This window comes from Salvelinus fontinalis, chromosome 16 (genome assembly GCF_029448725.1).
Source record: "Salvelinus fontinalis isolate EN_2023a chromosome 16, ASM2944872v1, whole genome shotgun sequence".
Lineage (NCBI taxonomy): Eukaryota > Metazoa > Chordata > Actinopteri > Salmoniformes > Salmonidae > Salvelinus > Salvelinus fontinalis.
In genome coordinates, this window is record NC_074680.1 from 25,853,758 (window position 1) to 25,997,936 (window position 144,179).

General features: G+C 43.6%; 3 protein-coding genes across 5 annotated transcripts; 2 read left to right on the forward strand and 1 right to left on the reverse strand.

Annotated features, from left to right (window-relative positions):
* Window positions 1-20,919: 20,919 nt before the first annotated feature.
* exd1 (exonuclease 3'-5' domain containing 1) lies at window positions 20,920-29,477 on the reverse strand. The gene is made up of 11 exons (XM_055864811.1): window positions 29,195-29,477; window positions 24,354-24,422; window positions 24,198-24,228; window positions 23,942-24,021; window positions 23,738-23,805; window positions 23,447-23,533; window positions 23,223-23,327; window positions 23,054-23,134; window positions 22,775-22,918; window positions 22,414-22,605; window positions 20,920-22,181 (listed from the first exon to the last, which is right to left on the reverse strand). Exons 1-11 carry the CDS (start codon window positions 29,322-29,324, stop codon window positions 21,471-21,473), a joined length of 1,698 nt encoding a protein of 565 aa, XP_055720786.1. The 5' UTR covers window positions 29,325-29,477; the 3' UTR covers window positions 20,920-21,470.
* A 26,345-nt stretch (window positions 29,478-55,822) lies between these two features.
* On the forward strand, window positions 55,823-76,799 carry LOC129812870 (RAS guanyl-releasing protein 1-like). Of its 2 annotated transcripts, none has more exons than XM_055864813.1 (17): window positions 55,823-56,056; window positions 56,850-57,016; window positions 62,786-62,891; window positions 64,510-64,572; window positions 65,619-65,750; window positions 65,918-66,071; window positions 66,245-66,418; window positions 71,307-71,423; window positions 71,525-71,800; window positions 71,893-71,973; window positions 72,291-72,395; window positions 72,624-72,733; window positions 73,248-73,392; window positions 73,658-73,694; window positions 74,226-74,360; window positions 75,346-75,725; window positions 75,868-76,799. In XM_055864813.1, the coding sequence occupies exons 1-17, from the start codon at window positions 55,914-55,916 to the stop codon at window positions 76,009-76,011; spliced, it is 2,469 nt and encodes an 822-aa protein (XP_055720788.1). In that variant the 5' UTR covers window positions 55,823-55,913; the 3' UTR covers window positions 76,012-76,799. The 2 variants fall into 2 exon arrangements, with proteins under 2 accessions (XP_055720788.1, XP_055720789.1); XM_055864814.1 differs by having other exon boundaries at window positions 74,226-74,348.
* A 54,576-nt stretch (window positions 76,800-131,375) lies between these two features.
* LOC129812871 (synapse differentiation-inducing gene protein 1-like) lies at window positions 131,376-143,691 on the forward strand. 2 transcript variants are annotated; one of them, XM_055864816.1, is made up of 4 exons: window positions 131,376-131,621; window positions 133,804-134,306; window positions 138,540-138,677; window positions 142,771-143,691. In XM_055864816.1, the coding sequence occupies exons 2-4, from the start codon at window positions 133,875-133,877 to the stop codon at window positions 142,930-142,932; spliced, it is 732 nt and encodes a 243-aa protein (XP_055720791.1). In that variant the 5' UTR covers window positions 131,376-131,621; window positions 133,804-133,874; the 3' UTR covers window positions 142,933-143,691. The 2 variants fall into 2 exon arrangements, with proteins under 2 accessions (XP_055720791.1, XP_055720790.1); XM_055864815.1 differs by having other exon boundaries at window positions 131,377-131,918.
* The last annotated feature ends 488 nt before the right edge of the window (window positions 143,692-144,179 follow it).

The window sequence follows — 144,179 nt, forward strand, 5'->3', positions numbered from 1 at the left end:
AATCACTAGTTAATGACCTAATGAGACTCTTAAGGGAACGTTCTTTAAAGTTGTGGTAACGTTTGTTGTTAGCTGGGTGCTGCCAGGTTCATAACAAAAGAGGGCTTATTCAAACCTGTTTTCACACTGGGAAGGCTGACATGTTAACGCACACGTTGGCACTTTTGGGCATAAGGGCTTCAGTCTGGCAGGTGCATTAGGTGAAGAGACATGGTTGGCACCTGGAGCCCAAGGGAACTAAGGGTGAGAAGTCAATTTAAAACTCTATGGGATTTGCAATTACAACTTCCCGTATTTATAAAAAAGAAAATTGTGTTTAGTGTGTTGTTAGTTATTAGTACATTAACCTATACAAAGATGTTTATGTGGAACTTCCTCTGGAAACCCTTGTGTATGCCAGGCTTGAATAACAGAGGCAATCAGTCCTCCAAATCAGCACTACTGAATTTGGTTTTGGCTGGGCGTTAGTACAGTAATCATCCATAGATCAATGTGGATCAGGAGACTACCTGCTGATTACAGCTCCATGGATTTCCTCCATAATCAACTAGCAGAGATCATGTTCTGTGGTTAGGGGCGGGGGAATGGAACCCTGTTTAAACCCAGCTCATTAATGGAGAACTTTAGAGTCAGTACAGTGGGGCCAGATGCAATCCATCACAGATTTGAACAAAACAATGTTATTCTGGGCTTGTAATAACTCTTACAGCTCAGTTCATCTGATTGCATTTGCTGTGAGGCTGCCTGTGTGTGGTTGACTTTCTTCCTCTGAGCCCCAATACTGAGGACGTTATCCTCCCACCTGAGAGACAAGGCTTCAGCTGTGGTAGAGAGAGAGGAGGACACAGGAAATAATTAGAGAGGAACTCCCACACCCCACTTCTTCATCCTCAGTGATCAGGCTAATGTTTCTGCCACACTGTCCCTCATCAAAGTGAATTGTGTAAAACAAAGCACTGTAGCTTCACCAACCTGTGATTTTACAGCTGGTATAGAAGTATTGTTTGCGGCCAGACGTAGTCTCAGGGCTGGTGGTGGGGGTAGACCGCAAGCGTCAGATAAAGGTTAGCACCAGCTTGAGCAAATAAATAGTCAGCCATTTTCCTCAGGGTTACACACCTCTGCAAATGGTGATGGAATATCCTTGGACGTTTATTGCAGTGATAAGAATACCCTATCCGTCTGCGTTAATGAATGTTTTCTTAACGAGCAGATCACACTCTCAAAGCATCTCCTATATGTGCTCAATCTGTTCTGCTGACATCACTGTAGTCTGTAGTCTACATTCATCTTGCATTCAGTGCATTCATCTTAAAATAGCTAGGAGGGACAACCACATATCACAGTCATGGTAAGTACATCATCTATCAGCAAAGTCAGAGCAATTAACAGGAAAAAGTGTAAAGTGTAGATGTTAATTCACCAAAGGGAGGGTGGGGGGGGGGGGTGCTGTGGGATTATTTAAGATACTCTTTGAAGAAGTAGGATTTCAGATGTTTTCAGAAGATGGGCAGTTATAGCCTCAGGGGAAAGCTAGGGTGACATAGGATAATTTGGGACGGTTGAACACCAGGCAGCGTTCTGGATAAGTTGCAGGCGAGTTGCAGTAGTCCAGACGGGAGATGACGAGTGCCTGGATTAGTACCTGCGCTGCTTCCTGTGTGATGTAGGGTCGTACTCTACGGATGTTGTAAAGTATGAACCTGCTTTGATGTTTGCAGAAAACGACAGGGTGTTGTCCGGGGTCACACCAAGGTTCTTTGCACTCTGGGAGGGGGACACTGTGGAGTTGTCAACTGTGATGGAGAGGTCTTGGAGCAGGCAGGCCTTTCCCGGGAGGAAGAGTATCTCTGTCTTGTCGAGGTTGAGCTTGAGATGGTGAGCCGACATCCAAGCTGAGATATCTGCCAGGCAAAGATGCGTGTCGCCACCTGGGTGTCAGAACAGGGAAGGAGAAAACTAGTTGAGTGTCATCCGCATAGCAATGATAGGAGACACCATGTGAGGATATGATGGAGCCGAGTGACTTGGTGTGTAGTGGGAAGAGGAGAGGGCCTAGAACCGAGCCCTGGGGGACACCAGTAGTGAGAGTATGTGGTGCAGACACAGATCCTCTCCATGTCAACCGGTAGGAGCGTCCTGCCAGGTAGGATGCAATCCAAGAGTGTGCAGAGTCTGAGACACCCAGCCCTGAGAGGGTGGAGAGGAGGATCTGATGGTTCACGGTGTCAAAGGCAGCGGATAGATCTAGGAGGATGAGAACAGAGGAGAGAGGGTCAGCCTCCGTGACACAGAGAAGTGCAATTTCAGTTAAGTGACCCGTCTTGAAGCCTGACTGGTTAGGGTCAAAAAGGTCGTTCTGAGATAGATAACGAGAGATTTGGTCAGAGACAGCACGCTCAAGTGTTTTGGAAAAAAAGAAAGAAGGGATACCTGTCTGTAGTTTTTGACATCAGAGGGGACAAACTCGGGCCATTTTGAAGTCGGAGGGGACAAAACCAGTGGTCAGGGATGAGTTGATGAGGGAAGTGAGGAATAGGAGAAGGTCTTCAGAGATGGTCTGGAGAATCAAATCAAATTGCATTTGTCACATGCGCCGAATACAACAGGTGAGGACCTTACCGTGAAATGCCTACTTCAAATCAAATTGTATTGGTCTCATACACATGGTTAGCAGATGTGTAGCGAAATGCTTGTGCTTCTAGTTCTGACAGTGCAGTAATATCTGACAAGTAATCTTACAATTCCACAACAACTACCTTATACACACAATGTAAAGGGAGGGAATAAGAATATGTACATATAAATAAATGGATGTGCCCTCTTACAAGCCCTTAACCAACAATGCAGTTTTCAGAAAATAGAGTTAAGAAAATATTTACTAAATAAACTAAAGTAAAAAGTGTTGCAATCTACTGCGGAGATAGCCTGCAGAGTTCTGTCTTACTATCCAGGTCTGTACCCAAACAATTCGAGCTTCTACTTTTAAAAATCCACCTTTCCAGAAACAAGTCTCTCACCGTTGCCACTTGCTATAGACCACCCTTTGCCCCCAGCTGTGCCCTGGACACTATGTGAACTGATTGCCCCCCATCTATCTTCAGAGCTCGTGGTGCTAGGTGACCTAAACTGGGACATGCTTAACACCCCGGCCATCCTACAATCTATACTTGATGCCCTCAATCTCACACAAATTATCAATGAACCCACCAGGTACAACCCCAAATCCGTAAACACGGACACTCTCATTGATATCATCCTAACCAACTTGCCCTCCAAATACACCTCTGCTGTATTCAAACAAGATCTCAGCGATCACTACCTCTTTGCCTGCATCTGTAATGGGTCAGCGGTCAAACGACCACCCTTCATCACTGCTCCCTAAAACAGCGAGCAGGCCTTTCTATATCTAATTTACCTGGCCCGGGTATCCTGGAAGGATATTGACCTCATCCCGTCAGTAGAGGATGCCTGGTCATTCTTTAAAAATGACTTCCTCACCAACTTAAATAAGCATGCCCCTGTCAAAAATGTTTGAACCAGGAACAGATATAGCCCTTGGTTCTCTCCAGACCTGACTGCCCTTGACCAGCACAAAAACATCCTGTGGCGTTCTGCATTAGCATCGAATAGCCCCGTGATATGCAACTTTTCAGGGAAGTTAGGAACCAATATACATAGGCAGTTAGGAAAGCTAAGGCTAGCTTTTCAAGCAGAAATGTGCATCCTGTAGCACAAACTCCAAAAAAAGTTTGGGGACACTAAAGTCCATGGAGAATAAGATCACCTCCTCCCAGCTGCCCATTGCACTGAGGCTAGGAAACACTGTCACCACTGATAAATCCACTATAATTGAGAATTTCAATAAACATTTTTCTACGGCTGGCCATGCACTCCCCACAGCAACTCGCCCAAGCCTCCCCATTTCTCCTTCACCAAAATCCAGATAGCTGATGTTCTGAAAGAGCTGCAAAATCTGGAGCCCTACAAATCAGCCGGGCTAGACAATCGGGACCCTCTCTTTCTAAAATAATCAGCCGAAATTGTTGCAACCCCTATTACTAGCCTGTTCAACCTCTTATCGATCCCCAAAGATTGGAAAGCTGCCGCGGTCATCCCCTTCTTCAAAGGGGGAGACACTCTAGACCGAAACTGCTACAGACCTATATCTATCCTACCCTGCCTTTCTAAGGCCTTCGAAAGCCAAGTTAACAAACAAATTACAGACTATTTTGAATCCCACCGTACCTTCTCCACTATGCAATCTGGTTTCAGAGCTGGTCATGGGTGCACCTCAGCCACGCTCAAGGTCCTAAATGATATCATAACCACCATCGATAAGACACATTACTGTGCAGCCGTATTCATTGACCAGGCCAAGGCTTTCGACTCTGTCAATCACCACATTCTTATTGGCAGACTCAACAGCCTTGGTTTCTCAAATGATTGCCTCGCCTGGTTCACCAACTACTTCTCTGATAGAGTTCAGTGTGTCAAATCGGAGGGCCTGTTGTCCGGACCTCTGGCAGTCTATACAGGGTTCCACAGGGTTCAATTCTCGGGCTGACTCTCTTCTCTGTATACATCAATGATGTCGCTCTTGCTGCTGGTGATTCTCTGATCCACCTCTATGCAGACAACACCATTCTGTATACTTCTAGCCCTTCTTTGGACACTGTGTTAACTAACCTCCAGACGAGCTTCAATGCCATACAACTCTCCTTCCGTGGCCTCCAACTGCTCTTAAATGCAAGTAAAACTAAATGCATGCTCTTCAACCGATCACTGCCCGCACCTGCCAGCCCGTCCAGCATCACTACTCTGGACGGCTCCAACATTTAATATGTGGACTACAAATACCTAGGTGTCTGGTTAGACTGTAAACTCTCCTTCCAGACTCACATTAAGTATCTCCAGTCCAAAATTAAATCTAGAATCGGCTTCCTATTTCACAACAAAGCATCTTTCACTCATGCTACCAAACACACCCTCGTAAAACTGACCATCCTACCGATCCTCGACTTCGGCGATGTCATTTATAAAATAGCCTCCAACACTCTACTCAGCAAACTGGATGCAGTCTATCACAGTGCCATCCGTTTTGTCACCAAAGCTCCATATACTACCCACCACTGCGACCTGTATGCTCTCGTTGGCTGGCCCTCGCTTCATACTCAAACCCACTGGCTCCAGGTCATCTACAAGTCTCTGCTAGGTAAAGCCCCGCCTTATCTCAGCTCACTGGTCACCATAGCAGCACCCACTCATAGCACACACTCCAGCAGGTATATCTCACTGGTCACCCCCAAAGCCAATTCCTCCTTTGGCCGCCTTTCCTTCCAGTTCTGTGCTGCCAATGACTGGAACAAACTGCAAAAATCACTGAAGCTGGAGACTCATATCTCCCTCACTATCTTTAAGCACCAGCTGTCAGAGCAGCTCACAGATCACTGCACCTGTACATAGCTCATCTGTTAACAGCCCATCCAACTACCTCATCCCCATACTGTATTTATTTATTTATTTATTTATCTTGCTCCTTTGCACCCCAGTATCTATACTTGCACATTAATCTTCTGCAAATCTACCATTCCAGTATTTAACTGCTATATTGTAATTACTTTGCCACCATGGCCTATTTATTGCCTTAACTCCCTTATCTTACGTCATTTGCACTCACTGTTTTCTTTTTTCTACTGTATTAATGACTGTATGTTTTGTTTATTCCATGTGTAACTCTGTGTTGTTGTATGTGTCGAACTGCTATGCTTTATCTTGGCCAGGTAGCAGTTGCAAATGACAACTTGTTCTCAACTAGCCTACCTGGTTAAATAAAGGTGAAATAATAAAAAAATATTTTAAAAACAAATTAATATAATTTTTTTTTTAATTTAAAAAGGGAGCAAGGGATGGAGTTGAGCGGGCAGGTTGTCGGGCAGCCGGACCTCACTAGGTGCAGGATTTCATCTGGAGAGAGAGGGTAGAAAGAGATCAAGGCATAGGGTAGTTATGTGTGAGTGGGACCAGAGAATTCAATAGGCTTTGGTGAATGAGGAACAGATGTCGTCAACCTCATTTTCAAAGTGGTTGACAAAGTCGTCCGCAGAGAGGGAGGAGGGAGGGGGTGGAGGTTTAAGGAGGGAGGAGGAGAAGGTGGAAAATAGTATCCTAGGGTTAGAGGTAGAATCATTTAGAGTGATAGAACGTGGCTTTAGCGATGGATACAGAGGAAGAGAAGGGGGAGTGAAAGGAAGATAGGGCCGTCCGGAAGTTTAGATTTCCTCCATATTCGCTCAGCTGCCCGCAGCCCTATTCTGTAAGCTCGCAATGAGTCACTCAGCCACGGAGCAGGAGGGGAGGGCTTTGCCGGCCGGGAGGAAAGGAGATAGTGCGAGTCATAGGATGTGGAAATGAAGGATAGTAGGGTTGAATAGGCAGAATCAGGAGACAGGAGGGAGAAGGATTTAGCAGAAGAGATGATGGGATAAAAGAGGAGAGTTGTGGGAGAGAGAGTGAAGATTGCGACAGCGCATGGCCATCTGGGTAGTGGATGAGTGGCTACGGTTGGAGGAAAGGGAGGCAGAAAAGGAAACAAATTAGTGACCACGGGGTTCGCCATGAGATTAGCAGGTGAACAGCCTCTAGTAAAGATGAGACCAAGCATATTGCCTGCCTTGTGAGTGGGAGGGGACTGGGAAGCATTCTGCTAATTTAGAGGTTTGCGATCGTGATGGAGAAGTTTCCAGGGACCGCTGGGTTGGCCGGGCCTTCTTCTGATCCCTCCTTCTATGGCTTTTTTCCCTGTTGTGGCTGGGTGGGCGGATATCTGGAGGTGAGGTTAAGTTATGTGACAAGGGTTGACTGGATCCCCAGACCTTTCAGTTCTAAATCCATGTTTTAACAGGGTATTTTATATGTATATGTATATATATATAGTAACCAAAAAAGTGTTAAACAAATCAAAATATATATTATATTTTAGATTCTTCAAAGTAGCCACTCTTTGCCTTGACAGCTTTGCACACTCTAGGGATTCTCTCAACCAGCTTCATGAGGTGCATTTCAACCTGGAATGCATTTCAATTAACAGCGGTGCCTGTTAATTTACTATTTGGTGAAAGACCAATTACATATTATGGCAAGAACAGCTAAAATAAGCAAAGAGAAATGACAGTCCATCCTTACTTTAAGGTCAGTCAATGCGGAAAATTTGAAAGAACTTTGAAGTGCAGTCGCAAAAACCATCAAGTGCATAAAGTGATGAAACTGGCTCCCATGAGGACCGCCACAGGAAAGGAAGACCCAGGGTTACCTCTACTGCAGAGGCCAAGTTCATGAGAGTAAACTGCACCTCAGATTGCAGCCCAAATAAATGCTTCACAGAGTTCAAGTAGCAGACACATCTCAACATCAACTGTTCAGAGGAGACTGCGTGAATCAGGCCTTCATGGTCAAATTGCTGCAAAAAAACACTACTAAAGGACACCAATAATAATAAGAGACGTTGCTTGGGCCAAGAAACACGAGCAATGGACATTACATGGATGGAGCTCTGTCCTTTGGTCTGATGAGTCAAAATTTGAGATTTTTGGTTCAAACCGCCGTGTCGTTGGGAGACACAGAGTAGGTGAAACAATGATCTCCACATGTGTGGTTCCCACTGTGAAGCATGGAGGAGGAGGTGTGATGGTGTGCTTTGCTGGTGACACTGTCCGTGATTTATTTAGAACTCAAGTCACACTTAACCTGCATGGCCACCACAGCATTCTGCAGTGATACGCCATCCCATCTGGTTTGCGCTTAGTGGGACTATCATTTGTTTTTTAACAGGACGATGACCCAACACACCTCCAGGCTGTGTAAGGGCAAAAACAAAATTCACCTTTATTTAACCAGGTAGGCCAGTTGAGAACAAGTTCTCATTTACAACTGCGACCTGGCCAAGACAAAGCAAAGCAGTGCGACACAAACAACAACAGAGTTACACATAAACAAACGTACAGTCAATAACACAAAAGAAAGAACGATTTTTCTACGTATGTACAGTGTGTGCAAATGTAGAAGAGTAGGGGGGTAAGGCAATAAATAGGCCATAGAGGCGAAATAATTACAATTTAGCATTAACACTGGAGTGATAGATGTGCAGATGATGATGTGCAAGTAGAGATACTGGGGAGCAAAAGAGCAAGAGGATGAATAAGAATACGGGGATGAGGTATTTCGGTGTGCTATTTACAGATTGGCTGTGTACAGGTACAGTGATCGGTAAGCTGCTCTGACAGCTGATGCTTAAAGTTAGTGAGGGAGATATAAGACTCCAGCTTCAGTGATTTATGCCATTTGTTCCAGTCATTGGCAGCAGAGAACTGGAAGGAAAGGCGGCCAAAGAAAGTGTTTGCTTTGGGGAAGACCAGTGAAATATACCTGCTGGAGCGCGTGCTACAGATGGGTGTTGCTATGGTGATGAATGAGCTGAGATAAGGCGGGGCTTTACCTAGCAAAGACTTATAGATGACCTGGAGCCAGTGGGTTTGGCAACAAATATGTAGTGAGAGCCATCCAACGAGAGCATACAGGTCGCAATGGTGGGTAGTATATGGGGCTTTGGTGACAAAACGGATGGCACTGTGATAGAATACATCCAGTTTGCTGAGTAGAGTGTTGGAGGCTATTTTGTAAATTCGCCGAAAATCGGCGAAGTCAAGGATCGGTAGGATGGTCAGTTTTACGAGGGTGTGTTTGGTAGCATGAGTGAAGGAGGTTTTGTTGTGAAATAGGAAGCCGATTCTAGATTTAATTTTGGATTGGAGATGCTTAATGTGAGTCTGGAAGGAGAGTTTACAGTCTAACCAGACACCTAGGTATTTGTAGTCCACATATTCTAAGTCAGAACCATCCAGAGTATTGATGCTAGTCGGGCGGGCAGGTGCGGGCAACAATCAGTTGAAGAGCATGCATTTAGTTTTACTAGCATTTAAAAGCAGTTGGAGGCCATGGAAGGAGTGTTGTATGGCATTGAAGCTCTGCATAGAGGTGGATCAGAGAATCACCAGCAGCAAGAGCGACATCATTGATATATACAGAGAAAAGAGTCGGCCCGAGATTTGAACCCTGTGGCACGCCCATAGACTGCCAGAGGTCCGGACAACATGCCCTCCAATTTGACATACTGAACTCTGTCTGAGAAGTAGTTGGTGAACCAGGTGAGGCCGTCATTTGAGAAACCAAGGCTATTGAGTCTGCCGATAAGAATGTGGCGATTGACTGAGTCGAAAGCCTTAGCCAGGTCGATAAAGACGGCTACACAATACTGTCTTTTATCAATGGCGGTTATGATATTGTTTAGGACCTTGAGCGTGGCTGAGGTGCACCCATGACCAGCTCGGAAACCAGATTGCATAGTAGAGAAGGTACGGTGGGATTCGAAATGGTCTGTGATCTGTTTGTTAACTTGGCTTTCAAAGATTTTAGAAAGGCAGGGCAGGATGAATATAAGTCTGTAACAGCTTGGGTCTAGAGTGTCTCCCCCTTTGCAAATATTTGACCAAGATGGAGAGTGATGGAGTGCTGACCTGGCCTCCACAATCACCCGACCTCAACCCAATTGAGATAGTTTGGGATGAGTTGGACCGCAGATTGAAGAAAAGCAACCAATAAGTGCTCAGCATATGTGAGAACTCCTTCAAGACTGTTGGAAAACCATTCCCGGTGAAGCTGGTTGAGAGAATGCCAATAGATTGCAAAGCTGTCATATAATATATATGTTTATAGATATGTATTGATGCAGGGCTCATCCGTAAAAGTATTGAAGGCAGGGCTCACCCCCTGCTAAAATAAACGTTAAGTAAAATAAGTAAGCTTGAGTTCTAACTGATTTAAAAAAAAAAATGTTTTTAATCTCAATAGTGGTAGAGATGACCTCTGGGAGCCAACTCAAAAGAGACCATATTCAAGTCCTCCATCCCCCACTCATTGAAACGTAGGAACTGGTTCCTCCAGTCTGACCCCTGCTGCGGTATCTGGCTCCACACCCACCTCCGCCCGGCCATCTAGAAGTGTGAAGAGGCCAGCCCAGAAGTGGAGGAGGGCCAGTGCACTAGCGGCAACTACCACCGAGGGAGAGGACAGTTGGCACATTGTGTTAGAGAAGATGATGTGGAGCCACTTCCACCAACATTTCGACCTAAAAGGCAGCCAGGACCTCAGCTGGACATGACTGGAAAGTTTAGCCCTCTTCATCTTTGTGTGTAAACTTTAATATTTTTTACCATAGCATTTTTCATGTTTTCTATAGTTATATACTTGAAAATTGATCAATTGACCAATTCGGCCACTTGGAGGCCACTTTGGTACATTTGGGCAAACTAGTGAGGGACACTTGGGAGACTTCATATGAAATATTATGTAGCTCTCTCATTCTTGAATGTTTCAGTCTGAAACTTTGCACACACACACTGTTGCCCTGTTGTAGACAGCTTCCTATCTCAATGTATGGCCATTCTTTGCATTTCAAAGATAATAAAAATAGTTATTTTTTTTTTTTATCTTTGACCAGATCTATTGTGTTATATTCTCCTACATTCATTTCACATCTCCACACATTTCAAAGTGTTTCCTTTCAAATACTATCAAGAATATGTATATCCTTACTTTTAGGCAAAAATTGAGATGAAGGGTCCTATCCAGAAGTGGTTTTAACAAGCAGCATGGACTGTATGTTGTCGACTGCAGATGCAGTTGGGCCTTAGCGACATCAGATGGCTGCAATAATTAGCCTGGCCACTTCATCCTCATTATACTAGCAGTACCAAAACACTTTGCTCTCATTATCCTCAGCTATTGTGTCCCCAAGCAGTTAGAAGCCATTTTGCCATCCCCATGGAAAAACAGAGTGTAGGTAAAACAGTTTACCCACAAATCTGCCTTGCTGGTTCATTCAACTTGTTGAGGCAGGAAAATAAAGACCATCTGCTCTTTTCAGACAAAAACCCCACCTCAAAATCCTCCCTTGCCCAAGTCACATTCACCACATTCATAACCATTGGCAAGTAGATTGCTTTACCAAATACCCCTTCTCTCCCTCCATCACAGGGGCTCTTTATCCGAATGGGAGCCAAGGTTGGTAAAGCGACTGCTAGGGGGGATTGTATGTGTGACTGTGAGAGCCAGGGAGTCTCTCAATGGCTCATCTACTACTCACACAGATTGAATGGCATCAGCAGAGAGAGTTGGACAGCACATGGTCACAGCCATCAGTGTCACTGGACCAGCCATGACAGGCAAAACAAGTTTACAAACAATTCCTGATATTTAATCCTAATAAAAATTCCCTGTCTTGGGTCAGTTAGGATCACCACCATATTTTAAGAATGTGAAATGTCAGAATAATAGTAGAGAAAAAGATTTCTTTCAGCTTTTATTTCTTTCATCACATTCCCAGTGGGTCAAAAGTTTACATACACTCAATTAGTATTTGGTAGGATTGCCTTTAAATTGTTTAACTTAGGTCAAACGTTTCGGGTAGCCTTTCACAAGCTTCCCACAATAAGTTGGGTGAATTTTGGCCCAGTCCTCCTGACAGAGCTGGTGTAACTGAGTCAGGTTTGTAGGGCTCATTGCTCTCACATGCTTTTCAGTTCTGCCCACAAATTATCTATAGTATTGAGGTCAGGGCTTTGTGATGGCCACTCCAATACCTTGACTTTGTTGTCCTTAAGCCATTTTGCCACAACTTTGGAATTATGCTTGGGGTCATTGTCCATTTGGAAGACTCATTTGTGACCAAGCTTTAACTTCCTGATAGATGTCTTGAGATGTTGCTTCAATATATCCACAATTTTCCATCCTCATGATGCAATCTATTTTGTGAAGTGCACCAGTCCCTCCTGCAGAAAAGCACCCACACAACATGATGCTGCCACCCCTTTAAATTGTTTAACTTGGGTCAAACGTTTCGGTTAGCCTTCCACAAGCTTCCCACAATAAGTTGGGTGAATTAGGCCTCCATGCTAGCACACACTTTTTCAGTTCTGCCCACAAATTTTCGATGGAATTGAGGTCAGGGCTTTGTGATGGCCACTCCAATACCTTGACTTTGTTGTCCTTAAGCCATAACTTTGGGATTATGCTTGGGCTCATTGTCCAATTGGAAGACCCATTTGCGACCAAGCTTTAACTTCCTAACTGATGTCTTGAGATGTTGCTTCAATATATCCACATAATTTTCCTACCTTATGATGCCATCTATTTTGTGAAGTGCACCAGTCCCTCCTGCAGCAAAGCACCCCCACACCATGATGCTGCCACTCCCGTGCTTCACGGTTGGGATGGTGTTCTTCAGCTTGCAAGCCGCCCCCCTTTTCCTCCAAACATAACGATGGTCATTATGGCCAAACAGTTCTATTTTTGTTTCATAAGACCAGAGGACATTTCTCCAAAAAGTACGATCTTTGTCCCCAAGTGCAATTGCAAACCATAGTCTGGCTTTTTTATGCGGTTTTGGAGCAGTGGCTTCTTCCTTGCTGAGCGGCCTTTCAGGTTATGTCGATATAGGACTCGTTTTACTGTGGATATAGATACTTTGTACCTGTTTCCTCCAGCATCTACACAAGGTCCTTTGCTGTTCTGGGATTGATTTCCACCAAAGTACATTCATCTCTAGGAGACAGAAGGCTTCCTGAAAGGTATGACGGTTGTGTGGTCCTATGGTGTTTATACTTGTGTACTATTACTTGTACAGATGAACGTGGTACCTTCAGGCATTTGGAAATTGCTCCCAAGGATGAACCAGACTTGTGGAGGTCTTGGCTGATTTCTTTTGATTTTCTCATGATGTCATGCAAAGAGGCACTGAGTTTGAAGGTGGGCCTGGAAATACATCCACAGGTACACCTCCAATTGACTCAAATGATGTCAATTAGCCTATCAGAAGCTTCTAAAGCCACAACATAATTTTCTGGAATTTTCCAAGCTGTTTAAAGGCACAGTCAACTTAGTGTATGTAAACTTCTGACACACTGGAATTGTGATACAGTGAAATAATCTGTCTGTAAACAATTGTTAGAAAAATGACTTGTGTCATGCACAAAGTAGATGTCCTAACCGACTTGCCAAAGCTATAGTTTGTTAACAAGAAATTTGTGGAGTGGTTGAAAAACAAGTTTTAATGACTCCAACCTAAGTGTAGGTAAACTTCCAACTTCAACTGTAGCTTTCAGCTGATGAACTACCACTCTAACTGTGCCAGTGCTTGTTATGGACAGTTGGACACTGATACTTGTTTGTTTGAGGTTTCATCCTGGTTCTTCCTCCACCACAGTAGCTGTCCCTCTGTCTTACTAGTGTTATGGGTGGATCTGAAGACAACCACGGGTGCGGTGCCCGTGCAATATGTGGTGTACTATGGCTGTCTGCTCTGGTACTGGGCAGCAACACACAGTGTCCGCAGGCATGTTCGAAGGCACACCAGGTGGGGCCAAACAAACACACATTAATCTGCGCTTTTTATGAATATTCAGACACAGCTGTCTGTGACAGGGAGATAGCAGCTGGTACGTTTGTGCCCTGCTGATATCTCAGTGCCATCCCTGGACAGGAGCTCCTGCATCTGGGCCAACAGTACAGCAAGCCAGCCTGCCTGTCTGCCAGGCCCACTCAAACCCCACGGCTGACACCTTTTACACGCAGAGGGTCAAAGACTCAATCAGACACCTCTAGGGGCCAGTCAGCGGACACAGGAAGACACTTGTGTTACTACTGTACACAGTAACTTTGTTGCGTGTCATTGTGATGCACAAACAAGGAAAATATTATTTTACAGCAACTACAGAAGCTCAAGAAACTATCCCTAATCAATTACATTTGTTAAGTATCAAAATTACTGATTTAGTGTTTTCCGCTGAACCATTAGACCATATTAGGCTACTCTGTACAAATACTTTCATCCTGCCAATCTTTAATCCTAAAAGGATCATTTTCCATTCTTTCATTTCTCTCTAATGAAACAGTAGGTTGTAATGCTAGTGTTAAAACAGATGGCATTCCTTTCTGTATCACATTTGATTTCCCATTTAGAGCTTTTGTTAAGAATTCCTAACAAGAGCATCTAAAATGTATTTGAATTAAACGTAATTGAATTGAATCATAAGTACATGTATGTTCATTAAGTTCAGCTGTATGTGATGTGACTGATAGAGCATAACTTATTGTCATGTCTTAGCACCAGACTGTCTAGGAACAAATTCATGCGGTGTGAAGAATACTGTATGGTGACATTTTTCATTACTGCTGAATGTCAGCAAGGCTTAAAGTGGCATTTACAATGTCCCACATGAGATCAATCAAATTTGCCCTTTTAATTGCCAAACTTAATCCACCACTAATCCAATAAAATTCCCCAAACAAGTAGAGAGAATGGTGAGTAGGTTTGGAGACAAAGCCTGGTGGAGGGACTGGAGGAGTTTGAGTTTGGTGTGCCTGGCATTGGCACCTCCCAGATAGTCTGCAGGTTGGCCCTGACAACATGGCATCATCCTGCCAAGCAGGCTGTCAGTGTGCCAGGAACAGAGCACAGCTGCCAGGCCAAACCAGCAGGCACTAATTCAGCCAGCCACAGGGAGCCTTCTTCCGCCCCAAGCCTTCCCTGTGGCTATAATCAACCCTCCCCCACAATCTCCCACCTTTTTTTTAATCAAAAACATTTGTGGCAGATGATGGTGCCAATATACAGATGACTAATTATCAGAAATTCTGGTGAATAAACACATTTTCTTCTGTTGACCAGCACCGTCCTTGCCTCAAAGCCGCTAAGCCTATGAGACTCCCAAAGCCAGCAAGGCAAGAAACCTCACTGAGTAATGCGCCTTTGCATCTTCATTGATGTTTAGAAAAATTCTGCATGGGAACATTCTATTGTGTGCTGTCAGTGTCTGTTGTACAATTGGAGATACAGTAGATCTCTTATCTGTGGAACATCAAATAGAGGTTCCATTCATTATCATGGATCTCTTTGACACATGTTCATATTTGTGAATAATTAATGTCCTATTTGTTTTGTCATTATCCCCCTTGTTTAGAACAAGGCTTTGAACCAAAGGGACTGCACTGAGACAAGTTAGTCAGCAGTTGGTAAACTCAAGATGCATCAGAAATGTTCTGTTGACATCCCACTGTGTCCCTGGCCTCTACCCTGGGCTCAGGTTGGGAAGGGAAGGCTACCACTTGTCCTCCAGTGCTGGGCGTAGAGTTTCCTGGTGCCATGCCATGGGGTCCATCATCAAGGTCAAGTGAAACGCTCCAGCCCTACATAGCAGACATGCTGACAGACGTGGTTGGTTCTTCTCACTAAGGCAAGAGCCACCTCTCCCCATGTACATACAGGTAACTGCCAAAATAAAGGAAACACCAGCATAAAGTGATAAAATGTCTTTATACCACACTGGGCCACCACAAGCCATCAGAACAGCTTCCGTGCGTCTTGGTATAGAATCTACAAGTGTCTGGAACTCTATTGGAGGGATGCGACACCATTCTTCCACGAGAAATACCATCATTTGTTGTTTTGTTGATGGTGGTAGAGAACGCTGGCTCAAGCACTGCTCCAGAATCTCCCATAAGTGTTCAATTAGGTTGGGGGGTTACTAAGCTATATGGAATTTTAAGAAGGTCATAACCAATCAATCAAATGTATTTATAAAGCCCTTCTTACATCAGCTGATGTTAAAGTGATGTACAGAGACCCAGCCTAAAACCCCAAACAGCAAGCAATGCAGGTGTAGAAGCACGGTGTCTAGGAAAAACTCCCTAGAAAGGCCGGATCCTAGGAAGAAACCTAGAGAGGAACCAGGCTATGAGGGGTGGCCAGTCCTCTTCTGGCTGTGCCAGGTGGGGATTATAACAGAACATGGCCATTGTCATACCAAGGATCATTTAGCTATTTCATTTAGAATTTTAAGACCCCTTGAAGTATCACAAAAATATATAAAAACGTATTGATGAAACAATTTTGGGGGGTCTTACTGCTATTAGCCCATACAAACACATTGAATAACAGAGTCCCAAAAACAAATAAAATTGAAGTTTTTTTCTGAAGTGTCTCTCCTATATCTGAGAGAGATATGAAAGAACATGTATTTAAACCCATTTTTTTGGCATTAAACAGTCTCCATATATGCCAGGGGTGGGCAATTCCAGTCCTCGGGGGCCTGATTGGTGTCAGAGTTTTGCCCCAGCCCCAGCTAACACACCTGACTCCAATAATCACCTAATCATGATCGTCAGTTTAGAATGCAATTTGATTAATCAGCTGTGTTTGCTAGGGATGGAGAAAAAGTGTGATACCAATCAGGCCCTCGAAGACTGAAGTTGCCAACCCCTGATATATACAGTACCAGCCAAAGGTTTGGACACAGTTACTCATTCAAGGGTTTTTCTTTATTTTAACTATGTTCTACATTGTAGAATAATAGTGAAGACATCAAAACTATTAAATAACACATATCGAATCATGTAGTAACCAAAAAAGTGTTAAACATATCTAAATATATTTAATATTTTAGATTCTTCAAAGGCACACCTGTTAATTGAAATACATTCCAGGTGACTACCTCATGAAGCTGGTTGAGAGAATGCCAATTGTGCAAAGCTGTCATCAAGTGGCTACTTTGAAGAATCACAAATATAAAATATTTTGATTTGTTTAACACTTTTTTTGGTTACTACATGATTCCATACGTGTCATATCATAGTCTGATGTCTTCATTATTATTCTACAATGTAGAAAATAGTAAAAATAAAGAAAAAACATAGAATGAGTAGGTAGGTCCAAACTTTTGACTGGTACTGTTCTTCCATTCATATTTTCAACTGGTCCCGGGGGACAGGTGTGCCAGTTGAGTCTTGTGAGGCCTGTGGGCGTCCTAGAGCAAATGTTTGTGAGAGTCTCACCTTTGCACAGAGGGGTCATTTTAGTGTGTAGCCCAAACGGTTCGGATGCTACAGACAGAAGTTGGCAGATCAGCTGTACCGACTTCAGACGAGTCTCCTGACACTTGTGGAGGTCGTAGAGCAAAACGGAGAACACCATCATGTTTGTAGGCCAAAGCGTTCAGACGCTATAGACAGTTTTGTGAGAAGACAGATTTGTAGTGATGTCTCATGGACTGAAACACCACTAGATCTGTTATCTTTCACTGGAGATGCAGAAGTGCGACATAGGCGGATATGGAGGATTGAGACACAACCGATGCAACAAAACGTATCTCTAGCTTAAACTGACATATTTCTATTGGGATTTTTTTGTATTATACTAATTAGATTTTCATGGGGGCACAGACATCAACCTTAGGGGGATAAAGGCCTGGGTGCGAAACAGTCCATTTGATGCCAGTTGTACAGATTGGCACAGGGGTATTTGAGTACTATTCCGCAGGCCTGCCCTCTGCCCGGCTACACACGGCTCATCTGCTCACTCAATCTGTTCCCACTGTCGATGATTCAGTCTGCTCTGGCTGAAGGTCACAATATGGCACGGGCTTCTGGTGGAGAGTCCGCCAAAGGCCCCAGACAGCTTAGTCTCCATTCTGCTGCCTCCCTGTGTACAGGAGAGGGAGATCACTGCAGAGAAGCCTGTGCAGATATTACACATTCAAGGCCTTAGGCATGATGTACAATCAGCATTTAGTATAGGGCCTTTAAACTCAAAGGCCCTTACATCTGAAGGCTGATAATTAGGTTTGGTCACAGCTCTCCTCATGTCCTGGTGGAGCCTGACTAGTGACTACAGGGATACCTCAGCTAATCTTCAGTAGAGCATACTGAAATATTAATGCAGTGTTTTCATTTTTGCCCTACCTGAGTGGCCATCTGAGAAGCTTGGCTGTTCTCACATTAACTATTCATTCCTCTGTTGAATATGACCAGTGCTGCACAATGGGAGCTACTTGTGTAACTCTAGAGAGAAAAGGGGAGCAGAAGAGAGGGACTATATATGTAGGATGAATGAAAGGGATCTTACGATAACGGAGTAGTGTATTATACAAGCAGATGGAAGGTGTGAAATACTGTAGAAGCTGATGATTGATGTGTTTTTCCCTGTGGACAAGGATAATAAAGTACAGATTATTAGTTCTATTGCTTCCACATTTGACCAGAAGTGGCAGCTAATGCGCAACCCGCCTACCTGCCTTAGTGCTCAGGTAAGACTGACTAATCAAAACTCCCTAAGACTACAGGGCATTTAAATCACCCACCTCTGACTGACTCTGCTACTCAGGCAAAACCACAGACACCCAGGGGAGAGATGACGGCTACCAACAGCAAATCTCTCGCTGACACCTTATGCCAGTCATCACACCTAACGGCAGAGAAGTGTTCACTTGTGGAGCCACAACCACCCAGGCCTGATGATCAAGACATGTCGGGGGGGGGGGGGGGGGGGGGGGGGCAGATGTGAAGAGTGCACACACACAGGGGGAGATGATCAAGTCAATGACCCGGACACCGCTCTCTGCTCCTCTCTCCTTTCTGCTCAATCTGCTTAATGACCGGCAAGCTGTGGGCAAGATAAGCGCTTGCCCAGACAACTCAAGTGTGAATATTAATGATGGTTTTGGCCAAGATGTGCTGGAGCAAACCAACAAACTGAATGATAGTTGCAGAAAAGGAGAGGGTGGGACAATTCATCCCCCCCTCTATGGTTAATAATTCATGAAGTCCTATTAATTATGAACCAATCTGTAACCTAACAATAGTCAAGAGGGATGGTGATTGCCTAGGAACATTGACCCATTTTAAATACGACACCTCATTGTTTCTGGTATTGAGACCCCCCCCCCCCCCCCCCCCGTGGGTTACAGTTGTTTTGGGTCCTGTGACAAAGGGGATACAAGCCCCGGCAATGAATAATGCTGTTGAGTGTGTCGTGTCATGATGCCTCTGTGACCAGAGGCATTCATCCAAGTCGGTGAATACAATAGTAAATGTCTGTAGTGGATGTGTTCTTAGGGAAATATTGTATACCAATAATAGTCCTACAAGTGTAGATAGAATAGTGAGATGGAGGAGCAGACATTGTTCCTGTTGAATATATAATCAGTTCCCATGTAATTAAGATGAGTTGTTTTGAAGGTTGGGTATTAAGTTTATAGTACGGATAAAGCATCCAGTAACTGAATGAAGGAGTTTGTATTAATTGTATTGTTGTTTATTTAACTGTGGAAGGAATTGTGTCGGACGCACATGTTGACACCATGAGCAAACAGTAGAGCTCCACGTTCCTCCGGAGAAGAGCCACAACATGTAAACAACAGTTTCTAGTAACCAATGAACACAGCTGGAATTTCTGAAGATTGTGTTTATGTCTGTGTCCTACCTTTCCGACACTAAAAATAACCATGCACCTCCTGCTGCGATGTTCAAGGTGTAGTCGACTGTCCTTCTGGTAGGAAGCCATGAATATCGTGTGACTAGCGCCCTGTTCCTTCCTCTCAGGCCTGAGAAACAGGAAGTGGAGCTCATAATGCATTATTGTGACAGACAGGAAATGCAGTGTCCTCTAAAATAAGGGTCCCTCTCTACCCGTCAATGACCGGTCCCAGCTGTCTACAGCCCTGTGGTAGACCTCCCTCTTCCTGCACCCCTTTCTTCACGTAAGCAAAACACAGAGACAGCCTACTGAACAACTAGAACCAGAGTGTTTAGTCAGAACCTGAAAATCGACATCCCATTCATCATATATTAAAGAAAATGGATAAACAATGGGAACGTTGACTGTTTTATGACCAAAGGCAATGACAGACTGGTCCTGCACAGTTTCAGTAACTGGAAGAGTATGGCACACAATGGACTGGGCCATGTGATTTCTGCCAACCATACACAGTACACTTCATATGTACTGACTGACAAAGCCCAACAGTGAAGAGAACCTCGTGAAAACCTAAATGCAGGAAGGCTCTTACAGCCACTGGTCAATGTTTCAAGACTAAATTGATTGGAATTCTATTTTCAGTCACATTACTGGAAACAAGATGACTGTTTCAATTTGAAATCTAAAAGAAGCTCAGAAGGCCTAGGAGGCTAGATGAAGCATAGAAGCGCTAAAGGCCTAGGAGATGAAGCATAGAAGCGCTAAAGGCCTAGGAGATGAAGTATAGAAGCGCTAAAGGCCTAAAAGGCTAGGAGATTAAGTATAGAATAATCCATGATCTCACCATATGTCTGCTGCAGAGGGACAAAAGAGAGCCATGAAAAAAACAAGTTTTGATCAGTCATGGAATTTGCTGAAAACAAACTGGCTCCCTATTTAAAAAAGTAAATGCTGCCATTTTGGTGCAGGTCCAGCCAAGTAGCGCAAAACAATTGCGAGTCAGAACTATACGATATATCGTCAAAAATAATATCCCGATATGTAACTGTATCAATCCGCCCGCCATTCACTACTATCGATCCAGTCCCTAGCAGAAGCTGAGGAGGCGCCAGTTGCTAAGAGAGATGGGTCTTTGTGCTCTGCTCCCTCCTAGTTAATTAAAAGACTACTTTATCCGTTTCATGCCTTCAATGAGGGCACCTGGCATGAGCCCAAGCTGCTATACGTAGATAAACATGGCAATAAGACGTGATTAATGTGGGCACCATTTGTACCGCGCCCTGCTGCAGTTTAAACACATTGTTTTTGTCTTAATATCCTGTTGATCCCAAACTGCACCTCTGAAAATGAATTCAAAGTGGCTCTTTGTGAAACACGTGTGTAATATCCGCATTGCAGTATCCTAATTCAGGAAGCCCATAGATTAATAAAGACATGGCTTTGTTTTCCTGTGTAAAACATGGCAGGTGTTGGGTACTTATGATCGTCAGCATCTGAACTTCTTGAGTGATTAGTGCTGCAGACAGGCAATATCAATTTCATGTCAACATCCTGCATTCATTCTGTGCCAGCTTTAATGGTTTTGCAGTCATCTGTAATCAAAGCAACCTTCCAGAAACAATGTTTTTCTTTCATTAACAGCATATCCTCATTACCAAGTGAAATGACTGCACTTAACACAGATTCAGAATGTACCATTACTCACACAAATCAGGCCAGAAAGAGAGAAAGACAGAATCACAATAAATCAGAGTATTGAACTGGTGTTAATTTAACTTTGTAAAGGAACAAGTGCTGAACAGCAATTTAAGTAAATTTAAAAATAGAAGCTTAAATAAACAAATGTACAGGTTAACCAGATATCATGGGACACAATTCTAAATATCACTCATCCAATTATGATTTGATATTGTACGTATTGTACATTTGAAATAGAAAAGCAGTACAACAATATAGTTTCACCCCCAAACATTGGTGCAATTTATATTGCAAACAGAATTGACAATTTACCGCCACCTAGTGGTCGTCATAGAATAAAAATGTACAAAAGTAAATTTTGAACCAACCAATCCCAATCATAGGTGGTGATTGAGATGAATCCTAATCATCATCTCTTTCTAAATGAACTGAAGGAGAGACTGAGAGGAGAGGTGAGACCTTGGGGTTTCTGTATGAGGCCTCTCCCAGCACCAGGGATGTTTTCAGATGGCTGTATTGGGCTGGGTATTGGGCCTGGGGGGACAGGCACCTCCACCCTCCCCACTGGGGCCTGGGTCTTCAGGGCTCCGGGGCTCTCCTTGGGGACCTGGGCTGCTGGTATCGGGAGAGCCAGGCCTCTTCCCAGGTAGGGGAACACAGGGAGAATGGGTGGCGTTGGGTCTTTCAACAGGGACCTCCCTCTGCCTGCCATTGTGTCCATCACTATCTCCAAGAGTCCTGTTGCTCCTGATGGAGCCACTGGGCTGACGACTCCAGACGGCTGTTTCCTGTAGCTCTGCTGGGCCTCTTGTGTCAGGGCACTGGTCATAGCGTCGGGGTCGGAGGCCCCCAGGGTATTGCTGGGACGGGGTTTCTCTGCTGGGCGCTGTCCTGGTGCTGGGACTACAGGCACCACTTCTGTGGGGACAGGAGGGTCTGGTTGTCTTTGGGTGGCTGTGTCCTTGCCCTGCCCATTCTGTGATGGGGGTAGGGGTCTGGGGTTGGAGCGCTCCAGCAGGCCCTGCTTAGTGACAGGGTAGCGGTCGACGGCCCACTTCTGGCGCTTCTGACGCGTGTGCTCCAACTCCCGCAGCTCGCTGGGCAGCTCAAGAACACTGCTCTGTAGACAGACACGCACAGCTGCCCATGAGCTTCTATATCATCTCAACACAACACACAGACATTTATATATCTCAGACAATTACTGCCATGGAGATCTATTCATTTTTACGTCACTAAATATTCTCTCAACATTGCCATATGTACAGTAATGAGTAAGTGGCTCTGGATGTTTGAGTATGTAAATACTTTATGTGGGTGGTTGTGTTGGGTCGTGTGTGTGTGTGGCTCACCGAGCCGATGTTCTGCATGTGGACAGGTTCCTCTCGGCTGCCGCTGAGGTAGGAGTCCACCAGGCCTGTGTAGTCAGCCATGAGGGCATCCAGCAGCACCAGTCTCAGAGGCTGCAGGTGGATCACCGACAGGGCCATGACCTTCAGCAGGGACAAAGGGCAGGGACGCACGTACCACACCTCTTTGTCCTCCTACAGGTTTAGTATAGACACACCGATACAGGTTTAGTACAGACACATCTTGTAAACCTTTAACACACACAAATACAAGTCTTCCAACAGGTCTCTGTTCCACTGAGACAAAGACACACATACCACATCCATAATGCTGTGCTATGTTCCCTCCTTTAGGGTTCTGTACCTTGGTGAGCAGAGACTTGATGTTGAGAGAGGAGAGTTGTGACGAGGACATCTTCAAATGTAGGCTCACCACCTTCGGTAGGGGACTGACCCTGTCTGGCAGGAAGCCACCGGTCGCTGTGTAGAAGCACAGGATATCTGCCACCTATGGAGAAATAACATGACTACATTGCTGTGATAAGGCAGGTAGGACAACACCTGGTATGATGCCTACAGGTAAGTAAGAATCCATTCATAGAACAACAACAACATCTAGGCTGCACACTCTATAGTATAGTACCTGCGTGTCAAAGACGTTGGTGAGATTTACGCCAAACTGAGCCATCAGACATCCGGCGAGGCTCCGGCAGTCATGAGTGACCTGAACAACAAATATATACAGACAGAAATTGCATGAGATGGAAGTGAAATGGGATAATATGTCCGACTCTCCCATCTAAATTACTCACCTTTAATATGTGGTTATTTTCTAGGATCATGGACAGGCCGTTCTTAAAGGCCCGGGCTCCAAGCAACAGGATGTCAAAGAGGTACACTTTGTTCTTAGTGGCAATCTACAAAGGAGATTGGACATAGTTCAGTTGCTCAAATTTCCAACAATGAAAAGTAATAGATTATGTGAAATAGAACACACATATGTAAAAGTCTAGGTAGGATCTGTCTCTTTCCTCACCTGCAGCCAACAGAGTCTCTCGTGCTGGAACGTCCCGACTCCGTCAGCTCCTATCCCGATCACCTGCTGCTTCCGGATGTGCATCATCTAGGTGGAGAGCATGACCAAGCAAGGTGCTAGAGTTCAATCCGTACACCCACAGGACAGGACACACACCTCTTTAGGCTCCCACTAGATTCATTTTCCTCAGAAATGTTATCCACATCTGTATGCCAATAGGCTATGTAATGTGAAGCTTACACCCAGGGGCTAGGTGATATGAAACAGTGATTGTGAGGGTTAGGTACTCACAGCAGGACCAAACTTCTCATGGAACTCATCAATGACCACAAAGTTGACATGGCTCTCATCATCGTCATCTGAGGATGGCGGATATCTATTTGTAGTACTACATAGATCATATAAACACACTAAAGAAAAAAGCTAATGATGCAAATCTATGGCTTCTACTAGTTAAATGTGTACAATATAGTATTTAACCTGAGGTCAACTCACTCAGTATGAGACCCTTCCTGTAAGGCTGGAACTCTGCCACTGTCAGGTGACCTTCAGGTCTGTGGTCACTGGTGTTATCTCTGAGCCACAGAGCAGACGACAGTCTTTTGGTATTATTGCATGCAATACTAATGACACCTTCATTTATCCGTGAGCAAAGTCAACTATTGTAAAATATGACAGATGCATACAAAGAATAATTCCATGGTTAGATAATCGTTCATCCATTCACTAATGACGTCAATATCGGACATACCGGTCAGTCTTTGTTACATTTGGGAATTCCACTGAAAGATAGAAGGGTAACTAACAGTTATTCATAGCAGAAGACCAGAGACGATTAGATTCAACTTGACAAACTATCTAATAATAATAATGACAGAAATAAAAGTGCACGATTCAGGCTGCCTACCATTCAGAATTTCATGTCCAAAGAATAGTTTCACTCCAGGGAATTTCCTTCCATTCTTGACATCCACAACTGAAAAAGATTAAACCCATTCATTGCAGACTACTAGCTTCGTGCAACAGTCAAATACTACCTAGCTACACTACTGTTCAAAAGTTTGGGGTTTGGGAATTGTCTGTTAAAATAACATCAAATTGATCAGAAATACAGTGTAGACATTGTCAATGTTGTAAATGACTATTGTAGCTGGAAATTGCTGATTTTTTATGGAATATCTACATAGAGTTGAAGTCGGAAGTTTACATACACTTAGGTTGGAGTCATTAAAACTCGTTTTCCAACCACTCCACAAATTTCTTGTTAACAAACTATAGTTTTGGCAAGTCGCTTAGGACATCTACTTTGTGCATGACAAGTAATTTTTCCAACAATTGTTAACAGACAGATTATCTCACTTAATCACAATTCCAGTGGGTCAGAAGATTATACACTAAGTTGACTGTGCCTTTGAACAGCTTGGAAAATTCCAGAAAATTATGTTGTGGCTTTAGAAGCTTCTGATTGACTCAAATGATGTCAATTAGCCAATTGGAGGTGTACCTGTGGATGTATTTCAAGGCCTACCTTCAGTGGCCTACCTTCACTTCAAACTCAGTGCCTCTTTGCTTGACATCATGGGGAAATCAAATCAGCCAAAATTGTAGACCTCCACAAGTCTGGTTCATCCTTGGGAGCAATTTCCAAACGCCTGAAGGTACCACGTTCATATGTACAAACAATAGTACGCAAGTATTAACAGCCTTTGACCGCGCAGCCGTCATACCGCTCAGGAAGGAGACGCGTTCTGTCTCCTAGAGATGAACGTACTGTGGTGCGAAATGTGCAAATCAATCCCAGAACAACAGCAAAGGACCTTGTGAAGATGCTGGAGGAAATAGGTACAAAAGTATCTATATCCACAGTAAAACGAGTCCTATATCGACATAACCTGAAAGGCCGCTCAGCAAGGACGAAGCCACTGCTCCAAAACCGCCATAAAAAAAGCCAGACTACGGTTTGCAAAAGCACATGGGGACAAAGAACACACTTTTGGAGAAATGTCCTCTGGTCTGATGAAACAAAAATAGAACTGTTTGGCCATAATGACCACGTTATGTTTGGAGGAAAAAGGGGGAGGCTGGCAAGCCGAAGAACACCATCCCAACTGTGAAGCACGGGGTGGCAGCATCATGTTGTGGGGGTACTTTGCTGCAGGAGGGACTGGTGCACTTCACAAAATAAATGGCATCATGAGGTAGGAAAATTATGTGGATATATCGAAGCAACATCTCAAGACATCAGTCAGGAAGTTAAAGCTTCGTTGCAAGTGGGTCTTCCAAATGGACAATGACCCCAAGCATAATTCCAAAGTTGTGGCAAAATGGCTTAAGGACAACAAAGTCAAGGTATTGGAGTGGTCATCACAAAGCCCTGACCTCAAACCCATCGAAAATGTGTGGGCAGAACTGAAAAAGCGTGTGAGAGTAAGGTGCCTACAAAACTCACCAACTTATTGTGGGAAGCTTGTGGAAAGCTACCCTAAACATTTGACCCAAGTTAAACAATTTAAAGGCAATGCTACCAAATACTAATTGAGTGTATGTAAACTTCCTACCCACTGAGAATGTGATGAAATAAAAGCTGAAATAAAAATCATTCACTCTATTATTCTGACATTTCACATTCTTAAAATAAAGTGGTGATCCTAACTGACCTAAAACAGGGAATTTTTACTAGGATTAAATGTCAGGAATTGTGGAAAAACTGAGTTTAAATGTATTTGGCTATAGTGTATGTAAACTTCTGACTTAACTGTAGACGTACAGAGGCCCATTATCAGCAACCATCACTCCGTGTTCCAATGGCACCGGAGTGTGCTTGTGTGTGAGCTAATCCAAGTTTATCATCTTAAAAGGCTAATTGATCATTAGAAAACCTTTTTGCAATTATGTTAGCACAGCTGTAAACTGTTGTTTTGATTAAAGCAGAAATAAAACTGGCCTTCTTTAGACTAGTTGAATATCTGGAGAATCAGTATTTGTGGGTTCAACTACAGGCTCAAAATGGCCAGAAACAAAGATCTTTCTTCTGAAACTCGTAAGTCTATTCTTGTTCTGAGAAATGAAGCCTATTCCATGCGAGTAATTGCCAAGAAACTGAAGATCCCGTACAACGCTGTGTACTACTCCCTTCACGGAACACAAACTGTCTCTAACCAGAATAGAAAGAGGAGCGGGAAGCTCCGGTGCACAACTGAGCAAGAGGACAAGTACATTAGTGTCTAGTTTGAGAAACAGACACCTCACAAGTCCTCAACTGGCAGCTTCATTAAATAGTACCCGCAAAACACCAGTCTCAACGTCAACAGTGAAGAGGCGAATCTGGGATGCTGGCCTTCTAGGCAGAGTTGCAAAGAAAAAGACATCTCTCAGACTGGCCAATAAAAAGATTAAGATGAGCGAAACACTTGACAGAAGAACTGTCTAGAAGGCCAGCATCCCGGACTCGCCTCTTCACTGTTGACGTTGATACTGGTGTTTTGCAGGTACTATTTAATGGAAGCTGCCAGTTGAAGACTTGAGGCATTAAAATTATTGCACAATACTGATGGATCAGCTCCTATAGAGATATTACCATATATGGCTGCAAATATTAAGGCAGCTTATTCTAATGCCTTTTTTTCTTTAAAAGCTCTAAATCACCGATTTGGCACATTATCGCACACATCAGGATACACATGTTCCCTCTCCCCTCCCGGAGAACCTGAGCCCTAGGACCATGCCTCAGGACTACCTGGCCTGACGATTCCTGGCTGTCCCCAGTCCACCTGCTCGTGCTGCTGATCCAGTTTCTGCTGTTCTGCCTGCGGCTATGGAACCCTGACCTGTTCACCGGACGTGCTAACTTGTTCCGGCCCTAATGTTGTTTTGACCCTCTCTCCCTCTACCGCACCTGCTGTCTCGACTTCAATGCTTGGCTACGAAAAGCCAACTGGCATTTTACTTCTGAGGTGCTGACCTGGTGCATCCTCTATAACTCGTTACCGGTACCCCCTGTATATAGCCTCGTTATTGAGTTGTTTTTTCCCCCTTTCGTTTATTTAGAAAATATTTACTTAACATTTTCTTGAAACTGCATTGTAAGTAAGAATTTCACGGTAAGGTCTACTCCTTTTGTATTAGGCGCATTTGACAAATAAAATTTTATTTGAACAATTGAACATTTGATTTGAACAAAATCTGATTTGATCGACTGGTCGATCTCCAAGCCATTCCTAGTCTTTCACCAAACATTTATGTAAAAAAGAATAATAATCCTTGCGTTCCCATTTCGTTTTTATTTGTTTCGCACTGTTGGTGGTAGGTGCACTTGATTCAGCAGCCCTAGCGCCGGGTAGGCAGTGCTCCCATTTTATGTATCTGAAGGTAAAACTATGCCTACCCGGCAGCCCCAGAGGGCAAATCAAGTGCACCTATAGGCCTACCGCTGGCTAATTAGATAACTGCAGACACAGTGATCTGAGCTCCCTCAAGCCGTAGACTGGAAAAAGAAACCTTGGAACGCACAGCAAAGTTGATAATGTGAGATTAACACTTATAACCATGACTAGTGAGAGACTCAATGAATACAGCAGAGCTGCTGTTTTATGAGTAAGTTCATGCTGTTATTCAGCACTGTCAACACTTTGTTCAACAGTTTTATAAGCAATAAAAAGCGCAATAAAAAGCACAGTCGCCCTACTTCCACTCATGCTATAACCAGCACTGCAATGAAGGAGTATAACAAAGTGTTTCGATCAGCGTTATTATTTGCATCTTGTCTTTTAACGTCAAGGAATATTTTACTTTCTCTGGTCATAGGAGTAACATGAATTGGTGCATGAGGCAGAAATAATGGAGTACGACAAGTTTCGCCATCAGCTGGAAGACTGTCCCCTTTTCTCAGCGGAGGGAGGGAGAGGATGGACTATGAGTCTGGTGAGAGGCAGCCTCACCACTGCTCCATCCCTCCCCTCAGACTGGCCATCAGAAGCAGGCACTCACTCATTCATGCCTTGCAAGTAATACAACAAATGATGTATTACCTGTGTGATCATTTACCTAACATTTTGAAACAATTTGAAAAAGGTCTGAAAAGAACATTGGGGAATTAAGGGATAGCCAAATTTCTACAGAACCGTTTTTAATTGCTTAATGTTGCATAGGCTTACGTTTATTAAGTAATGTAAAAAAACATATTCTGAGCAGTGGGTCTCGTTTTGCATTTTGACTCAGAAAATGATCCGACTCCAAAAAGGTTGGTGACCACTGCTCTATAACCACTGTTTTTATTACTTGACCCTGCTGGTCATCTATGAACGTGTAAACATCTTGAAGAACGGCCTGGTTCTCCATCAGGCACAACCAGAAGAGGACTGGTCACCCCTCAGAGCCTGGTCCTAGGTTCAAGCCTTTCTAGGTTGTTTTTCCTAGCCAAATGTGCTTCTAAAATCGGTGGGGGTTTTAGGCTGGGTTCTGTATAAGCACTTTGTGACATCTGCTGATGTAAAAATGGCTTAATAAAAAAATACATTTGATTGGAGATGCTTTTGGCAAACCGGGTCCAGGTCAGTCCCTAGCACATGCGCACGCCTTTCTGGAAAAACCGCATCTGCTGGCTAACTAACGTTAGCTACCATAGCAAACTAGCTGAGCTGATTGTGATCAGATACCGTGGAGATTCTTTGCAAAAAATATGACCATGTAAAACTGAAAAATAGTTCAAATCAATATATTGTAAGTCAGTGCATTCATTTTATATCTTACCGTCCTCTAAAATCACAGTTTTATTGGTGTTTATCCGCTGAACAATTCCAAGGAAAGTAGCAGTCTTGAGGGTCAATTTGATGCGTTTTCTCTTGAAGCTATCCATGAATTGAAAGTCGTCCATGGTCATCTTTCTAAACAACAATTGCTATGCTTGTTGTTCAATGTATCAAGCAAAGTTAAAGCTAATGACAGCTAATCAATCTCTGTCGATACTTTTTTTTTTTTACCAACATGTGCCTTGACCAAAGCAGGTGCGAGGAATCAACTACGTGAACGTGATTGATTGACGGCCAGGGGGTGGAGCGTGTGACGTGTCAGGCCATACAGCGATAGGTAGTTTGAGAACGCAACATTGTACATGCCCATATGGCGTCTGCGAGAGCACAGGTTAGGTTAAACCTAACATTAGCCACGCTGCTAACCTTATGCCTAACCTTAAATTAAGACCGAAAAGCGATTTGTTTCCTTAATTTTATAACCATAACATCACGATATAGCCACTTTTGAATTTGTGGCTGTGGAAACCGTGAGCAAATGGGCAGCGCCATCTCCATTCTGAAGTAGTCCATTTTCTTCTGCTACTTCTTGAGTTGGTAAACAAACTGAAAGGTTCCAAACTGCCACCTATAGTGTGTTGTTTGAACAGGTATGATGCCATGGCTGGCGATTTACTGCCACATTCAGTTATGTAACGTTTTCTCATGAGTATAATTCATTGGCTGATCCCTCCTGATGACCTGGTTGGAATTATGTGATCCTTCCTTAACCCATAGGAAGTCCCACCTAGTTGACTACTTAAAAATGGTGAAAGACCTCAATGGAGCTGCTCATGCTTAAACAGGCTTTTCGGCCCTAGAAGTGTGCTATCTCTGTGGCCAGGCATCATCGGGCAACCTTCTTCTTCTATATAATGGCGGGCCACAAACATTTAAGGTGCATGCCACCACTTATTGTGTCAGCTCGACCTTGCATGATGCTTGACAATAAATACTCCTTTCAATATTGATTGTTGTCAATAACCATGCTTCCACTTTCGCGCAGAAGTGTGATTGACTTGGAGTTACATTGTGTTGTTTAAGTGTTCCCTTAATTTTTTTGAGCAGTGTATATTTAATCTGTAGTCTAATAAACTGCATGGTTTCCTGAGGCGTAGTGAGAGAACCACACAAATTTACTTCGATATGATGGTGATTATTTCGATATTTGCGCATAAAGGCATTCCTGGCAAAATTTCAAGCATGAATTAATTTTACCTACACACAATGGTGTAAAGTACTTAAGTAAAAATACTTTAAAGTACTACTTAAGTAGTTTCTGGGGGTATCTGTACTTTACTATTTGTGTTTTTGCCAACTTTTACTTAACTACATTCCTAAAGAAAGTAATGTACTTTTTACTTCATACATTTTCCCTGAAACCCAAAAGCATTCCTTGAATTTTTAAAGAAAAATAGTCCAATTAACGCTCTTATCAAGAGAACATCCCTGGTCATCCCTACTGCCTCTGATTTGGCAGATTCACTAAACACAAATTCCTTAGTTTGTAAATTATGTGTTGGAGTGTGCCTCTGGCTATCCGTCAATAAAAAAATAACAAATAAAATTGTGCAGTCTGGTTTGCTTAATATATTTGAAATGATTTATACTTTTCGTTTTGATACTTAAGTATATTTTAGCAATTCCATTTACTTTTGATACTTAAGTATATTTTAAACCAAAATCATGTTATACTTTTACTCAAGTAGTATTTTACTTGAGCCATTTTCTATGAAGGTATCTTTATGACTCTACTCACATAAAAACTGTATATGGATTTGCCCCAGTACTTTTCACACCACTTTCAAAGCAGCAGCACCGACCGGGACAGTTACTTCTCAGCACGTCATTGGAAGCCATTGAATTGCATCACTCATCTCAAATGTATATGCTGTATTCTATTCCCCTGTATCTTACTCTATGCCGCTCTGACATTGCTCGTCCATATATTTATATATTCTGAATTCCATTCCTTACTTAGATTTGTGTGTATTGTTGTGAAATTGTTAGATATTACTGCACTGTTGGAGCTAGAAACACAAGTATTTAGCTACACCTGCAATAACATCTGCAAAACACGTGTATGTGACCAATAACATTTGATTTGATTTAGAAGACTACACCATTGAAGATTACACACAGAACAGTTGTGCTATTTGTATTTGAGCAATATGATTGGCAGTTCATTCAAGCACTACTACACTCCTGAGAGTGACAACTTCTCGAGCAGTACAGAAGTTCATACCCAGAAGGCACAGACGTCAATTCAACATCTATTTCATGTTGGTTCAATGTAATTTAATTGAAATGATGTGGAAACAACATTGATTCAACCAGTGTGGGCCCAGTGGGTAGCTACGTTCAGACAGTACACAGGAGCTGTCCTGAGCAAAAAGAAGCGCCCATCAATCTACTCGCTGAGCTTATTTATTTTAGGGAAAGTGACTTACAAAAGTAAACCTTCAATAGTGAACATATTAGCAATTTCTGACTACTGTTGATAGTCTGCAAAAATAAAGATACAAAAAAATACATTTTTGCATTCGTCTTAGCTAGTCTATGAGACCAGGATGATCCACCCTCACCAATCACCCTCCTTTAGTTTTTTGCCTTAAGTAACCTTCTGTCTTATGTAATCGTACCAAACGTAACATATCATGCTAATTTGAGTGTCCCGGATTTACATTTACTATGTTACGTCTAGTCTATGAGACCAGGCTGTGTAGCCAGGTCAATATCTCTTTTGGAACGCAATTGTCTTAGAGGGGCAGCGTCCTATTATCAAAATGACATTAGAAACAAAAACTACTGCAATTAATACAATGCAATTCTAAAGAATAGAGTAATGAAATAATATGAAACAGCTTTTTAATACATTGAGAATTTGAGACTATAAGGTCCTATATGCAAAAAGATGATTCTGAGATAATTGGCTTTAAAGTTCTGAACCCTGATTGGTTTGAATGGTGTCAACATTTTTATCTTGTATACTTTTGAACTTAACAACATGAATTGGGGTATTTAGAGTACTATACACTGAGTGTACAAAACATTAGGAACACCTTCCTAATATTGAGTTGCACCCCTTTTGCAACCAGAACAGCCTCAATTCGTCAGGGCATGGAATCTACAAGGTGTCGAAAGCGTTCCACAGGGATGCTGGCCCATGTTGACTTCAATGCTTCCCACAGTTGTGTCAAGTTAGCTGGATGTCCTTTGGATGGTAGACCAGTCTTGATGCACATGGGAAACTGCTGAGCGTGAAAAACCCAGCAGCGTTGCAGTTCTTGACACACTCAAACCGGTGCGCCTGCACCTATATGTACTATCATACACCGTTCAAAGGCACTTATATATTTTGTCTTGCTCATTCACCCTCTGAATGGCAAACACACACAATCCATGTCTCAATTGTCTCAAGGATTAACAATTATTCTTTAACCTGTGTCCTCCCCTTCATCTACGCTGATTGAAGTGGATTTAAGAAGTGACATCAATAAGGGAACATAGCTTTCACCTAGATTCACCTGGTCAGTCTATGTCATGGAAAGACCAGGTGTTCCTACAGTTTTGTACACTCAGGCTATGTCAATAACTCAATGAAAATAGAACCAGGAAAGCACCAGTCACTAGATTAATAAAAAAGTGTTCAGATGAAGCAGATGCTAAGCTACAGGACTGTTTTGCTAGCACAGACTGGAAAATGTTACAGTATTCCTCCGATGGCATTGAGGAGTACACCACATCAGTCATTGGCCTCATTAATAAATGCATCGATGACGTCGTCCCCACAGTGACCGTACGTACATACCCCAACCAGAAGCCATGGATTACAGGCAACATCCATACTGAGCTAAAAGCTAGAGCTGCCGCTTTCAAGGAGCGGGATTCTAACCCGGAAGCTTATAAGAAATCCTGCTATGCCCTCCGACAAACCATCAAACAGGCAAATCGTCAATACAGGACTAAGATCGAATCATACTACACTGACTCTGACGCTCGTCGGATGTGGCAGGACTTGCAAACCATTACAGACTACAAAGGGAAGCACAGCCGAGAGCTGCCCAGTGACATGAGCCTACCAGATGAGCTAAACTACTTCTATGCTCGCTTCGAGGCAAATAACACTGAACCATGCATGAGAACACCAGCTGTTCTGGAAGACTGTGTGAACACGCTCTCCGCAGCCGATGTGAGTAAGACCTTTAAACAGGTCAACATTCACAAGGCCGCAGGGCCAGACGGATTACCAGGACGTGTACTGCGAGCATGCATTGACCAACTGGCAAGTGTCTTCACTGACATTTTCAACCTCTCTCTGCCCTTGTCTGTAATACCAACATGTTTTAAGCAGACCACCATAATGCCTGTGCAAGGTAACCTGCCTAAACGACTACGGACCCCTGGCACTCACGTCTCTAGCCATGAAGTGCTTCAAAGGCTGGTCATGGCTCACATCAACACCATTATCCCAGAAACCCTAGACCCACTCCAATTTGCATACCGCCCCAACAGATCCACAGATGATGCAATCTCTATTGCACTCCACACTGCCCTTTCCCACCTGGACAAAAGGATCACCTATGTGAGAATGCTATTCATTGACGACAGCTCAGCGTTCAACATGATAGTGCCCTCAAAGCTCCCCAATAAGCTAAGGACCCTGGCACTAAACACCTCCCTCTGCAACTGAATCTTGGACTTCCCGACTGGCCGCCCCCAGGTGGTAAAGGTAGGTAACAACACATCCGCCACGCTGATCCTCAACACAGGGGCCCCTGAGGGGTGCGTGCTCAGTGCTCCTGTACTCCCTGTTCACTCATGACTGCACGGTCAAGCACGACTCCAACACCATCATTAAGTTTGCCGATGACAACAGTGGTAGACCTAATCACCGACAATGACGAGACAGCCTGTAGGGAGGAGGTCAGAGACCTGGCCGTGTGGTGCCAGGACAACAACCTCTCCCTCAATGTGATCAAGACAAAAGAGATGATTGTGGACTACAGGAAAAAGAGGACCAAGCACGCCATCATTCTCATTGACGGGGCTGCAGTGGAGCAGGTTGAGAGCTTGAAGTTCCTTGGTGTCCACATCACCAACAAACTATCATGGTCCAAGCACACCAAGACAGTCTTGAAGAGGGCATGACAAAACCTATTCCCCTTCAGGAGACTGAAAAGATTTGGCATTGGTCCTCAGATCCTCAAAAGGTTCTATAGCTGCACCATTGAGAGCATCCTGACTGGTTGCATCACTGCTTGGTATGGCAACTGCTCGGCCTCCGACCGCAAGGCACTACAGAGGGTAGTGCGAACAGCCCAGCACATCACTGGGGCCAAGCTTCCTGCCATTCAGGACCTCTATACCAGGCGGTGTCAGAGGAAGGCCCTAAAAATTGTCTAAGACTCCAGTCACCCTAGTCATAGGCTGTTCTCTCTGCTATCGCATGGCAAGCGGTACCGGAGCACCAAGTCAAGGTCCAAGAGGCTTTTAAACAGCTTCTACCCCCAAGCCATAAGACTCCTGAACACCTAATCAAATGGCTACCCAGACTATTTGCATTGCCCCCCCCCCCCTCTTTTACAGCGCTGCTACTCTCTGTTGTTATCATCTATGTATAGTCACTTTAATAACTCTACCTACATGTACATAATACCTCAACTAACTGGTGTAAGGTCTACACTTGTTGTATTCGGCGCATGTGACTAAGAAAATTTGATTAGATTTGATTTGAACCTTATAGTTCCAAGCTCTCTACATATCATAATAACGAAATATAGCCTATTAATAGCTGCATATAGAGAGAAAGCATGCCAACCTATAAGCCCTGCACAATGGCGGATTTAGGTATAGGCGACATGGGCAGCCGCCCAGGGCGGCATCTTGCCAGGGGCCGCATGGGGCGCCCACACAAAAAAATGTGAAATGGTGACACTTGCGCGATTGGTTATCTATCGCTAATTTGCACGTCACGTCAAGGATATCATGCCCGCGTGTGGGACTGGGTCAATTAACATTGTCGGAGTGGGTGTCCTGATTCTAGTTTGTGAGCTAGGCAGGCTACTGCCTGGGAAGGTGTCCCACTCAGAGGTATGAGATGGGGAGGGGTGCGGGGGTAGGTTGACCTCAGGTCTTCCCACTGGAAGCCTGAGGAAGGGGGAGCGGTGGAATCTTTCAAATAGCGCACCTCTAACTTTGTACAGTACTAATGCAATTAGTAAAATCAGTCACACTACGAAATGCTAACAAATAAACCACAAGTCATTCATAATACTGTGAATATATAGTTTCACAGACATATTGTTGCATTTTTTTCAGGTTTGTGCGAAATCATTAAGAATAATATAAAACCAGTCTGCACACCACCAAGGTGAATTGGTTTAGTCTTGACTCTTGGTTGACAGCGTTGGAGGATGGGTGATGTATTGATGCTCGACTGCCAAATCAACACAAATGGATAACTAAAGGTCTAAGCCATCAAGTGCCCAGTTTAGGAAAAAGCGGAGAAACGCACAAAAGATAGTTTGCAGCTATGTCATCTCTTTATGAGTATAATATTATGCATGTAATGAAATAGGCTAGTATAACACTTATATTTGTTAGCCTATGTTGCTATGTTGCTTGCTATGCTATTACGTACATCGAATTGCCCCCGCGATATACAACTTTTCAGGGAAGTTAGGAACCAATATACACAGGCAGTTAGGAAAGCAAAGACTAGCTTTTTCAAACAGAAATTTGCATCCTGCAGCACAAACTCCAAAATGTTTTGGGATACTGTAAAGTCCATGGAGAATAAGAGCACCTCCTCCCAGCTGCCCACTGCACTGAGGCTAGGAAACACTGTCGCCACCGATAAATCCACGATAATTGAGAATTTCAATAAGCATTTTTCTACGGCTAGCCACGCTTTCCACCTGGCCACTCCTACCCTGGTCAACAGCCCTATACCCCCCACAGCAACTTGCCCAAGCCTCCCCCATTTCTCCTTCACCCAAATCCAGATAGCTGATGTTCTGAAAGTGCTGCAAAATCTGGACCCCTACAAATCAGCCGTTCTAGACAATCGGGACCCACTCTTTCTAAAATGATCAGCCGAAATTGTTGCAACCCCTATTATTAGCCTGTTCAACCTCTTTCGTATTGTCTGAGATCCCCAAAGATTGGAAAGCTGCCGCGGTTATCCCCTCTTCAAAGGGGGAGACACTCTAGATCCAAACTGCTACAGACCTATATCTATCCTACCCTGCCTTTCTACCCTGCCTTCCTCTTTCGCCATCTGGCTTGGATTCTCTGTCGACACGGCGCCCCGTCGCACCACCACGTCTGGTCTGCCGATGAATACTCCATCCGCTGTGCCCTCAACCGGCCTCCGTCTGAGCAGACCACCCCCGGGCTACTAACTTTAAACGCCGCGTGCTAGCGTGGTGACAGCTTCCCTGCTCCATCCACTGCTCCCCCCTGGACACTATGATCACTTGGCTACATAGCTGATGCCTGCTGGACTGTCCATTAATCACGGTACTCCATTCTGTTTATTTGTGTTTATCTGTCGGCCCCAGCCGCGAACTCAGGCTCTGTGTGTAGTTAATCCGACCGTCTCTGCCTAGTCATCGCCATTTTACCTGCTGTTGTTGTGTTAGCTGACTAGCTGCTGTTATCTCACCTGTTGTTTTAGCTAGCTCTCCCAATCAAAACCTGCGATTACTTTATGCCTTACTATATGTCTCTCTCGAATATCAATATGCCTTGTATACTGTTGTTCGGGTTAGTTATCATTGTTTCAGTTTACAATGGAGCCCGTAGTTCCACTCCTAATACCTCTGACACCTCCTTTGTCCCACCTCCCACACATGCGGTGACCTCACCCATTATAACCAGCATGTCCAGAGATACAACCTCTCTTATCATCACTCAGTGCCTGGGCTTACCTCCGCTCTACCCGCACCCCACCATACCCCTGTCTGTACATTATGCCCTGAATATATTTTACCACGCCCATAAATCTGCTCCTTTTATTCCTTGTCCCCAACGCTCTAGGCGACCAGTTTTGATAGCCTTTAGCCGCACCCTCATCCTACTACTCCTCTGTTCCTCGGGTGATGTGGAGGTAAACCCAGGCCCTGCAGGTAAACCCAGGCCCTGTGATCGAAAAAGCCTTGGTTTCATGCATGTCAACATCAGAAGCCTCCTCCCTAAGATTGTTTTACTCACTGCTTTAGCACACTCTGCCAACCCAGATTTCAATACCCAACTATAACACTTTCCGTCAAGATAGAACTGCCAAAGGGGGAGGAGTTGCAATCTACTGCAGAGATAGCCTGCAAAGTTCTGTCATACTGTCCAGGTCTATGCCCAAACAGTTCGAACTTCTAATTTGAAAAATTAATCTCTCCAGAAATAAGTCTCTCACTGTTGCCGCCTGCTACCGACCCCCCTCAGCTCCCAGCTGTGCCCTGGACACCATCTGTGAATTGATCGCCCCCCATCTAGCTTCAGAGTTTGTTCTGTTAGGTGACCTAAACTGGGATATGCTTAACACCCCGGCAGTCCTACAATCTAAGCTAGATGCCCTCAATCTCACACAAATCATCAAGGAACCCACCAGGTACAACCCTAAATCCGTAAACATGGGCACCCTAATAGACATTATCCTGACCAACTTGCCCTCCAAATACACCTCTGCTGTCTTCAATCAGGATCTCAGCGATCACTGCCTCATTGCCTGTATCCGCTACGGGTCCGCGGTCAAACGACCACCCCTCATCACTGTCAAACGCTCCCTAAAACACTTCTGCGAGCAGGCCTTTCTAATCGACCTGGCCCGGGTGTCCTGGAAGGATATTGACCTCATCCCGTCAGTTGAGGATGCCTGGTCATTCTTTAAAAGTAACTTCCTCACCATCTTAGACAAGCATGCTCCGTTCAAAAAATGCAGAACTAAGAACAGATATAGCCCTTGGTTCACTCCAGACCTGATTGCCCTCGACCAGCACAAAAACATCCTGTGGCGAACTGCAATAGCATCGAATAGTCCCCGCGATATGCAACTGTTCAGGGAAGTCAGGAACCAATACACGCAGTCAGTCAGGAAAGCAAAGGCCAGCTTTTTCAAGCAGAAATTTGCATCCTGTAGCTCTAACTCCAAAAAGCACCTCCTCCCAGCTGCCCACTGCACTGAGGCTAGGTAACACGGTCACCACCGATAAATCCGTGATAATCGAAGACTTCAACAAGCATTTCTCAACGGCTGGCCATGCCTTCCTCCTGGCTACTCCAACCCTGGCCAACAGCTCCGCCCCCCCGCGCTGCTACTCGCCCAAGCCTCCCCAGCTTCTCCTTTACCCAAATCCAGATAGCAGATGTTCTGAAAGAGCTGCAAAATCTGGACCCATACAAATCAGCTGGGCTTGACAATCTGGACCCTCTATTTCTGAAACTGTCCGCCGCCATTGTCGCACCCCCTATTTCCAGCCTGTTCAACCTCTCCTTCGTATCATCTGAGATCCCCAAGGATTGGAAATCTGCCGCGGTCATCCCCCTCTTCAAAGGGGGAGACACCCAGGACCCAAACTGTTACAGACCTATATCCATCCTGCCCTGCCTATCTAAGGTCTTCGAAAGCCAAGTCAACAAACAGATCACTGACCATCTCGAATCCCACCGTACCTTCTCCGCTGTGCAATCCGGTTTCCGAGCCGGCCACGGGTGCACCTCAGCCACGCTCAAGGTACTAAACGATATCATAACCGCCATCGATAAAAGACAGTACTGTGCAGCCGTCTTCATCGACCTGGCCAAGGCTTTCGACTCTGTCAATCACCATATTCTTATCGGCAGACTCAGTAGCCTTGGTTTTTCAAATGACTGCCTTGCCTGGTTCACCAACTACTTCGCAGACAGAGTTCAGTGTGTCAAATCGGAGGGCATGTTGTCCGGTCCTCTGGCAGTCTCTATGGGGGTACCACAGGGTTCAATTCTCGGGCCGACTCTTTTCTCTGTATATATCAATGATGTTGCTCTTGCTGCGGGCGATTCCCTGATCCACCTCTACGCAGACGACACCATTCTGTATACTTCTGGCCCTTCCTTGGACACTGTGCTAACTAACCTCCAAACGAGCTTCAATGCCATACAACACTCCTTCCGTGGCCTCCAACTGCTCTTAAACGCTAGTAAAACCAAATGCATGCTTTTCAACCGGTCTCTGCCTGCACCCGCACGCCCGACTAGCATCACCACCCTGGACAGTTCCGACCTAGAATATGTGGACATCTATAAGTACCTAGGTGTCTGGCTAGACTGCAAACTCTCCTTCCAGACTCATATCAAACATCTCCAATCCAAAATCAAATCGAGAGTCGGCTTTCTATTTCGCAACAAAGCCTCCTTCACTCACGCCGCCAAACTTACCCTAGTAAAACTGACTATCCTACCGATCCTCGACTTCGGCGATATCATCTACAAAATAGCTTCCAATACTCTACTCAGCAAACTGGATGCAGTTTATCACAGTGCCATCCGTTTTGTTACTAAAGCACCTTATACCACCCACCACTGCGACATGTATGCTCTAGTCGGCTGGCCCTCGCTGCATGTTCGTGGTCAGACCCACTGGCTCCAGGTCATCTACAAGGCTATGCTAGGTAAAGCGGCGCCTTATCTCAGTTCACTGTCACGATGGCAACACCCACCCGTAGTACGCGCTCCAGCAGGTGTATCTCACTGATCATCCCTAAAGCCAAAACCGGATTTGGCCGCCTTTCCTTCCAGTTCTCTGCTGCCTGCGACTGGAACGAATTGCAAAAATCTCTGAAGTTGGAGACTTTTATCTCCCTCAACAACTTTAAAGATCTGCTATCTGAGCAGCTAACTGATCGCTGCAGCTGTACATAGTCCATCGGTATATAGCCCACCCAATTTACCTACCTCATCCCCATACTGTTTTCATTTATTTACTTTTCTGCTCTTTTGCACACCAGTATCTCTATTAGCACATGATCATCTGATGATTTATCACCCCAGTGTTAATCTGCTAAATTGTAATTATTCGCTCCTATTGCAAGGGCTGTCATTCTCCTCATCCTCGGACGAGGAGAGGAGAGAAGGATCATCAGACCAAAATGCAGCATTCGGGAAATAAGCCATATCTTTATTATAAACGATGATGGCAACACGAAAAACAAAACACTTTCAAAATTACAAAACAAGAAAAACGACGTAGACGAAAAAAACCTGAACATGAACTTACTGAACTAAAACGTAAAACTCACGGACAGGAACAGACTACATCGAAACAAAACGAACAACCGAACAGTCCCGTATGGTGCAAGACATAACACAGATACGGAAGACAATCACCCACAAACAAACAGTGAGAACACCCTACCTAAATATGACTCTTAATTAGAGGAAAACGCAAACCACCTGCCTCTAATTAAGAGCCATACCAGGCAACCCAAAACCAACATAGAAACAGAAAACATAGACTGCCCACCCAAAACACACGCCCTGACCATAAACACATACAAAAACAACATAAAACAGGTCAGGACCGTTACAGAACCCCCCCCTCAAGGTGCGAACGCCGGGCGCACCAGCACAAAGTCCAGGGGAGGGTCTGGGTGGGCAGTTGACCACGGTGGTGGCTCAGGCTCTGGACGCTGTCCCCACACCACCATAGTCACTCCCCGCTTCTGTCTACCCCTCCCAATGACCACCCTAAAACTAACATCCCCTAAATGAACGGCCAGCACCGGGAGAAGGGGCAGCACCGGGACAAGGGGCAGCACCGGGACAAGGGGCAGCACCGGGACAAGGGGCAGCACCGGGACAAGGGGCAGCACCGGGATAAGGGGCAGCACCGGGACAAGGGGCAGCACCGGGACAAGGGGCAGCACCAGGATAAGGACCAGCACCGGGATAAGGGGCAGCACCGGGATAAGGGGCAGCACCGGGACAAGGGGCAGCACCGGGACAAGGGGCAGCACCGGGATAAGGGGCAACACCGGGACAAGGGGCAGGTCCCGGCTGATATACTCAGGCAGATCCTGACTGAACGGCTCTTGACGCTCATGGCTGGCTGACGGCTCTTGACGCTCATGGCAGGCTGACGGCTCTCGACGCTCATGGCAGGCTGACGGCTCTCGACGCTCATGGCAGGCTGACGGCTCTCGACGCTCATGGCAGGCTGACGGCTCTCGACGCTCATGGCAGGCTGACGGCTCTCGACGCTCATGGCTCTCTGACGGCTCTGGCTGCTCATGGCTCGCTGGCGGCTCTGGCAGATCCTGTCTGGTTGGCGGCTCTGGCAGATCCTGTCTGGTTGGCGGCTCTGGCAGATCCTGTCTGGTTGGCGGCTCTGGCAGATCCTGTCTGGTTGGCGGCTCTGGCAGATCCTGTCTGGTTGGCGGCTCTGGCAGATCCTGTCTGGCGGGCGGCTCTAGCGGCTCCTGTCTGGCGTGCGGCTCTAGCGGCTCCTGTCTGGCAGACGGCTCTGTAGGCTCATGGCAGACGGGCGGCTTAGCAGGCTCATGGCAGACGGGCGGCTTTGCAGGCTCATGGCAGACGGATGGCTCAGACGGCGCTGGGGAGACGGATGGCTCAGATGGCGCTGGGGAGACGGATGGCTCAGATGGCGCTGGGGAGACGGATGGCTCAGATGGCGCTGGTGAGACGGATGGCTCTGGCCGGATACGGCGCACTGTAGACCTGGTGCGTGGTGCCGGAACTGGAGGCACCGGGCTAAGGATAAGCACCTTCCTACTAGTGCGGGGAGCAGGGACAGGGCACACTGTACTCTCAAAGCCCACTCTATAACTGATGCGAGGTACCGGCACTGGTAACACCGGGCTGAGGACAAGCACATCAGGATTAGTAGGGGGAGAAGATACAGTGTGTACAGGGCTCTGGAGACGCACAGGAGGCTTAGTGCGTGGTGCCGGAACTGGAGGCACCGGGCTAGATACACGCACTACAGGGAGAGTGCGTGGAGGAGGAACAGGGCTCAGGAGACGCACTGGTAGCCTAGTGCGTAGTGTAGACACTGTAGGTACTAGGCTGGGGCGGGGAGGTGGCGCCGGAAATACCGGACCGTGGAGGCGTACTGGCACTCTTAAGCATTGAGCCTGCCCAACCTTACCTGGTTGAATGTTCCCGGTCGCCCGACCAGTGCGAGGAGGTGGAATAACCCGCACCGGCCTATGTAGGCGAACCGGGGAAACCATGCGTAAGGCAGGTGCCATGTATGCCGGCCCGAGGAGACGCACTGGAGACCAGACGCGTTGAGCCGGCCTCATGACACCTGGCTCAATACCCAATCTAGCCCTGCCAGTGCGGGGAGGTGGAATAACCCGCACTGGGCTATGCACTCGTACAGGAGACACCGTGCGCTCTACTGCGTAACACGGCGCCTGCCCGTACTCCCGCTCTCCACGGTAAGCCTGGGAAGTGGGCGCAGGTCTCCTACCTGCCCTTGGCCCACTACCTCTTAGCCCCCCCCCAAGAAATCTTTGGGTGTTACTTACGGGCTTTTTGGGCTTCCGTGCCAGACGCGTTCCCTCATAACTCCGGTTCCTCTCTCCGGTAGCCTCTGCTCTCCTCAGTGCCTCCAGCTGTTCCCATGGGAGGCGATCCCTACCAGCCAGGATCTCCTCCCATGTGTAGCAACCCTTTCCGTCCAATATATCGTCCCATGTCCATTGCTCCTTCTTTTCCTGTCCCTTACTCCGTTGAGTTTTCCCTTGCCGCTTGGTCCTAGCGTGGTGGGTGATTCTGTAAGGGCTGTCGTTCTCCTCATCCTCGGACGAGGAGAGGAGAGAAGGATCATCAGACCAAAATGCAGCATTCGGGAAATAAGCCATATCTTTATTATAAACGATAATGGCAACACGAAAAACAAAACACTTTCAAAATTACAAAACAAGAAAAACGACGTAGACGAAAAAAACCTGAACATGAACTTACTGAACTAAAACGTAAAACTCACGGACAGGAACAGACTACATCGAAACAAAACGAACAACCGAACAGTCCCGTATGGTGCAAGACATAACACAGATACGGAAGACAATCACCCACAAACAAACAGTGAGAACACCCTACCTAAATATGACTCTTAATTAGAGGAAAACGCAAACCACCTGCCTCTAATTAAGAGCCATACCAGGCAACCCAAAACCAACATAGAAACAGAAAACATAGACTGCCCACCCCTCCATGTGTAACTCTGTGTTGTTGTCTGTTCACACTGCTATGCTTTATCTTGGCCAGGTCGCAGTTGCAAATGAGAACTTGTTCTCAACTAGCCTACCTGGTTAAATAAGGTGAAAAAAAAAAGTATAATAATAATGTCTTCGAAAGCCAACTTAACAAACAGATCACCGACCATTTCGAATCCCACCGTACCTTCTCCGCTATGCAATCTGGTTTCCGAGCTGGTCATGGGTGCACATCAGCCATGCTCAAGGTCCTAAACGATATCATAACCTCCATCGATAAGAGACAATACTGAGCAGCTGTATTCATGGACCTGGCCAAGACTTTCGACTGTCAATCACCACATTCTTAACGGCAGACTCAACAGCCTTGGTTTCTCAAATGACGGCCTCGCCTGGTTCACCAACTACTTCTCAGACAGAGTTCAGTATGTCAAATCGGAGGGCCTGTTGTCCGGACCTCTGGCAGTCTCTATGGGGGTACCACAGAGTTCAATTCTCGGGCCGACTCTTTTCTCTCTATACATCAATGATGTTGCTCTTGCTGCTGGTGATTCTCTGATCCACCTCTATGCAAACAACACCATTCTGTATACCTCTGGCCTTCTTTGGACACTGTGTTAACTAACTTCCAGACGAGCTTCAATGCCATACAACTCTCCTTCTATGGCCTCCAACTGCTTGTAAATGCAAGTAAAACCAAATGCATGCTCTTCAACCGATCGCTACCAGCACCTGCCCGCCCGTCCAGCACCACTACTCTGGACTGTTCTGACTTTGAATATGTGGACATCTTCAAATACCTAGGTGTCTGGTTAGACTGTAAACTCTCCTTCCAGACTCACATTAGGCATCTCCAAAATCGGTTTCCTATTTCGCAACAAAGCATCCTTCACTCATGCTGCCAAACAAATCAAATCAAATTTTATTTGTCACATACACATGGTTAGCAGATGTTAATGCGAGTGTAGTAAAATGCTTGTGCTTCTAGTTCCGACAATGCAGTAATAACCAACAAGTAATCTAACCTAACAATTCCACAACTACTACCTTATACACACAAGTGTAAAGGGATAAAGAATATGTACATAAAGATATATGAATGAGTGATGGTACAGAACGACATAGGCAAGATGCAGTAGATGGTATAGAGTACAGTATATACATATGAGATGAGTAATGTAGGGTATATAAACATAAAGTGGCATAGTTTAAAGTGGCTAGTGATACATGTATTACATAAAGATGGCAAGATGCAGTAGATGATATAGAGTACAGTATATACATATACATATGAGATGAGTAATGTAGGGTACGTAAACATTATATTAAGTGGCATTGTTTAAAGTGGCTAGTGATACATTTTTACATAATTTCCATAAATTCCCATTATTAAAGTAGCTGGAGTTGAGTCAGTATGTTGGCAGCGGCCACTAAATGTTAGTGGTGGCTGTTTAACAGTCTGATTGCCTTGAGATAGAAGCTGTTTTTCAGTCTCTCGGTCCCTGCTTTGATGCACCTGTACTGACCTCGCCTTCTGGATGATAGTGGGGTGAACAGGCAGTGGCTCGGGTGGTTGTTGTCCTTGATGATCTTTATGGCCTTCCTGTGACATCGGGGGGTGTAGGTGTCCTGGAGGGCAGGTAGTTTGCCCCCGGGGATGCGTTGTGCAGACCTCACTACCCTCTGGAGAGCCTTACGGTTGTGGGCGGAGCAGTTGCCGTACCAGGCGGTGATACAGCCCGACAGGATGCTCTCGATTGTGCATCTGTAGAAGTTTGTGAGTGCTTTTGGTGACAAGACGAATTTCTTCAGCCTCCTGAGGTTGAAGAGGCTGCTGCGCCTTCTTCACAACGCTGTCTGTGTGGGTGGACCAATTCAGTTTGTCCGTGATGTGTACACCGAGGAACTTAAAACTTTCCACCTTCTCCACTACTGTCCCATCGATGTGGATAGGGGGGTGCTCCCTCTGCTGTTTCCTGAAGTCCACAATCATCTCCTTTGTTTTGTTGACGTTGAGTGTGAGGTTATTTTACTGACACCACACTCCGAGGGCCCTCACCTCCTCCCTGTAGGCCGTCTCGTCGTTGTTGGTAATTAAGCTTACCACTGTAGTGTCGTCCGCAAACTTGATGATTGAGTTGGAGGCGTGCATGGCCACGCAGTCGTGGGTGAACAGGGAGTACAGGAGAGGGCTCAGAACGCACCCTTGTGGGGCCCCAGTGTTGAGGATCAGCGGGGTGGAGATGTTGTTACCTACCCTCACCACCTGGGGGCGGCCCGTCAGGAAGTCCAGGACCCAGTTGCACAGGGCGGGGTCGAGACCCAGGGTCTCGAGCTTGATGACGAGTTTGGAGGGTACTATGGTGTTAAATGCTGAGCTGTAGTCGATGAACAGCATTCTCACATAGGTATTCCTCTTGTCCAGATGGGTTTAGGGCAGTGTGCAGTGTGGTTGCGATTGCGTTGTCTGTGGACCTATTGGGTCGGTAAGCAAATTGGAGTGGGTCTAGGGTGTCAGGTAGGGTGGAGGTGATATGGTCCTTGACTAGTCTCTCAAAGCACTTCATGATGACGGAAATGAGTGCTACGGGGCGGTAGTCGTTTAGCTCAGTTTCCTTAGCTTTCTTGGGAACAGGAACAATGGTGGCCCTCTTGAAGCATGTGGGAACAGCAGACTGGGATAAGGATTAATTGAATATGTCCTTAAACACACCAGCCAGGTGGTCTGCGCATGCTCTGAGGACGCGGCTGGGAATGCCGTCTGGGCCTGCAGCCTTGCGAGAGTTAACACGTTTAAATGTTTTACTCACCTCGGCTGCAGTGAAGGAGAGCCCGCAGGTTTTGGTAGCGGGCTGTGTCAGTGGCACTGTATTGTCCTCAAAGCGAGCAAAAAAGTTATTTAGTCTGTCTGGGAGCAAGACATCTTGGTCCGTGACGGGGCTGGTTTTCTTTTTGCAATCCGTGATTGACTGTAGACCCTGCCACATACCTCTTGTGTCTGAGCTGTTGAATTGCGACTCTACTTTGTCTCTATACTGGCACTTAGCTTGTTTGATTGCCTTGCGGAGGGAATAGCTACACTGTTTGTATTCGGTCATGTTTCCGGTCACCTTGCCCTGGTTAAAAGTAGTGGTTCACACTTTCAGTTTCACGCGAATGCTGCCATCAATCCACAGTTTCTGGTTTGGGAATGTTTTAATCGTTGCTGTGGGTACGACATCGTCAATGCACTTTCTAATGAACTCCATCACCGAATCAGCGTATTCGTCAATGTTGTTGTTGGACGCAATGCGGAACATATCCCAATCCACGTGATCGAAGCAGTCTTGAAGCGTGGAATCAGATTGGTCGGACCAGCGTTGAACAGACCTGAGCGCGGGAGCTTGCTGTTTTAGTTTCTGTTTGTAGGCTGGAAGCAACAAAATGGAGTCGTGGTGAGCTTTTCCGAAAGGAGGGCGGGGGAGGGCCTTATATGCGTTGCGGAAGTTAGTATAACATTGATCCAAGGTTTTACCAGCCCTGGTAGCACAATCGATATGCTGATAGAATTTAGGGAGTTTTGTTTTCAGATTAGCCTTGTTAAAATCCCCAGCTACGATGAATGCAGCCTCAGGGTGTGTGGTTTCCAGTTTACATAGAGTCAGATAAAGTTAATTCAGGGCCATCGATGTGTCTGCTTGGGGGGGAATATATACGGCTGTGATTATAATCGAAGAGAATTCCCTTGGTAGATAATGCGGTCGACATTTGATTGTGAGGAATTCTAAATCAGGTGAACAGAATGACTTGAGTTCCTGTATGTTGTTATGATCACACCACGTCTCGTTAATCATATGGCATACACCCCCGCCCCTCTTTTTACCAGAAAGATGTTTGTTTCTGTCGGCGCGATGCGTGAAGAAACCAGCTGGCTGCACCGACTCCGTTAGCGTCTCTTGAGTGAGCCATGTTTCCGTGAAGCAAAGAACGTTACAGTCTCTGATGTCTCTCTGGAATGTTACCCTTGCTCGGATTTCATCAACCTTGTTGTCAAGAGACTGGACATTGGCGAGTAGTATGCGAGTAGTAAGCTAGGCACGATGTGCCCGTCTCCGAAGCCTGACCAGAAGACCGCTTCGTTTGCCCCTTTTACGGCGTCGTTGTTTAGGGTCGCTGGCTGGGATCAGATCCATTGTACTGGGTGGAAGGCAAAACACAGGATCCGCTTCGGGAGAGTCACCAGGTCATATTGTCACGCCCTGGCCTTATTATTCTTTGTTTTCTTTATTATTTTAGTTAGGTCAGGGTGTGACATGGGTAATGTTTATGTTTTGTTGGTTTTGGGTGTTTATTTGGTAAAGGGGTTATGGGGTGTAGTAGATGGTTTTGTGTTGAGTGTATATGTCTAGCGTTGTCTATGTTGGTTAGTTATCTAGGAGAGTCTGTGGTTACCTGAATGAGTTCCCAATTAGAGACAGCTGATTTCGGTTGTCTCTGATTGGGAGCCTTATTTAGGGTAGCCATAGGCTCTCATTGGTTGTGGGTAATTGTCTATGTAAAACGTTAGTAGCCTGTATGTTTGTGCACAACGTTTGTAGCTTCACGGTCGTTTTGTTGTTTTGTTAGTTTGTAAAGTGTTTTGTGTCGTGTTCATCTTCGTGTTATTTTAATAAAGAAGATGGCTTATTTTCCAACTGCTGCTTTTTGGTCCGTCAATCCGCCACACGATCGTGACAGAATTACCCACCATAGGACCAAGCGGCATGGAAGGCGGCAACAGGACCTACCTACACAGGATCTCTGGAGTTGGGAGGACGAATTGGAAAGAGATGGACCTTGGGATCAACCTGGAGAATATCGCCTCCCTCGTGAAGAGCTGGAGGCAGCGAAAGCCGAGAGGAGGCGATATGAGGAGGCAGCACGGAGACAAGGCTGGAAACCCGTGAGTACACCCCAAAAAATTCTTGGGGGGGGCCTTAAAGGGAGTGTGGCGAAGTCAGGTAGGAAACCTGCGCCTACTCCCTGTACTTACCGTGGAGAGCGGGAGTACGGGCAGACACCGTGTTACGCAGTAGAGCGCACGGTGTCTCCTGTACGCGTGCATAGCCCGGTTCGGTACATTTCAGCTCCACGTATCGGCCGGGCTAGACTGAGCGTTGAGCCGTATGTCATGAAGCCGGCCCAACGCATCTGGTCACCAGTGCGTATCCTCGGGCCGGCGTACATGGCACCAGCCTTACGCATGGTGTCCCCGGTTCGCCTACATAGGCCGGTGCGGGTTATTCCACCTCCCCGCACTGGTCAGGCGACGGGGAGCATAGAACCAGGTAAGGTTGGGCAGGCTCGGCGTTCAAGGGAGCCAGTACGCCTGCACGGTCCGGTATTTCCGGCGCCACCTCCCCGCCCCAATCCAGTACCACCAGTGCCTCCTCCACGCACTAGCTATATGGTGCGTGTCTCCAGCCCTTTACTACCAGTGTCTAAACCACGCACCAAGCCTCCTGTGTGTCCCCAGAGTCCTGTGCGTCCTGTTGCTGCTCCCCGCACTAGCCCTGAGATGCGTGTCCCCAGCCCGGTGCCACCAGTCCCGGCACCACGCACCAGGCCTACAGTGCGCCTCAGCCGGCAGGAGTCTGCCGTCTGCACAGCGTTGACTGAACTGCTCGTCTCCCCAGCGCCATCTGAGCCATCCGTCTCCCCAGCGCCATCTGAGCCATCCGTCTCCCCAGCGCCATCTGAGCCATCCGTCTGCAATGAGCCTGCAAAGCCGCCCGTCTGCCATGAGCCTGCAAAGCCGCCCGTCTGCCATGAGCCCACTGAGCCGTCCGCCAGACAGGAGCCGCTAGAGCCGCCAGCCAGACAGGAGCCGCTAGAGCCGCCAACCAGACAGGATCTGCCAGAGCCGCCAACCAGACAGGATCTGCCAGAGCCGCCAACCAGACAGGAGCAGCCAGATCCGTCAGCCAGCCATGAGCAGCCAGATCCGTCAGCTAGCCATGAGCAGCCAGATCCGTCAGCTAGCCATGAGCAGCCAGATCCGTCAGCTAGCCATGAGCAGCCAGATCCGTCAGCTAGCCATGAGCAGCCAGATCCGTCAGCTAGCCATGAGCAGCCAGATCCGTCAGCTAGCCATGAGCAGCCAGATCCGTCAGCTAGCCATGAGCAGCCAGATCCGTCAGCTAGCCATGAGCAGCCAGATCCGTCAGCTAGCCATGAGCAGCCAGATCCGTCAGCTAGCCATGAGCAGCCAGATCCGTCAGCTAGCCATGAGCAGCCAGATCCGTCAGCTAGCCATGAGCAGCCAGATCCGTCAGCCAGCCATGAGCAGCCAGATCCGTCAGCCAGCCATGAGCAGCCAGATCCGTCAGCCAGCCATGAGCAGCCAGATCAGTTAGCCAGCCATGAGCAGCCAGATCCGTTAGCCAGCCATGAGCAGCCAGATCTGTCAGCCAGCCATGGGCCGTCCCTCAGTCCGGAGCTGCAGTCCCTCAGTCCGGAGCTGCAGTCCCTCAGTCCGGAGCTGCCATTCCTCAGTCCGGAGCTGCCCCTTACCCTGGAGCTGCCCCTTACCCTGGTGCTGCCCCTTACCCTGGTGCTGCCCCTTACCCTGGTGCTGCCCCTTACCCTGGTACTGCCCCTTATCCTGGTACTGCCCCTGACCCTGGTACTGCCCCTTACCCTGGTACTGGTCCTTAGTCCGGAGCTGTCCCTTAGTCCGGAACTCCCCCTTAATGCAATGGGGTTAATGTGGAGGGGGGTCGTTTGGAGGAAGCCTAGGAGGTGGTTAGGTACTGTGGTGACGTGGGGACTACGACCAGAGCCGGAGCCGCCACCGTGGAGGGGAGCCCACCCAGACCCTCCCCTAGACTGTGTATGGTGCGCCCGGAGTTCGCGCCTCAAGGGGGGGGTTATGTCACGCCCTGGCCTTATTATTCTTTGTTTTCTTTATTATTTTAGTTAGGTCAGGGTGTGACATGGGTAATGTTTATGTTTTGTTGGTTTTGGGTGTTTATTTGGTAAAGGGGTTATGGGGTGTAGTAGATGGTTTTGTGTTGAGTGTATATGTCTAGCGTTGTCTATGTTGGTTAGTTATCTAGGAGAGTCTGTGGTTACCTGAATGAGTTCCCAATTAGAGACAGCTGATTTCGGTTGTCTCTGATTGGGAGCCTTATTTAGGGTAGCCATAGGCTCTCATTGGTTGTGGGTAATTGTCTATGTAAAACGTTAGTAGCCTGTATGTTTGTGCACAACGTTTGTAGCTTCACGGTCGTTTTGTTGTTTTGTTAGTTTGTAAAGTGTTTTGTGTCGTGTTCATCTTCGTGTTATTTTAATAAAGAAGATGGCTTATTTTCCAACTGCTGCTTTTTGGTCCGTCAATCCGCCACACGATCGTGACACATATTCCTGGTTGTAATAATGGTGAGTTGACGTTGCTCTTATATACATAACCTTGTAAAACTGACTATCCTACCAATATCTTGACTTCGGCGATGTCATTTACAAAATAGCCTCCAACACTCTAGTCTGCAAATTGGATGCAGTCTATCACAGTGCCATCCGTTTTGTCACCAAAGCCCATATACTGTACTACCCACCACTGCGACCTGTATGCTCTCGTTGGCTGGCCCTCGTTTCATATTTGTCGCCAAACCCACTGGCTCCAGGTCATCTATAAGTCTTTGCTAGGTAAAGCCCCGCCTTATCTTAGCTCAAAAAGGCAGGACACCCACCCGTAACACGCGCTCTAGCAGGTATATTTCACTGGTCACCCCCAAAGCCAACACCTCCTTTGGCCGCCATTCCTTCCAGTTCTCTGCTGCCAATAACTGGAACGAATTGCAAAAATCACTGAAGCTGGAGACTCATATCTCCCTCTCTAACTTTAAGCACCAGCTGTCAGAGCAGCTCACAGATCACTGCACCTGTACATAGCCCATCCAACTACCTCATCCCCATACTGTTATTTTTTTTCTTCTCCTTTGTAGCCCAGTATCTCTACTTGCACGTTAATCTTCTGCACATCTATCACTCCAGTGTTTCATTGCTGAGTTGTAATTATTTCGCCACTATGGCCTATTTATTGCCTTACCTCCCTTATCTTACCTCATTTGCACACACTGTATATAGACTTTTTTACCATTGAGTTATTGACTGTATTGTTTATTCCATGTGTAACTTTGTGTTGTTGTTTGTGTCGCACTGCTTTGCTTTATCTTGGCCAGGTCGCAGTTGTAAATGAGAACTTGTTCTCAACTAGCCTACCTGGTGAAATAAAAAAATAAAATAAAAATAATTACAGAGTGACAATATACCATTTTCTGTCCAACTAGCTTACATAACATTGGATATAATTTCACACAGTTTAATCAGGATAATGTGTGTAGCCTGCAGCAAAACGATTACAACCTAACTAGCACATTATTGATTTGGTTAACTTTCATTGAGGTGACATCATAAGGGTTTCTGTGATTGTATTGTCTAGGTCCTGAACTCCGTAAGGGGAATTTCCAATGCTGTAGGCTAACTTAGAAGACTTCTATATTATGCTGACATTTTGTATCTTTTGTGATATATTGAGTCTTTTGGGGTGTATTATGCCTAGAATTAGCCAAGGCGGTTGTATGGTTCATTTGGTTCCTATTCTGAAAGTTTGATAAATTGTGCAATAAATGTATTTAGGGTGTCAGACTCATATACTGTATTTTAATGCAAATTCAGGGGCACTTCTGAAATATTTTGCAGCACCCTCTGGCCCTGGCCAGGATGAGGAGCCATCTCCCTCAGCCACACAGGCCTCTTCAGAAATTATCTCGGAGCCTGGTCGGGCCAGTGAGATTTTTTTTACCCTGTCAGCCTACAAATAGGACCCATAGTTTTACCTGACCGGCTCATGAGATCAGGAAAACTCCAGGTGCCAGAAAAGACACCACATTTTGCCACACCACATTTGAATGTCTGGTGTCACCTCTGGTGTCACAACATGGCATGCACAACTAGAAGACTGTACATTTAGAAGTGAGATTTCACAGTACAGTGTATGCAAAATTGCTGCAGACAGACATAGAAGTTCCTCAAAATTTGAGGAACTTCAGTTCATCTTGGGGTGGCAGGTAGCCTAGTGTTTAGAGTGTTGGGCCAGTAACCAAAAGTTTGCTGGATCGAATCTCTGAGCTGACGAGATAAAAATCTGTCGTTCTGCCCCTGAACAAGGCAGTTAACCCACTGTTCCCCGGTAGGCCGTCATTATAAATAAGAATTTGTTCTTAACTGACTTGCCTAGTTAAATATATATATATTTTTAATCTAGTAAGAGTTATCTGGTAAGCTTTCACAGCCTTATAAAATGAAATGATACTCCTCCTATTTTCCTAAATGGATTGAGTCTTGAATAGTATATTGTGGTTGTTCCATTTTACATTTGTTTTCAGAGTAATGGTTTTGTAAGTTTTAGACAGTGGATAGCTGAAAAAAAGTGCACTGTGGCATTGTGGTTTGCATAGAGTTGCTTTGGGTTATTTTCATAATGTTTTTTCAATTTCATAAAGCCATGTCCACAGAAGGGAGTTACTGTGTTGCAACAGTAGTACAGATTCCCTAACAATGTATCACAAACTAAAAAACATGGTCCGGAACTTTGGCGACTAGTAAGTATTTTTTTTAAACTCCCGCTTTGGGCTGGATGTGATGATGTGTAGTTCATACACACATAATCTAAGAACAGTAATAATGCTCAATCTCAATTAGCCACGAAATCTCTAGTTTGAAAGCAACTGTTTTCTGGAAGGTGAGCGGCGCCATTTTCCCGATTTTTTTTTTTTTTCCCCACGTGGGCCAGCCCCCTAGCAATTCGAGCTTCAGCCCCTCGCTGTTTGAGTGACAGCTAGCACGATGCACACACAAAGTAAAACAAAAGAGAGAGAGCTATGATGCGTAGGACATATGTGACGTAGGGTACCACATGGACACCACTTTTGGCTCATGAGCGCTACTTTCAGAACTACTGGTTAAAAAGTAAACGAAAGTACCAGAGAATCGCTTTAAAGCACAGTCAAATCGAATCGGGTTAGACTGCACAGAGGGAACTATTGTAGCTGTAAAGAGTTATTCACTTTCATAACCGTTCAGTGGGATGACTTCACCTCACATAAAATAGACTCAGAAGATAGGAAAGTATCACATTCTCATGGGTGTTTTGTGTGTTTATTGAATCTTGATCTAGAGACGACATCAGATGTTGAGAACATGCACTTAGGTCTGATTAAGCTATCTGCTGAGTGCTGATATGTTAAATATTAATTTTATAGATGGAATATACTCAGTACTATTTAGAATCTATGACAAACATGCTACCTCAAAGTAAAAATATTAGTGGGTTATTGAACTTTCATACATTTTCCTAGGAAGTTTCTGCTATGTAAATGTTTCTGTCCTGGTAAATATTTAAGTGAATGTTGACTTCAACCACATGGGGGCAGTCTTAAGGCATTTTGGGCCTTAGTTCAATCACTCAATTAGATACTGTAGCCCTGTGAGAAAAGTAATCTATTGTTAAAAGTCAGAGAGCATATGGTTGAATGATGTTCTGTCATTAACAAATAAGTGATTTCAATGAAGTGCAAGCAGCAGTGTTAGCAATTATACTAGATATCAACCCTTAGTCCATATTGCCTCAGGCAGAAAGGGAAGTACAGTATTTCCATCCATATCAGGTAGAACCCTTATCACTCAGTTAAGGGTAGAAGGGGTAAAGAAGTATCTGAGTGAGGGGAGTAGGACAGGAGAGTGCAGACAGATAACAGGAGTTTCAGGAGTTTTTTTATCAGTCTATAATGACACAATACTATGACTAGTGCTTGTGTCAACATCAGGACCTGATGGTGTCATGTTTGTTGAGAAGCTGTCAAACTACTCAATCAATGTTTCCATGAAGATAAAAATAAACTTATTGGATAACTATATATTAAAACAAGTATTGATCCTAACTAACCTCTTAGCAGTTAGTTATTTTTTTTGCTTATCTTTATCAGGGATGCCAATAATTATGAATGGACCTGACTGTATGTATTTAAATGTATAGTTCACCCAAATTACAAAATTACACATTGGTTTCCTTACCCTGTAAGCAGTCTATTGGCAATATTTGACAGCAATCCATGCTTTGGTTTAGTTTACCTGGTACTGTTTTCAAATGCTAACGTTATAAAATGTAGGTACAAATCCCATCCAAGTCCTGGTACCGATATTGTCAAAATCATTCTAAAACGTTAGCATTTGGAAACAGTACCCGAAAAATAAAACCAAACCATGGATTGCTGTCATCCCACTGGGTAAAAACGGGTTAAATCAACATTGTTTTCCAATGTCATTTCAACAAAACAAAAAAAGTAATGTTGAATCACCGTGGAAACCTGATTTGCATTTGCAAAAAGTCGTCAACATAAGGGAATTTCGTATTTTTTTAACCTGACTTTTAACCAAAACCAAATGACATGGTGACATTTTCTGTTGATTTCATGTTGAATTCCCATTAGTTGATAACTCAACCAAATGTAAATCAAAACATTGAAATTGTGTCTGTGCCCAGTGGGATACCTTGTCCATAGACTGCTTACAGTGCAAGGAAACCAATGTGTAATTTGGGTTAACTATCCCTTTAAGTCAGAGAGTGAGGGACATGTTGTCTACTCCATGGGAATATTTCTAACATACAGTTTATCTATCTCCCTGTCTGGACATGTGTGATTAGTCCCAACACAGCAGGCTTACAGAAACATCCTCATAGGGGGCCAATGTCTAGTAGAGAGCTATGACTAAAAGGAAGGCCCCACCTTTCCTGTGCTGCAGGCACGGCAATGCAGAAATATATGAAGTTGTGGTGGCTAATTCCAGGGAGCCTGAAACTACTAGTCATGGGATGATGGACATAAAAGTTAGGGATACTGTGAATAAACCTGCCAACTCTGATTAACAAACTGACACAAACCTATTGCTGGAATCCATGTAGTTATTGCACACTTAACTTAATTGTGATAAAAGTGGTTTAATTTTTAAAAATTCTAAATAATCAATGTAAGAACAGATATTGCACACAGCCTATGGCACACTTAACTTAATTGTGATGAAAGTGATATAAGATTTTAAATAATCAATGTAAAAACAGATATCTCATATCTAATTGGACATAGGCTTAATGTAAAACAATTTAATCATGACTCATGCTTTAATGAAGACAAATCACTAAACAATGGCAATAGGTTCATAAAGAAATGGGTTAGGCGGCCTACTCATTCTACTAATTTGAGCTCTTGCGCATAAATTACTGAGGAGTGAGTCGCATCACCAAAACAACTTTTGTTCAAGTGCGTTTACGCCCACACAGACACAGCACGATGCATCTTAATTTGTGCCATCCTCATTGACAAGTCAAAACAATGGTGAGCTCCCCACCGGCGCGCGGTCGCACACTGAACGAAGCACGCAATGAAAATGCTCTCATCGAAACGGACACAGATGGATAGTCTCGTTCAACCACTTGTTGCCCAGTATCTCGCTATGGGATGCCAATCCAAAGAAAATGGGCAAAATGAAAATGTGGGATCAAATGGAAAGGAAAAAGAACATCCGTAAGTTATTTTATAACGAACTCCCGTATTTGTGAATGAACTGAATATGGTTATGAAGCGCGTTACGCAGACATTTGAAATAGCCTACAGCAAATATCGTTTTGTCAATTTGAAACATACGCAATTATAAGACCTTCATTGACACCGAATAAACATTATGATCTTGTTGATTTAGAATGTAAATCAAACTTTTGGTGGTTCTTAGTCATACAATAACTTTGAGTGCAACAATTCCGTACCCTGCGATTTATAAAAGCATCGACCAGGACACACAACTGTTGCACTCTCAAAACATATTCTCTATAGCCTGTCTTCTCTTTCGAATTTCATTCCATAGTTAGCCTATAGATTGGAAAGTGTATAGAACAAGTGGTATGCATGGCATCCTCTCTGTTTATCAGCCAACTGTTTATTTAGTGGTTCCTGTAATAGAAGTCGGCAATCAACAATGATTTCCCCAAAAGGAAGGAAATGAGAACAATGAAAAATAGCAAAGCTACCTTAACTCTTAGACACCAGGTATGAAACATTTTGGAGAATAGTATAATGACCTGAAAAGTGTTATGTTATATTTGCCTGTGTGATTTCTTTAGGATTAACATGTAGCATTTTCATTGTGTTGTCTACTTCAATACTGTATGCACTGCATGCTATAAATGACCACACACACACACACACACACACACACACACACACACACACACACACACACACACACACACACACACACACACAGCTGTGCTCTCTACACCTCCCTCCACCTCATGCCCTCTCTCCTCCACTGCCCCTCCAGACGACCCTCTCTCTCTAAAGTCTGTCCGCATGTGCCTGCTCGGCCTCAGCGGTTCAACAGGCCCAATCTGGCCCAGATGACCCAGGGCAAGGTCATGATGTCTCTGGGACACTATACCAAGGGGGCCAGCTGGGAAGAGCTGATCCAGGCCTGTATCCAGTCCTTCGGTGAGTCACTGTGTTCTGGGCTGCTCTTGTGTTTCTGCCAGTAATACTATTGGTAACTGAATGATAATACTGACTTTATATGATTTCACAATACTGAATATGCGCTGCATATTTTCTTTTTTTGTATGAAAAAAGTATTGTTTTTTTGTTGCATGTGTAACAGTATCACTTTACGTCGTCCCCTCGCCCCGACACGGGCGCGAACCAGGGACCCTCTGCACACATCGACAACAGTCACCCACGAAGCAGCGTTACCCATCGCTCCACAAAAGCCGCGGCCCTTGCAGAGCAAGTGGCAACCCTACTTAAAGTCTCAGAGCAAGTGACGTAACTGATTGAAATGCTACTAGCGCGTACCCGCTAACTAGCTAGCCATTTCACATCCGTTACACATGCAAATGAGAAGCATGTCGTATTTGAGTTCGTTGTTCGAGCTGTATTAAATGGTTGTGCAGGTCAAGATCATTGTCATTAGTTATGTTGTCAGTTTATAGCATCCGCTTCATTTCCCTTTTTAAGTGACGTTGAACGCTGAACCTCAGTTTTTTTTAAATCAGTAGGGTGAATGTTTCTCTCGGCCTCTAGCTGTTTGATGTTAAGAGACCCTGTCTCCATGATACTGTTACCATTTACAAGGTATCTCTAATTAGCCAAAGGGCTAGGTTGACACAAACAGACCGCATTTAAAGACTTTTCCCTTCTATGAACTAGCCTCTATTTGTTGTCTAACAATATGGTTCTCAGTCTTTGCATTTGAGATGAGACACGGATTTATTTGTATTTATTTAAGTTTATTTGGCACAACAAAACATACGTCTCAGAGCACTGAGATATGATGCGTCGCACCAGATTTAGTTTTATTAGAATATTACGATCACTTTCACAAAAATGTTAAGTATATATTTTCACCTACACACAGGGGAGGAATCAGAAAGACCAGACTACTAGAATTCTTTGCATTTTGGTTATCAGTAAAAACAAATCACCTGCCCAATGGGGTAACCTCAGAGCAGGCTCAACTTGCGCGACTGCTCATGTCACTTGCCCAGGGCAATGGACTATTCCATTTCTCTAAGACTATATTTAAGTGATAATGCGCGATAAACCAGTGTTTGGAGGATATATTGGCACTGGTGTTGTTAGGCCCAAGACGAAGTCGATATATCCTCAAAACACCGGCTTCGAAGGGCATTACCACTTTTATACAACGGGCTACCAACATATTCAAATAATGATTGACATATTTTCATTAGACACGACCCAGTCGTTCAGTCTTTTTTGTTCTGTATCTATGGACGCGATCCAGTCGTTTGTTCTAAATGTTCCATTGCCATACTGGCTGGCAACGTTCTTATCCCTTGCTTGCTAGCTAGCCAACTACGGCTAACTTACAGTCACGTCAAACAGTGCAGCCAGAATGAGTAGCTGCCTTTACATTTGTTTAAGCTGTTTTCTAGTGACATTTATTTGTATACATTCATAACAATGAGCTAATGATGCAATTTCACCTGGCATAGAAAATGTGCTCACTTGTCAGGACACTTGTTCAGAGGAGCTAGCCAACAACACAGCTAACACAATCACTTCAAACTGAAGCTGGAAAGACTGAAAATTAGCTGTGTTTTGTTTGACCTTTTTTCAATTTACCTTTTTTTGTATACAGAGCCTTGACCTTTTCCACAGTTTGTTACGTTACAGCCTTATTCTAAAATTGATTAATTCGTTTTTTTCCTTCATCAATCTACACACACAATACCCCATAATCACAAAGCAAAAACAGGTTTTAGAATTTTTTGCAAATGTATAAATAAATAAAAAAACTGAAATATGACATTTACATAAGTGTTCAGACCCTTTACTCAGTACTTTGGTGAAGCATCTTTGCCAGTGATTACAGCATCAAGTCTTCTTGGGTATGAATATACAAGCTTGGCACACCTGTATTTGGGAAGTTTCTCCCATTCTTCTCTGCAGATCCTCTCAAGCCATGTCAGATTCGATGGGGAGCGTTGCTGTACAGCTATTTTCAGGTCTCTCCAGAGATGTTAGATTGGGTTCAAGTCCGGGCTCTGGCTGGGCCACTGAAGGACATTCAGAAACCACTCCTGAGTTGTCTTGGCTGTGTGCTTAGTGTCGTTGTCCTGTTGGAAGGTGAACATTTACCCCAGTCTGAGGTCCTGAGTGCTCTGGAGCATGTTTTCATCAAGGATCTATCTGTGCTCTGTACAGCAGGATATTGAATTTCAATTTTGAAACAATGTTGCAAATGTCGAAGAGACAGACAGGAAGGTTTTTACAAATCTCCGCTGTTGAAAACAAAATGTTAGTCTAAAAGAAAAGTGAGATAATGTCTAGATGCATTTTATAGTGGAGATCAAGTTCATAAATTGCCAGGCTGGGCTGATGAGACAGTGGATTGCGCAGTCAGATGGAACAGAGTAAATAGGCATTTTAACGTCATAGATTTAGCCGGAAGTAACTTATGGAATAGACACCGGCTGGATTGCGGTTTTTACCCAATCAGCATTCAGGATTAGACCCACCCGTTGTATAACATTGTATGTGGATCTACTGCAACTATGCCTGCTCTGAATATGATACAGTATAACAAAATCATTCACAAACTGTGAAGTATTGATTCTGTAGACGTGGAATGTGATTTAAGGATATCACATTAGTGATACATTGACTTTGTCCATTTACATGTATTTATATATTCTGTATATTAGCTGCAATATGGAAGCTGTCAAAACCCTATCAAGATATCCTGTTAAATGATAATAATGTGCCCTACTAAGTTGTCTGGAGTGCTCTCAAAGTTATCGTGATTATCTATTGGAAGAGGCAAGCATTCTGATTGCTGTTGCTTGGAGACACAAATGGAGTGAAGAGTGAGTGATGAGGAGGTGGTACAGTGGACTGAATACAGAGAGTGACATCCCTTACTTACAGTTATCTGTCAATGAAAAGAATGGCAGAATAATAGCTGGCTGTTCATTTAGGATATATAAAAAATATATCAGCCATGTTAATCAAGTGGGTGCTCTTCTAAAGCTCCCTTTACACTGTCTTTTTAGGAGAATTCATCCATATGGTTTACTAACAATATGTGTTGAATGACTGAAATTGTCATTGAATTTCCAAATCAGACTTCACAGGTCATTGAGAGAAATTCTGATCCTTTCAAGGAAATCTAGTCTACAGTAAGGAGATAAACATGCAAGTGTTTTGAATCCAAGTTAATACGAGGGTACAAAATGGAGGTACCTACTGTAGTACAGAGAGGTCAAACAGGGCAGAGCGTTCCCCAGCGGCTGCTGTCTCACATCAGAGGCTGACCCCCAGGTTCTGGGGCTCCTGGGGCTCCGGCACCTTTTCAAATGTGAGAGCACACGTAAGAGTCATTTGAAAGATTGGGCTAGCAGCAGCCAGGCAAAGGTCAGCTACCCAAAAGGCCCTTCTCAGATGCTGACCACTCTTTGAAATGCAGAGCACCAAGGGGTGGGGATCAATAATGTTTGACATCATCATTCACCCCCAAGTCCACGCCCCACAGTGCCACTCACCCACAGTGCCCGAAGTCTCTACACTAGCATAATGTTAATGGACAGCAATAAGCATTGCAGAGATTTGAAAGCCTCAATCGTGGAACCCATTTTGAATTAAATACATTTTCCATGTAAATCATGTATGATGCAGGCACACAACCTGTGAAACTCACAAAGAGATATCCACTGCAGGCTCGGATGTACTGTAGACGCTAATGTGAAAAACCTTTGTGCCTATGGTGGTCAACATATGTTTAAACAGTTACGGAGCATCATGGCTGTTTGTGGATATTAAATACATTTCCTGTACTCCATTGTTCTACATGTACTGTAGGCCTACAGCATGTTGAGCCAACATTATAAGGCACATGCAGTAGAGAATGTGCAACTAATAATGACATGGGAATCTCTGGGGTCTCTTAGACTGTTCGTTACCGATTCTTTCATGTGTACAGTAGAGATAAGCATTGGGCTGACTGAGGCAAAACAAAATGATCATCCATCCCATTAGCCCAGTTACTTTATCTCTGTCAAAACAAGGAAAGACTCCTTTCACCATGGCTTTGCTGATGAATGCCTATGATAATAAAAACCCTCAAAGTAAGGCAACGCTCCCTGAATTTTTCCTTGTTTGTCATCACATCCCTTGTCCTATCCCAGTGCAGCCTGCTGCTGCTTTCCTAACTTTCCACAGTGAGTAAGACAGAGGGGATTTCCTCAGCAATTAGCCCCGTCTGGCTTAGTAAGGAGGTGTTGTAAAATGATGAAGTAATTGTTTACCTGGTAGTGAATCAAAAGCTCTTGTTATTTTAGATGATTCTAGAACATAACTTGCTTATATGATTGCAGCAATAAAAAAAACATTACGTTTGTATAAGTAGAGGAAGGATAGAGTTGAGTTGTTTTGCATCACAGTCCTTCAACATATACTGACAGTATAAAGCGTCAAACCTATTACAACAGTTTCTCCTCAGAACAGTCTAATCATGTATATGATTTTCTAGATATTTATTTTCACTCATGACAGTTTTTCATACAGTAAGATTATGTCTGTGTGTCATTGCTGGGAAGGCAACTTTTCATTGACATTGATCATTGGGGCGTTGTAGCCCTTGTTGGGACCGGTAAATAGAACACTGCCATACCAGTGATGCAGGACATGAGAGAAGGATTAGCTGCCTGCTGAAGTTGGCCCAGTGAGATAGTCGTTTCTAATCTGTGTTATCTATGTTGCCATCGTGTCTGAGGTATTTCAAGTCGATATGAAATATGTGGGGACCCATGGAAACTGGCATCCTTGTGTGGCATTAAGACAATGCCAGCTGCTTAGGTTCAAAAGTTAAACACCATTTTAATGGATTCGTCAAGGTGCTGTCTTAGCTACGATTTCCAGAAAATCACTGGCAGATTGTTTACCTGCAATGGAAGAGATCAGAAGCATAGCAAAGAGGTTGTCATTTGCTATCCAATAGACAAAACATGATAGTGAACCACTTGCTTATAAACAACATGTTACAGAGGACCAACAAAATATCCACTTTTCTCGTCAGATGATTTGTAAGAGAAAGGCTAATGTAGTTAGAAATGGAATCTGCAATTGCTACTGTGTGGATACAGCTAACAATCTATTCCTTGAGATGTTTTCCACAATGTCATATCCTTTTATCTCCAGTGCCTTTAGGGACAAAGCTGTTTGAGTAGATGACAGAGATGGTGGCTGAAGGTTCCTGTGATGTCATAAGTTTTGTCAGAGATATAGGGAGGCGGTCACAAAGACAGGAAGTGAGATACGACAGAGAAAAGTAGACCACAGAAAATTCACAATACCACCACAGGAAAAGACATTCAGAGATGGTGTATAGACTTAGATTTGCAGTTGACACAACTGGCATATTCTTGTGTTCATGGTTGCGTAGCACACATTAAAATGAAAAAAAATAAGGTATGCTCTTTTGAGGTTGATTTGTATCATCATTTGACTGCAGACTTGTGGCTGAATGTAATCAGGAAGTTTTAATGGTTAAATCCCATTGTTTTGTTGACATTCTGTAACATGACTGCTAGATTTGGTTATCAGAGAGCTACGGTAGCATTGGACATTGATATGCAGAAATGATTTTATTGTCCATATGAAATCTCAACCATCTATAGTACATTATTGGCATTGTGATAGGCAACAGCATGTCTGTTGACGTGCTCCATGTGTCGTGCTCTCTTTCAGACGCGGAGGGCTGTGTATGTGGGAGCAGCCACCTGATGAACATCACCCTGACCATGCACCGACTCCTCATGTCCTCCAGTGACCTCCTGGAGAAACTCATCTCCCTATATCCTTTACCAAGCAGACCCAATGCTCTACGGCTGTTCCACTACAGCAAAAACTATTATCGAGTTGGCACCAGGACCTGACCAATCTGTTGTGTCAAACATGGGATCTTTACCGCCTGTGTAGCGCTGTTTTGTGATCTGGTTGTCAGTAGCAACGGCCAATTAAGATCCAACTTGGCTGACAAGGTGCCATGCCATCGAATCCTCTCTCCTACCAGCAATGTGACTATCAATATGTGTGCACCTCAATTCTGTATTGCTGTACTATAGAGCCTCTAAATGTCTTTGTTAGCTCCAGTACACATCACCATGTTCTGTTTCCAATCCAGTGTCTTCCAGGTACCTTACAGTCCTTTTTCTATTACCATCTTAGCTACACAAAATGCACAATTCATCCCAATTTAATTCCCCCTCTTCAGGTCTGGTGTAAAAAGGCCACTGTAGTTGCCTATTTTCTGTTCTGAATGAGCAGTCTGTAATCTAGGGCTCCATTCAACAAAGAGCTCTGACGTCACAAAGCCCAGAGGAGCGGCAGTACTGGCACAGTGAGGAGGGTACTAAGGCTAGGGGCTTCAGGTGTTAATTACCTCTTCCCAGACTGAAGCCCTCTTCAGTTCTATTTAAACACAGCCTCTCAGCTGCCCAAGGAGGCTCGCTCACCAAAACCCACGTCACACCTCAAGATGCACTATGCGTCCTGCCCTCTGTTTTCAACCCCTAAGCTCATTCTGAGCTGAAGACCCAGAAGCATCAAATATGGTTAAGAGTGGCTTAGGAACAAGTGAAAGCACTGGAGCATTAATGCCATTTATCGTAAAAACAATCTGGCTTTGCGATAGTGTGGGTGGCTCTTCATCTCCCATGACGCAATTAGCCTTTTTATGTGCATCACTTCAAGCTGATTTCTGCCAACAGAGTGCAGCGAGGCTCACAGTGTCAGGCTATTTTTTTTTACCCCTGTTTTATATAATAAGACGAATGGAGATGTTCTGAGTTAGGTATTCTGTACCTACCAAGCATATGGCTTGCTACCAAGCTTAGGTAATAAACTGTTCTCACACTCACAGCCATTGAGATGTAAAAAGTAATATTATGTCGGCTGTGTTTTTACCTGGTTGAGAGAACATGTTTTTACTCACTAAAAGGGTCCTCTGCCAGCACATCTTCTACAGGAATAGCGATTGTCTGTTGTGCATGTTTTAACAGACACTTTTATCCAAAGCAACCAAGGAATCCAACCCATAGCCCTGTAAACAACATGCTTCAACCAACTGAGCCATTGGAACCACACAACACCAGAATGATTCACTTGCTGATGCTCCTAACCAGTTCTCTTTTTTGTGGTCGCCTCCTCCCACACCACCAAATGTCACATCTGTTCGCCTTTTAGTTTTCCTATTGATGAGTTTCCTGCGCTAAATACATTAAACACCAGTTAGTAATTGTTTACTTAGATGAATAGACATTTGAATAGACACTTTGTCCTGCACAGTGATCCAGATCATTTATTCCCTGATAAATCCCACATACAGTTCCTGGTCTCCTCCTGGACTCTAAACAATGTGCTCATTTTACTATACCAGTGAATCATAATGTATCCTTAACTTGAGGTGTTACATTTAAAAGCTCCCTGGAGAATAAGCAGTCCACAGAGTGTAAGAGGATCTGTTACTTCATTAGGTAAGTGTGTGTTCCCCCTGCAGTCGTCCTAATCATGCCACTACCACTGGGGTCCACTAAGGCCTCCACACAATAACTCACTGTTCAATCATTCTTATGAAAGGACATTAAAGGGCTTATACACATAACACCTAATAATACAATATTCTATAACTGGGTTGATGGTTTAGGTCATGCTATTAGTGCATTTGCAAAAGCCTATAGTGTTGATTTCATGTTAGACAATAAACAACTAGGGTTTAGTGTTTGATGTATACTCCCAGTCGGTATTAGATAGAATGTCGCGGCCCCACCCACCTTGGGGGAAAACAACCTGTAGTTACCTAGGTTACCCCATTGGTTCCCTGCAAAAACTGGACTTTTTTCAAATGCAATTTCCTTGTTGTCTGCTTGTTTTAGTCAATTATAAAACTGCATTTGAGAAAAGTACTTCTCAACATTTCCTGCTTACGTGCATTCTCACTACTTAGAAAAACGCAATGTTCTAGGGCTTTCCTCATGCCCCTTTTTATGCGGCGCTGGCAACCATGTGAGTGAGTTGCTACCGACCAGAACGTTAAGCTAGCCAAGACCAACAACACAAACAAACACACTATATAGCTACAAGTAGTGAGTGGAGTTACAAACGGACTATACTGAACAAGTTAAATGTCTTACCTGTGATCAAATGTTTTTCACACACATAGCTACATGTACCCTACTTGGACACCAGGTCCCCACAATTTCTCACTCCCACACCGCATAGCCTGAAGCCACATGGCTCTTCTCATGGGTTCTATTTCCCTATGTGGGAGCATTCTAAACCGTAGGTCAAGATTTTTGACCTGGTTACATGTACATTGTACAACACAGCAGCTTTTCGGCATATTTTGTTATTTATGTATGACACAATCTACAACAAAGGTGGCTCTTTTACAATGGTGGTCAATGAGAAATAATGTTTGTTTTCCCCAATTTGTAGGCGGGGTCGAGGGGAATTCCTTGTTATGATGTGAATATTGACTCGGGGTATAGTATTTAATTGTCTTATTGTCCATATATTTCAGGTATTGGATCCAGGAGTTCTGGACAATGTTCCGGTTACACAGCAGCCTGTCAGACTCCATGGAGCAGTTCCAAGATCTGGTCAGGGATCAGGGCCAGGAAAGGCTGTGCCCTCTCTTGCAGACTAAATGGATGTAAGTATTCCTGGTTTATTACTGAACAGAATTCATGTCTCTCTTGAGGAAAGCATCTAGAATTACCTGAAAATGGCTTTACATGGTTTCATGGTAATGGTTTCAAATGATGCCTGTGTAACACCTGTGTGTTTCCGGTCTGTGTTGTTCACCATGTTGTGTCCCAGAAATGATAGACACTGGTCTCAGAAGCCCAGTCAGAGGATCAAGGCTAACAGCAGTAAGAAGAGGAAAGTGTCTCTGCTGTTTGATCACCTGGAGCCCATTGAGCTGGCTGAGCACCTCACCTACCTGGAGTTCAAGTCCTTCTGTAGAATATCAGTGAGTAGAGTCCCAATCCGCCTATATGTGATCGCTATAAACACTATGACATTCTGGAGATTGTCATAGCACATGCGCTCTACAGTAGGTATTTCAATGCATTCAAATGTGTTCTGCAAAACCTCTGTTCTTTTAGCAAAATGAGTCAGCATATGCTTTATTCTTTTTTCCAGTTTGCAGACTACCAGAACTATATCCGCAGCTGCTGCATGAAGGACAACCCCATGATGGAACGTTCCATTACATTGTGCAATGGTATCTCCCAGTGGGTGCAGCTCATGGTTCTGAGTCGGCCTACAGCTCAGCTGAGAGCAGAAGTCTTCACCAAATTCATCCATGTGGCTCAGGTATGGCCCTAACTATTCCTCCTCCAGAACCATTGTAGACTAACTCCACAGTATATGTCTAGACAATAACAAAATGTCCACATACAAGGTGTTTAGCCCCCATGTTTTGTACCCTCATTAATTGTGTTTGTTCAATGTATGTATCTGGTACCTTTTCCTTGTATTAAACTAATGCATGTCTACCATATTGTACAGTGAGACCTTCAGTACCTACTACTGTACTGCAGAAGCACCATCATTTGTTGTTACATAATGCATGTTAAAAGAGGGCTACTAATGACTCTCAAGAGCTCCATGATGGGCTTTTAGTGCATCAAAGATGCTGGCTAACAGTGAACGTGTGCTCTGAATATTAACAAAGTACAGGCCTTCAGCACTAATGGATTTATCAGTGCTAAGTGCTAATACTGAGGATCTATCAGATGCTATGGGTTCCCTCCAAAAATGGAAAGGTACTGGGATTAGATGCGTTTCCTATAGAATTATGCTGGCTATTATCTGAGCGGTTGATGCCTCTTTTTCTCCCTATGATCAAGTCCTGTCTGGCGAAAACGCTTCCTCATACTTTACGTCTTGCAGCTATTACTTTACTGAAAAAGAAAGATAAAGTTCACACGTTGTGCTCCTCCCATAGACTTGTCACTTTTAAATGTTAATTATCAATTGATTGCTAAAATATTAACTCTGCGCCTAGTCGGTGCCCAATCCCATCCACACAGACCAAACTGTTTTTGTGTAGGGTCGTCTGTCTTGTGATAAGGGTCGTCTGTCTTGTCTATATTTTGTAACTACATTCCAGTTATTGAAAAAGGTTACTAATAACTTGAAAAGAATGGACTTCTTTCCTATTTATCTACGGCCAGCGTTAATGTCATCCAAATGTCAATATTACCAAAATGTCTTTGTTTCAAAATCTTCCAATTTCACCCCCTCTGTATTTTTTCAAAAACATGCAAAGCCTATTTTCCTCATTTATTTGGAATAACGAATCACCCAGAATTTGTCTGCAGGTCCTGTATATTCCATATAAGGCGGGTGGTCTGAATTTACCAAACCTAAAAATGTACTATTGGGCAGCCCAACTCACCCAAGTTAAGCAATGGTTTTCTCCCACATTAAGTTCTTGGGCAAGGGTAGATATGAGCTGAAATACCTTAACTATTTTGGCCTGCAAAATAAGGTTACAAATAACCCAGTCATTTTTAAAAGTATACAATAATACACGTATGGAAAGCACCTCATAAATTACTGGGTTACAATGCATCCCTCTCCCCTTTTGCTCCCATATGGAGACATCCCTGCTTTTAATTATGAGACATTTAGAACCTGGCACAACGAGGGTTTAAGGGAAATGTACCACCTCTTCCAGGATGGTACTACTAATACATTCTGTATTCCATCTGACCATTTGTTTCAATGTTCTCAAGTCTGACATATGGTTCAATTGAGACAAGGTTCTCTTGTGGAATCCAAATCATCTAAACGTGATGTCTTACTGAATAATAGTAAAACAAATTGTCAACTGTATTTCTAAAGTTTGTATTGTTAGATCATATGCTAGTAGACACAGATGTTCCTAGATTAGGAACTATGACAACTACCGTCAGAGGAAGGCCCTACAAATTGCCTAAGACTCCAGCCACCCTAGTCATAGACTGTTCTCTCTGGTCCCGCATGGCAGACAATACCGGAGCGCCAAGTCGAGGTTCAAAAGGCTTCTTAACAGCTTCTACCCCCAAGCCATAAGACTCCTGAACAGCTAATCAAAGGGCTACCCAGACTCCTCTTTTACACTGCTGTACTCTCTGTTTATAATCTATGCATAGTCACTCTAACTCTACCTACATGTACATATTACCTCAATTACCTCGACTAACCGGTCCCCCCGCACATTGACTCTGTATTGGTACCTCCTGTATATAGCCTCGCTTGTTATTTTACTGCTGCTCTTTAATTATTTGTAACTTTTATTTTCTATTTTTCACTTTTTTTCCTTAACTTCTTAAAGCGTTTTTGGTTAAGGGCTTGTAAGTAAGCATTTCACTGTAAGGTCTACACTACTTGTATTCGGCGCATGTGACAAATACGATTCGATATGGGAACAAGATTGACAGTTTGAAATAAGCAGAGAGATATGTTCTATATGTTTGAAAGCACACACATTTTCCTACAACCTTAGACACAAACTCTCTGTTTCACAGAATTAACTATACACCAGAAAAACTTCACGAAATGTATGCTGAAATGTCTTTTCTTTGTTGGCACTGTAAGAGGCAAACGGGTAATTTTTTATCACATGTTTTGGACATGCAATCTTATTTCAATGTTTTGGGAATCAGTAAACATAATTTCAGAGTTTTTACAGATGTCTCTCTCTCTCACGCCTGGCTTGTGTCTGTTTGGAACTAGTGAACTTGATCCATGGAACAATAATCATAAAAAAATATATGGATCCTTCTGTGCTTGCGCCAATGTTTTTCTAACATTACGCTGGAAATCAGATCACCAGTGTGTTAAAGTAGGGGGACTAAATGAAATATCTGGCTACATCCCTTTGAACAATATCTTCTATAATATCAAAGGCAGACCACATCATTTACAAAACATCTGGCATTCCCACATCCAATTCATGGCAATAAGAGCAAATAAATAATGAGTGACATGTTTATTATTATAATTTATTGTTTGATGTTTTTTGTCTGATTGTATGCATTACCTTTTGGTACTGTATATGCAAGTACACGTGTGTATTTAATTAATTGTATCATGTGTTGTGTTGAAATTGTATTTACACATGCTAAAATACACACACACATATATATATGTGTATATGTATGTATGTATGTATATATATATACATACATACATACATACATACATACATACATACACACACAGTTGAAGTCGGAAGTTTACATACACCTTAGTCAAATACTTTTAAACTTAGTTTCACAATTCCTGACATTTAATCCTTGTAAAAATTCCCTGTTTTAGGTCAGGTAGGATCACCACTTTATTTTAAGAATGTGAAATGTCAGAATAATAGTAGAGAGAATTACTTTTCAGATTTTATTTCTTTCATCACATTACCAGTGGGTCAGAAGTTTACATACACTGAATTAGTATTTGGTAGCACTGCCTTTAAATTGTTTAACTTGGGTCAAACGTTTTGGGTAGCCTTCCATAAGCTTCCCACAGTAAGTTGGGTGAATTTTGGCCCATTCCTCCTGACAGAGCTGGTGTAACTGAGTCAGATTTGTAGGCCTCCTTGCTCGCACACGCTTGATCAGTTCTGCCCACACATTTTGTTTAGGATTGAGGACAAGGCTTTGTGATGGCCACTCCAATACCTTGACTTTGTTGTCTTTAAGCCATTTTGCCACAACTTTGGAAATATGCTTGGGGTCATTGTCCATTTGGAAGACCCATTTGCGACCAAGCTTTAACTTCCTGACTGATGTCTTGAGATGTTGCTTCAATATATCTGTAATGCATCTGTGTGTAGCTGGTGTAGAGGAGTCAGGCGCAGGACAGCAGATAAGAGTAATGTACGCAATTTACTCAACAAATATACAATACACGTCAATAAATCCAAGGCCACACATAACGGACCGCAATACAAGAACCAAATCACTCAAACATGGGGGAACAGAGGGTTAAATAATGAACAAGTAATTGGGGGATTGAAATCAGGTGTGTAAGACAAAGACAAAACAAAACAAATGGAAAATGAAAAGTGGATCGGCGATGGCTAGAAGGCCGGTGACGTCGAACGCCACCCGAACAAGGAGAGGGACCGACTTCGGCGGAAGTTGTGACAATATCCACATAATTTTCTTACCTCATTATGCAATCTATTTTGTGAAGTGCGCTAGTTCCTCCTGCAAGCAAAGAGGCACTGAGTTTGAAGGTAGGCCTTGACATACATCCACAGGTACACCTCCAATTGACTCAAATTATGTCAATTAGCCTATCAGAAGCTTCTAAAGACATGACATAATTTTCTGGAATTTTTCAAGCTGTTTAAAGGTACAGTCAACTTAGTATATGTAAACTTCTGACCCACTGGAATTGTGATACAGTGAAATAATCTGTCTGTAAGCAATTGTTGGAAAAATTATTTATGTCATGCAAAGTAGATGTCCTAACCGAGGCAAGAAATTTGTGGAGTGGTTAAATGCTTTTTAATGACTCCAACCTAAGTGTATGTAAACTTCCGACTTCAACTGATATATATATATATATATATATATATAATTATTCCATGGGAAAAATAACTAGTGGCTCTACTTGATCAAATGCCTCTTCATCACTTCATTCACATGCAAAGCTGTGTTCTGAAGAGTAATGATGAGCTGAGAGAGTTGGATGGAGAGGCAGAAGTCTGGAGAATCTCTCTGGGTTACATTAATGCACTAGTCAGCTGCCACTCCTCGCAATGAATTCCACGCCAATGGGTTCCAGTGTCCCACAGCAAGGCCATAGGATCAATTAGGGAACTGAGAAAAGTTGGTGAAACATTTACTGGGGTGGCAGGTAGCCTAGTGATTAGAGCATTGGGCCAATAACTGAAAGGTTGCAAGATCGAATTTCTGAGCTGACAACGTAAAAAAAAAATCTGTTGTTCTGCCCCTGAACAAGGCAGTTAACCCACTGTTCCTAGGCTGTCATTGTAAATAAGAATTTGTTCTTAACTGACTTGCCTAGTTAAATAAAGGTTAAAAGAAAACTAGATGTGTACAACTATATTATCTAAGATTGTAAGCAACAGTATTATGAGTGCCTAATGCAACCAACATTGGAGTGCTGCTTGTGCAGAGTGCTGCTTGTGGAGAGTGCTGTGGGTTGACACTGATTAAGGTTCAATTAGAATGTTTGTGTTTCCCAGAGCCTCCATTTTATGCACAACTTCAACACACTAATGGCAGTGGTGGGGGGCCTGTGCCACAGCTCCATCTCCAGACTTAAAGAGACCAGTTTGCATGTGTCCCACGAGGTCACCAAGGTACATTTATCTATAACATGATCTATATTGATCAGTATGTCTAAAATAAAATACAAGGTAATAATCTACAATATATTTTCCACTATCTCTTCTCTCCACAGGTGCTGAATGAGATGACAGACCTCCTGTCCTCCTGTAGGAACTATGACAACTACCGTCAGGTGTACAGCAGGTGTGCAGGCTTTAAGATCCCCATCCTGGGGGTCCACCTCAAGGACCTGATCTCAGTCAACGAGGCCATGTCAGACTACTTGGAGGACAACAAGGTGAATGTTCAGAAGCTCCAGGCTCTGTATAACCACATCAACGAGCTAATCCAGCTACAACAAATCACCCCACAGCTCGACGCCAACAAAGACCTGGTCCATCTTCTCACGGTTAGTACACACCTAAGTACACAGTAATTCACATTACTGTGTCCGTTGGTAAATGACCCTGGTCTCTGACCCGGTTCTCCTCTACTGCTCAGCTGTCCCTAGACCTCTACTACACAGATGATGAGATATATGAGCTCTCTTACACCAGGGAGCCCAAGAACAGCAAAGCACCCGTGAGTAAAAAGGGGACACGAAAAACACTGTGGGAAATAAAACTGTTTGCATAATGATTGAAATAGAAAATACTCCTAGCCATAGCAAGTTCACTGTGTTATGGCTAGGGGTGTTTTCAATTTCAAACATATTTAATAATACTGACAAAAACCCAGTTAGCTCCAGTGAATCATGTCTGATGTTGCATATCCCATTAACAAACCTATTGAAAGAGAATGAGCACTGGAGCTCTTTTTTAATTGGCCCATTTAACATCCGCACAGTCTATTCTACATCTGCTGACAATGTTCTGATCATCTGTTTTGTTTTACATCAGCCAGCCACCCCATCTAGACCTCCAGTGGTTGTGGAGTGGGCATCAGGAGTGGCCCCAAAACCTGACCCCAAAACCATCAGCAAACATGTGCAAAGAATGGTGGATGTGAGTTGACAATACCAAGGGAAGGAATATGGACATAAGCATTGTATTCTGTTTCATAAAAGCAGTAAATCATGTTTTAAATATTGTTATGCCATGACTGTTATGTTATTTCCATTAATGTATACTACATACATTATTTCTCTGGAATTTGTAGTTTTAATCTTTCCAGTTGATCTATTGTGCTTCGTGTATCTCATTACTATGTCTTGTGTCTCTTGTCCTCAACAGTCCGTGTTTAAAAACTATGACCATGATGAGAATGGCTACATCTCTCAAGGAGACTTTGAGAAAATCGCTGCTAGCTTTCCATTCTCCTTCTGTGTCATGGACAAAGAGAAGTATGTATATGGTTCCGTTGTGGCTGCATGGGCTATCCTTAGGCACATTTGACAGTTCACACTAACAGCATGGGCTCATTTTAACTGCAGAGAAAGGAAACTAAAGTGGAATCTGGGCCTGTAGCTACAGGAAACAGAAATATCAACATAACTATCAGCTAGCCATACGTCTCAGCCATGTCTCCTCATAGTCCTTATTCCCCAGGTCGTTGCTGCAAATGAGAACGTGTTCTCAGTCAACTTACCTGGTAAAATAACGGTAAAATAAAATAAAAATAGTCAACTCTCACTGTGGTCAACTGAGGTTAAATCACAAACTTCTTAACCAGTTAGCTGGTGGAGTGAAACTGTTGAAGTGAAATAAGGAAACCATAACCTGCTACTTTTGGTTCCTCTTATTTCAATGTGAAATATAGAAGTATGAAATGAGGCCAAATATAGTACATTGCAAACATAACATTTCTTATGAGACAGTTTGTTTACATGAGATATGCTTTGTGTTGTCCTGCGCCAGGGAAGGCCTCATCAGTAGAGAGGAGATCACAGCCTATTTCATGCGCGCTAGTGTCATCTGTTCCAAACTGGGTCTTGGCTTTGTCCACAACTTTCAGGAGACCACCTACATGAAGCCCACATTCTGTGACAACTGCTCCGGATTCGTAAGTCAAGACAGTACATTACAGCACTATGTCCTGATCCGTCTTTAGCTTAGCTGTAGGTCTCATTAGTATGGGCACAAGTTTTTCCTGAAGTTGTCACCTGATCAGGAAAAACTCTGGGGCTTAGTTATAGCATACTCATCAACAATAACAATGCTGTTACGGCTTTAAATGACTATTTAAACATGCACATTCCTCATTCTTAAATATGCATTACTTGTGTTATCTCCAAACAACCTTTTCAAATTCCTCTTTTCCATAACAGTTGTGGGGCGTCATAAAACAAGGCTACAGATGCAGAGGTGATTATTTATTTTTTATTGTTGCTGCGTCTAGACTGGAATATTCCATAATGTTTGCATAAATGTTATTCTGCACGTAGCTTACAGTTCAGTACTTTGTTGATAGGATACAATGTTATCAGAGGTTGCTGATAATGGGGAGACTGCGAGGAGCAGGTAATGTGTAGCTATCTTGAGAAGAAGGTGCATTGTGTGGTTTCTATCATGCAGACTGCTAGCTGAACCCTGCAGCACATGAAAGTCGCAACCACAAAACAACTTTTTACTCTCTTCCCCTTGAAAGTCAGAAACAAGCTGTTTGCATGGCAACATGCATGCAAAGGTCTGAAAAGTGTTCTGTTCCACAGGCACCATTAGGCAACCGAGGGGAACGGAAGTTACATTATCTAGTAGGGTGCTATTGACAACAAAACAAAAAAATGCATTCTCTGTGCAACCCAACATGACCATACAAGAATTTATTTAAAAAAAATTCCTTTCCACCTCTGCCTGCTCTAACACGTTGTCTGCATTCTCTTGGCCTGGTCACAGACTGTGGGATGAACTGCCATAGGCTGTGTAAGGACCAGGTGGCGTTTGAGTGTAAGAAGAATGCCAAAGGCAGCAGCACCTCTGAAGGTCCACTAACACCAGGCTCCACACCCGGCACTACAGGTGAGCCGGAAGGTGAGGAGGGACATACACACATACATACACTCATAGTAAATATGCCCTGGCCGTGATCCCACTCTCTGAGGGTGTCTCAGGTGGAGTTGGGATATGCAAACAACACATTTCCAATTGACACTGTATTCATGTGGGAAATAGCACAAATAAGCAAAATATATATATTTTAATCACACATACTAAATTCTTTACCAAAATAGTGATAACCACATGTAGTGTAGCAGTAACCAACCAGAGGTGTGATTGCTAGTTATGCTAGAAATCTAAGGCAGCAGAAGGTCGCCATCTGCTGGTCTAGAAGTAATATCACTCTAGGTCTAGAAGTAATATTTTTCTTATTTTACCTTTATTTAACTAGGCAAGTCAGTTAAGAAAAAAATCTTATTTTCAATGACGGCCTAGGAACGGTGGGTTAACTGCCTTGTTCAGGGGCAGAACGACAGATTTTTACCTTGTCCGCTCGGGGATTCAATCTTGCAACCTTTCGGTTACTAGTCCAACACTCTAACCTCTAGGCTATCCTGCTGTTCCATATATCCCTCTACTTGTGCTTACTACCGATATGCAAAGTAAAACCTGTCTTGGACAGTCCTAAACTATACCATTCCATGTGGTAACCATTATTGACAGGAGTCACATACATTGCAAATACACAGGAAATATAAAGTCCCAAATCATTATTTGAAAGGTATGTCTTTGCAGGTGAGAGAGCAGGTTTAATCTAGTTTATGGAAAAGTAGCACAGCATCTGGGTAGTTTCCCTATGTAGGTGGACTGTCATACTGCTCTCTAAAGTCAAGGACCTGCGTCACTTACTGTAACACTGGATGTGCTTTCTGTGGTCAGACAAACACTCAGTTGACTTTTCCTTAACCTTATGAGATTGACTGTTTGCAAACATATCACTTCAAAACCAGAGAACTGATTGAAATGGGTTGAACAGATCAGAGTTGACTGACTATATTTATGGTGTTGTTTGTGCTAGGCTCAGAAGAGGGGCCTTTCCCCTACTCCTCAGAGGAATGTAGGGACTGGAGCCCTGACTCTGCGGCCCCCTCCCATCTGAGGCTCCCCCTTAAGCTGTCCATGCCTGTGGGGGTCCACTGTAGCACCCAGACAGAGGGCCCTCCTGCCCCTGCCTCCCCTCCAGAGCCCAGTCGGCTACAGCCAGTACAGCCCTCTCTCCTGGCCCCTGTTCCCTCCTCTCTCTTGGCCCCCATACCCCCCTCTCTCACCCCATGCCCCAGTCCGGTGCCCCAACGCAAACAACGGGCCTATGCCAAGTGGGAGAACAGAACCTCTACAGTGCTAAAGCCCAGGGAGCCGGATGAAGATATAAAACCCAACTATGATGCTCTGGAAACGGTGAGATTCAGACACCACTACCTCTGGGTTACTGATATTTGTTCAATTGTGTACATTGAATGTACTACATTCTAATATCTAGAGTTTTGAACACAAGGTTAAACATTCCAAGAAATAAACAATGATGGTGAATGATTCTCAGGAGAACCAGAAGCTTCAGAAGAACAACGAGACGCTGCGTAAGAAGCTGAGGGAGACGCAGCGCGAGGTAGAGATCCTGCAGACACTTCTGAAGAGGCACGCCCTGCACCCTGTGGTGGAGGACTCCTCCTCCTCCTCCTCCTAGCCAGGAACGCCCTTCAGCAGGTCAAACACACCCACTCTATGACATCACAGGTGATGCTCAGCCCTCTTTCTCCAGAGCCACTGACAGTACTGTTTGTCTTTAAGGACCACAGCACCACACAATCAAGAAGATACACAGAGGGACCTAAAAGTCCCTGTGAGGAGACACTGTTACTCACATTGTTTTATGCCATGGGTACCTCACAGTACAGTACATACAGCCACTCTAATTACCAGTTGCAGCCAATATGGGGTTATGAGGCATAGCCAATGAAAGTACTGTCCTGAATAGGACACAGCCAGTCAAAGCACAGTACCAGCCATTATGGAACATAGCCAATCAGTGTGACATTGGGTTTGGGACTCTGACAATTAGAATATCACACAGTATGGCAAAGGCCAGGATACTGTACTGTGTAGTTATTATCCTATCTTAAGTAATAACAAGGTTGCATATTGTAAATCCATGTGATTTCAATGTCACTGTCAATATTTATTGTTAAAACACTACAATACAGGTAGATATAGATAAATCATGTATGTAGGTGCAAGAAGACATTTTATAAAAAGACTACATTCAACCACAGTGTTCTTATGTATATTTCATCAGCTATGCGGTCCATAGTAGCAATTAACATAATTTTAGATGTTTCACCAATGACATACCATGTAAATAACCTAAACATATGATATATTGTGGTGCCATCGTACCAGTAGTTTCTCTCAAGATGTCCTCTCTCAGTATTGCTGTCATAATGAATGTTATAATAAAGACATTTTCTCTATTAATCATGTTCGTTGACATTTGTAACTCGGGGGGTGTCAATTCTTTCTTCATTTGTATGGAACCTTCACAGTATGGAACTGACAGTAGCTGTGAAATAAGTTCCACTAGGGGTCACTAAACCCTCTAGAATATCAGCATAGCCTACCACTCTTGCTGCTTTCATAATGATTTGATGGTTTTTGCTAAGTTCTATTTTGTTTTCGGCAACTTTGCTAAAATAGAAAGTACCACTCATAGTAACTGTACTATTTGCTGTATAAATGCCAATCTCTATTCAACCTCATCAGAATAGCTGTGAACCAGTGCCATTACCTCCTCAGTTGGTGGTTAATGGGAAGTTTAACAGGAATAGAAGAAAGTCCTTCCATAATGTTAGGGAACATGAGCAGGGTAGCTTGGGCAGGGGTTTCTGCTCTTAAAGGGACAGACTCCCTCGCCTTCAGAGGTTTGGTACAGAAAATGTATGCACTCACTACTATAAGTTGCTCTGGATAAGTGTCTAAATGACAAAAATGTAAATATAAGGCTCCACCTTTACAGTCAACAGGTGAGATTGTGACCACCTATATGGCATTAATAATAATAATAATAAGTAAATAATAATAAGCGAAAGAAAGAACTTTCGCAAGAGGATAGAGCAGCGTACATTTGGTGCCTATCTTGTGTCCCTTGTAAGTCAATAGCCTGCTGCTCATAATTAGTGCTGTGTTCGCATTTATATTTGACCTGAGGTCTCTGTAGGTAATTAGAGGTGCAGTCTTCTGTGGTGAAGAGTAGAGACACACATATCTCAGACCAAATCATCTGGCTTAACTGAGGACAGACAATACTGCAGTACAGCATGTATTGTGTCTCTTATTAAAGGTCCTACAGATGTCGGATCTTAATTTGACTCCTTTCATCGCAGGAGGACTGAATATTTAGAATCGCCTACAGGGAGCAGCTGGAAGCGGTGTTTGTAGGCTATACAATGACTTAAAGCTGCAATATGTCACTTTTTGGGCGACCCCTGAAATCCACATAGAAATATGAGTTATAGATCGATAATTCTCATTGAAAGCAAGTCTAAGAGGCGGTAGATATTTTCTATGTGCGCCATTTCTGTACTTCCCGTTCTTAAGTTTAGTTTGAGTCTTACTTTCGGTTTTGTACACCAGCTTCAAACAGCTGAAAATACAATATTTTTGGTTGTGGAAAAGATATTTCACCGTGGTTTAGATAGCAAGGAAATGGTTCCAATCGTTTTTCCATCATTCATTTCCCATAGTGTTTTTTATTTTATTTTTTAGAAACACTTAAAATAAGGGCTGCATTTTGTGTAGGCTTACCCTGGTGTGACGTTTGGATAACTGTAAATCTCTCTAAGACAAGGTGACTTTTATCAATATATTTGCCTGTATTTCCAGCCCAAAAATGAAATGCTAATTAGCTGCTAATGTGGCTATCATAAAGAACTACAAATGCTATGATCTGGACAAGACTGCCAAATCAAGGCAAAGGTAAGAATCTCTGGATTAATGTTAGCTAAATGTAGTCCTGAATGAATTGGCAAAATGTCTTTAATGAACAATTCTGTGACCTGTCTTGGGAAAGTTTTAAATTGACACAGTACCTGTTAGCAAAGGTGTCAGCTACAGATGACGTGCAGGGATTTGTAGCCTTTGATGCTAATTAGCATTTTTGAATCCGAGACTAAATATAGACGTGTATATTGATAAGTCACCTTGTCTTAGAGAGATTGTGGTTATATATCACGCCAGGGTAAGCCTACATGAAACACAGCCCTTATTTTAAGTGTTTCTAAAATCCCCTATGGGAAAAAATGGTGGGAAAACCATTGAAACCAGTTCTGTTTGACCGCTATGTTTTATGGGTATTATGACACCTCCACTTTGGGTCTCTATGTAGGCTACGTGCAGGCTACGGTGCAGCTCATGTGAATTCTTATAAATTGTAGGTACATTTACATATTTCTAGGGGGTAGATGTATTTGTCGGTAGGATTTTTTAAATAAATTGTTTTATTATATTTTCAAGGCAACAAATAGGCTGAATGAATTAGCAGCTACCTCTGTGCTTGTGTAGTCCAGTAGTTATAGCTGCTGACCCCATCACACATGCCAGAGTTGTCATGGGTTTGAATCCATTCCACTGCCCTTTGAATTTTTGGAGGAACTCGTACTTTTTAGTTACTCTCTGTGGGCTGTATTTGTACTCTTTCTCAAGTAATTTCTGAAGGTAGGAACTTACTTTCTGTTTTACATTTCACCAAATCCCTTACAGTTACATAGATATTAGATACATACAGTACCAGTCAAAGTTTGGACACCTACTCATTCAAGGGATTTTATTTATTTTTGCTATTTTCTACATTGTAGAATAATAGTGAAGACATCAAAACTATAAAATAGCACCTACGGAATCATGTAGTAACCAAAAAAGTATACTGTGTGTTTTAAAATATATTTTTTGATTCTTCAAAGTAGCCATCCTTTGCCTTGATGACAGGTTTGCATACATACTCTTAGCATTTTCTCAACCAGCTTCATGAGGTAGTCACCTGGAATGCAATTCAATTAACAGGTGTGCCTTGTTAAAAGTTAATTTGTGGAATTTATTTCCTACTTACTGCGTTTGAGCTTATCAGTTGTGTTGTGACAAGGTAGCGGTGGCATACAGAACGTAGCCCTATTTGGTAAAACACCATATTATGGCAAGAACAGCTCAAATAAGCAAAGAGAAACAACAGTCCATCAATACTTTAAGACATGAAGGTCAGTCAATGTGGAACATTGAGACCTTTGGAAGTTTCTTAAAGTGCAGTCACAAAAACCATCAAGCGCTAGGTCTCATGAGGATCGCCTCATGAAAGGAGGACCCAGAGTTAACTCTGCTGCAGAGGATAAGTTCACTAGAGTTAGCTGTGCCTCAGATTGCAGCCCAAATAAATGCTTCAGAGTTCAAGTAACAGACACATCTCAACATCAACTGTTCAGAGGAGACTACGTGAATTTTATTTAACTAGGTAAGTCAGTAAAGAACAAATTCTTATTTACAATGACTGCCTACTCTGGCCAAACTCGGACAACGCTGGGCCAATTGTGCGCAGCCCTATGGGACTCCCAATCACAGCTAAATGTGAATCAGGCCTTCATGGTCAAATTGCTGCAAAGAAACCACTACTAAAAGACACCAATAAGAAGAGACTTCTGGGTGGCGCAGTGGTCTAGGGCACTGCATCGCAGTGCTAGCTGTGCCACCAGAGACTCTGGGTTCGCGCCCAGGCTCTGTCGCAGCTGGCCGCGACCGGGAGGGCCGTGGGGCGACGCACAATTGGCCTAGCGTTGTCTGGGTTAGGGAGGGTTTGGCTGGTAGGGATATCCTTGTCTCATCGTGCACTAGCGACTCCTGTGGCGGGCTGGGTGCAGTGCACGCTTACCAGGTCACCAGATGCACTGTGTTTCCTCTGACACATTGGTGCGGCTGGCTTCCGGGTTGGATGCGCGCTGTGTTAAGAAGCAGTGCGGCTTGGTTGGGTTGTGTTTCGGAGGACGCATGGCTTTCGACCTTCGTCTCTCCCGAGCCCGTACGGGAGTTGTAGCGATGAGACAAGATAGTAACTACTAACAATTGGATACCACGAAATTGGGGAGAAAAGGGGGTAAAAAGAGACTTGCTTTGGCCAAGAAACACGAGCAATGGATATTAGACTGGTGGAAATCTGTCCTTTGGTCTGATGAGTCCAAATTTGAGATTTTTGGTTCCAACTGCCGTGTCTTTGTGAGACGCAGAGTAGATGAACGGATGATGTGTGGTTCCCAACGTGAAGCGTGGGGGTGCTTTGCTGGTTACACTCAGTGATTTATTTAGAAATCCAGACTATAATTTGTTTTTCAACAGGACAATGACCCAACACACCTTCAGGCTGTGTATGGGCTATTTGACCAAGAAGGAAAGTGATGGAGTGCTGCATCAGAGAGAATGCCAAGAGTGTGCAAAGCTGTCATCAAGGCAAAGGGTAACTACTTAAATATATATATATTTTAGATTCTTCAACATTTTTTGGGTTACTACATGATTCCATATGTGTTTTATAGTTTAAGTCTTCATTATTATTCTACAAAGTAGAAAATAGTAAAAATAAAGAGAAACCCTTGAATGAGATGGCGTGTCCAAACTTTTGACAGGTACTGCAGATATCAGTGGCGGTCGGTGCCGTTAAAGATAGAGGACTTTTTTTTTTTTTTTTTCATGACCATGGCCTTATTTGTATTACAGCATATTGGATGACTGTCATTCATATTCCATTCACCCAGTATAATGTAACAGTGATAGGTTTAGGCTACTACAGGATACTCAAATGTTCCTTATCCCCATCATGAGGATGCCACAACCTAATTGCTACAATCCTGGGGCGACAGACAGTGACACATGGATAGATAGTGACACATTCAATACCGCCTTGCACACTCTTGCCAGCATCTAGCTGATCTAGGGTATAATCATTAGTCCAACAGTTGCAAACGAGAGTTTCTATTGGACAAATTCAGGTACAGTGAAATGGGAAGTTTACATACACCATAGTCAAATACATTTCAACTTAGTTTCACAATTCCTGACATTTAATCCTAGTAAAAATTCCCTGTTTTAGGTCAGTTAGGATCACCACTTTATTTTAAGAATATGAAATGTCAGAATAATAGTAGTGATTTATTTCATATTTTGTTTCTTTCATCACATTCCCAGTGGGTCAGAAGTTTACATACACAGTTTTTGGTAGCATTGCCTTAAAATTGTTTAACTTGGATCAAACGTTTTGGGTAGCCTTCCACAAGCTTCCCACAATACGTTGGGTGAATTTTGGCCTATTCCTCCTTTATAGAGCTGGTGTAACTGAGTCAGTTTTGTAGGCACCTTGCTCTCACACGCTTTTTCAGTTCTGCCCACAAATGTTCTTGTAATAGCTGTCGCTTTCCTCATCCTCAGATGAGGTGAGGAGAGAAGGATCTTCGGACCAAAATGCGGAGTCAGGGAAATATGCCATCTTTATTTTATAACGAAAACCGATGACACGAAAACAAACACTTTAACAAACTACAAAATAAGAAAACGACGTACAACGGAACCTGAACATAAACTCACATCAACAAACGTAAACTCACGAACAGGAACGTACATCAAAACGAACGAACAGCCAAACAGCTCCAAAAGTGAATACATCGAACATAACGAAGACATCACAGGAGACAATCACCCACAAACAAACAGTGAGAATGCCCTACCTAAATATGACTCTTGATTAGAGGAAAATGCAAACCACCTGCCTCTAATCAAGAGCCATACCAGGCAAACCGAAACCAACATAGAAACAGATAACATAGACTGCCCACCCATAACACATGCCCTGACCAAAAACACATAAAAACTAACATAAATAGGTCAGGACTGTTACAGTACCCCCCCCCCAAGGTGCGAACGCCGGGCGCACCAGCACAAAGTCCAGGGGAGGGTCCGGGTGGGCAGTTGACCACGGTGGTGGTTCCGGTTCAGGACGCTGTCCCCGCACCACCATAGTCACTCCCCTCTTCTTTCTACCCCTTCTACTGACCACCCTAACACTACCTTCCCCTAAATAAACAGCTAGCACCGGGACAAGGGGCAGCACCGGGACAAGGGGTAGCACCGGGACAAGGGGCAGCACCAGAACAAGGGGCAGCACCAGGATAAGGACCATCACTGGAATAAGGGGCAGCACCGGGACAAGGGGCAGCACCGGGACAAGGGGCAGCACCGGGACAAGGGGCAGCACCGGGACAAGGGGCAGCACCGGGACAAGGGGCAGCACCGGGACAAGGGGCAGCACCGGGACAAGGGGCAGCACCGGGACAAGGGGCAGCACCGGGACAAGGGGCAGCACCGGGACAAGGGGCAGCACCGGGACAAGGGGCAACACCGGGACAAGGGGCAGATCCCGGCTGAAGGACTCTGGCAGGTCCATGCAGGCTGACGGCTCTCGACGCTCATGGCAGACTGACGGCTCTCTACGCTCATGGCAGGCTGACGGCTCTCGACGCTCATGGCAGGCTGACGGCTCTCGACGCTCATGGCAGGCTGACGGCTCTCGACGCTCATGGCGCTCTGACGGCTCTGGCTGCTCATGGCTCTCTGACGGCTCTGGCTGCTCATGGCTCACTGACGGCTCTGGCTGCTCATGGCTCACTGACGGCTCTGGCTGCTCATGGCTCTCTGACGGCTCTGGCTGCTCATGGCTCGCTGGCGGCTCTGGCAGATCCTGTCTGGTTGGCGGCTCTGGCAGATCCTGTCTGGTTGGCGGCTCTGGCAGATCCTGTCTGGTTGGCGGCTCTGGCAGATCCTGTCTGGTTGGCGGCTCTGGCAGATCCTGTCTGGCGGGCGGCTCTAGCGGCTCCTGTCTGGCTGACGGCTCTAGCGGCTCCTGTCTGGCGGATGGCTCTGTAGGCTCATGGCAGACGGGCGGCTTTGCAGGCTCATGGCAGACGGGCGGCTTTGCAGGCTCCTGGCAGACGGATGGCTCAGATGGCGCTGGGGAGACGGATGGCTCAGATGGCGCTGGGGAGACGGATGGCTCAGATGGCGCTGGGGAGACGGATGGCTCAGATGGCGCTGGGGAGACGGATGGCTCAGATGGCGCTGGGGAGACGGATGGCTCTGGCCGGATACGGCGCACTGTAGACCTGGTGCGTGGTGCCGGAACTGGAGGCACCGGGCTAATGATAAGCACCCTCCTACTAGTGCGTGGAGCAGGGACAGGGCACACTGAACTCTCAAAGCGTACTCTATACCTGGTGCGTGGTACCGGCACTGGTGGCACCTGGCTGAGGGCCCGCACCTCAGGACTAGTACGGGGAGAAGTGACAGTGTGTACAGGACTTAGGAGACGCACAGGTGGCTTAGTGCGTGGGGCCGGAACTGGAGGCACTGAACTGGATACACGCACTATAGGGAGAGTGCGTGGAGGAGGAACAGGGCTCTGGAAATGCACTGGTAGCCTAGTGCGTAATATAGGCACTGTAGGTACTAGGCTGGGGCGGGGAGGTGGCGCCGGAAATACCGGACCGTGCAGGCGTACTGGCTCTCTTGAGCATTGAGCCTGCCCAACCTTACCTGGTTGAATGCTCCCGGTCGCCCGCCCAGTACGGGGAGGTGGAATAACCCGCACCGGGCTGTGTAGGCGAACCGGGGAAACCCTGCGTAAGGCAGGTGCCATGTATGCCGGCCCGAGGAGACGCACTGGAGACCAGACGCGTTGAGCCGGCCTCATGACACCTGGCTCAATGCCCAATCTAGCCCTACCAGTGCGGGGAGGTGGAATAACCCGCACTGGGCTATGCACACGTACAGGAGACACCGTGCGCTCTACTGCGTAACACGGTGTCTGCCCGTACTCCCGCTCTCCACGGTTAGCCTGGGAAGTGGGCGCAGGTCTCCTACCTGCCCTTAGCCCACTACCCTTTAGTCCCCCCCCAAGAAATTTTTGGGAGTTACTCACGGGCTTTTCGGGCTTCCGTGCAAAACGAGTCCCCTCATAATTCCGGTTACGAGCTTGATTCTCCGGCTTCCATCCACGTCTCCTAGCTGCCTCCTCATACCAGCGCTCCTGGGCTGTGGCTGCCTCACTCTTCTCACGAGAGCAGCGATATTCTCCAGTTTGCGCCCAGGGTCCTCTACCAGACAGGATCTCCTCCCAAGTCCAGAAGTCCTTGTTGCTCCGTCGATTTCTCCCATACCGCTTGGTCTCTGTATTTTGGTGGGTGATTCTGTAATAGCTGTCGCTTTCCTCATCCTCAGATGAGGTGAGGAGAGAAGGATCTTCGGACCAAAATGCGGAGTCAGGGAAATATGCCATCTTTATTTTATAACGAAAACCGATGACACGAAAACAAACACTTTAACAAACTACAAAATAAGAAAACGACGTACAACGGAACCTGAACATAAACTCACATCAACAAACGTAAACTCACGAACAGGAACGTACATCAAAACGAACGAACAGCCAAACAGCTCCAAAAGTGAATACATCGAACATAACGAAGACATCACAGGAGACAATCACCCACAAACAAACAGTGAGAATGCCCTACCTAAATATGACTCTTGATTAGAGGAAAATGCAAACCACCTGCCTCTAATCAAGAGCCATACCAGGCAAACCGAAACCAACATAGAAACAGATAACATAGACTGCCCACCCATAACACATGCCCTGACCAAAAACACATAAAAACTAACATAAATAGGTCAGGACTGTTACAGTTCTATTGGATTGAGGTCAGGGTTTGTGATGGCCACTCCAATACCTTGACTTTGTTGTCCTTAAGCCATTTTGCCACAACTTTGGAAGTATGCTTGGGGTCATTGTCCATTTGGAAGACCCACTTGCAACGAAGCTTTAACTTTCTGACTGATGTCTTGAGATGTTGCTTCAATATATCCACAATTTTCCTACCTCATGATGCCATCTATTTTGTGAAGTGCACCAGTCCCTCCTGCAGCAAAGCACCCCCACAACATGATGCTGCCACCCCGTGCTTCACGGTTGGGATGGTTTTCTTCGGCTTGCAAGCATTCCCCTTTTTCCTCCAAACATAACAATGGTCGATACGGCCAAACAGTTCTATTTTTGTTTCATCAGACCTGAGGACATTTCTCCAAAAATTAGGATCTTTGTCCCCATGTGCAGTTGCAAACGGTAGTCTGGCTTTTTTTGACAGTTTTTGAGCACTGGTTTCTTCCTTGCTGAGCGGCCTTTCAGGTTATGTTGATATTGGACTCGTTTTACTGTGGATATAGATACTTTTGTACCGGTTTCCTCCAGCATCTTCACAAGGTCCTTTGCTGCTGTTCTGGGATTGATTTACACTTTTCGCACAACAGTACATTCATCTCTAGGTGACAGAACGCGTCTCCTTCCTGAGCGGTATGACGGCTGCGTGGTCCCATGGTGTCTATACTTGCATACTATTGTATGTACAGATGAACGTGGTACCTTCAGGCATTTGGAAATTGCTCCCAAGGATGAACCAGACTTGTGGAGGTCTACAGATTATTTTTCTGAGGTCTTGGCTGATTTATTTAGATTTTCTCCATGATGTCAAGCAAAGAGGCACTGAGTTTGAAGGTAGGCCTTGAAATACATCCACAGGTACACCTCAAATTGACTCAAATGTCAATTAGCCTATCAGAAGCTTCTAAAGCCATGACATCATCTTCTGTAATTTTCCAAGCTGTTTAAAGGCACAGTCAACTTTGTATGTCAACTTCTGACCCACTGGAATTGATAGTGAAATAAATCTGTCTGTAAACAATTGTTGGAAAAATTACTTGTCATCCACAAAGTAGATGTCCTAACCGACTTGCCAAAACTGTAGTTTGTTAACAAGAAATTTGTGGAGTGGTTGAAAAACGAGTTTTAATGACTCCAACCTAACTGTATGTAAACTTCCGACTTCAACTGTAAGTTTATCCCCGTTTTCGTTCCTTTTGCTTCCGTTTTAAAAACGTAAACAGAATCGGCGTAATGAATACACCCCTGATCATGCGTAAACACAGTTCACTTTCATATCAGCCACATTGTATTCATTCTTGCATCTTTGCGCCCTCCTCTCACCTTTCCACTTCAATGCACAACACATCTGTCTCGCTCTTTAGGAAGAAATGAATTTGTTCATAACTGTTCAACTATTGTCTTTCGCTCTTTGCTGCGTCAACTACTCACCACGTTATGCACTGTAGTGCTAACAGCTGTATCTTATGCTTTCAGTCCTAGATTAATTCTCTGATTCTTTTATTGGGTGGACAACATGTCAGTTCATGCTGCAAGAGCTCTGATAGGTTGGAGGACGTCCTCTGGAAGTTGTCACAATTACTTTGTATGTCTGGAAGGTGGTGAGAACCATGTGCCTCCTAGGTTTTGTATTGAAGTCAATGTACTCAGAGGACGGAAGCTAGCTGTCCTCCAGCTACACCATGGTGTTACGCTACAGAGTTGTTGAGGCTACTGTAGAACTTCATTGTAAAAAAGTATGTTTTAATCAATTATTTGGTTGAGTGAATATTTAATATACACTGCTCAAAAAAATAAAGGGAACACTGAAACAACACAATGTAACTCCAAGTCAATCACACTTCTGTGAAATCAAACTGTCCACTTAGGAAGCAACACTGATTGACAATAAATTTCACATGCTGTTGTGCAAATGGAATAGACAAAAGGTGGAAATTATAGGCAATTAGCAAGACACCCCCCAAAACAGGAGTGATTCTGCAGGTGGTGACCACAGACCACTTCTCAGTTCCTATGCTTCCTGGCTGATGTTTTGGTCACTTTTGAATGCTGGCGGTGCTCTCACTCTAGTGGTAGCATGAGACGGAGTCTACAACCCACACAAGTGGCTCAGGTAGTGCAGTTCATCCAGGATGGCACATCAATGCGAACTGTGGCAAAAAGGTTTGCTGTGTCTGTCAGCGTAGTGTCCAGAGCATGCAGGCGCTACCAGGAGACAGGCCAGTACATCAGGAGACGTGGAGGAGGCCGTAGGAGGGCAACAACCCAGCAGCAGGACCGCTACCTCCGCCTTAGTGCAAGGAGGTGCATTGCCAGAGCCCTGCAAAATGACCTCCAGCAGGCCACAAATGTGATCTCTGACTAAGGTAACACCCACATCATCTTTTAGGGATTGGTTTAATTATGTGACTAATAATGGTTGCAATTAAGATCAGCTGTGCGGGTGAATTTAGCGCTAGGCCCCTTGTTATTTGATTATATTTCAATAGGCTACATGTTGTAGGCTACCCGTTAGCCTATCCATTGTCACATAGTGAAAGGTGTGAAAACCGATAATAGGCTACTGTTTGTGTTTTCCGGTATATCAGCTGATTTGTGTCATCAGTTGATTGACAGATGTAGAACGATAAACTTTCCCTCAGTGTGTATCCTCGCCCACATTTTATAATTAGGCTATGTATAATTTGCAGAGGTGGGTAGAGTACTGAAAATCTGTATTCAAGTAAAAGTACTGTAATTTACTCAAGTAAATGTTAAAGTAGCCCTCTTTAGAAACTACTCAAGTAAGCATAAAAAAGAGATGCTCATGGGAGACAATGGGAGTTGTTGTCCCAAAGGCAGGAAGGCAGGTGTCAAGTTTAGGTCTGCATATTAAGCCCATAGAAACGCATTGGGCTTATTCTGGACAGATTTTGCAGAGAATGAGCCCTCTCACTTTGCATCTTCCTCTCATCCTTAGTCCTGCTTGTAACCAAAGTCTTTAAAGATATATTCGCCCTCTGGTTGGTATTGTCATCGAAACAACTTTGTCCTTTTTTAGCATACTAAGGGTGATTTATCTATTTGACAAGCATTCTGTACAATATAAATAAAGTATTTCCTCGTTTACCATGGCAAATCTACTGTGGCAATTTACTTGACAGTTTGTATGAACAGAAACTAATGTTGGTGTAGCCTACTGTTATTATTTTATTTGTTTCCTATTATTGTTATCCAAACGTGTCTGGTATGGTCATTTCTGATCAAGATAAGGGTAAAATATCCCTGCACTCTCCATATTTAAAATGTTAAACTATATCAAGTAAATCAAGTTATTTGTGCCAGAAGGGCATGGGCTGGAATTGAACCCACACCGACACAGTAGGTCTACATGTGCAACCTGAAGGTAGTGGCCCTAACCTCTAGACCACCCCAGGCCACAACTGACTTCAATTTTGACAGTTCATTTGTAACCTTAGGATAAACTTCACACTTTTATGTCATAGCCTAGTGGACACCATTATTTTGTGTTATTAAGCTATATAAAACGATGGTTGTTGATGCGTATGGCTCCATTTCAGATACGTTTGAATGTTGCGGTAATAGGACCTAGGCCTAATGTTTGAGCGAGCGAGAGATATTATTATTTTGATAGCAGGCCTGATCCCAATGACTTGACTGCCTCCACATGGAGAGAAAGAGAACTGTACATGTTCAAGGAATCACAAGGCTCATTTGAATTTCCTGATGCAGCAGGAAAATTCTCCCTGACAAAAGAGTGAGCAAGTTAGGTTCCGACATCTGTACCATGCACTGTATACTGTTACTGAACAGGAAAATAAGAACATATCTCCAATCAGTTCATAGCAAATAGGAGGTATATTTCTCTGAGATGACTTTGAACATCTTCATTCACTCCATATTAAAGGGGATGTGTTCTATCCCCCCAGTCTCAGTGTCACTGTGCCCCAGTGGAAGCCTAACATAGCCCATGCAAACACATGCAGAGGAGTTCCAATCATGACTACAGCTGCTCTGAGCAGAGCACTCTGAGACTGTGCCACCTGCAGGCTTAATGTTGCTGACAGTTTATTTACTTCTATTTGGATGTGACACCTAGCTCAGGGAAAGTCACAGCCAGTCTCCCAGCCAGCCTCCTCACAGGATTATTTCCAATAACATGGCTGAGTGAGAAAAAGAGGGACAGAGTGAACAGACAGTTCATTAAACTCAGGGGACAGCATGTCTGGAAATGGGAGGTTTTTAATTAATGCAATCTGGACTTCGGGGTAGACTTAAGATAGTAAACGTAAACCTGGAACACTCTGATTGGTATGATATGTTACATTTCGTCTGGTATGTATTAATTTGTGAATGTCCATCATCCAATTCATATGATATGTTGCCAATTGCAATTCGTACAATATGTTTCAAATGTGCCGACATGATATGTTAGGAATTCCATTTGTTGTGGCTGAAGTTAGCTAGGTGGCTAACGCTAACGTTAGCTAGGTTAGAGGTTAAGGTTAGGGTTAGGAGTTAGGCTAAAGAGTTAGGGGAAGGGTTAGATAACATGCTAAGTATTTGCAAAGTAGCTAAAAAGTAGCAAGTAGTTGCTAATTAGCTAAACACGCAACCTTTGGTTTGCTAGACATTTGCATTATACGCCTACCCATTCACCCCAACCAACCACCCTACTTTAGTTTTCCCCTTGAGTAACCTTCTAAGGAATCTATAATTACATTGAAATGTTGGAACCCAAAGACAGCCATATCCAGGCTGAATCACATCCGGCTATGATTTGGAGTCCCATATGGCGGCGCACAATTGGCCCAGCGTCAGTTTGGCTGGGGTAGGACGTCATTGTAAATAATAATTTGTTCTTAACTGACTAGCCTAGTTAAATATAGTTTTTTTTTTAAATAACAGAATCTGCAAAAAAAAGAAAATGGGAAGTTGATTATTCTGGTGTCATCCATCTCCTTCAGACTGAAAATGAACTATAAATCATAATTCATACACATTAAGATCCATCCATCCATGAGATGGTATAGACAAAAAGCAGAGAAGGATGAGAGTTGGAACTATATGTTGAGGCATGGCAGACAGGTGAAGAGACAGAGATCATTTATTGCCCTGGCATCAGTGGAGTACAGAGGATTGATCCATGGGAGATCTCAAGTTAACTGGATCAGCTCAGTTGAATGAACAGACGCTCAAATGAATTAGGACAAGATGTAGGAATATCCCATTATGGTCTCTATAGAGGGCTTGCAGTTGCATCACAAATCACCTAGCAACCGCACCAGGCGCCATGTTGGAAGATCAGTCAGTCTGGTGGAAGTCCTTCAATCATCCACATGGCTGGCTGCATTTTGCTATCATGGGAAACTTCGGAAAGATTGCCCATTATTTTGTTTTTCTAAGGTCCCAGAAAACTAAGGCAGTGGGAGAACCTATTTTCAATTAAGTAAATATATTTTGAAAATGATAGCTACAGCAACTTTGTGTGCAGGCTAATTCAAATGAGCTGCTAATGTAATTTTCGCTAGCTAGCTTTACAAACTCTATAGCTAGCCAAGTGAATTAAATATCACCATCTAGCTAACTTAATATTAGCTAGTTAGCTACCTATCTTAATGTTTTTATTGTTGTAAATTGAAATGCATTTGTTGCTAGGTAGCTAGCTAGCTAACAGCCATGGAAGAGGGTGAAATGATTAACGTTAGCTAGAAGTTCCAACTGTCAGAGAAGGGAGAATAGGCTACTGTGGATAGGGCCTTTGGAACTGGAGAATATATATTTTTTAAATGTCCTCCCACAGTCTCTAGCGAGAAAAATGACTATGAGGACAGAGATATATAGCAATATATTATTCAGGGCTGTCTAATAATGCAGCCTGTTTCTTTGTGATGTTTTCGTTCCTCGGATACATAGAGCCGTGAAACCCTGTCTGCAGATAAGGAGTTCCTAATGAATGTCCCAAGAGAATAAGGGTAAATCCTTGTATACCATGGATTATATGTGTACTGTACCTATGTTAGCAAATTTTATAAACAAAAATTATTTTTTAAAGTCACACACAATGTATAAACCTATTACAACTGGAGCAGGCTAACCCTGCTGGGTGTGCAGTCTTCTGTTCCAGCCTAGCACTAACATACCTGATTCACGTCAAACCTAATTAGTTGATAATCAAGTGTACTATTGCTGGGCTGGAACAGAAGTCTGCTCCCCCAGTAGATCAGGGATCAGTGGAACGAGGTTGGTCACCTCTGGTTTTGACTTTTTTTCTTCAGCTGAATTTATGATTTAGTGATAATAGCCTACTTGTTACTAATATGTCTAACCTGTACATATGAGTTAGCTTACTTGTACACTTTGAAATTATATACAATAAAGTGTTGATTCTTTGAAGTAAAGTGTTTAAAACTATTATTCAAGATGAACTAGTGTCATTGTTGATTAATCACAGCTCACAATCCTCTAATAAAGAAGGTAAGGGAATGTGTAATTTGTCTGTATTGTATTCTCAAATTAATATTACATTACCTACCTTTTTGTTCATTTGTAAGCTATCCAATTAGTTTTATTTGATTGTCATGTGAACCCATTTTGCAGCTGATAATGGCACGCAACGCCAATGCGGCCATAGGCCTACAGTACCTACAGTATGATTACATTAGCCTTATGGGCATTTGCAATGCACCCCTTGACATTGTGCATCTGAAGCAGAGAATAGCTTAACTCACACATTGTTTACATATCGTTGAGCTACACTATGTATACAAAAGTATTTGGACATCCCTTCAAATTAGAGGATTCGGCTATTTCCGCAACACTTGTTAATGACAGGTGTATAAAATTGAGCACACAGCCATGCAATCTCCATAGACAAACAATGGCAGTAGAATGGCCTTACTGAAGAGCTCAGTGACTTTCAACGTGGCACCCTCAAATCAAATTAAATCAAATGTATTTATATAGCCCTTCTTACATCAGCTGATATATCAAAGTGCTGTACAGGAACCCAGCCTAAAACCCCAAACAGCAAGCAATGCAGGTGTAGAAGCAGGAAAAACTCCCTAGAAAGGCCAAAACCTAGGAAGAAACCTAGAGAGGATCCACTCTATGAGGGGTGGCTCAGTCCTCTTCTGGCTGTGCCGGGTGGAGATTATAACAACATGGCCAAGATGTTCAAATGTTCATAAATGACCAGCATGGTCAAATAATAGTAATCACAGTGAACAGGTCAGGGTTCCATAGCCGCTTGCAGAACAGTTGAAACTGGAGCAGCAGCACGGCCAGGTGGACTGGGGACAAGAAGGAGTCATCATGCCAGGTAGTCCTGAGGCATGGTCCTAGGGCTCAGGTCCTCCGAGAGAGAGAAAGAAAGAATTAGAGAGAGCATACTTAAATTCACACAGGACACCGGATAAGACAGGAGAAATACTATAGATATAAAAGACTGACCCTAGCCCCCTGACACATAAACTACTGCTGCATAAATACTGGAGGCTGAGACAGGAGAGGTCAAGAGACACTGTGGCCCCGTCCGATGATACCCCAGGACAGGGCCAAACAGGCAGGATATAACCCCACCCACTTTGCCAAGTGGATGCAAAGGATGGATCAAAGGATGCCACCTTTCCAACAAGTCAGTTCGTCAAATTTCCGCCGTGCTGGAGCTGCCCTGGTCAACTGTAAGCGCTGTTATCGTGAAGTGGAAACGCATAGGAACAACAACGGTTCAGCCGCAAAGGGGTAGGCTACAAAAGCTCACAGAACCGGATCGCCAAGTGCTGAAGCACTTAGCATGTAAAAATCATCTGTCCTCGGTTGTATCACTCACTATAATGTTCCAAACTGCCTCTGGAAGCAACATCAGAACAAAAACTATGTCAGGAGCTTCATGAAATGGGTTTCCATGGCCAACCAGCCGCACACAAGCCTAAGATCACCATGTGCAATGCCAAGCGTCGGCTGGAGCGGTGTAAAGTTCACCACCATTGGACTCTGTAGCAGTGGAAATGTGTTCTCTGGAGTGATGAATCACGCTTCACCATCTGCCAGTCCGACAGACTAATCTGGGTTGGAGGATGCCAGGAAAACGCAACCTGCCCCGATGCATAGTGCCAACTGTAAAGGGGAGACACAAATTGTACAATAAAGGGAGACATAAATTGTACAATAGGTTATGCTCCAGGCTATATGGACCCATTGTACAATGTATCTCTCCCCTTTTCATAGTCATGGCTAGAAGGTATCCATCTTTTGTCAGATTAACGTCATTTGACATTTTCGTAGCAGATTATGTCAAATAACATGCAGGCTATGAGAATTAACATAGCAGGTCAGGAGAATTAGGTTAAGGTAAGGAAAGGGTTAGGGCTAGCTAAAATGCAAAAAAAGTGACTTTTGAAGTTCATTTGACAAAAACTGGATTATATCTAGGCATGACCCTTTTCATAGGCCTAGATTACATGGTTTCATTCAAGACAATGTCGTTTTTAATGATCTGTTGTCAGTGTCAGCAGAGTAGGCCTAGGCTATCATTGTTTTAAAAAATATTCTGATAATGTCTCCAGTCATATAAAGTGTAGTAGAAGTATATACAATGTTTATCAAATGCCACATTTTTCCCGTGCAATGGAAGTAAACATCTCTCCTACAAGCCGATGCCACTACGTGCTCAGTAATATGCTAAATTATGACTATCCAATCTACTCATCACATTAGGAATAGTAGGCTTACATTAGTCTGCAAATGCGAACTTTAAAGGTGAAAAATTGCTTGCAAAAAACTTAACTCATGCGACACATGCTATTAGCTAGACTACAAGCTATCTAGCTAGCTAGCTAATTTTAGCTAACTAAATGTTGTTGTTAACACCTGGTTAGCATAACAGCTTGACTTAAGAAATGATTGTAGCAGACCCTGTACTGACAGCTGTCTGGGTTCAGTTCTTGACAGGCAAAAAGGTTTCTTTGCTTTTCTGACAGTTCTTGAGTTCCTTGGTGTCACAATGATGATGGTTGCCACAATGTCCTTAGGATATACCGTACTCAAACTGCTCTGATTTAGAGAAGTACAATCCCTAAATTATTCAAATTAGTTCATTAAGTTCAAATGATGGCCAAAGGAACCCTGTGTAGTAGCAGAGAGTTAAAGAAAATAAATTTTTCTTTTTTCTGGAGTGGTTTGAGAAGGAATCTGAAGCCCCCTAGGTCTTTCTAATTAACCTTGAAGAAGTTTAAGGGAAGATTGGGATGTGTGGGTGTTAGTGAGCAGAAAACTCATCACTCCCATGTTCTTTCTGACCTTTCCCTCTCATTTCCTAATGTCAGTACCAAGCCATTTTATACAATCTACTTGAATTTAGGGCTGGATTCAATCCGTATCGCCGAAGTATCGAGGAAGATCTGCTTAAAAATGTTAAGTTAATTTCCGATTTGATCCGACATATGCAGCGTTTACTGTGAATGCAGTCTCCGCGACCGCGATAACATTGCCTTTAATTGTCATTACCGCTATAAAGCAGATCTTCAGCGCTACGGATTGAATAGAGCCCTTATAGACAAATTTTTCCCTCGGTTGTTGTTAACCAGGGCAGTAATGCACTGTAAGTTTACCTTAATTGAATAGAAAATAATTGTCAAATGCCCAGATCTAAAGTCAAGGTGTAAGAAAGTTGATAACATATAAGCACTACTTAAAGTCCAACTGGTTCACTAGATTAAAAGTGTGGCTCTGTGGTACTGTATTTGCCTGCATGAAGCCATTGAGATTGGATGCATCCCCCCAGACCAGGGCTCTCCAACCTTGTTCCTGGAGAGCTACCGTCCTGTAGGTTTCGATCAAACCCCAGTTGTAACCACACTGATTCAGCTTATCAATGAGCTAATTATTTGAATCAGCTGTGCTAAATTAGGGTTGGAGTGAAAATCTACAGGACGGTAGCTCTTCAGGAACAGGGTTGGAGAGCCCTGCCCCAGACCATGCTATAAACATCAGTTTGACATTTTCCTCACTGCTACACACATTCTTTCTGTCAATGTTCTATTTCACACTCTCATTTCTCCACTAGACACACTAGAATGCTCCCAAATGGAATGGGATGTAAATCATGTCTATATGGTTGGGTTCGTGCTGCTGTTAGATAGAATATCAACATTTTTGTGTGACTGCGGTAACAGCTAGATATTTTACTTGTATAGAAACCAAAGATCAGATGTTTGAGTGGGGTGTCAGTGCTGGATTTCTCTCCCTGTCTTTTACACATTCCCTTGCATACAGACAGTCCCTAAGAGTGACTCCATACACAGAGGGCTTTGCTAGGAGCTGGGTGTTCTGACAGCAGAGCTCTACAGCACAAGCCTGTGCTTGAGTCTGTAAACTCAGCTCACCCAGTTCACATGTGAAATCACTGGATTGTTGCACTCTGAGCTCTAGCCCCAGAGTGTCAGAGGTTGTAAAGCCACACAATCAGTGTAGCTGTCAGAAGTACAGTAAGTGGCTGAATATACTATGGTCTCAGCAATCGATGGACTGGTTCAGCCAGCAATCACCTCTCCAGGAGCATTGTTATTGGTCTGTGTTAGTCTTGGCTTGGCGGCTTGTGTGTCATATCTGGATCAGTTTATCAAAACAGAGGTACGACAGGTGTCATCCAATAACTCCATAACATTCCATGCTTGAAAATGGGCTTGCTGTTGTGTATAAGTATCCAAACATCAGTTTCCTCTTATAAAAACCGAGACTGTGGGCTTCAAATGGGTATTCTGCATGGATATATCATATCAGTACATTTACATGGTTTGTTCTGCTGCTTAAGACCAATTGTGCTTGAGTAGCTGAACCACATTTACATATATAGCATACATTTAAACTATTAATATGGTGTATCTCAGTATGACTGTAATTTGGCCAAATCAATCAGCATGTTTCCCATAGCAAGAGAGCCCCCTCACACTCTTATTGCCCTTTGTCCTTTAGAAGTGAATAAAAAGGAGAACTCAAAAGACTCATTGAATACCTGACTATGTGTTTATGTGGATACATTATTTGAAAGTACTCCCCACACAAAGTTGCAGGCGTGAGTCTTCTTGGGTAAGTGTCATAATTGCTTTGCACACCTGTATTGTGCAATATTTGCCAATTATTATTTTTTAAATGCTAGAATTCTTCTCCCAGTGTCTGGTGTGAAGCAGACTGAAGAAAGTTTTACTCTAGGATTTTGCCTGTGCCTAGCTCCATCCTGTTTCTTTTCATCCTGAAAAACTCCTGTCTTTGCTGATGTCAAGCATACCCATACCATGATGCAGCCACCACCATGCTTGAAAAAAGGAGGCAGTTACTCAGAGATGTGTTGTGTTGGATTTGCCCCAAACATAAGGCTTTGCATTTAGGCCAAAAAGTGTATTCTTTTGCTGTGTTTTTTTGCTGTATTACTTTAGTGCCTTGATGCATGAATATGCATGTTTTTGAATATTTTTTGATGCTGTATATTTTTATTATTCTTTTCACTTTGTCATTTATGTCATTATCTTGGAGTCACTACAATGTTGTTGATCCATCCTCAGTTTCTTCCATCACAGCCATTGAACTCTGTAGCTGTTTTAAAATCACCAATAACCTCATGGTGACATCCCTGAGCAGTTTCCTTCCTGTCCTGCAGCTCAGTTCAGAAGGACGACTGCATCTTTGATGTGTCTATGTGGTTTAATACATCATCCACAGCACAATTATTAAATTGACCGTGCTTAAAGATATATGCAATGTCTGATTTATTATACAAAGGAAGGGCTAGTCATTCAAAAATCATGTCAACCCCTATTATTTCACGAGTTCATATAACTTATTTTGTGTTTTTGTAAGCCAAATTTTACTTCTGAGATCATTTGCGCTTGCTAAACAAAGGGGTTGATACTTATGCAACGACAATATTTGAGTTAATTAATTTGTATTAATTAGTAAAAATGTGTAGAAGTTTCTTTTCACTTTGACATTTATGGTAGTATCTAGTCTAGATTGTTGTGGAAATTCAACACAGGGACACTCAAAGTCAATATTAAATGAATTACTCTTTATTGTCAGCAAGCTGGAGAGGTCACAGGGAAACTTAGATGCATAAAGTATCGGTCTGAAGTGAGCTCTCTTGGGCCAGTCCCGTTAGATCTTTTATATACTGATTACGCAGTCAAGTTACATAGGGTTGGTTCCTGAATGTGTCTGGCACCATCTCTAATCTTAATTTATAGAACATATTCTGGGCGTTCATGCGTCCAAAAAAACAAAACATTGCCGGTTAAATCAAAATAACAAAATTCAAGGAATAGTAAAATAGACTCGAGAAACGAGTTATAAACTTTTACCTAATTATCAATGTTTACATATTATATTTAAATCTCACCCAATGTCTCTAGTTTTTCTAGTGAGGGAGATCAGGCCTCACCAGAAAGTCAGAACAGAGTTCAGAGGTCATTCCACCCCATTAAGTGAGTGTTTCTTTACCTTTTCTTTTCCTGTACCTCAGAACCATTATTTAAAGATATTTAAAACATTTTGTGTACCAGGTTTACATGAGGTTTTTCAGTACATTTCTTATCAAGAGAATTTACATGTGTGCAACCAAAACTCGGACAATAGATACTTCAGAAAATGTCATTTGTGTACTCTTTAAGGTGCATCCTGCTAAATCGTGATAAACCCACTAACACCAAAATGAAAAGACCCCACACAATAAATCAAACACAGTATCAACACCACTAACAAATATTCATCACTGGTGGGTTGTGTGTGGGAGCTAGCGTGTGTGTGGTAAAACGTAGCGTAAAAACAAACAAAATGGCCTTTCTTAATTTTGGAGATCCCTTAACAGCCAGATCTGGGTACCTTATCTGGGTACCGTATAGTACACAGTCTCAATAACTGTTCTCATAAGGCACCTGTCTCAGGAAACCTTTCAAAGGGAGAGATACAGAATCATTGGTAAACTTATCAGAAAACTTGGTAGTGGACATTCCATGAGTCCTGGAAGAAAGGAAAAAAACAGCTTAATCAGTCCTAAAAATTATTCATCTTAATCAAGTTTACTGTATCTTGGGCAGGAAGTCTTGATAAAAACATGCATACACAGAATTATACTTCAGACACATCAGATGATACAGTGTCCCGTTAAGCAGAATAGGCACCTTCTAAAGTAAACAATCCCAGAGCCCCTCTCTTACAATCTTATAATTTTGACCTGTTGCATTGGCGTATGTTCCTGTGACAACAACTAGTAAAAATATGAAACCTGTTGTTTAACAAATCTGCTAAGACCTTCAAAGAGTTGGTACTGGCTTATCAGCTCTATATTTGGTACTAAAAACATTCACTTGAATCTACTTTGGACACAGTTCCCCGTAATGGAAACAAAGGATTGTTTTAGATTACATTATCTTCTTACTTAAATCACTGGCACTACCCAAGCTATAGAATTGAGTAATAATAATAATTGTAAATTGTCAAAAACATCTCTTATTCAATTATTCATACCTCTGTCCCAAATTTCCCACCGTGTCCCTTACAGCCTGTTTGAGTTCAGTGAGTATTACTTATTTTCCACCGGAAGTTTATCTCTGACCCAAACAACAGATGACAGCCTCTAATTTAATATTTTTCCCGTAGTCCACTATCATCTCCTTTGTCTTGATCAAGTTGAGGGAGAGGTTGTTGTCCTGGCACCATATGGCTAGGTCTCTGACCTCCTCCCTATAGGATGTCTCGTGATTAGGCCTATCCCTGTTGTGTCATTGGCAAACTTGATGATGGTGTTGGAGTCATGCCTGGCCGTGCAGTCATGAGTGATCAGGGAGTACAGCAGGGGACTGATCATGCACCCCTGAGGGGCCCCTGTGTTGAGGATCAGCGTGGCGGATGTGTTGTTACCTACCCTTACCACCTGGGGGTGGCCCGTCAGGAAGTCCAGGATCCAGTTGCAGAGGGAGGTGTTTAGTCCCAGGGTCTTTAGCTTATTGATGAGCTTTGAGGGCACTATGGTGTTGAATGCTGAGCTGTAGTCAATGAATAGCATTCTCACATAGGTGTTCCTTTTGTCCAGGTGGGAAAGGGCAGTGTGGATCTGTTAGGGCGGTATGCAAATTGGAGTGGGTCTAGGGTTTCTAGGATAATGGTGTTGATATGAGCCGCGACCAGCCTTCCAAAGCACTTCATGGCTACAGACGTGAGTACTACGGGTCGGTAGTAATTTAGGCAGGTTACCTAAGTGTTCTTGGGCACAGGGACTATGGTGGTCTGCTTAAAACATGTTGGTATTAATGATATTTAGATGCTAGTATTTACTTGTGGCGCTATGCTAGGCTATGCCAGTCAGCTTTTTTACTGATGAGGGTGCTCTCGGATCCGGGATTGTGACCAAGTAGAAGTTTTAAGTAAAATATAGATCACAGGTGTCAAACTCATTCCACGGAGGGCCGAGTGTCTGCGGGTTTTCGCTCCTCCCTTGTACTTGATTGATGAATTAACATCACTAATTAGTTAGGAACTCCCCACACCTGGTTGTCTAGGGCTTTATTGAAAGGAAAAACCAAAAACCTGCAGACACTAGGCCCTCCGTGGAATGAGTTTGACACCCCTGATATAGATAAATAAAAATAAAATGACAAATAATTAAGGAGCAGCAGTAAAATAACAGTAGCAAGGCTAGATAAAGTGGGTACCGGTACAGAGTCAATGTGTGGGGGCACAGGTTAGTCGAGGTAATTGGATGTCATAAGGTGAATGCACCAATTTGTAAGTCGCTCTGGATAAGAGCGTCTGCTAAATGACTTAAATGTAAATGTAATGTAAATGTAATTGAGGTAATATGTAGTAGGTAGAGTTAAAGTGACTATGCATAGATAATAAAAAGAGAGTAACAGCAGCGTAAAAGAGGGGGGGACAATGCAAATAGTGTGGGTAGCCATTTGACTAGCTGTTCAGGAGTCTTATGGCTTGGGTGTAGAAGTAAATAGACAGCTACGAAGAATATAGATGAAAAGTCTCTCTGTAAATAATGTGGTCTATAGCTTATCATGAGATACTCCACCTCAGACTTACACCCAAAGCACCAAAATAGTATTTGAATGTGGCCTTCTAGTCCCAGACAAATCCCAGCCAAATAAAGACCCCATTTTCTCCTTCAGTCCAACACAATTACTCATGGGGGATTTCAAAGGGCTGGATTTATAGGGAAGGCGATACACAGTGACAGCAGTAATACTGCAGCCCACAGTGGAACATAAGCCAAGCATTCCTCTGGGTTACTGTCAAACTGGGACTGGGACATCACTGCTCAGGAGAGGACATTACCACACATTTGTACAGGCACAGGGAGCATACCTTCGTCATTGAGGAATGTGGGGTCTAAGTTACATGAGTGGATGGACCCACCTATAACATGGCATATCTGTTGGCATATCTTGAAACAAATGGAAGTACAACTTTTTCCAAGCTATACGGAGGATGCTCTAGCCAACAAACAGCAGAGACCTGAGGACACCATTCCAACCTGGAACTGAGCCAGATACAAATTCAATTAGCACTAAGGTGTGAAGTAAAAGGCCTTTGGGCACTGCTGCTTGGATTCCACCTGGCGATCTGTTCACTGTCTGCCCTGGCCTGTCTCCCCCTGTCTGGTACAGGTACCCCCACCACACTCCCCCCTCTCTCCCGAGCTTTCGCTCGCATCCAGCACACACGCACTGTTGGGGCCGAGTGACTCTGACCTTACAATGGCTAGCCCCACATCGTTATATATATATTTTTTTTTCTTGTGCATTTTGCAATTTTGCCTCATGACTCCTGCATACTTTGTTGACTACAAACTTTCTTTACCCAAACGTGGGACAGACTATGTTTGTTCCCACACTCGGGACTCTGACTCACAGACTTTTGGCCTAACATCCTATTCTAACCACTTAACCACGCCGGCTTAGTATTCATGTTACCTGATGAAATTGCTGTACGATATGATCTTGTTGCCATCTGACGCACATTCAGATGTCATAAATCACCACTGCAGAGTTCTCCCTGTACTATGACGTGCCTTGATTGTATTACTGTTGATGATATCTGGAAATGTGCACGTACACCCTGGCCCATCTACTGTTGCTAGCCCCAATTCTGACTTGTGCTCTGATATCTGCTTCACTGATTTCTGCTCTTGTAAAAGCCTGGGTTTTCTGGACGTTAACACTAGAAGCTTATTACCTAAAATGGATCAATTGAAAGTGTGAGTTCACAGCTCCAATCCAGATGTGTTGGTCATTACTGAGACGTGGTTAAGAAAGAGTGTTTTGAATACTGATATTAACCTTTCTGGTTATTACCTTTTTTGGCAAGACAGATCTTCCAAAGGTGGGGGAGTGGCAATCTTTACCAAGGATCACCTTCAGTGCTCGGTTGTCTCCACCAAGACTGTCCCCAAACAATTTGATTTGCAAGTTTTAAGAATTAAACTTTCAAATAACTCTTTAATGACTGTTGCTGGGTGCTATAATCCCCCATCAGCACCTGCCTGTAACCTAACTGCCCTAAGCTCTCTCCTGGCCCCTTACACTAAGTCTGAATTTGTCCTGCTAGTTGACCTAAACTGGGACAATGCTTAAACAACCTCCCCTCAATGTCATCCTCACAAATAATCCTGATAGGTATCAGTCTGGTGTTTTCTGTAATGACCTTAGTGATCACTGTTTTACAGCCTGTGTTCGTAATGGCTGCTCAGTGAAACAACCTATCCTGATTTGTCATAGACGCTTACTGAAAAACTTTAATGAGCAAGCCTTCCTTAATGAACTGGCTTCTTTAAAATGGTATAGAATCAGCTCTGTCGAAGATGCTTGGACCTTCTTTTTTGGTATTTACAGAGGTACTGTTAATCACCGCTTCATTAAGTCAGGATTCCTATTTGACTCAGCCATGCCTCCTTGCCCATCCAACAATTCCTCATCTCCTACCCCTTCTAATGCGGCTATCCCCGATGTTTCTCCCTATTTTTCCCCTGCCCCGCTACAACGTTTCTCCCTGCAGGCAGTCACTGAGTCCGAGGTGCTAAAGGTGCTCCTTAAACTTGACCCCAAAAAAACATCTAGTTCAGATGGTTTAGACCCTTTCTTCTTTAAGGTTGCTGCCCCTATCATCGTCAAGCATTTCTCCAACCGTTTTAACTTCTCTCCTTTCTGGGGAGGTTCCCATTGCTTGGAAGGCAGCCACGGTTCATCCTTTATTTAAAGGGGGAGATCAAGCTGATCCTAACTGTTATAGGCCTATTTCTATTTTTGCACTGTTTATCAAAAGTATTGGAAAAACTTGTCAATAAGCAACTGACTGGCTTTCTTGATGTCTATAGTATTCTCTCGGGTATGCAATCTAGTTTCCGCTCAGGTTATGGATGTGTCACTGCAACCTTACAGGTCCTCAATGATGTCACCATTGCCTTTGATTCTAAGCAATATTGTGCTGCTATTTTTATAGACTTGGCCAAAGCTTTTGATACAGTAGACCATTCCATTCTTGTGGGCCGGCTAAGGAGTATTGGTGTCTCTGAGGCTAACTACCTCTCTCAAAGAGTGCAGTGTATAAAGTCAGAAAATCTGCTGTCTCAGCTACTGCCTGTCAGCAAGGGAGTACCCCAAGGCTCAATCCTAAACCCCACACTCTTCTCAATTTACATCAACAACATAGCTTAGGTAGTAGGAAGCTCTCCCATCCATTTATATGCAGATGATACAGTCTTATACTCAACTGGCCCCTCCCCAGAGTTTGTGTTAAATGCTCTACAACAAAGCTTTCTTCGTGTCCAACAAGATTTCTCTACACTTAACCTTGTTCTGAACACCTCCAAAACAAAGGTTATGTGGTTTGGTAAGAAGAATGCCCCTCTTCCCACAGGTGTTATTACTACCTCTGAGGGTTTTGAGCTTGAGGTAGTCACCTCATAGAAGTACTTGGGAGTATGGCTAGATGGTGCACTATCTTTCTCTCAGCACATATCAAAGCTGCAGGCTAAAGTTAAATCTAGACTTGGTTTCCTCTATCGTAATCGCTCCTCTTTCACCCCAGCTGCCAAACTAACCATGATTCAGATGACTACCCTACCCATGCTAGATTACGGAGACATAATATATAGATCGGCAGGTAAGGGTGCTCTCAATCGGCTAGATGTTCTCTACCATTCGGCCATCAGATTTGCCACCAATGCTCCTTATAGAACACATCACTGCACTCTATACTCCTCTGTAAACTGGTCATCTCTGTATACCTGTCGCAAGACCCACTGGTTGATGCTTATTTATAAAACCTCCCTCCGCCTCTCTGAGATATCTACTGCAGCCCTTATCCTCCACATACAACACCCGTTCTGCCAGTCACATTCTGTTAAAGGTCCACAAAGCACACACATCCCTGGGTCGCTCCTCTTTTCAGTTCACTGCAGCTAGCGACTGGAATGAGCTGCAACAAACACTCAAACTGGACAGTTTTATCTCAATCTCTTCATTCAAAGACTCAATCATGGACACGCTTACTGAGAGTTGTGGCTGCTTTGTGTGATGTATTGTTGTCTCTACCTTCTTGACCTTTGCACTGTTGACTGTGTCCAATAATGTTTGTACCATGTTTTGTGCGGCTACCATGTTGTGTTGCTACCATGCTGTGTTGTCATGTGTTGCTTCCTTGCTATGTTGTTGTCTTAGGTCTCTCTTTATGTAGTGTTGTGTTGTCTCTCATGTTGTGATGTGTGTTTTGTCCTATATTTATATTGCGTTTATGCATTTTTTAAATCTCAGCTCCAGTCCCCACAAGGAGGCCTTTTGCATGTTGGTAGGCCATCATTGTAAATAAGAATTTGTTCTTAACTGACTTGCCTAGTTAAATAAAGGTTATATATATATATATATTTTTTAAATAACTCAGCGAGACATGCTGACATAAAAAAAATCTTTCAGCTCTCACTTCTTTACCTTTATCTTTGAGGAATGTCAAAAATATCCCTGGAGTTACCAACTTCGACTGATGTTAATTTGGGGCAAGTAGTAAGGAGTTAAAACACAACACACAACTCTGCACCATATGTGAGCCACTAACCCATAGGGAGATGCAAACTGTTCTCCTTAATTTGGCATGATGCCTCCCTCTGCATAGATCTCATGATACCGGCAGCAGTAACATCATAGAGACATGGGATAAGAGGCTGAATTTTCATGCTAATAAACCATTCCCATCATACCCTTACTACACCATTTTCCCACTTTTAACAGTGGCAGTGGGTACATAGAACATGAAATCTTTATTGGAAGAGTCTGAGTCACAGTCATAAATGTTACAATCTGTTTATTAAGGTTGTCATTAAAATGAATGCCTGAGCCAATCATGACCTTCCCCCTGCAAACTGAAGTGCTAAGAGCGTTTGAGGAGAAGGATAACTACAGGTAATGTGAGTTGACAGCTCTGGGTACATGTACATGTGACAATTAAAGACTGAATCTGAATCTCTGAGCAGTCACAGCTCTTCATTTATAGATCACACTGCTGGAAACCTCTCACCTAGCATGTCAAAAACTCTCCAACGCCCAAAATAGTCAGCATGAGGGGTATACAAAACACACAGAATGTTGCTCAACATTTTTCGGAAACAGAAAACTGATGCCATAGTTGGATTAGTTGGTTTGTCTGGTTTATTGATAAAACTTGTGAGAATATTTTAACATCATGTATTAGTCTTAGCAGACACAGACCTGGTCAACACAGCCAGAATAATTATGTCTCCTGCATTGTAGATATGTCATAATAATTCAGATGTTCAGTCTCTACTGGTGAGGCTTGGTCTACTGTTGCTTCAGTTGCCTCTCCCACAGACTGGGTAACCATGGAAACCACAGGTGCCACTGTCATACTATTTTAAGAAACAATTTCATCCCATAAATGAGTGCACAGTTCACCACACAAATTCAGCTGCAGGAGTTTTGGTGCTGCTCTATTACAGTGATTATGTAACTGATATTAACATCAGGAAAAGTGACCAGTCATTTAGTTTATTGCAAATGATTGGTTTGTACAATTTGTGCAGTAGGTCTATAATCCCAAATCAGATTTACATTTCTTTAACATTGTGAATAAACCCTTTTAACATAAAAACCTTGCAACAGCATGTTTCCTCCACTGTAGTTAGATGAACAGAATGAACCCCGTTCTGCTAGCAGAACCCCTTGCCAACAGCCAATGAAATTGCAGGGTGTCGAATTCAATCAACAGAAATCTCGTAATTCAAATTTCTCAAACATACAAGTATTAGACACAATTTTAAAGATACAATTCTCGTTAATCCAACCACAGTGTCCGATTTCAAAAAAGCTTTTCGGCGAAAGCGGAACATATCATTATGTTAGGTCAGCAACTAGTCACAGAAAGCATACAGCGATTTTCCAACCAAAGAGAGGAGTCACAAAAATCAGAAATAGAGATAAAATGAATCACTAACCTTTGGTATTCTTCATCAGATGACACTCCCGGGACAACATGTTACACAATACATGTATGTTTTGTTCGATCAAGTTCATATTTATATCCAAAAACCTCAGTTTCCATTTGGCTTTGCCTCCAAAACATCCCGTGAATTTGCACAGAGCCACATAATAAACATTGATAAAAGATACAAGTGTTATTCACAGATTTAAAGAAATACTTCTCCTTAATGCAACCGCTGTGTCAGATTCTTTTTAAACTACGGAAAAAGCAAACCATGCAATAATCTGAGTACGGCGCTCAGAGACCAACACAACCCAAAAAGATATCCGCCATGTTGGAGTCAACATAAGTCAGAAATAACATTATAAATATTCACTTACCTTTGATGATCTTCATCAGAATGCACTCCCAGGAATCCCAGTTACACAATAAATGTTTGATTTGTTCCATAAAGTCCATCATGTCCAAATAACTCCTTTTGGTTCACGCGTTCAGTGCACAATCTAAACTCACGACGCGCGGGCAGGTCCAAGCAAAAGTTCAGACGAAAAGTTATGTTACAGTTCGTAGAAACATGTCAAACGAAGTATAGAATCAATAATGTTCCAACCGGAGAATTCCTTTGTCTGTAGAAAAGCAATGGAACAGAGCTTGCTCTCACGTGAACGAGCATCACGAGCTCAAGGCATTCTGTCAGACCTCTTACTCATTCCCCTCTCATTCGGCCCCCCTTCACAGTAGAAGCATCAAACAAGGTTCTAAAGACTGTTGACATCTAGTGGGAGCCTTAGGAAGTGCAACATGACCAATATCCCACTGTATCTTCAATAGGGAATGAGTTGAAAAACGACCAACCTCAGATTTCCCACTTCCTGGTTGGATTTCTTCTCAGGTTTTTGCCTGCCATATGAGTTCTGTTATACTCACAGACATCATTCAAACAGTTTTAGAAACTTCAGAGTGTTTTCTATCCAAATCTACTAATATTATGCATATATTAGCAACTGGGACTGAGTAGCAGGCAGTTTACTCTGGGCACACTTTTCATCCAAATGTGAAAATGCTGCCCCCTATCCCAAACAGGTTAAAAACTGTTGACCTCAGGGCCCTGTAGCGATGTGTCGTTTTAATGTCATATGTTTACATTAAACACACTTGGGACTCCCGAGTGGCACAGCCGTCTAAGGGCACTGCATCTCAGTGCTAGAGGCGCCACTACAGACACCCTGGTTTGAATCCAGGCTGTATCCTAACTAGCTGTGATTGGGAGTCCCATAGGGCGGCGCCCAATTGGCCCAACGTCATCCGGGTTTGGCCGGTGTAGGCCGTCATTGTAAATAAGAATTTGTTCTTAACTGACTTGCCTAGTTAAATAAAGGTAAAAAAACCCTCTGTCTGTCTATAATGCTCAACTGTTATGGACTACTGAGCTCCTCCAAGCTCTCTCTCTAAGACAAAGAGTCATAAAAGTGGCTCTTCATACCTACGTGCGTTACTATGTGACTTCACAGGACTACAAAAGGACTCTGCTGTCTCCCCCTCATTCTCTAAGCCCATTACTTTTTCTACTATACATATCAGATATCTATTACCCTCCATAGGTCAAGTCTCACAGTTTGCCGATGACCTTTGCTACTGGTCCAGCTCCAAATGTCCTCAACTTGCTGCAACAGTCTAAAATTAACCGTCTTCAATCAAATCAAATGTTATTGGTCACATACACGTGATTAGCAGATGTTATTGCGGGTGTAGTTAAATTCTTGTGCTTCTAGCTCCGACAGTGCAGTAATATCTAACAAGTAATATCTAACAAATTACACAACATATACTCATTACACACAAATCTAAGTAGGCATGAATTAAGACTATATAAGAAGCATCTCAAGGTCCTGGAGTGGCCTAGCCAGTCTCCAGACCTGAACCCAATAGAAAATCTTTGGAGGGAGCTGAAAGTCCATATTGCCCAGCGACAGCCCCGAAACCTGAAGGATCTGGAGAAGGTCTGTATGGAGGAGTGGGCCAAAATCCCTGCTGCAGTGTGTGCAAACCTGGTCAAGAACTACAGGAAACGTATGATCTCTGTAATTGCAAACAAAGGTTTCTGTACCAAATATTAAGTTTGGTACAAAGCTTTTCTGATGTATCAAATACTTATGTCATGCAATAAAATGCAAATTATTTACTTAAAAATCATACAATGTGATTTTCTGGATTTTTGTTTTAGATTCCGTCTCTCACAGTTGAAGTGTACCTATGATAAAAAATTACAGACCTCTACATGCTTTGTAAGTAGGAAAACCTGCAACATCGGCAGTGTGTCAAATACTTGTTCTCCCCACTGTATATACAGTGGGGCAAAAAATAATACTCATTTTCCACCATAATTTGCAATAAATTCATTAAAAATCCTACAATGTGATTTTCTGGATTTTTTTTCCTCATTTTGTCTGTCATAGTTGAAGTGTACCTATGATGAAAATTACAGGCCTCTCTCATCTTTTTAAGTGGGAGATCTTGCACAATTGGTGGCTGACTAAATACTTTTTTGCCCCACTGTATGAGTAATGCAAGATATGTAAACATTATCAAGTGACTAGTGTTCCATTCCTTAAAGTGGCCAGTGATTCCTAGTCTATGACTATAGGCTGTTTAACAGTCTGATGGCCTTGAGATAGAAGCTGTTTTTCAGTCTCTCGGTCCAAACTTTGATGCACCTCTACTGACATCGTCTTCTGGATGATAGCGGGGTGAACAGGCAGTGGCTTGGGTGGTTAATGTCCTTGATGATCTTTTTGGCCTTCCTGTGACATCGGTGCTGTAGGTGTCTGGAGGGCGGGTAGTTTGTCCCCGCTAATGCGTTGGGTAGACCGCACCACCCTCTGGAGAGTTTTGCGGTTGTGGGCGGTGCAGTTGCTGTACCATGTGGTGATACAGCCCGACAGGATCCTTTCAATTGTGCATCTGTAAAAAAAAATGTGAGGGTTTTAGGTGACAAGACAAATTTCTTTAGCCTCCTGAGGTTGTAGAGACTGTTGCGCCTTCTTTCTCACACTGTCTGTGTGGGTGGTCCATTTCAGTTTGTCAGTGATGTGTCCGCCAAGGAACTTGAAGCTATTGAAGAGATCGAGACATGGTCTAACATGTTGCTGGTAAAGCTGAACCCACAAAAGACTCAATGTGTCCTCTTAACAAGAAGCACCAACAAAAAAACAAAGAAACCCATAGAACTCAAGCTTTACCGTGAAATAATAAAAGTAGTAAAAGAAGCTAAATTCCTTGGAATCACCTTTCTGAAGAACATGCACTGGACAACACATATTGCGAACATAGAGAGGGATGAAAAAGACTCAAACACTTAAAAACACTGTGCAGAAGAAAATACGGAGCGTCACCTCAGACAGTGTTGAAAGTCTATATCAGCTTCATCCAATCTCTGTTTGAATACTCCCTACCAGCCTGGATAACAGCTTCACTACAGCAGATGAATCGGCTACAGATAATCCAAAACATAGCAATAACAATGGCCTACAAACTACCAAGTAATCAGTAATATCAGTCATCATTACAGCCACAGCATATCTGGACTCACATCAATCAACAATATACAGTCAATCATTGGTCAGAAGTTCATCAATAGGGCCATCCATAATCTATCATTGAAGGAAGCTCTGGGAGAGGCCAAATGGACCACAAACACATGTCCATAATGTTGAAACTGACCTAACATGTCCCCCTATCCACAACATAATCATGCAAGACTGACTTTAATCACATATCATACTTTTATAAAACATAAACTATCAAAAAAATAATACAACTGAAAGAACAAACAAAAATATAAATATAAAAAGAGAGGATGTGTGTGTGTGCCCGCGTGTATGTGTGTATGTGTGTGTATACACCCCCCCCCCCCCCCCCATCTCCAGCAGGCCGACCACAGGCCCTGGACCTTTGCCTTTGAAAAAAATATATTTAACCTTAATTTAACTAGGCAAGTCAGTTAACAGCAAATTCTTATTTACAATGGCGGCCTACCCCGGCCAAACCCTAACCCGGACGACCCTGGGCCAATTGTGCGCCGCCCTATGGGACTCCCAATCACGGCCGGTTGTGATACAGCCTGGAATCGAACCAGGTTCTGTAGTGAAGCCTCTAGCACTGAGATGCAGTGCCTTAGACCGCTGTGCCACTCTGGAGCCCTTTAATGGCCAGAACTGGTCTCTGATAAATTAGGAGAAATGTACCTTTTAGGGAATAGTACCTGTAATTCACTACAGAAATTGGGACAGAAGTGCCCATGTACTAAACAGGCTCAGAAGAAGACTTACTCTCAGAAGAAGGCATAAGACTTCAAAGAGCTAGTGTAGCCTGAACAGTACACTTAAGCTCACCTTCTTCAAGGAATGAAAGAGAAGACATTTAGAGCACAGCCTCAAGCAACTCAAGCAAGGAGCCAACAGAGATGAGCAACAAGCATAAGGACGCCAACTCAGGACCAAAGGATCAACCTGAAGGAGGAACCACCCAACTCAACCAGAAAGGACACAGCCATAATCTTCCTTTGTTCTCCTCCATGTGGCCTAATCAATCAAGATGCCACAACAGACTTTGATCCCAGACTGAGTATAACGTCATTCAATGTTAAGGATCTCCAGGTCTGCACTTCTTGTCTTTCATTCTATTTCCTATTTAATTTCCATTTTTATTATGTTTGTAAATATTTTGATGAGCAATTAAATGTTGATTATATAAATGGTTGTCTTGTTATTCTGGTAAAGAATGCCATTTGATTCTCAAAATAATTCATACCTTCAGATAAGTTAATAATTACTATTGGTTTAATCTTATTGCAAAAACCCCTCATAAGTCAGGTCTTCTTAGAAGATAATTTTGTCCAATAACTGGACTGGTGCCCCGTTAATAACTTCATAGTAATAAGTGTACACACTACCCTACAGCCCTATGGTGAGAGGTCTTGCCATAAATGGTACATAAATGTACTCTGGTACTACAGCAGTTTTTATTACCGGTGACAGGGTGCAAACTGCAGGGTCAATAGGGAAATTCTTTTAACTGTTCTTACATTTGAGGCCACAGTATAATAGGATTTCAATCTGCAGAAGTCAATGTCAAGGGGGAAATAGGGCGCCATTATGCAGTAAGTGAGAGATTTAAAAAAGAGCTGATTAAATCCGTAGCTGAGCCATCACTCAAGTTAATGAGCACTAAAATGAACACTTAAAATAAATATGTATTCGGCAAATAAAATATGTATACTTTCACCAGTCCGTGTGTTACTGGACTGGACTTGACTGCAATGTCTTATATCTTTACAGATTAGCTGGGACTCCAAAGTTATTTACATTTTTAAACCCCGATCAGCCTAATAAAATGATTCCCTAGTGCAGGATTTCCCAAAATCAGTCCTCGGGACACCAAGGGGTGCACATTTCAAATAATAAACTTATTATCATGCGTTGATCATTTGAATGAGTTGTGTAGTGTTAGGAAAAAACAAAAGGTGCACCTCTTAGGGTCCCGAGGACAGAGTTTGGTAAACGCTGCCCTAGTGTTTCTGGTTACAGGTATTCATCTCACTTCTCACTACTGAAATGAAAATCCATTCCATTTGTGATTGGGCGGTAATGTATTGCCTCTACCGTATGGCACCCTTTTCCCTTTATAGTGACCTACTTTTGACCAGGGACCTTAGAAAAAAAGGTGCCATCTAGAACATAAGGGTTCTTTGGCTCTCCCCATAGGAGAACCCTTTTTGGTTCCAGTTAGAACCTTTTTGGGTTCCATGTAGAACACCTTCCACAGAGGGTTCTAGATGGAACCCAAAAGAGTTCTTCATGGAATCAAAAAGGGTTCTACCTGGTGCCAAAAATGTGCTCCTATGGGAAGAGCCTGTTTTGGAACCCTTTTTTCTGAGTGTACATAAGGAATAGGGTGCCATTTGGGATGCACAACAATGAAATTAAGTAGTGAGCTCATTAAACCACTCACACAGGCAGACAACAGACAGTAGCTCTGCTCGTGTGGAAGATAAACAATCAATAGTGATACTTTGCCAACTCAACTGGTAAACTCCAGAAAGCAGAATGCCAAATGACCAGTCTCTTCTACAGAAGTGGTGTAAATTGGGGGTTGCAAAAACAATCACATTTGTATCTTATTTCTACCAAACTTTCAGCACACGTCTTCCAACATATGATAGGTAGACATTATGTATTTGGTATTTTATTAGGATCCCATTAGCTGCTGCAAAAACAGCAGAGAGGCGTTGTGCCGTGAGGTGTTGCTTTATCTATTTTTTTAAACCAGGTTTGCTGTTCTTTTTTTTTATGTCCCTATATAATACTGTATGCTTTCTTAAATTTGTTCTGGATTTGGGGACTGTGAAAACAAACTATGGCGGCATGTCTGGTGGGATAAGTGTGTGTGTCAGAGCTGTGTGTAAATTGACTATGCAAACAATTTGGGATTTCAAAAACATGAAAGTTTCTTATAAAAAGAAGAAGTGATGCAGTCAGTCTCTCCTCAATCTTAGCCAAGAGAGACTGACATTTTTATCAGCCCTCTGACTACAATGAAGAGCAAGACATGCCCCTCTGCAGCTAAACTAGGTCTTTCCTTGCAGCACTCGACTGGACAATAATCAAGATAAGACAAAACTATAGCCTGCAGGACTTGCTTTTTGGAGTGTGGTGTCAACAAATCAGAGCATCTCTTTATGGACAGACCTTTCCCCATCTTTACAACCATTGAATCTATATCTATATGACAGTTTACAATCTAAGGTAACACCAAGTAATTTATTTTCCTCAACTTGTTCAACAGCCACACCATTCATTACCAGATTCAGCAGAGGTCTAGATCTTAGGGAATGATTTGTAGCCCAGGGTCCAAAAATGTGAAGCCAGACGCCCTTTCCCGCTTGTACAGTTCCGCTGCCACACCCTCTGAACCTGAGACCATCCTGCCTGTCTAGAAGGACAGCATCCTGGTGTCGCCTCTTCACTGTTGACGTTGATACTGGTGTTTTGCGGGTACTATTTAATGAAGCTGCCAGTTGAGGACTTGTGAGTCGTCTGTTTCTCAAACTAGACACTCTAATGTACTTGTCCTCTTGCTCAGTTGTGCACCGGGGCCTCCCACTCCTCGTTCTATTCTGGTTAGGGAGTAGTACGCAATGTTGTACAAGATCTTCAGTTTCTTGGCAATTTCTCGCATGGAATAGCCTTCATTTCTCAGAACAAGAATAGACTGACAAGTTTCAGAAGAAAGTTCTTTGTTTCTGGCCATTTTGAGCCTGTAATCGAACCCACAAATGCTGATGCTACAGATACTCAACTAGTCTAAAGAAGGCCAGTTTTAGTGCTTCTTTAATCAGAACAACAGTTTTCAGCTGTGCTAACATAATTGCAAAAGGATTTTCTAATAATCATAGTAGTCTTTTAAAATGATGAACTTGGATTGGCTAACACAAAGTGGCATTGGAACACAGGAGTGATGGTTGCTGATAATGGGCCTCTGTACGCCTATGTAGATATTCCATAAGAAATCTGCAGTTTCCAGCAACAATAGTCATTTACAACATTAACAATATCTACACTGTATTTCTGATCAATCTGATGTTATTTTAATGAAGAAAAAATGTGCTTATCTTTCAAAAACAAGGACATTTCTAAGTGACCCCAAACTTATGAACAGTAGTGTATTTATAGAATTTTGTCGAACAGACACTAGAATTATTTAGAGAAAGGGTTCATAATATAGGAATCAAAGAAAGAAAGCCAACTAAATACTGTACATGCATATTCATCTCAGTTTCAGCACCAGCTGGTAGATGTAAAAAATACTCTGATCTTGTAGACTGTTTGGGCACATTTTTGAGTTCGGAAAGTATGTATGAATCATAAAAAACACTAAATATATTGATGAATAAAAAATACAGTGGTTTGATTCATTCTAAAAGTTGTCATATTCTAGTTCAATCCATGAAATATTGGAATGTGAAAAAAATAGGGGTTGAACAATATTCCTATAAATCTGCCCTAATCCTCACTAATCATGGAACTGTGTGAAGGTCCAGTCATCGTGAACCGTGCGTAAGAGGAACCGGGATTCATCAGACCAGGCAATGTTTTTCCACTCCTCAATTGTCTAGTGTTGGTGATCGCATGCCCAGTGGAGCTGCTTCTTCTTGTTTTTAGCTGATAGAAGTAGAACCTGGTGTGGTTGTCTGCTGCAATAGCCCATCCATGACAAGGACCGACGGGTTGTGCTTTCCGAGATGCAGTTCTGCACACCACTGTTGTACTGCAGTTATTTGCCTGTTTGTGGCCCGCCTGTTAGCTTGCACGATTCTTGCCCTTCTGTTTTCGCACACAGAACTGCTGCTGACTGGATGTTTTTTGTTTGTCTCACCATTCTCAGTAAACCCTAGACTTAGACACTGTCGAGCATGAACAGCCCAGTAGGCCGGCCATTTCTGAGATCCTGGAATCGGCGTGTCTGGCACCGACGATCATTTTCGTGAACAGGGTGGTGTACCTTATAAACTGGCAAATGAGTGTATAGACATAAAACATTAATTTATAGGCAAATTGGCTAATGAATTATGCATAGAAATAATGTATTATTCAGTCTGCCAGGAGGAATACAGCGCTAACATGTTGTCAAGCATCATCCCTGTTCAGACCATGTAGACCAGGGGTGTCAAACATACGGCCAGCGGGCCGGAACCGGCCCCCAAGGAGGTTCGATCAGGCCCGCAGGATAATTTGAAAGTGGAAAAAATGCATAAAAGACATGGAATTAATATTTTTAATTCGCTGCAATTCATGGATTATCCGCTAAGGGGCGCACTCTTTCCATCAGAGTAGAAGACAAGCCACATCACTGAGACAGACTGAAAACAGCAGACGGTATCAATGCGCCATCTGCTGCTTGTTACGACGTTGTTAATACCTTGGTCTCTACCTCTCCGCTACACCCTCATTAGCCAAAATGTCGTTATCCAAACGGAGAAAAGTAGATAAGGAGTGTAGAATTTTCAAAGAAAAATGGACCACGTCCTATTTATTTACAGAGATGCACGGAAAACCTTCGTGCTTGGTGTGTTTGCAACAAGTTTCGGTATTGAAGGAATATAATATTCGACGCCACTACGAGACTCATCACAGCGAAAAATATGACGGCTTGCAAGGACAACTGAGAAGAGATAAGATTAACGAATTGCTGGCGGGTCTGAGGAAACAGCAGTCAACTTTCATCCAGAGCCGAGAAGTCAGTGAAGCAGCGGTAAAAGCCAGCTACCTAATTGCTAGCGAAATAGCATTAGCATCGAAGCCGTATTCCGACGGTGACTTTGTTAAACGATGCATGATGAAGGCGGCTGAACTTGTATGTCCCGAGAAGTGACAAGCTTTTGCCAATATTAGCCTGACGGGGAATACTATAGCAGAGAGGATTTCGGAACTATCGGCAGATTTAGACAGTCAATTGAAACAGAGAGTCAAGTCATTTATTGCATTTTCCGTGGCAATTGACGAGAGCACTGACATCACAGACGTGGCCCATCTGGCCATATTTATTCGAGGAGTTGATGAGACATTGACTGTTACTGAAGAGTTTCTTGAGTTGGTGCCAATGATGGACACCACAACAGCCGAGGACATTTTCGGCTCTGTCGTTGCTGCATTGGACAGAGTTGGAGTGGACTGGTCCCGCGCTGTCAGCCTGGCTACAGACGGCGCGCCATCCATGGTCGGAAAGAAAGCAGGTGTCGCGACAAAGTTCAAAGACAAAGTACAAGCCCTTAATGGAGGAGATCGTTTCTGGACATTTCACTGTATTTTGCACCAGGAGGCATTGTGTTGCAAGTCGCTGAAAATGGACCACGTCATGGAGGTGGTTGTTCGCACTGTAAATTTCATCCGGCCCAGAGGTCTGAACCATCGTCAGTTTGACAAACTTCTCAGCGACAGCAACATTACCCACAGCCTGCCATACCACACTGAAGTGAGATGGTTAAGCCGAGGCGCTGTGCTGAGGCATTTCTTTGATCTACGAGAGGAAATCGGACAGTTCATGGAGAAAAAAGGAAAACCGGTGTTGGAATTACAATCTCAGGAATGGCTACGGGACCTTGCATTCTTGGTTGATATTACTGAACACTTGAACAATCTGAACAAAATGTTGCAAGGCCGCAAAAAAGTTGTCACACAGTTTTCTGACAACATACATGCATTTAAGTTGAAGCTGACTTTGTGGGAGATGCAACTGGCAAATGGCAACCCTGCTCATTTCCCCTGTCTGAGAGATGTGTGTGTGACCAGACCTGATGCGGACATGAAACGGTACAAAGACAAAATTGCAGGACTACTGCGGGAGTTTGAGAAACGTTTTCAGGTATTTGGTGAACTTGAGACAGAATTTTCAGTTTTTCGCTCACCTTTCACAGTTAAAGCTTCTGATCTGCCGGTCGAAATTCAGCTACAGATAATTGATTTGCAGTGTGATGCAGATTTGAAGGGCAAATTTGCCTCTGTAGGTCTGGACAGATTTTATCAGTATCTACTACCAGGGTACCCCAAATTAACAGCCCTGGCTGCTAAAATTTTGTGCATGTTTGGGACAACCTACCTTTGTGAACAAATTTTCTCAGTGATGAATATCAATAAAACAAAAATGCGTTCAAGGCTCACAAACAAGCACTTAAATGACATTCTGAAAGTGACAGCTAGTCAGGACATGACACCTGGTGTTGATGCACTTGTACAGGCCAAAAGATGCCAAGTTTCAGGAACAAATACAAGTCCAGACTAGACTAACACCTTTAAAATGCTGCCTTAGATACTGTTTGCATTGAAAGAATACAGCTCTGTGAAGATGAATCCTTACTGTGGTGATTTAAAAAATGTGCACTTTAATGTTAGTCAGCAGCTTCAAAACAAAAGTTGTGTGATGGAATTCTACTGTTCATACAACTCCATAAATTTTCAGTATGTATTGTATGTGTATGTATGTTTCATGTATGAAGTTTACAGATTTACAGGACAGGCGAACACTTTCTTCATTACACATTTAAAATCACTCTCCTTAGTTTGTAAGGTGTACGCAGGGATTACATTTAGATTTTATATGCGTATGTGTAAGTGGTTTAAAAATTCCTTTCTTTAAAAGTCTCATTTAATCTTAAAGTGCATTACTATATTTTTCAGTACAAATTAAAGTTTTGTGCCTTTGTACAATCAGTGGGATCAGTTGCAATGCATATTTGTGAATGATAAAAGTAAATTGCACATTTGTCTAAGGAAATATGAGGTGTTTCATGAAATGTTTTGTAAAAGGATAGTTCATTAAATTTCAATATTTTCCTAATGTTCTTGTGCTTCTTTACACCAAAACAAAGGAAAGACATGATATTTTGGTTATTTATAGCAGAGTATGGTATAATTTTAATGGTCCGGCCCACTTGACATCTCCCTAGGCCGTATGTGGCCCACGATGCGAAATGAGTTTGACACCCCTGATGTAGACGCTTCCAGTAATCAGTCTCTTGAGAACTGATACATGCACAGATACCTGCCATTTTGCCAAATTACATTGATATTTTCCCCTATTGTGTTGGTCTTAGAGAGTCTCTGAAGCACTCAGCTGGCTATCTCCATTAAAGATTCTCCATCCAAGACTGTATATATACGTATTTTACAACCAGAAAACGGTAACCCTTGTATTATACCGATCGTAGTGTGAATGTCGTTCTATTCTGAGATATACAATATACAATGGTATTGTTCTCACTGGGTCAGCTGCAGTGTTTGCTGTCTGTAGACAGATGAACATATGACATGAGTTGTAATTTACAGGGCTTTGACCAGCCTGTTCAAATGGATGAGCAGTTAAGAATGTCATTCCTCTGTCTCCAGCTTTAACCAGGAACCCCAGGTACCCTAGGTAGCCTAGTAAAAATCTGTCTTTCTGCCCATGAGCAAGGCAGTTAACCCACTGCTCCCCGGGCGTTGAAGACGTGGATGTTGATTATGGCAGCCACCTGCACCTCTCTGATTCAGAGGGGTTGGGTTAAATGCGGAAGACACATTTCAGTTGAATGCATTCAGTTGTTCAACTGACTAGGTATCCCCCTTTCTCTGTGATTAGATCTCTCTCTGGGGGTCAATTTGATGCATGTGAGGCCATCGATTTTCAAAACAGCCTCAGCAAATAAACACAGGTCATGTTTAGTGGATGGCTGGGAGACGGAGCTGGTATTGACCCAGTTGATGGTCATGTGACAGGAAGCATGGAGTTTTTTGCTGTGAACAATTATGGAGGGAATGGAGCATCTCCATGGAAACTGGGTAAACCTTCGATGGCCCATTGTAGGTTTCTGGGACTAATGGATCGTATCATGGGGCATGGAGAATGAGCAATATTGAGTAGTTGGTGAACCTTAATTGGTGAACCCCTCTTTATTAGTCACAGCACAACCTACAGTGGCAGTCTGGATCTAAAACAGCTGGTCAAGTAATGGCACTCTCTGCATCTCCTCCCGCAGGAGAGAGAGCAATATTCTCCAGTATAAGGCAACAGAGAAGAAGACATGGTGGAGAAACAGGAGGCAGCTAAGCATATTGATCAATTAAGGACAGAAAAACAGACAAATTAAATGTTTCCACAATCGACTTTGCATTAGCTTCATAAATGTAAAGTTATTTGAAACTGTTTTCAAATCAACGCTGCTGATAAGAGTAAAGAAACTCAAGACCAGGCCTAGAGCCACATCTGCAGAATTCACAAATGCATTAGACTGCCAAAAATAAACTGCAATCACTTTAAAGGCTCTTAATTAAGTGCTAAAACTGCAAGAGACTCGGGTACTATCTAACTAAACCTACAGCAAAGACTGAGCACTTTCCCTTTCAGCTGAAAAGGCTGTTTTCTCATGGTTAACAACTTCACGGAAACCTATGGTGACTAAATTCAATTTCAGCAACTGTTGAGCGTGAAAAACCCAGCGGCGTTACAGTTCTTTGTCTTGCACATTCACCCTCTGAATGGCACACATACACAATACATGTCTCAATTAACTCAAGGCTTAAAAATCCTTCTTTAACCTGCCTCCTCCCCTTCATATATACTGATTGAAGTGGATTTAACAAGTGACATCAATAAGGGATCATAGCTTTCACCTGAATTTACCTGGCCAGTCTATGTCATGGAAAGAGCAGGTGTTCTTTATGTTTTGTATACTCAGTGTATAGTATAGTAGGAAGATGGCACCAGGTCATGAATGCTGCTCTCGTCACATTAACACACAGTTGGTTACAGCTTCACACAGTTTTACCAATCTGGACTCCCAGAGTCGAAAAATATTATCTTGAACATTTAGGAACTTGATCACCAAAAAGCCCTCTCTTTAAAAATAAATACTAGTAGCATAGCTTAACTACCAGCAGTGCTTAGACTCTGAAAAACATGATGTGTCTTGGACTCAGTTCCCAGGAGAGTAAGTGTGTTAGACGGTGTCTGAACAATATGCCCTAGACCCAGCACCAAGGTGGACAGGGACTGATGCAGACCCCCACAGGCAGAGAGAGAGATGTGGTGGGCAGACAGGCAGGCAGGTGAACACAGTGACAGCAGAGAACCAGATAGTTGACATGATTCAAACAGACAGGGTGATGAGTCACCCTTGCAGAGAGTTTCTCTATGTGCCTGACCCAGAGCGCCCCCAACGCTTACTTATTTATGACCCATCCCAGCTATTCTACGGCCACCAGTAATCCTTTCTGACGACAGGCCAGCCTTTTCAATGTACCTGGGCTCTTGTGCACCAATCTGATTAGAGAAAGCCATAACCCATTGGACCTCAAATAATATTCTACACTAAATTCAGCATTCCCTAATCTTAAATCAATTTTATACAAGCTAACTGTGACCCTCTTTCAAAATGTCAACCTTTTATACTAAAATGTTTTCCAGTGCAATAAGTTTAGTCCATTGTCCAGTGTGTGAAAAATATATTTTGAGAGCCATCTCACACAGAATTACGCATGACAATATGTTGCATTCATAAGTAATGTCTGCAAGCTTTTCTATATGCAATCTGGACCCATGACATATCAGGAAGAGCAGCTCTGACCAGGCTGAGCACCTTCAATTTCCCATTTTATTGAGGCTGATGTGTATGTGTGTGAATAAAACCAAGGTCCAGGTGGCAGCGAGGGGAACATAGTTGGTCCCGTCTGTCTGTCTGACTCACCAGACCCAGTCAGGAGAATACACACTGTGGAAATATTCTATCAGGATTTAGCTTGGATCACCCACATGTTAAACCTGGACTGAGAGAGGGCACAGCCCTGTCAAACACCTGGCTTTAGTTGCTTTCATTAACATATTCACATACTCCAATAAGTGTTTTATTAGATGGAATAAAATGCTATAGTTACAAGTCAGGTAGAAAGATAGATTAATGATAATTAGTTCATGATTAATGATGAAGTGATAACATTTTACCTGAATTGGTGTTATTGTTATTCATATTTCCCAAGAGGTTTCCAGTGCATTGCTGGCAAGACATTAGCTACTGCATTTGGAGGAATTTATCATGCTGATGATCCATGGGCCCTACAATTTTCATGCCGAAAAGCTCTGCCGTTTAAATAATATTCTCACTGGCACACCTTTAATTAAACTATTCAACTCTCACTACAGAGAATATAATTAATATGTGGCCATCCTATTCTCCAGGGCAGGACTTCTACTGCACCACGGCATTATTACATTTACTGGACTAATAATTCCACAAAGGGCATAAAAACCTAAATGAAGAGTGTTTCCTCGATGAGCTCAGATTAGTTTCAGGCTGAGGATTTATTCCTTGATGCATACTTAGCGGTTTTTAGTCTGGACTCATCTTTCAATATGGATGTGCCTCGGGTACTGTATGAGAGGAGCTAGTGAGCAGTCCTTCTCTCTGAAATTCAGGATAACAAACTTCAACATTCCCCCTCGCATCTGAGTGCTTTCAACTTGCAGGACACTTAAAACCTCTACCGCTTCTCTCTCCCGGATCCGGGATCCTCCTCATCAAAAAAGCTGACAAGCATAGCCTAGCCTAACGGGACAGGGATATCATATAATATCATTTTCATGAAATCACAAGTTCAATACAGCAAATGAAAGATAAACATCTTGTGAATCCAGCCATCATTTCTGATTTTTAAAATGTTTTACAGCAAAAACACAATATGTATTTCTATTAGCTAACCACAATAGCCAAACACACAACCGCATATTTTCACCATGTTTCCACCGCATAGGTAGCTTTCACAAAACCGACAAAATAGAGATAAAATTAGTCACTAACCAAGAAACAACTTCATCAGATGACAGTCTTATAACATGTTATACAATACATTTATGTTTTGTTCGAAAATGTGCATATTTGAGGTATAAATCATAGTTTTACATTGCAGCCACCATCAAAAATAGCACCAAAGCAGCCAGAATAATTACAGAGAGCAACGTGAAATACATAAATACTCATCATAAAACATTTAGAGACACCTGAAACCCCACCTCTTTAAGGAATACCTAGGATAGGATAAAGCAATCCTTCTAACCCCCCCCCCCCCCCTTAAAAGATTAGATGCACTATTGTAAAGTGGCTGTTCCACTGGATATCATAAGGTGAATGCACCAATTTGTAAGTCGCTCTGGATAAGAGCGTCTGCTAAATGACTTAAATGTAAATGTAAATGTAAATTTATGAAAAATACATGGTGTACAGCAAATGAAAGATAAACATCTTGTGAATCCAGCCAATATACTTGTTGTATGGCAAATGAAAGATACACTGGTTCTTAATGCAACCGCTCTGCTAGATTTAAAAAAATAACTTTACCATAACATACAGCTTGCGTTATTGTGAAACAGCACTCACCAACACGGCGGAGAATAGGAGTCAACATTTTACACAGAAATACGAAATTTACATTTACATTTAAGTCATTTAGCAGACGCTCTTATCCAGAGCGACTTACAAGTACATACATTCATACTTTTTTTTGTACTGGCCCCCCGTGGGAAACGAACCCACAACCCTGGCGTTGCAAGCGCCATGCTCTACCAACTGAGCCACACAGGACCTTTTATGACCTTTAATGACTGCCTCGCCTGGTTCACCAACTACTTTGCAGACAGAGTTCAGTGTGTCAAATCGGAGGGCATGTTGTCCGGTCCTCTGGCAGTCTCTATGGGGGTACCACAGGGTTCAATTCTCGGGCCGACTCTTTTCTCTGTATACATCAATGATGTTGCTCTTGCTGCGGGCGATTCCCTGATCCACCTCTATGCAGACGACACCATTCTGTACACTTCCGGCCCTTCCTTGGACACTGTGCTATCTAACCTCCAAACGAGCTTCAATGCCATACAACACTCCTTCCGTGGCCTCCAACTGCTCTGAAACGCTAGTTAAACCAAATGCATGCTTTTCAACCGTTCGCTGCCTGCACCCGCACGCCCGACTAGCATCACCACCCTGGACGGTTCCGACCTAGAATATGTGGACATCTATAAGTACCTAGGTGTCTGGCTAGACTGCAAACTCTCCTTCCAGACTCATATCAAACATCTCCAATCCAAAATCAAATCTAGAGTCGGCTTTCTATTCCGCAACAAAGCCTCCTTCACTCACGCCGCCAAACTTACCCTAGTAAAACTGACTATCCTACCGATCCTCGACTTCGGCGATGTCATCTACAAAATAGCTTCCAATACTCTACTCAGCAAACTGGATGCAGTCTATCACAGTGCCATCCGTTTTGTTACTAAAGCACCTTATACGACCCACCACTGCGACCTGTATGCCCTAGTCGGCTGGCCCTCGCTACATGTTCGTCGTCAGACCCACTGGCTCCAGGTCATCTACAAGGCTATGCTAGGTAAAGTGCCGCCTTATCTCAGTTCACTCACGATGGCTACACCCACCCGTAGCACGCGCTCCAGCAGGTGTATCTCACTGATCATCCCTAAAGCCAAAACCTCATTTGGACGCCTTTCCTTCCAGTTCTCTGCTGCCTGCGACTGGAACGAATTGCAAAAATCTCTGAAGTTGGAGACTTTTATCTCCCTCAACAACTTTAAAAATCTGCTATCCGAGCAGCTAACCGATCGCTGCAGCTGTACATAGTCCATCTGTAAACTACCCACCCAATTTACCTACCTCACCCCCCATACTGCTTTTATTTATTTACTTTTCTGCTCTTTTGCACACCAGTATCTCTTCTTGCACATGATCATCTGATGATTTATCACTCCAGTGTTAATCTGCTAAATTGTAATTACTCGATTTATTGCCTACCTCATGCCTTTTGCACACATTGTATATAGAAAACATCATAAATGTTTTCTTACTTTTGCTGAGCTTCCATCAGAATGTTGTACAAGGAGTCCTTGGTCCAGAATAAATCATTGTTTGGTTTTAGAATGTCCATTTCTTCTGTCGAATTCTCGCCACAAAGCTAGCCAAGGTTACTAACATTCCCATCCTCTCTTGGCGCAAAGAACAGAAAACTCCAAAAGTCCCAATAAACGTTGAATAAATGATAAAACTCGGTTGAAAAAACCTACTTTATGATGTTATTATCATATGTATCAAATAAAATCAGAGCCGGAGATATTCGCCGTGTATACCGAACGCTTTTCAGAAGACAATGTCGAGCTCCCCCGCGCACCTTCGAAGACAAAAGAAAATACCGGACCTGTCACTCCAAAAGCTCTTATTCGACCTCAGATCAAGCTAGACACCCCATTCCACCTTCCACTGCCTGTTGACATCTAGTGGAAGGCGTATGAAGTGCATGCATATCGATAAATGAAAGCCAGTTGAATAGGCAGGCCCTGAAACAGAGCCTCGTTTTCAGATTTTTCACTTCCTATATGGAAGTTTGCTGCCAAATGAGTTCTGTTTTACTCACAGATATAATTCAAACAGTTTTAGAAACTTCACAGTGTTTTCTATCCAATAGTAATAATAATATTTTTATTTTTTATTTATTTATTTATTTTACCGTTATTTTACCAGGTAAGTTGACTGAGAACACGTTCTCATTTGCAGCAACGACCTGGGGAATAGTTACAGGGGAGAGGAGGGGGATGAATGAGCCAATTGTAAACTGGGGATTATTAGGTGACCAAAAGAAAATACCGGACCTGTCACTCCAAAAGCTCTTATTCGACCTCAGATCAAGCTAGACACCCCATTCCACCTTCCACTGCCTGTTGACATCTAGTGGAAGGCGTATGAAGTGCATGCATATCGATAAATGAAAGCCAGTTGAATAAGCAGGCCCTGAAACAGAGCCTCGTTTTCAGATTTTTCACTTCCTATATGGAAGTTTGCTGCCAAATGAGTTCTGTTTTACTCACAGATATAATTCAAACAGTTTTAGAAACTTCACAGTGTTTTCTATCCAATAGTAATAATAATATTTTTATTTTTTATTTATTTATCTATTTTACCGTTATTTTACCAGGTAAGTTGACTGAGAACACGTTCTCATTTGCAGCAACGACCTGGGGAATAGTTACAGGGGAGAGGAGGGGGATGAATGAGCCAATTGTAAACTGGGGATTATTAGGTGACCATGATGGTTTGAGGGCCAGATTGGGAATTTAGCCAGGACACCGGGGTTAACACCCCTACTCTTACGATGCCATGGGATCTTTAATGACCTCAGAGAGTCAGGACACCCGCTTAACGTCCCATCCGAAAGACGGCACCCTACACAGGGCAGTGTCCCCAATCACTGCTCTGGGGCATTGGGATATTTTTTAGACCAGAGGAAAGAGTGCCTCCTACTGGCCCTCCAACACCACTTCCAGCAGCATCTGGTCTCCCATCCAGGGACTGACCAGGACCAACCCTGCTTAGCTTCAGAAGAAAGCCAGCTGTGGTATGCAGGGTGGTATGCTGCTGCTGGCTGGCAATATGCATATTGTATGATCTAGAATAGAGTACGAGGCAGTTTAATTTGGGCACGATTTTTTCCAAAGTGAAAACAGTGCCCCCCTATTGACAAGAAGTTTTAATAGATTTGTGTGGGGGATAATTATATTGTCAAAGGCCTCTGCTTCTCTGCACCCCATACATTATATCCTGTTTATGCAACAGGTGGGTCTAATCCTGGATGCTAATTGGTTAAAACCGGATTCCAGACGGTGTCTATTCCTTAAGTTACTTCCGGCTAAATCTATGACGTTGAAATGCCTATTTACTCTGTTCCATCTCACTGCGCAATCCACTGTCTCATCAGCCCAGCCTGGCAATTTATGAACTTGAACTCCACTATAAAAAGCATCTATACATTATCGCCCATTTCTTTTAGACTAGCATTTGGTTTCAACAGTTGAAATTTGTATAAACCTTGCTGTCTGTCTCTCCTTCATTTGCAACATTGTTTCAATATTTAAATTCAATCTCCAGCTGTCTCATAGTATTGAACGTGTCGGGAGTCAGGACGAGATAGACAGACAGGCAGCGTTTCTCTGCCAGTCTAAATCATGAATCACCTGCCATCATTTTTATGGATAAATACAAAGAAATATCAACAGAAAACAGGTCAAACTAAACAGAACGCAGCTAGTTTACAGTCTTTCCAGCTTCAGTTTGAAGTAATTGGGTTAGCTGTGAACAACAGTGTCCTGACAAGTGAGCACATTTTCTATGCCAGGTGAAATTGCATCATTAGCTCATTGTTATGAATGTATCCAAACAAATGTCACTAGAAAACAGCTTAAACAAACGCAAATGCAGCAACTTTTCTGTTATTCTGGCTGCACTGTTTGACGTGACTGTAAGTTAGCCGTAGTTGGCTAGCTAGCAAGCAAGGGATAAGAACATGGCCAGCCAGTATGGCAGTGGAACATTTAGAACGAACGACTGGGCCGCGTCCATAGATACAGAACAAAAAAGACTTAACAACTTGGTCGCATCTCTGGCAACCGAACCGATAGAACGAACGACCAGACGGCTTGGGTAGTGACCTCAGATTTGTGTTGAGACTATAACTCGTGGAAGGATGGAATAGTATGAATAAATTAATAATAAAAATATGAAAATATGTCAATCATTATTTGAATATGTTGGTAACCCGTTGCATAAAAGTAAAGGCGGTGTTTGGAGGATATATTGGCGGCTCTCGACTTCGTCTCGGGCTTAAGCTCCAAACAACGACTTCTCGAGCATTATCACTTAAAAGTGCTTTTCAAGTGGTTGCCTGGGCCCACATCCAAAGCTACCTTAAATGCTTAATTTAATTTTCAGGGAAGACCTTGAAGAGTGTGCAACTTTCAGACGCTAAATGAAATTGCTTCTCATAAATGTGGGCATTCTTTGACTTGTACATTCATATTATGACAGCTGGAGATTCACACTCCTTTCCCTGCAATGTTCATAAGGCCCATAAATCCATCTATCTAAATGCGTCATATAGCAGCTCCATCACAGGGAGGTTGGCTTTACTATCACACCATAACAAGTTAGAAAAGGTTTATCCTTCATTCAGAAATGCATCCAAATAAGAAACAGGGAGGAGTTTATTTTGATGATAAACAAACCAATTGTTTGTTAGTGAGGAGTTTGTCAGCTCCAACGGCCAAACAAGATTTCTTGCTCAATTAGAAAAATTGCCACTGTCTACGAGAGGAAGATTAAGTCTTTGGCCATAAAACAGCTAGATGTGTTATTTATTGGACAACCCATGATCCTTACTGATTCATCACCTCCTCTAATAACCATCTGCCCACTACCTCCACTGCTCATGTCTGGACAGAAAACAAAGAACACTTCCTGGTCCTCTCAGTATCTGAAGATGCACTTGGCCACATAGTCTTCACCAGAAAGTGTTTTTTAGGGGGCGTGATTGTATTTGTGCCTCCAGTTCTGGAAGGAGAGATCATATTTGTTCCTGCCAAAAACGCCTTCTCATTTGTCAAACGTCTGCAGACTTGCAGCAGGGGCAGCTGGGGCATGAGCGTGATCACAGCCTCCTGTCATGGCTGACTGACCTCTACTCCTGTGGATGAAATTCTCAGACAATGTCTGATTTTCACAGTGAGCAGCAGAAGAAAAATATTTGAAGATGAGTTGAGGGTGTTTCTAGACTAGATGATGCAGTAGCAGATTTATTGTACCACTAATAAGCTATACGCTAATATTGAGTATTGAGCAGAGGAATCAGCCCTCCCAATTGACGCTTCGCTAAGGACCCTTGGTTACTGTTGAAACCTTGGACAACATTTTCCCGGGAAGCCAAATTCCCTCTTCTAACCATTGGTGAAATCCTCTCACTATGATCTAAAACTGTGTTTTTAATACTCAATTAATTTAAACACAGACCCCTTGCTAATCAGGAAACTCTTGGGTATGTTGTGGTAGACTGGCATTACAATTGCTTCACGGGAACCTGTTAAAATAATGTTTGTAGTGTGGCTAGCCACTGAAAGGCTCTGATCATTTTCAGCATGCAGTCAAAGCTACAACCACTTTTGGAGCAAACTAGTGCCCTCAAATCATATCCTGATGTCGACAGCAGATGGAAGTTGCATTAATAACATGGCTAACTTAGCTACCTAACAGAAATTTAGAGAAAACAAGTTATATTAAATGGCTAGCTAGAGTGCATTAGCAACATTTGTTGGTCAATGAGACTGAGAGCTGGCTAACCAGCTGAGCTTGCAAAATGTAACAAAAGTATCATTTCGGATTCTAAAAATACAGGCTCTGCATTCTGTGAATCACATTCACAAGTACCCCTGGTGCACTGTTGTCATGCCCTGACCATAGTAAGCTGTTTTTTCTCTGTGTTGGTTGGGGCGTGATAGTGACTTGGGTGGTCATCTAGGTGGTTTTTGTATTTTTATGGTGGCCTGATATGGTTCCCAATCAGAGGCAGCTGTTTATCGTTGTCTCTGATTGGGGATCATATTTAGGTAGCCATTTCCACATTGGTATTCGTGGGATCTTGTCTATGTTTAGTTGCCTGTCAGCGCTAGTTGTATAGCTTAACGTTTCAATTGGTTAGTTGTTTGTTGTTTTGTTCAGTGAGTTTCAGTTTATTCAAATTATGTGGAACTCTAAGCACCCTGTGACTTGGTCTACTCATTACGACGAGCGTGACAACTGCTCAATTATTTAGCTATTTAAACAATTACTTTTTGAAGAAAAGTATTTTCCCACTGTGCTCACTGCTTTCATGTGTTTCAAAGTTACAAGTGGAATGCTACGATTGGTTCCCCAAAATTCTGGGGCGGGACTTAAAACCCAAATCTTGATTCCTGCCTTTAAACAGAACCTAGCAACAGCTTTTCAATATTGTGGATTGTTTTATCCATCCCTGAGGTGGGTTCAGTGGTCAGAGGTGGTGTTGGTGTGCTTTGTCAGAGTGCTTAATCAGAGGAAATAATGCCTAGAATGATCCTTGGGGAAAGCAGCTTAAACCCCTTCTTTCTTGACAAAAGCAAGAACAGATCAAATTAAGTGGTTTCATACTTCCTCTGCAAAGAGGATTAAGCCGACTAATACCCAAAAGTGTTTAAATGATTAAAGCTGGTTAATGGGCATTAGGGAGGCCTTCCAGCCCAGGGTCGCAGTGTTGGCTGGTAAATCAAAGAGAGGTGGTCAAAAGCCTCAGTGAGAGAGGTGTAACACTATTAAACAAACACTACATACTGTAGGTCCTAAGCCTCCCAGCTTCAATTAAATATTCTTTACTTTTCTATTTTTACACTAAAAGACTGTTCCAATGAAACTCCCTTTTTCTACTTTGAAGACTATGAAATAGAGTAGGACCATAAACTTATGGTTGACAAATATTGTATTTGATGACAGAGGACCTAAATATAGACTAGACAATAGAACAGAGGCCATGGTAAACACCATAAATATTCACAAATAAGACTTAGTGTTCAGCTATACCCAGATGGCAAAGATTGGACTAGTAAACAGTACATTATGGATAAGTGGATGAATGGACAAATATTGCAGTGTGTTAAGTGTGTTTCAAAGTGTTACTGCAATGGGCTTTCTATTGTGAACTGATGAAATCGATCGAGAGAGAGCGCCTGTTCCCTCTGCCTCTGTGCTATAATATACTTTTTCCAAAAGCATTTGTGTCCATCATAGGTAGACGTGTCCGGTTCTACCCCATCGCCTCGCCCATCTAAACACAAGGTGACTCTGTGACAGACGCAGCTCATCAGACAGCTCATGAGGACACATGCTTCTAAATGCAGCCTCAAATTTCCCTCATAAAGTCCCCGTCAGCAGGTTAATGCTTCACCCAATGCATCTGACAGAGGAGAGGCAGACATAGAGACACACAACAAAAATGTGGCTGTTTTTTTATGGAAAATAAGCTACTAAAGAGAGACTAAAGCCTTGACCTGGAAACAACCACTAGCTCCTACCTCCCCAGCCACTTTATGAGGTGGCTGGGAAGGTCTCTCTTATTGGCAGACTCAACAGCCTTGGTTTCTCAAATGACTGCCTCGCTTGGTTCACCAACTACTTCTCAGACAGAGTTCAGTGTGTCAAATCGGAGGGTCTGTTGTCCGGACCTCTGGCAGTCTCTATGGGGGTGCCACAGGGTTCAATTCTCGGGCCGACTCTTTTCTCTGTATACATCAATGATGTCGCTCTTGCTGCTGGTGATTCTCTGATCCACCTCTACGCAGACGACACCATTCTGTATACTTCTGGCCCTTTGGACACTGTGTTAACTAACCTCTAGATGAGCTTCAATGCCATACAACTCTCCTTCCATGGCCTCCAACTGCTCTTAAATGCAAGTAAAACCAAATGCATGCTCTTCAACTGATTGCTGCCCACACCTGCCCGCCCGTCCAGCATCACCACTCTGGACAGTTCTGACTTAGAATATGTGGACAATTACAAATACCTAGGTGTCTGGTTAGACTTTAAACTCTCCTTCCAGACTCACATTAAGCATCTCCAATCCAAAATGAAATCTAGAATCCGCTTCCTATTTCGCAACAAAGCATCCTTCACTCATGCTGCCAAACATACCCTCGTAAAACTGACTATCCTACCGATCCTTGACTTTGGCGATGTAATTTATAAAATAGCCTCCAACACTCTACTCAGCAAATTGGATGCAGTCTATCACAGTGCCATCCGTTTTGTCACCAAAGCCCCATATGCTACCCAACACTGCGACCTGTATGCTCTCGTTGGCTGGCCCTCGCTTCATATTTGTCGCCTAACCCACTGGCTCCAGGTCATCTATAGATCTTTGCTAGGTAAAGCCCCGCCTTATCTCAGCTCTCTGGTCACCATAGCAGCACCCACCCGTAGCACTCGCTCCAGCAGATATATTTCACTGGTCACCCCCAAAGCCTATTCCTCCTTTGGCCGCATTTCCTTCCAGGTCTCTGCTGCCAATGACTGTAACGAATTGCAAAAACCACTGAAGCTGGAGACTCATATCTCCCTCACTAACTTTAAGCACCAGCTGTCAGAGCAGCTCACAGATCACTGCACCTGTACATAGCCCATCTGTAAATAGCCCATCCAAATACCTCATCCCCATATTGTTATTTATTTTTGCTCCTTTGCACCCCATTATCTCTACTTGCACATTCATCTTCTGCACATCTATCACTCCAGTGTTTAATTGCTAAATTGTAATTACTTCGCCACTACGGCCTACTTATTGCCTTACCTCCCTAATCTCACCTCATTTGCACACACTGTATATAGATTTTTTCCTATTGTGTTATTGACTGTTTGTTTGTTTATTCCATGTGTAACTCTGTGTTGTTGTTTGTGTCGCACTGCTTTGCTTTATCTCGGCCAGGTCGCAGTTGTAAATGAGAACTTGTTCTCAACTGGCCAACCTGGTTAAATGAAGGTGAAATAACAAATTATAAAATGAAGGTCTAAAAGAAACCCGTCAATATGTTGATAGCTCCACCTTGGCTTCTGTGTGGGGCCAATTATTACATGTATGTGTCTAGTAACTTGAATGTTGTGTGATGACATTCAGAATTGTATTTACTGGCACTAAACAACTGTTGATGCTGTTGTGGTTGGATTTAGCTATTTGCATCCTATAAATGGTTAAGTCATTGCCTAATAGATTCTCTTGGTGACATGTCAAAGAATCAAAGCTTAATTCCAGTGTGTGGAATTTGTCACAGTCACTATTTTGCTGTGCTTGCATTAAAATCACATCTATATTAATGTTATGTAAACACTATTTACAATGATAAATTGAAGGCATGAAATATTAAGCAGCTTAGGAGGGCATTAAGGTCAACCAAACTGGCAGACTTATAATAAATGCATGAGCTTCATCTGAAATAGTAACCAAATGTAAATGCAAGGATATTAACAATGTTAATTCGTTTCTCATGTGATGCGTCACCTGAATAGTAGGGTTGATTTATTCTAGGTTTGATCATGTCCTCGAGCTCAGACTCAGACATAGACCATTTTGAATAGTAGATCATGAAAGGCACAGTAATCAAAACAGAGACAATTGAAAAGACTCCACAAATTCTATAATGAAAATGGTAAATATTAATGTCACGTCATTGTAAAGAACAAAAAAGGCTATACACATTATACACAGAAGTAAAATGAGTACTGATCCTACAAAAGTCATGCTCACCAGGCCAGGGATAGGAACATGGAAGGCTGTGTCAGTCTGTAGGACATCAAGATCTATCTTCTTCAAGAGGAGTGTATGTCCATACGATGACGCTGGACCCTGACGGCATAGTCATCGGCACCTCGCGGTGTAACATAGATGAGCGGTGGTGATTCTACCATCAAGCACGCTCTGTAGACTAGGCTACAACCGACTTTGTGTCGCAAAGTGGATGGAAGACATATCTTCGATGTACTTTATATGAGCTATACCTATTACTGATAGTCATTTAGAGAGTGATTGAGGAAGTGAACCCAAGCGGTGAGTGTGCGTAAAATCAACACCTTCTCTCCAGACTGGCTTCAATACGCAGCGGTCTGTCTTCTCAGCTAGCGGCACACAGCATAGAGCGGGCCGTCAGTTCATGTTTCAACAGAGAGCGAAAGTGACCTGCACATTGGTCCTCGTTGTGTTCTATAAATTTTTCAAATTTTATGATGTGAATTTATATGAGGTAAAGGGGTATGATTGTGAGCCCAATTCGCTTTCCATCGACTCTTGGACAACTGTAAAAGGGAATGCTATTGAGGCAGCCTGTGGCAGGATCTTATACAATAGGTAAGATCGATGGACTCAATTGATTACCTTGAATTGTTTTGATGTGCATTGCATGTCATGTATTTTCACTTTGGATGTCATTGAATGTTCATCTCAGTTTCCCTATAATTCATGATTTGTAAATGTAATATCTTGAGATTCTGATTAAACATTAAGTGTAAATGCCATTAGATATAAATCATGAATGTAAAATGTATAGAGACAGACTGCTATTGATGAATATGTGGAATAGGAATGTGACATTTCTGAATTGGCCATTCAATTAGCCATAGTTTTATTCCAAAATGGACTAAGCACTGTAAAATATTGTTAGAAGTGATTTATCATTTCAGATAGTTGTCACCTCTCAAAAATGTATTATATCATATTAATCAGAGAGAAAGCAAGAGAGAGACAGACAGAGAGAGAGAACAGCTCATGAGCCCTCCTCATACACACACCAAACTGTGCTCTCTAACCACAGACTCATACAAACATAAGTGCATGTCACTGTCTGTCTGCTAAATTATTAGTGGAGATAAAATGTGCTTTTTGTTGTGTAATGTACTGTGAAATGGAATTTCCTCTTATCTGAAAAGCAGCAGAGATGCATCCTCAAAGGCATATGAGAATCACTTTGTAATTCCATTTAAATATCCTCTGGAGATACTTAGATAAAGGGAATGCAAATCTTAATTGATACTTTGCTTTGATGTGTAGAGGAGAAGGCACTTGTCTACTGTGGGAATCTTCCCAAATGGACATAATTTTTCATAGAGTTAAAGGTCCACGCTGAATTAACAAGTATTGCTCCAGCCCTTAGATAAGCTTCTTACTGTACATATTCTGTGATATTGCTCCTGGGTGAATCCCCAAAAACATATTCCTAGAAGGAAGGATAAACTATTACTCAGAATTCCGTCCCACTATGCCTTCTTCCACACATAAACCTCTACATGACAACTAATCTGACATAGCCACCTTAATGCCATCATTCAATAGTAGACCTACAGAATGCTATTACTATGCTATAGGATGCAGGATATAGGCAACTCACTGGGTTTTTCCGTTGCATGCCAAGCGAGACAGAAAATATCCCATCACGTACCAGGATTAAGCTGATAGGTTCTCCTTTCATCAGAACCTCAGTGAGTAGGCTTGGGTGGAAAGATTAAGAAGGTCTTTTCATAAACTTCCTCTGGGACTGACCTGGTCCGCTTCCATTGGCTACTAGTTTTTTTTATGCTAATTTCCCTGTCTGATAGTGAGAGAGGGAATTGTGTTGAGTTTTGACAGCTCTTCAGAGCATGTGAATCATACTGCTTAAAACAACAAACTAGCTCACAGGAAAACATGTTACCCTGGTGACACGCTCCCCTGATGGTGTTATTGTCATTATTGAAATAGCCTCTTGAGAATACACTTAGCGTAGCATGAAAATACCTTTGCTATTTGCTTTTGGTGCTTTGTTTTGCTTTATTTCATAGAGCTAAAGTGACTACAGTCAACATCACTGGAGCTTATTCATGACATATGAGAGGCTTTTCCCCTCTTCTAGAGCATGGTACTCCAACGATGCAGTGATGAGGGTGGCTTAGCACTCTGATCAGTATGCATTGCAAAGTCCTTAAACGTTTGTCTTCATCTTACTTGGTTGGAGGGGGCTTGGAAAATGATGAATGACTTTTTACCACCGTTATATGAATTTAGGGGCATGAAATGTGCAACAGTGACAGATGGTGATTTGGTGGTTTAGGTGTGGGCGAATGCCATTAGTTTAATACCGTGTGAAGAATATAGAAGATTCTATTGTCAATGCATTGGTAAGAGTTTCATACAAATTAATGTCATTACATATCATACCTAATCTCACTTTCCGTAAATCTACCTGTCTTTTCCCTTCCAGCTCGCAGCCGGTTATCAGTGTTTGCGGTCTATCCACTCTGATCTCCCTGAAGTCCCTCTCTGTCTCCCACCATGGAGAGTCTGAGTGAGCTGCAGAACCCGCTTCTAGATAAGACCAGCAGTAGACACGTGGTCCACAATGACTACCAGGCGTACCAGAGTGACTACCCCAACCACCAGTACCAGGAGAACATCATTGGTTACTTTGTCACAGGCAGCAACGGCAAGACTCAGGCCCAGCAGTTCCTGGATGCTACCTCTCTGCACTTAGCAGTGGAGGCCTTCTATAGTCCCAACTTTATCCTGTATAAGGACAATGTCAGCCTCCAGAGCAAGGACTCTAAGAGTGAGAGCTCCGAGACCACGTTCACAGAGAACAAGGACAGTGTGTTGGGAGTGGAGGGAGTCCCCATAGAGGACCCTCAGGACAAACTACTGGGAGAGAAAGATGTGACGATCCAAACTGTGTCCTATGAGGTGGAGGAGGAAGGACACGAGTATGAGGTAAGAGATTACACAAAGGGCAACTAAAAATGACCAACTACAACTTTGGATTTGGGATGTGTTGATGCTCATACAGGCTAAACAATGAGCATTGTTCAAATTAAAATGTTATTTTTCATTAGTAGAGAGCAGTTGGACATAAATTAATAGGACGATTAAAATAAAAAGGTTCCATGTACCTCAAATTGTGTGAATTGTAATAGTGAGTTGCAGAAATCAATCACAGAATAATGGGTCACGGCACTCAATGCTTTTCATGATAACTATTTAATTTACAACAAATCTCCCTACCTCTTTCTAATAGGCTGCTAAGGCTGCCAGCATGATTCATGCCTATTTATTCCACCTAACTGTCTGTTCACTAAATGGCCAATTTGGTGTATTTTATAGCAATCTTACAAATCAAATACAGGGGTAATTGTACTGTTTTTCTCTTCCATAATTGTTGGCAAATCTCCCTGTTCATCTTTGATCATATCACTCCAGTCCTTTTGTTATGTTAGGACAAAACTGTGACTAAGCACTCCAAACTAAAATGGAGAGCAACTTCTTTTGAAAAGTGGGACAATCTCATTTCATGCAGCGAGGGTTGTAAAATACCCATTGTCGTGAGTTGGCAGCGGGGGAGTGCATAGATCCCTAACTGGACTTACGATCAGTCCAGCTCCTGACACTAGGAGCTCAGCAGATGGATAGATGCACAGCAGAGACGGCCATTAATGCCATAGCTAATGCAGTGCTTTGAGAGTATTAGAGACTGGGCTGATGCATGGCCCGACACAAAATGGCCAGCAGATAAATTATTCCAGGTAGATTCAAAGAACAAATTAATCTGATGAACACCCAGGAGATGAAAGTTGGGCTTCCAGTTGGAACTTGAGAGCTGGTTCTCTTGGTTAACCCTCTGTCTGGCATTTATGTGCGTGTGTGTGTGAGTGCGCATGTGTGTGTGTAAGTGCGCGTGTGTGTGTGTGAGTGCACATGTGTGTGTCGGTAGATCATTTCATCCTTGGATGTAGTTCCAAGAATTGGAGATGAAGTGAGTGTGCCAGCCAGGTGTGTGTTGATGTGATACAGCTCTCTACAGCTGGAGATCAAAGCTCTGTAGAAGGCTTTTAAAGTGAACATGCTCTCAACACACTGGACGATCTTACATGTCAAAGCCAGTAACTGCTGTTAGTTCTTCTATATGTGTTGTTGTGTTTATCATAAGTTATGGAATTTCTCAGATCTACAAGAAAACGATCAGCTGTAGTTCAGGTGTTTGTCGTTTTCCTCACTGGCTTTTTGGACAAATCACGATTTCGCAGGTGTTAGCATCTTTAGAATTTCAGAAGGGGACTGGACATTCAGCCCGTAACTGCACGGAGAGAGGGTGGAGCTCCTCATTCCAGTTCCGCTCCTTGCTCTAGCATCTCTTCATCTCTTCTCTTAACACGTATGGACCCGGAACTTAATCGCTCAGCTGACCAATTACTTGAGACATTAGTTCTGTGTTAACCAAGATAAAAGATTATGTTGAAAACCCTGCATCTGTATACTGACAACATGGTTCTCAGTAGGCATACAGAGATATGATGGCATTAACTGTTCCACGCAATAACACATGACTGGACCATGTCCTCAATGACACCCATCTAAATTCTTTACTCAGTAATTATTTTTGTTTTGGTGAGCTCTGTGCAAAGTTTTATATCCATAATTGTAGATGAAAAGCAAGTTTTTCCAAAATGCCAACAGTTTAGTCCCTCTGCCAGCGTTTCCCACCAGATGTGATGGGGAATCAGGAAACTGCTGGTGTGTAAGGGGTAAAACAAGACTCAGGCCTGGGTGTGAGTGAATATGCCATTCCCTAGTGACTGGGGCCATGGCTGTCTGTGTGACCTGTGGGTGCGCCCAGTGTCCCCTGCTGTCATTAACGAGCACTCTGGGAGTGCAGTCTGAGGATAATTAACAGACCAGTGCAGTGGAGGAGTCTCATCAATTACACTGGCCTCAAAATGCCTGCTGCTACTGGCTGACTGGCTAACTCTCAGATTGGCTTTAGTGTAATGCAACACTATCTGTCCATATTCCCATACCAAGTCTAGCAATCTATCCACAGCGACATGGGCATTCATTAGAAATGTGGTTGGATGTAAAGAATCTCACCTGGTGCTACAGGTGTCCACCAGGAATTATTTCAGAAGTCCATTGTGGGCCAAAATCTCTTGGCCATTGGTCATGCATGTGGGTCTGCGTGTGAAACTTCAGACAAAATTGACATAGCTTCTGTAGCTATGTACATTTAAGTCATTTAGCAGACGCTCTTATCCAGAGCGACTTACAAATTTACCTTTATATTTAACTAGGCAAGTCAGTTAAGAACAAATTCTTATTTTTCAATGACGGCCTAGGAACAGTGGGTTAACTGCCTGTTCAGGGGCAGAACGACAGATTTGTACCTTGTCAGCTCGGGGATTTGAACTTGCAACCTTTCGGTTACTAGTCCAACACTCTAACCACTAGGCTACCCTGCCGATGTAATCGTATGGATGTAATGTATTATGTAATACATTTTTAGATCCTCTGTCACTTTGTTCTCTCTATAAGCACAGTACTTGTGGCATTTAATGCATAATGCAAGGACACATCAATATGTTTATCACTCTCTCTAACATGTTTGCCAATGGGTGAGAGGGTGATATGAGGGTTTTGCCGCTATGCCCACTTTGTCTCTTTTGCCGCTATGCCCACACTCTCTCTGCCCGCCTCTCCGCCTCTCCTCTCGTCCTCTCGTCCTCTTTAAATTGGCTCATTTATTTTCGGCCCTGAACATCCATTTCCATTTCCTCTCTTCCCTCAGTCGCCCAGGTTTGTTTGATCCCTGCGAGTAACAAGACTAACAAATGAATCCTGTCCTGATGGAGGGCCATTCATTTAATCAAACAGCAGCTCCCTCTCTGGGAGAACTGCAAAGGTCATCCCAGAGATGTGGCTCCTCGTGTTTGGCTCTCAACTTTTGTCCCCGTACCAGAGTGCCCAAAGCAGCGTCAGACTTTTCCATTCATTAGTCCCTCAGCTACCCAGGGGCCTCTGAGGAGGATCAAGGCACAGTATGAGTAGACACCACACAAGCCCTCAGAACATTCACAGCCTCTCAAACAAACATATGAGAGTTGGTGGCACCTTAATTATGGAGGACAGGCTTGTGGTAATGGTTGGAGCAGAATAGTATCAAATACATGGTTTCTATGTGTTTGATGCCATTCCATTTGCTCCATTCCAGCCATTATATATTTTTTACTTAACTAGGCAAGTCAATTAATAACAAAATCTTATTTACAATGATGGCCTACCGGGGAACAGTGGGTTAACTGCCTTGTTTAGGGGCAGAATGACAATTTTTACCTTGTCAGCTCAGGGATTCGATCCAGCAACATTTCGGTTACTGGCCCAATGCTCTAACCATTAGGCTACCTGCCACCCCATTATGAGCCATCCTCCCCTCAGCAGCTTCCTGTGGTGGAGGTGCACATGAAGGATGGGGGAGGGGGTCTCTCTCGTGCTGTAGAGGCAATTTAGCACATAAATTACACTGTCTTCTTCCTGTTTCCCCTGTCACCTGGTGATGATGAAACAGTCCGTTAATCCAGCGTTATCTGTCAGGTCGCTTATGGGTGTTGACAGAAATACAAATCCTCTCTGCCTGGCTGAGCCCATCATGTCCTACATGTAAGCAGAACAAGGGCAGATATGCCTGGGGGTGTTTGTCATCAACTATCACACTGTTCACAGTATGTCACAGTGTGTCACAGCTACCGCCCCGTTACTCAACCCTGCACCTAGAGGCTGCTGTCCTATGTACATAGACATGGAATCACTGGTCACTTTAATAATGGAACACTAGTCACTTTAATAATGTGTACATACTGCTTTACTCATCTCATATGTATATACAGTATTCTATTATACTGTATTTTAGTCAATGCTCGTCCTAATATTTATATATTTCTTTATTCCATTCCATTCTTCATTTGTGTGTATTGTTGTGAATTGTTAGATACTACTGCACTGTTGGAGCTCGGAACACAAGCATTTCGCTACACCCGCAATAACATCTGCTAAATATATGTATGTGACCAATCAAATTTGATTTGATTTGGCGTCACCATAATGTAGTTGTTCAGACGTACACCAACCGTGACTATCCCAACTGACTGGCTCTTTCCTGTGCCCTTCCCTCCCTCCCAGAGTGACAGCTCCAGTGACAGTGAGAGTGAGGACAACTTCATCATGCTTCCCCCCAGGGACCACCTGGGCCTGGCCATCTTCTCCATGCTCTGCTGCTTTTGGCCCCTAGGGATCGCAGCCTTCTACTTCTCCCAGAGGGTGAGTCCAGGACCAGTACACTTTTACACCTACTACCCTGTTATTAACGCTAATTACCCCCAGAACACTCTGCAAGGTCAGTAGGCACAAGGGCTCTCTCACAAGTGTAACACAGCTAATTTTCTACATCCATCGGCCCATACCAATTATTACAGACCATTTACTGCATAAACTGTATAGGTACCCGCCCCTATTTACTCTTGTGATCACAAGCAACCATACAGCAGAGAGCAAAGGAAACTGAGTACAGCTCAAACTAAAGGATGATTGTGCCGCCACATATACAGTATATTTTATTTTCAATTATGGTCACATTTAGTCAATCAAATACCTCAACAATAAATGTTATTTTATGTTAGCAATACATTTCCCAAGGGAGTATCTAGCTGATTGTAAGGGCTGTCGTTCTCCTCTTCCTCGGACGAGGAGAGGAGAGAAGGATCAGTGGACCAAAATGCAGCATTAGGGAAATAAGCCATCTCTTTATTATAAACGACGGCACACGAAAACAAACACTTTTACAAAATTACAAAACAAGAAAACGACGTAGACGAAACCTGAACATGAACTTAACTAACTAAACGTAAAACTCACGGACAGGAACAGACTACATCCAAAACGAACGAACAACCGAACAGTCCCGTATGGTGCAAAACATAACACAGATACGGAAGACAATCACCCACAAACAAACAGTGAGAACACCCTACCTAAATATGACTCTCAATTAGAGGAAAACGCAAAACACCTGCCTCTAATTAAGAGCCATACCAGGCAACCCAAAACCAACATAGAAACAGAAAACATAGACTGCCCACCCAAAACTCACGCCCTGACCATATACACATACAAAAACAACATAAAACAGGTCAGGAACGTTACAGAACCCCCCCCCTCAAGGTGCGAACGCCGGGCGCACCAGCACAAAGTCCAGGGGAGGGTTTGGGTGGGCAGTTGACCACGGTGGTGGCTCAGGCTCTGGACGCTGTCCCCACACCACCATAGTCACTCCCCGCTTCTGTCTTCCCCTCCCAATGACCACCCTAAAACTAACATCCCCTAAATGAATGGCCAGCACCGGGACAAGGGGCAGCACCGGGACAAGGGGCAGCACCGGGACAAGGGGCAGCACCGGGACAAGGGGCAGCACCGGGACAAGGGGCAGCACCGGGACAAGGGGCAGCACCGGGACAAGGGGCAGCACCGGGACAAGGGGCAGCACCGGGACAAGGGGCAGCACCGGGATAAGGGGCAGCACCGGGACAAGGGGCAGGTCCCAGCTGAGATACTCAGGCAGATCCTGACTGAACGGCTCTCGACGCTCATGGCTGGCTGACGGCTCTCGACGCTCATGGCAGGCTGACGGCTCTCGACGCTCATGGCAGGCTGACGGCTCTCGACGCTCATGGCAGGCTGACGGCTCTCGACGCTCATGGCAGGCTGACGGCTCTCGACGCTCATGGCAGGCTGACGGCTCTCGACGCTCATGGCAGGCTGACGGCTCTCGACGCTCATGGCAGGCTGACGGCTCTCGACGCTCATGGCAGGCTGACGGCTCTCGACGCTCATGGCTCTCTGACGGCTCTGGCTGCTCATGGCTCGCTGGCGGCTCTGGCAGATCCTGTCTGGTTGGCGGCTCTGGCAGATCCTGTCTGGTTGGCGGCTCTGGCAGATCCTGTCTGGTTGGCGGCTCTGGCAGATCCTGTCTGGTTGGCGGCTCTGGCAGATCCTGTCTGGCGGGCGGCTCTGGCAGATCCTGTCTGGCGGGCGGCTCTAGCGGCTCCTGTCTGGCGGGCGGCTCTAGCGGCTCCTGTCTGGCGGACGGCTCTGTAGGCTCATGGCAGACGGGCGGCTTTGCAGGCTCATGGCAGACGGGCGGCTTTGCAGGCTCATGGCAGACGGATGGCTCAGACGGCGCTGAGGAGACGGATGGCTCAGATGGCGCTGGGGAGACGGATGGCTCAGATGGCGCTGAGGAGACGGATGGCTCAGATGGCGCTGGGGAGACGGATGGCTCAGATGGCGCTGGGGAGACGGATGGCTCTGGCCGGATAAGGCGCACTGTAGACCTGGTGCGTGGTGCCGGAACTGGAGGCACCGGGCTAAGGATAAGCACCTTCCTACTAGTGCGGGGAGCAGGGACAGGGCACACTGTACTCTCAAAGCCCACTCTATACCTGATGCGAGGTACCGGCACTGGTGACACCGGGCTGAGGACAAGCACATCAGGATTAGTAGGGGGAGAAGATACAGTGTGTACAGGGCTCTGGAGACGCACAGGAGGCTTAGTGCGTAGTGCCGGAACTGGAGGCACCGGGCTAGATACACGCACTACAGGGAGAGTGCGTGGAGGAGGAACAGGGCTCAGGAGACGCACTGGTAGCCTAGTGCGTAGTGTAGGCACTGTAGGTACTAGGCTGGGGCGGGGAGGTGGCGCCGGAAATACCGGACCGTGGAGGCGTACTGGCACTCTTGAGCATTGAGCCTGCCCAACCTTACCTGGTTGAATGTTCCCGGTCACCCGACCAGTGCGGGGAGGTGGAATAACCCGCACCGGCATATGTAGGCGAACCGGGGAAACCATGCGTAAGGCAGGTGCCATGTATGCCGGCCCGAGGAGACGCACTGGAGACCAGACGCGTTGAGCCGGCCTCATGACACCTGGCTCAATACCCAATCTAGCCCTACCAGTGCGGGGAGGTGGAATAACCCGCACTGGCCTATGCACTCGTACAGGAGACACCGTGCGCTCTACTGCGTAACACGGCGCCTGCCCGTACTCCCGCTCTCCACGGTAAGCCTGGGAAGTGGGCGCAGGTCTCCTACCTGCCCTTGGCCCACTACCTCTTAGCCCCCCCCCCCAAGAAATTTTTGGGTGTTACTTACGGGCTTTTTGGGCTTCCGTGCCAGACGCGTTCCCTCATAACTCCGGTTCCTCTCTCCGGTAGCCTCTGCTCTCCTCAGTGCCTCCAGCTGTTCCCATGGGAGGCGATCCCTACCAGCCAGGATCTCCTCCCATGTGTAGCAACCTTTTCCGTCCAATATATCGTCCCAAGTCCATTGCTCCTTCTTTTCCTGTCCCTTACTCCGTTGAGTTTTCCCTTGCCGCTTGGTCCTAGCGTGGTGGGTGATTCTGTAAGGGCTGTCATTCTCCTCTTCCTCGGACGAGGAGAGGAGAGAAGGATCAGTGGACCAAAATGCAGCATTAGGGAAATAAGCCATCTCTTTATTATAAACGACGGCACACGAAAACAAACACTTTTACAAAATTACAAAACAAGAAAACGACGTAGACGAAACCTGAACATGAACTTAACTAACTAAACGTAAAACTCACGGACAGGAACAGACTACATCCAAAACGAACGAACAACCGAACAGTCCCGTATGGTGCAAAACATAACACAGATACGGAAGACAATCACCCACAAACAAACAGTGAGAACACCCTACCTAAATATGACTCTCAATTAGAGGAAAACGCAAAACACCTGCCTCTAATTAAGAGCCATACCAGGCAACCCAAAACCAACATAGAAACAGAAAACATAGACTGCCCACCCAAAACTCACGCCCTGACCATATACACATACAAAAAACAACATAAAACAGGTCAGGAACGTTACACTGATACTATCTCCATGTATTTTTCAGTAGATAATGAATAGACAGGATAGCTGCTGCCCCCGGGACTGTCTCACCATTATTGTGATTATACTGAACCCCAGGTCTATCTATAAATAGCAGCACTTTAGTGAGCAGGTTCTGAATGCAGCAGGTCCCCTCCCTGCCCCCTAATCCAACTACAATTTATCTCAGGGGTTCGCAACATCTCTCAAACTAATTGCAAAGACAATTACATTGCAAAATTACCTGAATAAATGTGTCAAAAGGACAAATGGGTTATGTGAGGGTCCTTTCGGAGGGATACAAAAACATCCAAACAGCGCATTAGTCACTTTCAAAACGGTAGTGACATAATTGCCATAGCAACTAATGTCTTGTTTTCTCTCTCTACAGTAAATGTACACCTACTCACATTTTTCTCAGTCATATTTAATCATGACTCATTTCTCTATCTTTTGTCTCTCAGACTAGCAAGGCCATTGCTAAGGGAGACTTCTCCAGGGCAAGCAGTAGCTCCAGAAGAGCCCTGTTCCTTGCTGTTCTCTCCATCACCATCGGGGCAGGGATGTACGTGGGGGTGGTGGTGGCCCTCGTAGCCTACCTGTCCAAGTCTGGAGGACATGTATAGCAGCAGAACCACGGCCACAGGGGAGTGCTTAGGAAGCTGTCCCTTCTATGGCAACCCTGAAGCACCATCCCCTATAGATGTGGCTCTGTCTGGATGGTTGGGTTGTGGAGCAGCAGAGAGGAGAGAGGAGGAACACAGGAGAGGAAGGAACAGAGTCAGTGTTTTGAAATGTTTACCCTGACCAAACAATGTAAACCACAGACGTATCCATCTGGATTACACCCTTGTGTCTATTTCCCAGCCACTTCTCTCTAGGTTTATCAGCCTGATAAGGATGTTCGAGGTTCACAAAGTAATGAGGAAAACATCAATGGAAAGAGGAAAATGCTATTTTCCCCCAATGACTGTTCTGCTCCTAGTAAAATTAAAGTGATGATACTAATTCCAGAGCTAACCTCCTCCACTGATCTTCATCATTATCATGGAGGCCCCCATCCATCACTTTTGCAGTTCTCTGTAAATACTTCATGTGCAAATCATGTTTTTGTTCTTATTGATTTCCATGCCACAGTGAGTCATAATGAGCCAGTCATTGTGTCTGAAATGCTACATCAAGAAGGCTTACTTTACTGATTATTCATCAAACTGCTCGCCAGTCCAGGTTCTGGGAAATGAATCTGCCATCATCAGTCAATCGACTCTAAACACAGAAGCTATCGGAGAATGTAGATAAAACTGGTGAGCAGTGATCAAGAGGAAAATGTGTTTATTGTGCACTGTATCTCTTGTCAGAATAAATACATTTGGCATGAATAATGATTTTCCTGTTGCCTGTCTTTCTCACTTATTCATTGTCTCATTGAGGAGTGTGGAGAGAGGCATTTCTGACCGTATAATAGAGGGATGTCAGAATGCATTGTTGGCCACTGTGAGTTATATTGACAATTTGCTCGCCTCCTGGCTTCTCCCCTCACTGGCATTGCTTCTCTGTTCTCTGTGTTTGGCATCACTCATGGTCTCGCCTTGAGGTGACTTTAACTGCCAGCAAGCTGAAAGCTCAGGAACAAAGCATACATTTTGGAGTCAGGATGGCAGAACGAAACGAGTGCAGTCTTTTATTCACCTGGAGACTGGAGAGCCATCAAGCCCATCTCTCTCTCGCTCTCTCTCTCTCTCCCTCCCCTCCCTCCCCCTTCTTCGTCTGGCATCTCATCAGCACCACTCAAAGCCAGCAGAATGACTCAAATACACAGGGAGACGTTTGTCGTGACTTGACTTTTAACATTAATCTGAAGACTGTTATTTAT

Bases quoted from the DNA above. Each gene is read 5' to 3' on its own strand.
- exd1 (XM_055864811.1), bottom strand. From the start codon at position 29,324: ATGACCATGGACGACTTTCAATTCATGGATAGCTTCAAGAGAAAACGC. The intron at 23,806-23,941 runs GTGAGTTGACCT...CGCCATCCTCAG, and splicing joins CAGGAAGGGTCTCATACTGA to ATGACGATGATGAGAGCCAT. The intron at 23,328-23,446 runs GTGAGGAAAGAG...TCTCCTTTGTAG, and splicing joins AGAGACTCTGTTGGCTGCAG to ATTGCCACTAAGAACAAAGT.
- LOC129812870 (XM_055864813.1), top strand. From the start codon at position 55,914: ATGAAAATGCTCTCATCGAAACGGACACAGATGGATAGTCTCGTTCAA. The intron at 72,396-72,623 runs GTGAGTTGACAA...TGTCCTCAACAG, and splicing joins ATGTGCAAAGAATGGTGGAT to TCCGTGTTTAAAAACTATGA. The intron at 75,726-75,867 runs GTGAGATTCAGA...AATGATTCTCAG, and splicing joins ACTATGATGCTCTGGAAACG to GAGAACCAGAAGCTTCAGAA.
- LOC129812871 (XM_055864816.1), top strand. From the start codon at position 133,875: ATGGAGAGTCTGAGTGAGCTGCAGAACCCGCTTCTAGATAAGACCAGC. The intron at 134,307-138,539 runs GTAAGAGATTAC...CCTCCCTCCCAG, and splicing joins AGGAAGGACACGAGTATGAG to AGTGACAGCTCCAGTGACAG. The intron at 138,678-142,770 runs GTGAGTCCAGGA...TTTGTCTCTCAG, and splicing joins CCTTCTACTTCTCCCAGAGG to ACTAGCAAGGCCATTGCTAA.